Genomic DNA, 144179 nt, shown 5'->3' on the forward strand with positions numbered 1-144179 from the left:
GTGAACGCACGGCGGAGAACAAACGCGCGTTCTGCGCCGTGCTCACTTAAGGGCTGCAGAAGTAGGCGTCTCTTTTCTCCTTTACAATCACCATATATGTAGAGCAAACGTGCCTTCTTCAGACGCGCGAGAGGCCGTGGGGGAGGGGGAGGGGGAGGAAAGGGAGGCGACGTTTAGCTGCGGCACCAAGTGCCTATTTATATCACAGGCTCCGGCAACAGTCACCAACGCCGCACGCATTTTGAGCTAACGCGGGCAAAACGCCGATGGCGTCGACAACAGTTCTGCGTGTTGCCGATGCTGCTGCATGTGCAAGTTAATATCATTACTCCGTATAGCTCTCTACAAGTTTGCTATCGCAATTGATGCTTTGCCTTTCAGGTGAAACTGCGACAACCTTTTTTATTAATTGTTTGCTATTGCCCCGACGCGCGCAGGTCTGGTAGAAATGTTTGAGTTTCCTCGTAGCAGAATTAGGTTTTTTCGTACATTCAGATTACAATCCGACACCGATTGCGAAATAATCCGATGGAAAATCCGACGCCGAATTTTTCTGATGGATTTCACTGTGAGAAATTCAATTCTTGTTCACCAAAACCTTGCACCACGTGGAGGACCTTAATTATGGGGTTTTACGTGCCAAAACCACGATCTGATTATGAGGCACACCGTAGTGGGGGACTCCGGAAATTTGGACCACCTGGGGTTCTTTAACGTGCACCTAAATCTAAGTACACGGGTGTTTTCGCATTTCGCCCCCATCGAAATGCGGCCGCCGTGGCCGGGATTCGATCCCGCGACCTCGTGCTCAGCAGCCCAACACCACAGCCACTGAGCAACCACGGCGGGTCACGTGGAGGACCTGCGCGGTCGATGTGGTTGGATGATTTTCTCCGCTACCCGCGATCACACGCTGGTTGCCGACACCGGATTTTCTGCGACACGGGACCCTAAACGCTATAGTGTTAAAAACTGCTCGCAACCGTTCACCCAGATGCCAGAGTGGCAAATGGCAAGGGTCCCAGGCTACTTCTATAGGGTGGCCTTACCAGGAGGGAACGCGCAACTTTGTTTCGACTGCGCACGGGCTGTGTCTGGACGGCGGCGCGGCGGCGCGCCAAGGAACGCTCCACCTCACCGGCCTGCCAGCGTTGCGGTGAAGCCGAGACCCTCGAGACCTTCTCTGTGCTTTCCCAGCACTGGCACAGGACCGCTAAATAAAATGTCACAGTTTTGCCCTAAGGGCGAAGCAATGAATGCGATAGCAACACAGCAATGGCATACGAAGTAAGGTGAGCGGCCTTGGTAGCAATATGAATTGTAGTAAACATGAGCTGATTAAGTAAGCAGGTGTGCTGCGGCGTAAGTAGACCGACATGAAGAGAGACTCGATGACCACGAGAAGGCGCGTGTGAAACGGTGGTGTTGATGAGAAGTGCTTCCCGTGGCCAGCGCGTGCGAAGGGACACACCTGTAGCGCTGCACTGCCGATCTTGGCAGCATTGCATGTGTAGCGTGCGTTGGAAAATGTGGCCCGACTATTACTAACTGAATGAACAAGCGTGGTGTGAGCGCGCACAAACAAACATAAATAGATCACACTGAATGACTGCAGCCAACGACTGTCAAAACGCTGGCAGCGAGCGCATACGCCGCGCAGCGGGCGAAGGTACGTGCGGTCTATCGCTTCAACGGAAACTGAGCGGCGAATGCACGGCGCATAAAGGTCAGAGCCGTGTGGAGATAAGAGACTGTGCGGGCGAGCGAACGACGAGCGCGGTTGTTGGCAGAGCAGAAATGCGCCCCCCCCCCCCCCCCCCGCGCTCCCTCCGGCGCTGGCTTCCCGCTTCCTTGCTTGCGCGTGGGTGATTGAGTACGTTAGCTCTCCGTGAAAGCGCGTCCCCGCACGCTTCCGCTCGGGCATACGGCGCGCGGCGAAGATTTTATCTATAGGGAACCTCACGGCGACGGCGACGACGACGGCGACGGCAGAAATCCGGTTGCAGTGTCCATATAATTGCTATCGCAATAAACGTCATCACTGCCTACAGACAACAGGGTCTACCTGCTGCGACAACCAGCGACCTCTTGTACCCGTCGCCTCCCACCTCACAGCTCTCCATAGCCTCTTGGAGTTTGTCGAGTTGAACGAGATCACTGCCCATCGCTAAGCGCTTGCCCCGAGCAGGCCATCGCCTTCATCACCGGCCTCCCCCTTGATCGGATGAAGCTACGGCTGCTTCCCCTTCTCTTCCCTTCCTCACATCTTTATCTTCCACTTCCCCTTCCCCTGACGCAGCGCCGTGCTCCCTCTTGGGCAGCCGAAATAGGCGTGATTTTTCCTTAAACCACTACTACTACTCTCCCACTGCGGCGCATGCGCGCAGCCCGGCCCGCCTGTGCCGCCTGTGCCGCAGACTCTCTCTGGGCTCTCCCCGCCTCTCCCCTAACAGTGTCGACAACGGTGTTTAGCCGTTCGTCACGTAGCCAGCGTTTTGAACAAGGAGGTTAAAAAAACATCCTTGGTTTTAACAGAGGTTGTGTGCGGTCACACAAACAACGCGCACAACTGTTATCGACGGCGGCGGCGTTTTGCCCGCGTTCGTACCGAATGCGCGCGGCGTTGGGGACGTGTTTATGAAGAACGTGCCAACCATTGCAGTACACCAGTGGCGTGGCCATACATTTTTTTCGGGGGAGGGGGCCTCAAGTTGCAACGCGGCCTCCTCCTTATAAAAGTTGTCGAGGCATCAAATACATGAATAATAACTGCATTGCCATTGCCAATGCCATTGTAGATTAGGTGCTGAAAACGAATTATTTAACGTGTCGCACAGTCAAGACAAGTAAATTATGTGTTTGTTTCATAAAAGAATAGCTTCGTATGTCCCAAAAATTCTGGCAGTAATAGCTGATATCAATGCTTCCGCTTTTTTTTTTTTTTTTGGTCTATCCAATAAGCAAAGAAAATATCACGCGAACTTTAGAACTATATCAGTTCGAAACCAGCAAAGCAGTGCATGCAGCTGGTATGAAAAACGTAAAGGCCATAAAATGAACAAGTTGACAAATATTTTGTAAGTTTGAAAGTTTGAAAGTTTATTTAACATAAGTAAACAATACAATTAGAAAGTACACACTTTTGTCATTTGAATGAATCTTTGTCATTTAACAACCTTGTTTACATTTTTGTACATATGCAACGGCCAGGGAAAAACCTCAATGACGCTGTCCTTCGTTGCAATGGATTGCGCAGGAGCAGATGTTACCGGTCGTATATTGTAATTGCACCCAAATTATAGTTGCAACAACGAGTACATATAAAAAGCAGAAGTTCCGCAAAATATACATTAGAAATACGAAGATAGAATGGAATATACAAATGCCAAGATAAACGGCAAGAAAGTGTCGCGTGAAACCAAGTTCACTGCTCGTATACACAAAACCTCGCAACAAGATATTTAAATATACGTATAAGTCTGCAATAAATCTACGTATCTAAGGAAACGTCATTGTATACAATGCGTCAAACAAGACAAATAAACATGTTGCGCAGTCACAGATAGTAAACTTCACGCATATACGAGTATAAAGACAGACGATCCAGACAAGAACAAAACTATGATCTCAGAAATTGTGATATGCATTTGGGCCATGCTGCAATCGCGACAGCACCGTGTGGCTAGAATAAGAGAAAAAGAATGCAGAAATCAATACGAAAATGCGTATTTTAACTGCCTGCACAGCGGCAACAATTATTCTGCACCCAAAGTCAAAGAAGGCTATTGCTTCGTTTCAAAAAAGTAAATACATGTAGCTAAAATGGAAAGAAAAGGACAAACGAAAGCCACAGATGATGCGGCAAGTTGATTTACCTAACATCCGAGTGGGTTTTTGGGAAACGCCGCGTGTGCCGGGCTTTCAATGAGCAAGGTTTGTCAAAATTGGTTATTGATGTCCCCGTAATTTTTGTATTCCCAGGATAATTTTGATAATCATGCTAACTGTTACAATAAACGGTGAAATTTTCTGTGGTTTTAAAAGCTAATGAACAGTCATACGTTTTCATAATTACGAGCTTATATAGGAACGTGAAGGAACAGAAATTTTTACAGGCATTTATTTTTGCTGCTTCGCTAACTAAACGATAAACTTCACTCGGCGGGGAGGTTTAGCGAAGCGTTCAGTAACTTCGGACACGTTGATGGCGACGTCTCTGTGGGCGTATAGAAGCGCCAGCATAACCATGCGTTCCTCAGACATTGTAAAGCGCAAGTGTTTTTTTTTTTTCTTTTTTTTTTTTTTTAGTAATCTCATGTTTGAAAATCTCTCTGCGCTGGCAGTGGCACTGGAAGGGCGACTAGAATATGCAGCCCGTGCAGTGCTCTATATGCAGTGCTCTATAGAGCACTGCACGGGCCGATTTTTTCAGCCCGGACCCGGCCCGGGCCCGTTTTTACGTTGGGCTGCCCGCCCGAGCCCGAACAAAACTTTTATGGCGAGACCCGGGCCCGGCCCGGGCCCGGAAATAATCTACGTTACCCGCCCGGCCCGGCCCGCCACCCCTTTATCTTAGGCCCGAGGCCCGGCCCGAGACCGGCTCGAAACCGGCCCGAACCCGGCCCGAGACCGAAAAATACATGTTTGTCAGAGTTGAGACGCCCGAGAATAACTCGCTGCACGTTACATGCACACCACCAGAAAGCCCGAGCCCGGCCCGGGCCCGGGTCAAAAAGCACACGCCGTTCCCGAGCCCGGCCCGGCCCGGCCCAGGCCCCGGGTTTTCGGGTAAGCCCGAGCCCGTGCAGTGCTCTAGTTTGTACACATGTACATATAACCTGTAGTCTCCATGAGAGAGGGCATCTATTCCTGTGCTAAAACCTAAAAACACTTCGATATCGTTTCCTCAGCACCACGCTCGACAAGGTAGACAGCCGTCCTCTTACGGAAGCCACAATTCTTGGTCCCTGGTCCCAGCCGACGTCGAAACGAACTGCTTTAAAAGCGCTATTACGCTTTTTAAAAGAAACAGGACTTAGTGAAAAACTATAGAATGTGCGGACTGATACGTTTCTTTTAGTTTTCTTTTTAATCTTATTTTGTTTTCCAATCTTTTCTGCCCTTACCCCATCCCCCTGTGCAGAGTAGCCAATCGGACACTTAAACTGATTAACCTCTCTGCCTTTCACATCTTATTTTCCTCCCTCCCTTCCTTCCTTCCTTCCTTCCTTCCTTCCTTCCCTCCCTCCCTCCCTCCCTCCCTCCCTCCCTCCCTTCCTTCCTTCCTTCCTTCCTTCCCTCCCTCCCTCCTTCTTTCCTTCCCTCCCTTCCCTCCCTCCTTCCTTCCCTCCCTCCTTCCTTCCTTCCTTCCTTCCTTTCTTTCTTTCTTTCTTTCTTTCTTTCTTTCTTTCTTCCTTCCTTCCTTCCTTCCTTTCTTTCTTTCTTTCTTTCTTTCTTCCTTCCCTCCCTCCCTCCCTCCTTCTTTCCTTCCCTCCCTTCCCTCCCTCCCTCCCTCCCTCCTTCCTTCCTTCCTTCCTTCCTTCCTTCCTTTCTTTCTTTCTTTCTTTCTTTCTTTCTTTCTTTCTTCCTTCCTTCCTTCCTTCCTTCCTTCCTTCCAACTTTTATCTCCGAGCTTCATACACCCGCCTCGCGAATCTTGAAAGTGGGGGCATATTCGCTCACGTGTAGTGAAGATTATGGAGATTCCACGCACTGTGCGAATCGATCTTATGCGAAGTCCATCTTACCAGATGGACCAACGCGTTTTCGTAGAAGCAAGCAATTGTGTGTTTGTCGCGGGCCTGTGTGTAGCGACAGCAGCAAGAGGACAATGACCGCGAGGGAATGACGACAGTTTTCTTTTATTGCGGTAGCAATTCTATATATATATATATATATATATATATATATATATATATATACGGACAATCTAGGCGCATTTTTGCCGTCGAAATCGCCCTGGCGTTCCGTATTAAGTCTAAGGGCGATAACACCGTCGCCGCGTGCCCTATGGTATGTGCGAGTGAAAGCGCGCGAAGGTGAGCTAGCCGACAATCGCGACTCAATCTCGCACGCGCCTAGGGAGGAAAGTGGGGAGGAAGCGCGCCATCTTCCGCCGCGCGTATGACACTGGGGGAGGGGATGGGGGGAGGAGGGTGCGTTGTATACTTTGGCCGCGTGCGGTCGCACGTGCTTAACTTGGAAGCGATCCGCTTTGGGGGCCCAGTCTAGGTGGGCCGACGCGACGGCTCGTAGCTTTGCGAGAGCCAGCTCAATTTGCGTTGAAGCGATAGACAGCACGCAGGTCACTTCGCTCGCTGCTCCTGCAGCGCTTCCTCACGACAGCGAGTGTCCGCGGTCATCGACTGTGATGTGTTCATGTTTGCCTGTGCGCGCTGACACCAAGCTTGTTAATTTAGTTATTTAAGCATATGTTTACATGCTTATACGGCCTATAAAACTACTATCCTTACTTCGTATGGATGTCTACTAATTTGCTATCGCAATCGAGGCTTCGCCTTTAGGGGTAAACTGCGACTTTTTACTCCGGCGAAGTCACGTTACGTCATGTTGACCTGGGCCGATCCCGAACACTGTGCAGTCCAGCACAGTGTCTCAAAGAGTTCTGCCAGGAGGCCAGAATGGGAGAAACTGGCTTGGTCGTGTCTGTGGCCGAATGGAAACTGGCGCGTGCGCACGGGCTGTAGCTGGTACAATGTGACGCAGCGAACGTGCGAGCCGTCTTAAAGAAACCGTTAGCGTAGGCGCGAGAGAAACGTGCGTGGCCTAACGGTTAGAGCATTGTGCGTGTTCGATCTCGCCACCGGACAGTTATTTTTCATTGAAGTTCAGAAAGTAGCAGAGGCCTACTTACCGCAGATTGCCTGGGATGAGCCAAACAATGTATCGCATTATAAAAAGAAAACAATTTCCTGAATTTCCTGATCACACATGAGGTGCTTTAGCATCGAGCTACCACGTCCGGCTCACGTCAGCGGCAAGTTGTCTTTTTTGGACTTTAATTTTCCTCAGTATTTTTACATTTCGTTTAAGAAGCACGGCTAATTTTTCTGATGCTTTTCCTGCCACCATTGTGAGTAACAAAAAAAATCATCCTCTCGTATCGCTGGTCACTGTCTTGGGAATTACATGTTTAGGGTATATGCTATCGTACGGTTATCAGCAGAGGAGGATGTTTGTGTGCGCAGGTCTCAGCTTCGTGAAATTACCCGTAGAGTGCTTAGCCGATAACGGGGTCCTTCTCAGGCCGAGCCAAAAAGAGGCCTTGCGAGAGTCGATGACCTATGGAGGACTCGCTTGTTCTAAATGGGCAAGGGACTTTCAGCTGACGTGAACGCCGGTGGGATGCCCTATAGCCTGAGCTAAATCGATCTTCTTATTTGCTTGATTCGAACTTGCAGCTTTTTCTCTCATTCTGTCACCTGTGCTAAGCACTAATTCGCAGTATATAATCCGCAACATCTCTTGGATATTTGGCTATTTTTGTCCCACAAGGTAAGCGAAACTGGCCTTTATTGGTTCGCTGATTACCGCTGCCTGGAGGCAGCTATCATCGACTCGTGCGTATGTCGCTAGATCAAAACTTTAGTTGGGACTAGTTGGTCCATTACTCTAAGGACACAGAAACGGCGCGGAACAAGGACGTCTACCGCATTAAAGTATGTATAAAACGCACGCACTGGGCGCCACGCTACGGTGGCTAACGGCGTAAGTTTAGTAACACCGTGAGAAGAGACAAAAACATTACTTCGTAGAGTTTCTTGGTGCCCGAAGTTGATTTCTTCCTAGTATAAATTTTTTTAGTTCTCTCAACAGTAGCAGTTCTAGGAGTACTAAGCAAAAAAGTCGCAGTTTCGAACAAAAGGCGAAGCATCGGTTGCGATAACAAATTAGTGGACAGCTATATTAAGTACGGATAGTAGTTTTATCGGCTGTATAAACTTGTAAACATAGACACACTAACTAAACTAACAAGCACGATGTCCCGTGCGCACAAGCAAACATGAGCGCATCTCACTCGATGACCGCAGAAAGTCGCTGCCAAAACGCTGGAGTGAGTCAGCGCGGCTGCAGCGAGCGACTTCGTGCCGGCACTCGCATGAACGCCATCTTAGCCGCGAAAAAACAGGAGGGTCAACTCTGCCCCGGCCGCGCAGATACCTTGCAAGATAGCGGCTGTATCTTGCAAGAAATTCGCCTAGAGTATACATATAATTGCTATCCCAATAAAATAAAAAGTTACATTATGGCATTTTACGTCCTGGAGGCACAATTTGTCAATGAGTAGGGTGCCTCATTGCGCGCGCGATGGTTGATATAGCTTTTAGGGATGACATAGTTAATGTCTACGGATTAATTTTATTAAGCGAAGTTCTTTTTTTCACGTGCGCCCCCAATGCTCAGTACCTGAGAACGACAAGAAGTGTAATAGCTGACGAGTTTGGAGAAACGACAGGAGTTTACGAGACAGGCTGCGTTTTAATGCGATTAGCATTCTTCTTTGCCTACTTCTGGCAGATTTAGTCTATATTTCTATAGCCTCCTTGCGCGGACCTCGAGTGACCCAACTAGTCTACTAGGTTTGGTCACTAGGTATGTGGCCGTGAATCTGTCGGGGCTGTTAGATCGTCGTCATTCCTGCCTCGTCATCCGACTCTCATCAAGCTGTCGTCGTCATCCCTCATGCCGCTTCGTCATTACGAGTGCCATCGTCATCAATTGCGAAACTTCTTCCTTATCGCTTCATCGTCATACCGCCTTCGTGGTTTCATCGAAGTCGTTCCATCGAAATCATGTTGTCGTCATTCAGCTGTGATTGTGGCACCGTCATTACGCTGTCACCAAAGAGTCGCCGTCATGCATTCGATGTCGTACCCTCGTCGAAATGCCACTGTCGTCATTCAAGCTTCGTCACCCTATTCTCGTCATGCCGTTGTTGTACCACCGCCATCATTTCAGAATCATGTTGTCGTCATGCCGTCACGTTCATGGTTGGCCCTGGCGAGTGAGTGTCATAGCAAAGTGCGCCGATCCCGGAGACGGTGAATACGGCCTATAGCTGGAGCAATATAAATCAGACCACTAAATATTCTGAATAAAGGTGCCTTCGGCGAGACTGTTTATCTCGACACTGCTCAAGTGCTAATCGCCGACAGTCCTCGTGAGATGGGTTCTGCTGGAATGTTTCTCGTGGTCAGCGCCAAAACAACAGTGCCAAACGTCATACGATGCCCGATATATATATATATATATATATATATATATATATATATATATATATATATACTGGGAGTGCCAGGTCATGTTATTTTACTAAAACAGTATGCCTCCAGGCATCGATCTATGTCTTACAAAAGTGAAGCAATAAGTCGAGAACAAAGTAAAGGATGTCGATTAAACTCACACGGACCATGTACTGCGATTGAAAGCGTACATGGGAAGGTTACCCATGAGGTCTACACCCTTCAGCAGAATTTCATTGAAATGTGCCAGTGTACGCATGTAATTCGATCCTCATTCATCGCCTTTTTAATCTGTGTATGCTTAGTTTTCGGCGTCATTTAATGGCTACTGACCTTTGCGAAGGATCGAGCCTTATATCGCGATGTTTATATCGATACACTTAGTTATCCTCTATTTCTCATCCGATGCTTCTGAACGGACTAATACATGTCAACTGCGGCATAGTTTTCATACCACTCTAAACAAATACTGTCTGGTGAAATCTAACTAGCAATCGGTAGTGAGAATGTTTCGTAACGACGTGTAGCATGAGTTGTCCTCTCAATTTGTTATATCTTCCTCTTCCGAGTATGAGTATTTTATTCATTTTCACATACTGCAGCTCGAAAGGCCCAGTACAGACCACATCATCAAATCAATTCAAAATAGCAAAACGCAGAAGGAATATTGCTCATACAATAAAATTCTCACTATATTTGAAAATTGGCACATTAAGATATATCTTAAAATGAAAAAAAAAGAAAACACTTGACGTTGGCACAAAACGGCTCCTAATTAAAGGGAAAATGCTACAAAGGAAAGCCATATGGGCTCCTCGACAGAAAAGCATCGTAGTTGAAGAAAAATTCGTCCTGGTCCGGGACTCGAACCCGGGACTGCAGCCTATCCGGGGCAGCCGCTCTACCATGTGAGCCAACCAGGCGGCTAGCAGATGGCAGGGCGAAGTCGAATTTATCAACAACTCGAAGCAAAAGCACGTGTTTGACGTAATAGTTCAGCGGAAACCCGCTAGGTGGGGAGAAGTAATTAAAGGGAGAATGAGACATCCACCCAATCGTAGCAATTGTGTGGATGGAATAAAATCAAACACGTGCTTTTGCTTCGAGTTGTTGATAAATTCGACTTCGCCCGCCATCTGCTAGCCGCCTGGCTAGCTCATATGGTAGAGCGGCTGCCCCGGAAAGGTGGTGGTCCAGGGTTCGAGTCCCGGACCAGGACGAAATTTTCTTCAACTACGAGGCTTTTCTTTCGAGGAGCCCGTATGGGGTTTCCTTTGTAGCATTTGCTCCAATTGGGTGGATGTCTCATTTTCCCTTTAATTACTTCTCTCCACCTAGCGGGTTCCCACTGAACTATTACGTCAAAACGGTTCCTACTATTATGATCAAATGCAGAGGAACATAAGATACATGGAGATATTTTTTGTTTAAATTCTGAATGAACATGTTATCAATACTCAGTCATAAATACTGGATTATTTTTAAGGAAGTTAGGAATTTGGTAGTGCATGTGTCGTGGTTCTTATGCCCATGCCACACGGGCACAGTAAAATGCGCTTTGAGTGAGTGCACTTGGCGGCTAGTGTCATTCGCAGGTTGCTACACGAGAACGCTTCGTGACACTCGCTGCAGAGCGCACTCACCGGCGAGTGTGTTCGGCGAACTCACTTCGCGGCGGCGAAGTGTGTAGCCTCGTTAGCAATGTGTAAAAAAATAAGTAAAGCATTATTGAAAGAAGAGTCAGGAGTAATTTTTAATAACATTCTTTTAAAGTGCTAACGTTACAAGATAATAAAATGTGCCACACCGCAAAAAAAAAAAAAAAGAAAAAGAAAGGAACAGCAAAAAACTACTCTCGCTCTTGGGCTGTTCACAAGCACGCCGGGTAATGGCCGCGCAGTTTGGCGGGTCGAGTCGTTCTAACTGTTGCTGGTCAAGTTGCCGTCGTTGCCGGCGCTTGTAAAGGTGGATTGTAAACGTTGTTTCTAATAATAATGAACTGTTTTCGTGCACACGTTTTTGCATTAACAAATATATGCTTTCCCGTCTGACTCCCGATCGCCATCAATTTGAAAGAACACTTTTCTTTCTCGTGTATCAGCGCGCCGCTAAAGTGACACTGAGCACGCTGAAGTGCACTCGCTCGAAGTGCACTTTACTCTGCCCGTGTGGCACGGGTATTCCAGCTTGAAGTGAAGCTTGCACACTTGCAACTGAATAAAAAGTATCTGAACAATTATTAACAGATAGCAGGCCACTAAATTGGACTATGTGTAAAATTGGGTACTACGATGTGGTCACAGAATATAACTAAAATCAATGCGAAGGTAAACGTACTAAGCTGTCAAAATACAAGGGTTTTGTATGTTACGATCAAAGTGTACACTTCATAAAAATGTGAAGCAGCTAAGCTGGGAATAAGACATTTCCAGCCGCGGCATGTAACAGAGCGGCTGGATCATACTTATCCGCATTGAAAATTGAAGATCGATTAACTGACGACTGTACAGGCTGGTTTTGCGGGTCTCCATCGTCCGAATCATATTTGGTGATCCCACATCCTCAAATTTACCGCTGTTCTAGCAGAATTCAAGCATTAATTTGAGGACGAAACAGAATTGCCACGTCGACGTCGTTCACGGCACAGCTACCGAAACGATCCCAAGATGCGCACCTTGTCAGAAACATAATCGTGAATAGCGAGAAAACTGCGATGACAAACCTTGCGATCTCGTATCGTACGAATGTCTGTATCATCTCGGTGGATTGGTCGTTCCCACTTGGCTCATCGCCATTTGGGGAAGGAAAAAACGCGGACGTTGGTGCCGTTGTTGTAGTTGCCACGACAGTTCGGCGCGCGGCATAACCTGTGTTGCAGGTAGTTTGGCGTCTCAAAGCTTCACTTCCAGCACAGCGGGCAAACCAGGAAACACCGAGACATCGTGTGCAAGTAGCGCACGCGATATGTCAAAATCTGCAAAGCACACTGACCCCCCCCCCCCCCCCCCCCAAATCAGCTCTAAACAGGCGTCCAAACCAAGCGCGGCCTGCTCATCAATGCCCCCTGATATCGGTCAATGAAACTTGGCTTGGGCCCGGGCTAGTTAGTACATAGTATTTTAAGGTGGAAAAACGGTAGGCGACCCTAATCTTCTACTTAGATGTCTCTTAGTGGCACTCCCACCTCGGCGTTTTTGTTCGGTGCATTCGTGTGAGGTAATCAGTGATTTCTAATCAATTATAATTATTCCAGACAATTCAGTAACTCAACTTGTAACTAACCTTATGCTCTGCCATCATATCTATAATGAAACCCATGAATTTTGTACTGTACGATTTTTTTTTCTATTTTTTCTGAATTTTGTCCCCGGTCGTCTCAGGAGGTGAACCGGAAGTGCTGCGCAAGAAACAAGAGTGTCATTCGATGCTCGTGCAAAAAAAAAAAAAAAAAGTCAGCACAAACACCCAGGACGACCGCAAAAAAAGAGACAAGACAAGCACTGACGCTGAGGAGCAGTTGATTTATTCTTCTTACAACAACGCATATATATATATATATACGGGACCTGATAGGGGTTGAACGCATGAGGTTCAAGGCTCCAGCACCTCCACCAGTGTCGCAACGTCAAAAATAGAGGTCGCACAGCCCTGATCAAGAGGAATAGCAGCAGGTCGCCTTTTTAATACAGTGCGCTACTGCGACTTCTTCTTCTTCACCGCGCCATGGATAAAAACGCGCATGCCAGCTGGCATAGTCCTCCTCTTCATCGGAGTACAGGCGCGGCAATATATACTCTTAACCACACATGCGCACGCATAACAAAACATACAAATACTCATGTCACACCATATCCAGTTACCGTTATCCAGATACATGAAATTAAATTCGGTATCACTGATGCAGTCACCTGCTTTTCTTCTTTATGTGATAAAATTCAAAGGCCAGCCGCGCGTGTTCATTTTCGCTTCTGCCGAGAATCGACGTATCATAAAACCGTGGTGCACAAATGCGGCAAGAATTAAGATGGGGCACAAGGCGTGTACCTTTGTCTACGTCATTTCTTTCTTTTTTTCGCATGTTCCCTGAGTCGCTTACTAATACATCACCCTGTGTTCCCGATGTAAGTCTTTCCACATGAGAGAAGGAAGGCATAAACCACATCGATGGTGCATGGGATGTAGGTGATTCCGTGCCTGATTTGGCATCCACGCCCGCTGTCACCGCAAGTGCTGGAGCGCAGCTTAGCAAGTTTGTTCGACACAGATAGCGCCAGAGGCACGCCTTGCTCTTCATTCAATGAGAGACTTTGGGAACATAAGGCATCGCTACAGGCCTCAACGGTTCACGTTCGGCCACTGCCCTCTTTCTGGTTTTTCTTTTCTAAATCAGCGCCTCGGCAACGGCTGTCAGAAGCGATATAGGGAAACATGCTGCCAGAAGTCGGTGTACCTGATTTCAGTGATGGAAGTGCTGTTCCTATTGCTTCAAACTGCTACAAAAGAGAAATGCTGCTACACGCTGCTCCAAACTATCATTTTTGTTAGTAATTGCTCCAAACCTGCTCCGAAACTGCGCTGGGAAATTCAATCTCATACTGATTACCAACTGCTGCTGTGGCAACTTTGAGATGTGACTGATTACTTTTACATTGTGATGCTCAGATTTATCGGCTTTGATCTCATTTCTGCCACAAGAATGGCATTTAAATATATAGATCATTTAGCCGTATTTTTCAACTTGACATGCAGACTGTTTTGTTGAAATGTGAAGGTGACTGAGATTAATTTGATTTCACGCCGATTATGAACTGCTGCTTTGGCAACGGTTATATGTGGTCGTAGTTACTTTTATAAATTCGTGCTCAGATTTACCAGTTTGATCTCAATTCTGCCACAAGTACTTGTATTTTAAATATATAACTCATTTTACTGTGCGTTTGAGAATCATCCATCTTCTTAATTGTTTGTGTCTTGCAACTTGCGTTGATTATTCTACGTGCACGATGCTTCATAATAAATATTTATGAGATGCTTCGGTGATGCTTCTAACTGCAGGAGTCGTATGGCATATTTTGGCACCGGCCCCGAAAACACCAATAGCTTCTAAAACAAGCATTTTTTTCTGCTCCGAAAACATTTATAATGACTTGTCCAAAGTGCAATGTTTCCTGCTCCGAAATCTGATCCCAAAATTAAAATGTCGCTTCCATCACTCTGATTGCCAAAGCTTTCCTGCATCTTATGCACACACTGTTTAAGCCGACCGTCAGTCCGTGGAGCGTGTAAAAAAAACATCGCTGCGCAATGAGTCGCCTGGGTTGCCTAGCAGCCACCTCGCGGAGCGGCGTGTGCTTCGCCTCCTCTCCGTGCCGTGCACATGTTGCCTTCACATGGGACGTTAAGGGGAGGGAAGGAAAGCATGCGCGCGGTGCGCGCATGCTTTCCTTCCCTCTCCTTAACGTCTCTCTCCTTAACGTCCCTCTCCTTAACGTTCCCTCTCCTTAACGTCCCTCTCCTTATCGTTCCCTCTCCTTAACCGCACCAGCAAGGCAACGCGCAGAGCTGCTGCCGACGCCGTCCGCGTTTCCCCGTTTCCCCGCGTTCGCTCCGAATCCGCGCGGTGCCCATCACTGGAGCAGGCGCCTCTGGCGGCGGCTCGGCATTTCGATCAGCCACGCCCCGACAAGTGTGGAGGTGCAGCTTGGCTGTTACGTCACCGGGGAGATAAAGCTCGGAGCCACCGCGACGGCCCACAAAGACCCACTTAGTACTTTTCACGAAATAATCTCACACTATAGGGACGGCAGGAGGTTTTTTCCTCCCCCCCCCCCCCCCCTTCATCAGAAGCTGAACCGAGCTCAGGCAGTCACATTAAGAGTGATTCAAACGAAATCTTATCCCACACCTTTTGTGCTTAACAAAATTGACCAGGAGTTTCCCGCGGCATGTAAAAGTTGTGACACACTTCGTGTCTATTGGATCATATGTTCTGGCTGTGCTCCAACCAAAGGGCTTTGGACCTCAACAGTGAGGAGGACTGGAGTCGACGTATATCCAGCGAAGTCCTCCAAGATCAACTCCTGGCCGTCCGGAGAGCTCACGACATCAGGAAAGCCTTTCGCTTACCGGTGCCTACGTGGGCGGAGCCACCGACTTAACCTGGGGGCTTTTGTCCTCGGGCCCTAGTTTATCTGGACCAAAATAAAGTTCTTGCCATGCCATGCCACCGCGACGGCGGCAGAACTCTCGTTGACTCTGTGGCGAGTACATGTACCCTTGACATGGGACGACCAAAGAAGATCCAGACACCCGAAGACGAAGCCGCTCATCTTCAAGCGCGTCGTCGTGCGGCCAAGCGAGAATCTGCGCGTCGGCGGCGAGCCGATTCGGAATACCGTGCCTAGCAGCACTTAGCATTTCCTAGCAAAACTTAGCCAAGCCTAGTAAAACCTGGAAGAAGCTAGGTCGATCACCAGCTCCGCTGTTTACTCCAGCCTTGCACCACTAGGGCAAGCTGCCCACGATTTATTTTTTCTTTTTTTGCGCTTGTGACCAGCTTTGGCGAATAGGGGCGCCAGCGGCGTGTTCAATCAGATGCGCAACTCTGCTCCCCAAGGGAACTCCAGCCGCGTACGACGCCGCGCGCTCCCGCCAGGGCAGCTGTATATCTTGAAAGCCATCTGCGGCGTTGGCAGACTCTGGGCTGTGTTTTCGCGGCTTAGTTCGCGTTGATGCGAGCGGTATTTTGACAGCGTCTTTCCGCGGTCATCGAGTGAGACGCGTTCATGTTTGCTTGTGCGTGCGTGACACTATGCTTGTTAATTTAGTTAGTATGCCTATAGTTTATACTTACAGTTTATAGAAAGCCTACAAGTTTATACGACGGATAGAACTACTATCGTTAGTTCGTATACCTGTTCACTAGTTTGTTATCACAATCCATGCTACGCTTTTCGGACGAAACTGCGACTTTTTCTTCACCCTGTGGCGATAATGAAGTTAGAGATTACGAGATGGACCGACTACATTGGAAATCGTTGTTTCGTCAATGACAACCGTGGTCGTTGTCAGTGTAGCATATTGAAGGGACGCACGGACAGGGCAAACCGAATTTTGAGCACATGATTGCTGTCGCAGTAATAATTGGAGTAAGGTATATGGCCTGGTCCGTTCTAACCGTGCACGTGCAGGACCGTGAAAATTTAAGCACTACTGTTCATATTTGTGCCACAGGCATTAATAATAGATCTGAGAGCTTCCTTTGAAACATTGTTGCCTGTTAGTCGCAGGGTAGGGAACTTATCGATAAGATATGACTCGATATTTTCTGTCTCTGGGAGAACGAAATTGTTGCTGAAAATATGAAGTTTATTGTCTTCTTGCGTTAAACTTAAATTGTTACTTGGCTCAATCACAATGCTCAGCGAAAGTGTAAGCGCTTCTTTCCTCCTTCCACACACGCGCGCGCGTTGAGCATTTATCACTGAGAACATCTCGCCCTGACTGTGAAAGTACCTAGGGTCTCTTAAATAGCTGCAAGCTCACAGTACACGTTCGTATTTTTCCAGATAGCGTGCCACCCATTGCTTCGTCGAGGCGGCCACTCGAGTCGCTCAGGCGCCTATCATCCCTCCTGGGTGCAGGGCGATATCAGAGCACTTCTCGTGCACAGCTGCAGGCGAGCAGACGTTCTTCTCTTCGGTGCAAGGCACGCCATGGGACCCATCCGAAATCCCGTCATCAAGTTTTCTCAGGTGGGAGCGCAGAGACTCTCCTTTGCCAGCCTCGCATCGCTCTTCACGCTACTATGAAAATGTCCTCGAACGCTATCTGAGCTCCTGAAGCACATATTCGAGGCTTTCGCAATCTTTTTTTTTTTTTTTTCATTTTTCCCGTCGTCCCACTGAAAATGGTCAGTGATCGATAATATACTTTCATGACGAGTGATAGCAAAGGAAACGAGACAAATGAGCCGTACTATCATAATATAGTTGAACACATTGCTGCGTTAAATTACTGCACCTTATCGTCAGCGGGACTTGGCATTGCGAGCACTTCGCAATTTGAAAACCGGGAGGACATATTTTCGGCATACATCGCTGGTAAATATTTAGAACACGTATTTTATTTTTATACTCGAGCTATCCAAGTCGACTCCCCGTCTTAGCTAAACTTACTTGTTTAAACTTGCGAAATATTTATTACGTTAAAGTTGGCGCTATGACTTCGAAGCATATCGCGCAATTTCTCTACGGCATATATTATCATGACCACTAATTTTTATGGTAATCTAATCAGAATGTCTAGCGACCTGAAAAACCTGGAAAAGTTACAGAACTTTTTAGCACTTGAAAAAGTCAGGGGATTGTCGGGAATGTCTTTACTTCAATGACTAAGGCCACGAAAAATGACTGATTTAACTGCCCAAGTAGCAAACGTATGTAATTCCATTATCCCGCAAAGGTAATAGGCTCCCTGCAGCACTGCAAATAAGTTTTTTCTGCGGAACAATTGTGTTTGGAATTTGCAATTGGTTCGTAAACTACGTGCAGCACAGTGGCTTGTGGCCCAACGCGAGCGCACGCTTAGCCCCTTTGTTTACGCACTTCCAAGACTTCCGTGGTACAACACGCGGGGCTTACCGTTTAGTAAATCACATTGTATGTCGCGATGATACATATCCTCCTGAGAGGTGAATACAGCTATGAGACATTTCAAGGTGGTCTTTATTGTCTACTGTTATGTTACAAATGCGAAAAAGAATTTTTTAAAATTTAAATACCACGCTTAGATGCCAAAAGCTGCATCTCCATGTACGCGAAAAAAAAAAATACTTATCTCCTCGTGTTTGCTGTGGTAAAAAGTGCATTTTATTGCCTAAACGCAGAGATTGAACTATGTGTAGTGCATTGCCATGTTTTATTCATTTATTTCAGACATACTGCCAATCCCAACGGGGATTTTAGCAGGGAGGGCAGACATATAAGTATATTACACAGGTGTAAAAAGGTTGAACATGTCACAAATAAGAATTGGAGTAATTACAAAAGGGTGTAGTTGCGCGTACAATAGTTTAACAAGCACATAGGGTATAACATGTATAATGAATGAAGCATTTTACGGGAGTTCTCAGTATTTTCACACAATCTTAGTGATTTTGAAACACACCTTAAGGTTGCTTTCCACCGTCTGGGACGACACAAAGGTCTAGATAAATTTAGTGTAAAATTTCTCGAAAGCGGATGACACCAATATGAGTAAACCATTTCTTTACAGTTACACATGCACCATACTTCATATCCAGAATGAATATATTGCGTAATCACTTCCGAGTGAATTTCTAAAAGAAATGATAGCAATGTGCAATGTACGTTTTGTACAAGGGGTCCTAGGAGGATATGTATAGCGGCAGGCGCGAACCTACGATCCAACCTTGTATGTAGCCGGTGTACAGGCCAACGATGAACCGAAATTTTTGTTCGCCGCGAATCATTTTTTAATGCTGATAGCATTCTTAAGATTGTCAGCCCATTCCAGCTAGGTAAGCCAACCAAAATTACGAGCCGATCCCGAAGATAGCGTGCTCTAAAAAGGTGCCGCTCTTCAGTGAACCTCTTTGATGCCAACCTGGTGCGGACTTCGAGGCGACACCGCGAGGTGTCCAGCGTGTCCAGACCATGTGACTGAGGCAGCAGGACCCGATGAAATCCCAATACAGCTAATCAAAAACCTCGGTCCAAAAAGCAAGGCACTGCTGACTAATGCCATAGAGCAAGTGATTAGAACAAAGAACATTCCCGTTGGATGGCGTGAAAGCAAGATGAATCTCAACTACAAAGGCAAGGGAGATAAGGATAAGACGAGCTCGTACAGGCCAGTTACAGTGACGTCGGTGATATATAGAATGGCAATGCAAGCCATAAAATTAGAACTGTCGAAGTGGGTGGAGGAAAACGATGTATTGGGGGAACTACAGAATGGGTTCAGGCCAGGCAGACGCTTAGAAGACAATATGTTTGTACTAACTCAGTGCATAGAGATTTCAGTAGCTCAGAAAAGACCGTTATGGATAGCATTTCTAGATATTAAAGGAGCTTATGACAACGTAGACAGGGAATTGTTGTGGGATATTCTTCAATACGAAGGCATAGATGACGATTTCGTGGAGCTGCTGAGAGAGATATATCGAGACAACCAAGTACAAGTGGCATGGGAAGGCCGAAAAGGAAATGAAATGGTGGGAATTCACCAAGGATTGAAGCAAGGATGCCCACTGTCACCATTGTTGTTCACGCTTTACGTCAAGGGTTGCCACAGCTGTCCCCGATTCGTCGTCGGCGCGAAGTCGATCGACGGGGTAGACAAGCTGGTTGGTCGTTCCGTACGCAAGCGAGCACAGTGAAAAGAGTCAGAGTCGGGAGTAAACAAAAAAACAAGATATTTATCGGCTGATAAATATACACAAGTTCATAAAATAAAATAATAAGAAAAAAACACAAGACAGACTAACACACCTGAACTTAATATCACACAATGATGAAGACCAATAAATACGAGCAATTAACAGAACATATACATATGAAACATGGCGCGGATCAGATATACAAGAATACACTTAACAGTATTTCACTAAAGCAAAGTTCAAAAGAAATCAAAGTTCAAAAGAAAACAAATGGTGTCATACGCATTTCCGGGCAGCATCAGCAAGTCCATAAACCGTGGAAGTCGGTGCACAAAGCTTTCCCGAAGAAGGCTGGCGGTCCGATCTTGTCGAGGTGGATGCGAATTGCTGAGCTGGGGTTCCCGGGAGTCTAGATTGGACGTCTTCTCTCAAGCAGGTTGAGCTAACTTGAGGCGAACTACCGTGAGCTTCGTTGCAGACGCTGGTTTGACGTCTCGTACGTCAACAAGTTCCTCGGCGTTCCGACGTGGCCAGGCGGCCCAGGCGATACTGGACGGCACTAGCCCCCCAACGGCTTCTCAGCAGCGCATAGGTTCAGCTTCTAGACTAATCAGCAGGGCCCAAAACATGCGCTTAAATAGCCTCTCCTTTCCCTAGTTCCCTAGGTAGGGAAACTGCTGCTATGTTCTCCGAATTCAGCTCCCTTAGCTCCCAACCATGTTGGCCGCGCCCTTTCACCATGGACCGCAGATTATCCTCTCTCCCAATGTCAAGGGCCAAGGTCGAGCCCGGCACTACCACGTGGCCGTACACGCACGCTTCGGGGTCCGTAATCGGCGTGTCGCGTCTGGAATCGAGATGGCAGCCCGAGCGGCCACGACGCTTTTGACGCCCGTAATTCGGCGTGTCGATTTCGAATGCATTATACGCTGCACAGTCAGGAGCCCACGTTTTTGACGCTCGTAATTCGGCGTGTCGTTAACCAGCGTCCAAACCATTCGAAAATATGCCGCTCCGTGACAAGGGTATAGAAAGACGACTGGAAAACAGCGAATTAGGTTTTGATTTATCCTACATGCGTAACGGACAAATGGTGCAACAGAAGGTCCCCGGACGGATGTACGCAGACGACATAGTGCTACTAGCGGACAATAAAAAAGATTTACAGATACTTGCGAATATCTGTGGGAATGCAGCGACAAATCTAGGCCTTAAGTTTAGCACAGAGAAATCAGGAATTATGATCTTTAGTGAACACACGAGTAACTTCGCCGTGTCAATTCAACAGCAAGTAATACCCATAGTGAAGCAATATAAGTACCTCGGCGTACACATAAACGAAGGAAAGAATTACTCAAACAACCACCAAGATAATCTTAAATAAAGGGCAAGCGGAATGCAGCAATAATGAAACACAGAACACTGTGGGGCCACAATAAGTATGAGGTGGTGCGTGGAATCTGGAAAGGAGTAATGGTGCCAGCGCTAACATTCGCAAATGCCATTATATGCTTAAAATCGGATATATTGGCGGCAGGAGCGTAGCCAGAAATTTTTATCGGAGGGGGGGGGGGGGGGGGGGCAAGCTTAATTTTGCTTTCCTCTACGTCACGTGATCGATAATAAATATCGGTAGTTTAAGCAGACTCTATACATGTATATCAAAGACATGGGACCGCCCCCCCCCCCCCCCCCCCCTCGCGTGTGCGTGTCCTTGTGAAGAAATTCAGTAAAAAGTAAGCTCAGTAAATACAGTAAGTACGACAGGTACAGTGGGCGTTTGGAGCAACGGTCTCTCATCGCGCCACTGAATGGACCAGTCTTCGAAAACGCATCATTGAGACGACCCGCTCGATCGGAGAAGACATCATTAATTGTTAATTTCCGTTAAGCGTAGATGGCGTCGTCCTCGTCGGGGCGAAGTGCGTTTCACAAGTCAAGGACGGCTATACGCGTGAAAATGCACGTGTGACCAGGCTATAACTACTCCCATAGCAATAGCTTGTTCGCTGCGTCTTTGCGCTAGAAAACCTAAATACGCGCAAAAACGAGTAAGGCTTTTTTTTTTTTTTCGAAGCTTTCGTCGCCCTGCTCCCTCATACGAGAGGGTTGCATTTCCTGCGGCAAGTGCATGGGCCGCTGTGTCTTCCGCTGTGTGCGAGCGTGCAGCCGTCATTTGCCTTTACGTCAACAGATTCAGAATTGTACAGGATATTTCACCGCACACCATAGATATGGCATATGTACGCATTTTAAGTAGTGCGTGCAACTCATTTCTGCTTCACTTACGCCGGTGCAAACAGGAAGCGGCCTTGTACCTCACAGAATCTCGACTGATTGGTGTACTAGTGATGCTGGAATGAACTCCGGTCTTGTTCAGTGCATGTCCACATAATGAATTTCTCAGGACGCGGGAACTCCGACGAGAACTGTCAGCGCCTGCAACAAGAGTTTACTTACGCTGTACTGCGCACAGCAGTAATTCATGCTTGTCGGCTGTCTGTTTCGTGCATTCTGTTGCGAGTCGGTGGAATTTCACTGCTGTCATGAACCCCTTCGTGTGTACATTGCTGGTTTGGGATTCCACAACAAAACAGCAACTACCAGCCTTCCGTAATTGCTGGTTTGAGATTCAACACAACAGTAATTACCAGCCTTCCGTAGGGACGCAATCGCAAACAAGAGACGTTGCTCGCGCAGATTAAACCTACGTTCACACTTGGGAAGCGGCAAGCGGGCGGAAAGGCCAAAGCGGCCGGAAAATTTTTTCCGCGCCTGTCCAAGTTGTTCACATTTGTTTTGCTACCGCCGCGGCCGCCGCTGCCGTTTTCGTCCAGATCCATATAGTCTGCGTACGTTTGTCGGCGTTGTGGCGCTCATTATCGCATTATTTCGAGCGGTATGTTCATTCTTTGACCCACGTACCGTCATCAAAAGTGATCATTTTACGCAAGAGAGAGAGAATAAACATCTTTAATGTGTAAGTGCAGCTTTGGAGAGGCTTCCTCATTCCAGAATGCCTTGAGCTCGGGCCGCGTCCGGGGCCCTCGCAATCAGCCGTTGCTGATCTTCGAGGTCGGAGCTGGCCAAGGCTCTTTCCCAAAGCTCGTTCGTTTGGTAAGAGTTCGGAGGATTGAGTGGTGCCTCTCTGCAACCCCCTACTATGTGCCTGAGGGACCCGGGCTCTGCTCAGAAGCGGCATTGCGGAGAGAATTGTGTAGGGGCTATGAGGTGGTTTCTGGTTGGGTGGGGGAATGTGTTAACCTGTAGAGCTCGGAGGAATCACTCCTGCTCTCTAGGTAGTGACTTGTGTGGGGGTGCATATGTTCTGCGGGTTAGCTTGTAGTGTTGTGTGACGTCTTGGTATGAGACTAGAGGGTGCATGCACTCGGGTTCAGATTCCTCGGCGTCGGCTCGGTGGGTCAAATATCGAGCCACGTGGTTGGCGACCTCGTTGCCAGGAATGCCGTGATGAGCTGGCGCCCAGATGATTATGACTGATCATTTTACGCAACTTCGCGTGTCATCTGCGACCTTCGGTAAATTCCTCGTTGGCGTTCCGTAATTCTTCTCACACAGGCGCGGTAGCGCTGAGTCACTGGTTGGTGCCTATAGGCGTGATAATATTTCTTTAATAGCTTTTATTTACAAGTTGTAATAACATTTCATCATTTCGTATTGTCGGCGCCTCCAGGACACCAAAGGGGCAACGGGAACACCACAGCTAAAACCCAGGCTGGCCCTTGTGTTGGTGCTCGCCAAAGCCTGCGCGTCCTACGTGAGACCTACGCTCCCAATCTATCGTCGCGACGAGAAAAGCACCCCGCGACTTCTGCAACATACCGTACAGGTGCGAGGAGAATCATGGAGCGCCAACGAGGAATCTGCCTAACTATTGTCTGCCGTGGAAGTGGAAGAAATGGCTTTATACTTCTACCTACTTGTTTTCTAGAAATGGACAATGAATAAAGGGAAGACGCGGACACCTCGGAAACGGCGGTGGTGGGTTCGCCTGGCTTTGCAAAAGCGCGAGAAGTTGGGTCACGCCAAGGCTTCGTTGCCGCACCTCAGGTCGCGCGACGTTGAATACTATCGCGAGTATTGCTGACAGTACGTTTTAGTGCCACTCTTGTCGTAGAGCAAGGGCTGGTTCTTGATCGCGTCGATCAGCATTACAGCCTACACTTTTGGTGCCATTGTCAATTTTACGACCGGTTGTTTACATGCTAGTGTAGCTTCTAGTGAAGAAGAACGACTTTCCGCCGCGTTTCCGCTTCGTCATGGCGAAAAAAACGGCCCGAGACCGATTTGGCTCGCAGCCTGTTTTTCTGCCTGTTTTGCCGCCGAGGCGGGCGGATTATTGCAAGATTTTGCCGCTTCCTACAGCTTCGAGACCAAGTGTGAACGTAGCCTAAGATCCTGCGCAAACGCGGCCTAACCGGCACCTGAAGGGAAGCGGCGGAAATGTATGCCGGAGATTTCGACCACCTGGGGTCTTTAACGTGCACCTAAATCTAAGTAAACGGGCCTCGAGCATTTTCGCCTTCATCTAAAATGCGGCTGCCGCATTTGTTGCTTCATTTGTTGCGCATTTGTTGCTTCAGAATGCGGCCGCCACATTCTCGCCCAAAAGATCACAGAGTGTCAAAGCCTTGACAAACACCGTGACAGTTTTTTCCATATGCAGACATGATTCGCTGTAAATTACCAACCCAAACGGAAGCGCCCAGGAATGAAATTGTGATATTAGCACCGGTTTCTTGAATTATGTCAGCGCGAAGCGACGCGAACAAAGGGTGGGTAAGGAGGGGGGGGATTTCGGGGGGGGGGGGGGTTGAACCCCCCCAACCTCCCCCCTGGCTACGCCCCTGATTGGCGGGTTTGGAAGTTAACCAAAGATCAGTAGGCCGGTTGGCTTTGGGAGCCCACGGTAATACCACAAATGAGGCAGTGCAGGGTGACATGGGTTGGGCCTCTTTTGAAATCAGAGAAGCACAGAGCAAAATTAGTTTTGAAGAAAGGCTCAGGAACATGGATAAAAATAAATGGGCGGCTAAAGTGCACAAGTATCTCTACATGAAAAGCGTGGACAGAGAATGGAGGAAAAGGTCAAGGAAGTTGGCAACCAAGTACAGGATAATCGAAACTGTAAATAGACAACCAGGGGTCATCAGGAAGAAAGTGAGGGAAATAGAGACCGTGAATTGGACGCAAAGAATGGAAACAAAAAGGACAATGGAGATTTACAAGAATGAGAAGAAAGAAATTAGAAGGGAAAATCTGTACGATAACACAAAGGGCAGTGCCTTGCTATTTGAGGCTCGAGCCAGTTGCCTAAGGACGAAAACATATCGGAACAAATATTCGGAACTAGATGAGACATGTGCATGCTGCAGTAAAGATCCAGAAACCACTCAGCACATCCTGATGGAATGCGACAGGATCCACCCAGCGAGAACCGTAGGTAACGTGCAACTCCCAGAAGCGCTTGGTTTCAAAGTGGAAGGAAAAATAAACAGATCAGCCGTAGAGATCAGCAAGAGACGATTGGAGTACTGGTGGGAAAAAAGCAGGGAAAAGATGGATACGACCTGATCTCTTAAAATTATAGGCAGCGGCACAAGGTAAATTTTTGAAAAAAATAATAATGAGAGGTATACAAAAATGCTAGGTAAAGAACATGTATAGTACACCTGATTAAATCAAGCAGGCTAGGTGACTATTTGTCGCCGCCCCGTTTCAAAGGGGATGCCAATAAATCATCATCATCATCATCATCATCATCATCATCATCATCCTCATCATCATGTTTTATTGGAATGCGAACAAATCTGTCCAGCTGCCAGTCTAGGCTCCTTGAAGCCCTTGGGTTCAGGGATAGCGGGGGGAATGTAAACATGTCCGCTATAGAGATTAGTAAGAGGCAGTGGGAGGTTTGGTGACAGAAATGTAGGGAGACAACGGAAACGTACAGAAACAGAGTTCCCAGTAATGGTTCAAAACGTTTGATGCCTGGAATTCTTTGTAGTTGTGTGCTTTCCCAAAAATAACGGCAGGACATTAGGCAAAATAATAACAAGAGTTTGGTGGCGCAACCCACCACCCCGTTTCGAAGGGGACGCTCATAGCATCCATGCATCCATTCCATCCAGAAATGCAAGACCGCCTGCAGTACACGCCTCATACATGACGCGTTTCGGCTATTTTGCATATACTCGGATATTCATCGTAGACAAGTTCGGCCCGAATTACTTAAAATAAATGCCTAGGATTTCTCTGCCTAGTCCAAGCCAAGGTCAGAGCAAGGTCACTTGCAAGGGAGCGCCAATATTGTCCCAGAAAAATGTGGTCCAATCCCGGAGCTCGAAAAAGCCGCTGGAAATTGAGCAAAGAAACATCGGATAGAATTAAGGTGGCCCGCGGCGGCGCAGATGTTAGCTCCAACACCGTCGTCGTCATTTCACTGCCTTCGCGAGGTACCGTTTTTGCTTCGTAATCACTGCCTTGTCGTCGTGCCATGGTGTCGTCAACCCTTCGTGGTTACGCCGTCGTCTTGATTCCGCCATCCCTTTGTCGTCGTGTCATTGTCAACACGCAGTCATATAACTTTGTAATAATTGCAACATCCCATCGGCACCACGTTGTCGTCGTCACTGCAGCGTCATGATCGCCATGCAGCCGCAGTGGTGGCCCAACTGCGCCATTCGCGCCACTTTGCTCCGGAGAGCGCCATTGTCACGGAGAGCGCCATTCGCGCTCTCCGTGACAGCGTGCGTCCCCGCACGCTTCCGCTCGGGCATACGGCGCGCGGCGAAGATTTTATCTATACGGAACCTCACGGCGACGGCGACGGCAGAAATCCGGTGAAAGTGTCCATATAATTGCTATCGCAATAAAAATGGCAGTCTCCCCGGAAAATCTACGGGCGCGGTGGTCGGCCACGCTACTCAGCTCAGAACTCCTAGACCAACTTTGGGCCGTCCAGCGAGCCATGGATGCCGTGCGGGAGCAACAGCTCCCATGGCCATCTAGGCGGCCCCAGGCCCGGGCCTCCCAATCGCCGGATTTCAAATAAAGTTATGTCACTCACTCACAAGTTCCTGTCACTCATTCACAAGTTCATGTCACTCATTCACAAGGAGCCTCGCTAACAGATCGGCAACGTTTTCCTACTATGTTCAAGAAAATGTTTCAGGGCCTCTTTAGAATTATAAAAAGAAATGAAGAGAATAAGAAAAAAACACGAAGAAATGAAGAAAGACAAGGCATTACGTACTTCATTCATTCTTGTTTATAAGAGGTGGCGCTTTGTGGAAGCACGGGTGCACGAGACGTAGCTTCGCATCGCATGGATTCCAGTATGTGCGTTGGATGTGCGTAATTCTTTTTCTACTGCTGAGTGACGCCACCTAGCTCCCTCATGTTCATACTTCGTGATATCACAAACATTACTCAATGATCAACACATCGCGAAAATAAGTCACAAGGTGCTGCATTCACGCGTCGCTGCGATTACTTCTTTCGTGTAAATGATGCCGAACGCTTTTCCTGATGTTCTTGTAACACGAAGAGGTAAGAAAATTGAAACGAGTTTGTCGAACGGAGGGTACGACGATCACACTGTTGCGTGCGGGAAGACATTATGCGCTCGACACGTGCAGTGACTGATCTCATCACAGCGCAAGAGCTACAACGCAAGGTCAAATGGTTTTGTATGTCGTCACAAAACCCATACGCCTACGAAACAGGCATTATCCACGCCGCACGCTCACAGGTAAGCGCGTAGTGGCTAGCAGGAGGCGCGTTGCGCCGTCTACACTTTAATTCACACTGTGCGTGGTCGTGGTAGCGGTCGCTCTTCGTATAACGCATGCTATTGACCCTTTGCGCGGCGCAGTTTACTCTAGAGGAACGAGATGGCGCTTTCGGCGGCGCGCCATACGTTGCCTCAGCGAATGCGCACGAATACGAAACCATTGCTGCTTCTGACCTTCTACTGTGCGATCAGATGTCGGAAATGCAACTGGGTGTTCGCTAATGCACTGTGCCCAATTCATGCTGCAAAATGTGTAACGATAAAGGGTGTGGGGATCGAGGTGCCTTCCCGCGCCTCGTCCCTGAGCTCGCGCCTGGCGCTTTGCTCGATCCCCGGAACCGCCGCCGTAACGGCAACATGGCGGACATGGCGAGCGCGCCGGACCTACTTTCCCGCGCAAACCGCGCTTCTCCCCCCCGGGATTGGACTTGCCCCGCGAGACACGTCACCGGGACGCGCCCTGATTGGCCTCCCGCGCGGCGGCCCCCCGGGCACCCTCTCCACCCGAGCTCTCGTCCGCTGAGCGCTTCCTCGCCGCGAGAGAGGCTCACAGGCTCGCAACGAGGTGGTTACATGAGACCTTTGTTCTCGCGACTCCTCGTTATCGCGCTTGGCAGACCGCTACCCGGTTAGCCCTAGCGCAGCGGGCGCGCGTACTCGATCGGTCTTGCGGCGAGCCTTGGCCCGTAAGCACCGTGACGGTAGCACTGAGCTGTACCTTGGGTGAATAAACCCGTGTTTGTTGGCGATCTGACTCCGGAGCCTTCTCTGCGCCGTGTCGTAGAGTCGACGAACCCTGCCGTAGCGTCTTTGTGCGTTGCGGAGTGGAGGAACGTCGTGCCTTTTCCTGACCGTCGCTCGTAGGGTAAGGCTTGTGCAAACCCATCTCCACATAACTGGCGCCCAACGTGGTTTCGGCATGGCATCAGAGCAGGCCCCTTCACGGCCCTCGTTCCTGCCTGACCCCCTGGCTGCGGACTTATCGTCCTTCGGAGCGAGCGACACCGATAGCACGAGGTAGGTTCGCCTTCGCGACCCTATGCTTTCGGCCACCGGGAGCGATCCCTTCCTTGGAGCGCCCTAGGTGATGTCGACAGCTCGGATGTGTACGCTAGTCCTATATAGCCACGCCAGTTACGGGTTTTATCAATTGTTTGAGACGCGCGGGGAGCAGGTGCCTACTAGCCCCTCCAGCGTGCTGTCTCCGCTCGCTGGCCTTTGTCTCGAGCTCAGTTGTGCCCAACGTTATCTCAGTCGGTAGAGCATGAGACTCTTAATCTCAGGGTCGTGGGTTCGAGCCCCACGTTGGGCGCCAGTTATGTGGAGATGGGTTCGCACAAGGCTTACCCTACGAGCGACGGTCAGGAAAGGGCACGACGCTCCTCCACTCCGCAACGCACAAAGGCGCTACGGCAGGGTTCGTCGACTCTCCGACACGGCGCAGAGAAGGCTCCGGAGTCAGATTGCCAACAAACACGGGTTTATTCACCCAAGGTACAGCTCAGTGCTACAGTCACGGCGCTTACGGGCCAAGGCTCGCCGCAAGACCGATCGAGTACGCGCGCCCGCTGCGCTAGGGCTAACCGGGTAGCGGTCCGCCAAGCGCGATAACGAGGAGTCGCGAGAACAACGGTCTCATGTAACCACCTCGTTGCGAGCCTGTGAGCCGCTGCCGCGGCGAGGAAGCGCTCAGCGGACGACAGCTCGGGTGGAGAGGGTGCCCGGGGGCCGCCGCGCGGGAGGCCAATCAGGGCGCGTCCCGGTGACGTGTCTCGCGGGGCAAGTCCAATTCCGAGGGGGAGAAGCACGGTTTGCGCGGGAAAGTAAGTCCGGCGCGCTAGCCGTGTCCGCCATGTTGCCGTTACGGCGGCGCTTCCCGGGGATCGAGCTAAGCGCCACGCGCGAGCCGGGGGACGAGGCGCGAGGAGGCACCTCGATCCCCACAAGGGAAGACGTGTGCAGTAGTTAGCAGCAAAAATAGTGATTCGCATATTAAAGAATGGAATCAACCTGTGTCGTCACTGCTACATAAGGACTGCCTGTGTTGCTGGCCCTTCGCAATGCACGGCATTCCTCGAGGATAAAAAGAAAAGATAATTCATCCGCCAGCGCTGTATAGCTTACCTCCAAAGAAAGGACATCAACTCCGGAACGTCGGCACTTAAGAGTGAGCACCGCTCGTTACAAAAGGAAGTAGCGCCACTTACTGGCATAGTAAGTTTCTCGCACCTCATCTACACACATCCACCCCTACTCGCACGCAAACTTACGCCCACCCTATCGAGAACGAATCAATAATAAGTGAATGGGCAATGCTCCAGCCATTAGGAGTAATAAGTGAGCCTTCATTTACAGTGATTCAAAAGCCGCTATAAAACGTTTTGATAAAGGCTACGCAGCTGGAGTTGCAGCTAAACTATTTGAAAACATTAGGATTAGGAGAACAGAAATCCGATGGTTTCCTGCGCATATGGGGAAAGTGGACGAGACTCGGGTAAACCTTAACGAGGTTGTGCATGACTTGGCACGAGGACTTGCTAACCGTGATAGCCATAACCGAGCCGTTCACCATCAGGCCGCTGGTAATATAGAGATCATTTAATAACTTATAATGAGATACACACACTCACTTGAATCAATGTGCCAAAGAATGAGTGATGGTGACTACACCGACAAGACACGAATGTTGGAAGCTGAATGTTCCGTGACGGTCGACAGAGTAAGCGAGGGACTAGCGATAATACGTCTTTGTTACAAGCTACCACAAAGTACAGAAAATTTACATTCCAAGCTTTGTGTGCATGCAGCAAGAACAAATTTATCTTAGCAGAGCACACCCGCGAGCGATTAGGCTGAAAATAAACAATCAGATAATGGCCGCAACGAGGAACTTTACTGAGTCAGAAACATGACCAGCCGCTGCTTCAAAATGTTTGCCAAATGAAGAATGAAGAGCACACTGATCCTGATATAATTCAGCAGCGGGAAGTTTAAACAGCTTGGAACACATTTCTAGCCCCGCTTTTAGTACAAGCACCGTATACGCTGCTCACGCCGTTTGGACAAGGCTTAATTCACTCTAAAAGCACTTACATGTCCTCAAAAGCTGTGGCCAAAGCTTCCTGTCGTCCACACAGTCACTGTCTACGATATGCGTCGAAACGGAGGTTTGCTGCGCCGCACCGGCGTCACGCGCTTGCATTGTAAACACGGAGGCAGCTGAGGCAAGCAATAGACGCGTCACCACATGATCAAACATGGCAGCACCCACACAAGCGCCGGGAAAAGGGTCAATAGGAATTTTGTTTCCGACCATCGTGATCATTATTTTGTAAAAAGCGGTAAACAATATGAAATAACGATGGGACTGGAAAGGTGGTTTTCCCTCTGCTTTCGTTAGCATTACCTCGCAACTTTTATACTGTAAAATTCAGAGCCCTTTCCCTGTCGAGAAAATGAGGGTAAGCGAAGGTTGTGGCAAGATGACGGAGTCGCAGGCGTTCCGCTTCGTTTGCCCTAAACACAGGGCCGTCGGCTCTTGGCTGACATTTCGCCTGGGCATCGGAATCCCTCACGCTTGAACCGGCACGTCGACGGCGAGCCCCTTCCCGAGCGATTTCGCGACACCGTTGCTCAAACGCAGCCTGCTTGCTCCTCGACGGAACGCACCACACGCTGCCTTCCCATCCTGACGCCGAAACTGATCTGAGGCGACGGAAGTCCGGCGGAGCGCGCGCCAACCCCCTTCCCTTTCCCTCCCCGCGACATACCAAACGACCCTGATTGGTCGCGCGCGTCAGGTGTTGCAACGCCGGTACAGCTTTCACCGCATCTGCTCTTTCATTCTTCTTTCTTTCTTGTCCCTGGCTCATACCCGCATATTCATTTCATTTTATTACCTTAAAGACCCCATTGAAGGGGTATTACATAAGGGGTGGGTACATACATACAAAAATTGAAAGCCATATTTTATTACAATGCAAGTTCAGCAACAAAGTAAGTTCTACGCCTGATCCCGCACTAACAGCATCCTAAAACTTGTAAGGAGCCGAGAACCATGAACAAAAAATTGGCCGCATATCTGCTTGCTTCGCTGCAAATAACGTCGAAAGACGATACTCCTAATTCTGCCTCCCCTGACACATAACACCCTCTCTTCTCCACTCTCCCACCCCTCACGCTCTTCCCCTCTCCTCTCAATCCTCCCATGATGGATGCAATGGGGGTTTTGCTGAATTCAAGTTTCCCGCGTTCGTCCTGCTCTCGCGCCATCTGTTGGGACCTTTTATATCGTGGTCCCAGCACGCGCCGAGGCCACGAAGACCCGGTTAGAGCAGTGGGAACGTCAGGGCAGGCACGCCGAAAAATCAGGCAAAGTATCAACCAAGCAGTCATTTGACTCTCCAGCTAGAGCCACCTCGTCACAGCAACGGTGAACTCTGACAGCGGCAGGTTTGCCGACGCCGGCCACGCCAAATGCGCGAGCCTCTGCCGGCTACAGCTGATCGCGACCGACGAAGCGGCAACGCGGTTGGATGGGACGTTGCGGGGGACGCGCGGACTTGACCCAGGCATGGCTGATGGATCGGATCGTACTGGCTTTGGTGATAATCCGAGACGACTGGTGAACAGTGAACCGGACCAACCAGACGGCCTCAAAGACTGTGACGAACTGTGTGTTGTTTTGTTTTTTCCTCTTTGCTCTATACGCCTCACTTTCTTTTTTTTTTGTTCTTTACGTCTCCTGCGGCGTTGACAAACACCTGCCCTGCGTCAAAAGGGATCAGGACCACTCACTTACTTATCTGTTGGCTGAAAGCCGGCTACAGAGCCACGGCTTCAGTCGGCTTTTTATTGCGATAGCAATTATATGGACACTTCAACCGGATTTATGCCGTCGGCGTCGCCGTTGCCGTCGTTGTCGCCGTGAGGTTCCGTATAGATAAAATCTTCGCCGCGCGCCGTATGCCCGAGCGGAAGCGTGCGCGGACGCGCGCTATCACGGAGAGCGAACGCACTCATCTCCCACGCGCAAGCAAGGAAGCAGGAAGCCAGCGCCGGAGGGAGCGGGGGGGGGGCACTTCTACTCTGCCAACAACCGCGCTCGTCGCTCGTCCGCACCGTCTCTTATCTCCACACGGCTCTGACCTTTATGCGCCGTGCATTCGCCGCTCAGTTTCCGTTGAAGCGATAGACCGCACGTACCTTCGCCCGCTGCGGCGTATCTTGCTGCCAGCGTTTTGACAGTCGTTGTCTGCAGTCATTCAGTGTGATCTATTCGTGTTTGTTTGTGCGCGCTCACACCACGCTTGTTCATTCAGTTAGTAATAGTCGGGCCACATTTTCCAACGCACGCTACACATGTAATGCTGCCCGGATCGGCAGTGCAGCGCTACAGGTGTGTCCCTTCGCACGCGCTGCCCACGGGAAGCGCTTCTCATCAACACCACCGTTTCACACGCACCTTCTCGTGGTCATCGAGTCTCTCTCCATGTCGGTCTACTTACGCCGCAGCACACCTGCTTACTTAATCAGCTCATGTTTACTGCAATTCATATTGCTACCAAAGCCGCTCACCTTACTTCGTATGACATTGCTGTGTTGCTATCGCATTCATTGCTTCGCCCTTAGGGCGAAACTGTGACATTTTTTAACGTGTAGCATATCTTCGACGCTATTTCTAACGCGTTGTTTAGATGCGAAGCAGCTTATGGTCGGGGCTATGTCACTCTCTCCCTCCCTCCATTCATCCGCCGTGCGGCGTCCACACCCGCACTGCGCATGCGCGGCCTCCTCCCCCTCCTCACCTTGTCTCGTCTCCTCTCCTCTCGGCATTTCTCCTCTCCTCTCCGACGCTCCTCTCCTCTCCGGATTGCGCAACGAATGGCAACACCTGCGGCTCCGCGCGCGATAATGCGAAGCAAGTTAGGTTAGAGGCGCGACTGTAGGCGCTGATACTCCGCTGGGGGGCGCCACTGTAGCTCGCGGTATAATGACGCGCGTGCGCGCTTCGCTCCTCTCATTCTCCTCCCGCAACGCCGCGACGAGTGCCACTGACAAGCGCCAGCGTCAACGTCAGTGTCAGCGCCGTGGATAGCGCCGCGGAGAAGAGGGCTAGAGCCGCTGCCACGAAACGGTAGCGGCGACAGGCCGATCCCGAACTTCGAGTCGACCCCATCGCTGCTTCGCATACTATTCAGGGTTCCCCTACGGGAAGATGGTGTAATTTTTTTTCATTTGCAGCGTTTCATTTTTCATTTCTTTCTGTCTCTCTCTCTTTCTCTCTATCTGTGTTTTTCTTTCTTTCCCTCTCTTTCTTTAAATGTTTCTCTCTCTCTCGCTCTCATTTTCTCTTTCTCTCGCCCATAGCAAGTTCTGTTACAATCGTTGGTATAACGCAATCATATGGTTCATATGGCAATCATACCCTAGTGGTTATGACGCTTGCCTTCGGACCGGTTTCGAATCCCGCCTCGCCAAGAAAGTTTTATTTATTTATTTATTTATTTATTTATTTATTTATTTATTTATTTATTTATTTATTTATTTATTTATTTATTTATTTATTACTCTCGCTCTCTGTCTGGCTCTCTTTCTCTCTCTGCCTCTCTGCACCTCCTTTTCTCATGCTTGGTTTTGGCCGGGCGGTTGAATCGAGTGACAAAGTTTTTCGCGTTTAGGTGCTCAAGAAAGACTTTAAAATAACAGATCACTCGATCAACCTAACTAGGCCACCCAAACCTGGCGACTGATCAGCGACCTTCTTGGCAACTCTTCTTCCGCCCTCTCCACTCTTGCACTTTGCTCTCCGCTTCGGCCTGGACGCCAGCGCTTCCTCCACCCAGTCATGGCCTTCATCTCCCCTCGGCGAGTTGTGTGCAGGGCTCCGCAAACCTCGGCTGCTGAAGCCGCGTGATGATCCGTAGCATTATTAACGCCAGAGCCCCGTGTCGCAGACAATCCGGTGTCGGCGTTCGGCGTCGACGGCGTTGTACGGAAGAGAAAATCATCCCGTATATATTGAAGTATATGCCAAGGCCTTGCTATAGGATGGGATAGGAATAAACTTTATTTGTCCAACGGTTATGGCTGTTGGTGCCCGGGGCTAGGCTACCAGGGGTCCATCGCCGGAGAAAAATCTTCCGAGATCCTCGGCAATGGCCTTACTATATGGCATGTGGTATATGCGGGTTATATTGCCACACAATTATATCACTAAAGTTGCTCGATCATACCTTGCCTTACATTCTTGGCAAAGTTATTCCTCGGAATTTTGAGAATCACAGCTCACAAATGAAAGCGCTTGTCCGGACACGGAATTTTGAGAATGGCAGCGCTTGTCCATGTCTGCTATTCGTCCCCGTGTTTCTTCTCGCGCTGTGTATTACCAGAACAAACAAATTTCGTGAAACAAAACAGCGACAGTGCATGCCTCGCATGGTAAATCTTCTCAGTCTGAAGTATTACAAGTGAGAAATAATGACAGAAACCTGAAAATTATGTAAGCTTTCTGGCGTAGCTGTGCACTACCTCTGGGATCGGCCCACGCAAGAGCCCGCGTTTCTACCAGAAAGCTCGCCTTCGTGCATAGCGCTCGCCGCCAGCGTTTCCCGGTAAACATTACGGTTACATTAGCTGCAGTTACCAGGAAGCGTGAGAAACAGTCAGGGATCTTTGCATGCTATCGCGTTCCACTCTTAAAGGCGAAGCTTAACCGTCCTCCAAGTTTTAATGATAACGTTTATTGAGAAAGCTTAAGCGATAATAAGGATGGTTGAAGAGAGAGCTTGCTACCACTATCGGCATCCACAGCCGGCGCAGTCGACCCAATTCTCTGGGGAAAGCTAAGATAGAGGTCGAGCGACGGTCCTCTAGACCGGCCATGGGTCGAATCTGCTCATCGTAGCCGGTGAAGGAGTCTTTTGCGTGCCACAAAACACGTTGCTTCATATTGATACCATTATGCAGAGCTGCTTGTGCTACAACATAATGGTATTTGCGGTTCAAGTAAAGTTTGTTTTGATGCCGAACCTTCTGTCTTGACATTACAGATCTTCATCAACAACGAGTTCGTCGACTCCAAGTCTGGGAAGACATTCGCCACGTTTAACCCGGTGAATGAGGAAAAGATAGCTGATGTCCAGGAAGGGAGCAAGGTGAGTTCTCTGACGAAATGTGTCCGTGTGTCCGCCTGCCTTTTCAAACTGTGAATCGTCACCAACTTGCTCAGCTTTCTCACAGTCTAAGCGGTGCGTTCGCAATCATTAGCTGCGGTGTTCTTCTTTCCTTTCTTTTCGATTTTTCCATAATGCTACTGCCAATTTTAGGCGTGCGGAGGAGTCGCCGTCACTCGCTGTGCTTTCGCCCGCAGCTTCGTCTTTGAACCAAGAAACGACCTGTTCATGAAAGCGTGCATATCAATTAATCAGTCATTGCACGTGCGTAACTAAAATTGTCATTATCTACACCACTGGCTTAACCTTGAGACGTTGTTCTTTAATCGAAAATAACTCGCAATTTCTTCGGTGACTCTAAAGCTACGTTCTCCTTACTCCTTTTACTTGTCCTTCGGGGCAATTTCGATGAGAACTTTTTTCCTACGCAAGTCTGCGTATTTGGGTCATTTTTTCCTTGCAGGAAGACATCGACGCGGCCGTGAAAGCAGCGAGAGAAGCCTTCAGGCGCGGCTCCAAGTGGCGAACCATGGACGCTTCACAGCGCGGCACCATCATCAACAGTTTGGCCGACCTGATGGAACAGAACGCCGACTATATGGCGGTAAGAAAAGGCGCTATCTTTCAGTGTGGACGCTCGCGCCGTACAAATTCGCATTAAGTATACCGAAAAGCCATTTCTGATTTTCCTTTTTTAACACGAAATTGCTTTATGCCAGGGTCCAGGGTCAATTTTCTGTAATAGATGTGACGTCCGGCGCGAACGCGTAAAATATGCTTTCTTGACAGGGATGGCGCCGCCATCTAGGAGCGGTGAAGCGAAGTACTGCATCATGACACTAACGAGCGCCGACAGGGAGCGCTTCGGTAGTCTCAGAGCAACGGAGGCTCCAACGCGGTGTAGCCTGGTGTAGGTGGTGTAGACTCAGTTTCCGCACATGGTTTGTCTTTCGCGTCCGATTAGCCTGTGACGCCTCGTCGCCTACGGAGTGCAGCTTCAACATGCATCAGCAGTGCATACACGTCGCCTACTGCTTCACTTGCGATGACAACAACTAAGAAAACTGCTCTCTAAGCGGCGCAGACAGGCAACGACGTCGACGGGGGAATCTCGCTTTGGTCCCGCGAGAGACACGCCAGCGTAAAGCAGAACGCCTTCGTGCGTTCGCGGCGCGCGCTGCGAACTCTGTCACTCGCATTTCTGAAGCTGAGCGTATCGCAACTCAACTGGCTGCCCAAGACACTACGGAGCCGTACCAAAATGGTCGTACTTTCGCCGAAGCGACTCGGCAGCAGGACGCCGCCGCCAACAGGACATCGCGCGCCAAGCAAATCTGCAACACGGTCGCCGACCCACCAATCGCGCGCCTTTCGCTGCAGCGGTCCGTGAGTTCACGAAGCGATTTACTAACAACCCGTTGGGTATCAATTGTACGATTTGCGAACTCCTGTGCGGTTATGGCGGATTTGCGCAGTGCTCAGGCGCGTGCAATGCAGTCTCTCCGGGGGATGCTTCCCGGTCGCGAGTCGTTCGACAACTTTCGCTTGTGTAACAATTGTCGAGGATCCCTGTGTTGTGGTAGGGTGCCGCTGATGGCTACTTGCAACCTAATTTTTTACGTACACTAAACATGCAACAGCTGTGAAAACTCCTTCGTTTCACTTTCGTGTTTTACCGATTCCTCTGAAATAGGGAGCAACCATAATTTTTATTGCGATAGCAATTATATGGACACTTCAACCAGATTTCTGCCGTCGGCGTCGCCGTCGTCGTCGCCGTGAGGTTCTGTATGAAGTCCAAAGGCGATAAAATCGTCGCTGCGCGCCGTATGCGCGAGTGAAAGCGCGCGGGGGACGCGCGCTATCACGAAGAGCGAACGGACGGCGGAAAGCAAACGCGACCGTCGCACGAAAGGCCGTGGGGGTATGGAAGGGAGGGAGGCGGGACGACGCTGTGCTGCGGCACCAAATGCTTATCTTGCAACAGGCAGCAAGGGGAACTGGCCACTCAATCTCCAACGCGAAAGCAAGAAAGCGGGAAGGAAGCGCGGGAGGGAGGTGGGGGGAGGGGCAGCTTCTACTCTGCCAACAACTACGCTTGTACTGGCTGTGGTGGCGGTCGCCCGCACCGTCTCTTATCTCCACACGGCTCTGACCTTTGTATGCGCTGTGCATTCTGCGCTCAGTTTCCGTTGAAGCGATAGACCGCACGAACCTTTGCCCGCTGCGGCGGCTGCGCTTGCTGCCAGCGTTTCGACAGTCGTTGTCTGCGGTCATTCAGTGTGATCTATTCATGTTTGCTTGTGCGCACTGACACCGCGCTTGTTAATTCAGTTAGTAAGCGAATGTGTCCAAGTTTATGCAGCTGATAAAACTACTATCCCTACTCCGAATAGCTCTCTACTAATTTGCTATCGCAACTGATGCTTCGCCTTTCGGGCGAAACAGCGACAATTTTTTTATTAAGGTCCAAAGCCTCATATTCCTAGCCAAAATGCTGGCAAGTGTCGGGGTGCACTAAATATTTAACTACGGTACTTGTGTCAACGAACCAATTTGGGTTTCAGTCCAGCAATGGTGGATGCGTCATTACGTCGTGATACAATGAAAAAAAAATGTCGCAGTTTCCCCCGAAAGGCGGAGCATCGATTGCGATAGCAAATTAGCAGATAGCCATACGAGTAAGGATTGTATTTTTATCGGCCGTATCAGCTTGTAAACATTCGCTTTTGCTAAGTAAATTAACAAGGATTGTGTCAGCGCGCACAGCAAACATGAACACATGGTGATGTGTTCATGTGGGTGATGTGTTCATGACCGCGGTGATGAACACCGCGGTCGCCACACGGTGACCGCGGACACTCGCTGTCAAAACGTTGGCGTGAGGAAACGCGGCAGCGGCAGCGAGTGAAGTGTTGTCGTGTTGTCTATCGCTTCAACCCAAACTAATCGGCAAGAACGCAGCAGGCACAAAGGTATGAGCCGTCGAAGCGCCTAGACTCTGCCCCAACGCAGGTCGCTCACATACGCAGTTGCAGCCGGAGTAGAATGCCGCGCCCCCTCCCCTCTCACTCCCCTCCCCCGGTGCCTCGCAACGTTGGGTGCCTCGCGCGAGACGGAAGACGGCGCGCTTCCTGCCCGCTTGCCTTCCTCCCTTACGCGCGGAGGAGACTGAACAGCGATCGTTGGCTCCCCTCGCACGCTTTCCCTCGCACATACAGCGTAGGGCGCGCGGCGACGGTCTTGGACTTTATACGGAACCTTACGGCGACGGCAGAAATGTGCCTGGAGTGTTCATATAAGTGCTATAACAAAAAAAAAATACTGTGGGGTCTTACGCGCCCAAAATCACCATCTGATTACGAGACACGCCACAGTGGGGGACTGCGAAACAATTTGGACCACCTGGGGTACTTTAACGTGCACCTTAATCTAAGTACACGGGTGTTTTCGCATTTCACCCTCATCGAAATGCGGCCGCGGTGGTCAGGATTCAATCCCGTGACCTCGTGCTTAGCAGCCCAACACCTTAGCCACTATGCAACCACGGCGGGTCGTGATGCGATGGCTGGCTCCTTTCCAGCGATCGCAGCGTCTGCTGCACGTGAACTTATCCCGAACAAATGCGTGTAGCGCTCTAATTTATTTATTTTATGAGCCATATCATCATATCTAGTCTTATTGCTACGTAAAGTCGACAAATTTTGTTACTCGGGTCTATTGTGGACCGATTAAAATTGTTTCACTCGCTCGCTCGCTCGCTCACTCACTCACTCACTCACTCACTCACTCACATAAGTCGGCAGTGTGGGAGAACACTCACTCACACTCACTCACCATAACTTTTCCAGGACCCGCACTCACTCACGTTCGCACTCACCTCCACTCACACTCACAGGCACTCACTCGCACTCGCACTCACCTGCACTCACACTCACTAGTACTCACTCGCAGTCGCACTCACCTGTACTCACACTCACTGGCACTCACTCGCACTCACCTGCACTCACACTCCCTGGCACTCGCTCTCCCTGGCGCTCACTCGCACTCACCTGCACCCACACTCACTGGCACTCACTCGCATTCGCTCTCACCTGCACTCACACTCACTGGCACTCACTCGCACTCACACTCACCTGCACTCACACTCACTGGCACTCACTCGCACTCGCACTCACCTGTACTCACACTCACTGGCACTCACTCGCACTCGCACTCACCTGCACTCACACTCACTGGCACTCACTCGCACTCACACTCACCTGCACTCACACTCACTGGCACTCACTCGCACTCACCTGCACTCCCACTCACTGGCACTCACTCGCACTCACCTGCACTCCCACTCACTGGCACTCACTCGCACTCACCTGCACTCACAATCACTGGCACTCACTCGCACTCACCTGCACTCCCACTCACTGGCACTCACTCGCACTCACCTGCACTCACACTCACTGGCACTCACTCGCACTCACACTCACCTGCACTCACACTCACTGGCACTCACTCGCACTCACCTGCACTCCCACTCACTGGCACTCACTCGCACTCACCTGCACTCCCACTCACTGGCACTCACTCGCACTCACCTGCACTCACAATCACTGGCACTCACTCGCACTCACCTGCACTCCCACTCACTGGCACTCACTCGCACTCACCTGCACTCACACTCACTGGCACTCACTCGCACTCACACTCACCTGCACTCACACTCACTGGCACTCACTCGCACTCACCTGCACTCCCACTCACTGGCACTCACTCGCACTCACCTGCACTCCCACTCACTGGCACTCACTCGCACTCACCTGCACTCACAATCACTGGCACTCACTCGCACTCGCACTCACCTGTACTCACAATCACTGGCACTCACTCGCACTCACACTCACTGGTACTCGCTCGCACTCACATTCACTTACACTGACATTCACTGGCACTCACTCGCACTCACCTGCACTCACACTCACTCGCACTCACCTCCACTCACACTCACTGGCACTCACTCGCACTCACCTGCACTCACAATCACTGACTGGCACTCGCTCTCACTGGCACTCACTCGCACTCACCTGCGCTCACACTCACTGGCACTCACTCGCACTCACCTGCCCTCACACTCACTGGCACTCGCCGACACTCGCACTCACTTACACTCACATTCACTGGCACTCACTCGCACTCACCTCCACTCACACTCACTGGCACTCACTCGCACTCACCTGCACTCACAATCACTGGCACTCGCCGACACTCGCACTCACTTACACTCACATTCACTGGCACTCACTCGCACTCACCTCCACTCACACTCACTGGCACTCACTCGCACTCACCTGCACTCACAATCACTGGCACTCGCTCTCACTGGCACTCACTCGCACTCACCTGCGCTCACACTCACTGGCACTCACTCGCACTCACCTGCCCTCACACTCACTGGCACTCGCCGACACTCGCACTCACTTACACTCACATTCACTGGCACTCACTCGCACTCACCTGCACTCACAATCACTGGCACTCGCTCTCACTGGCACTCACTCGCACTCACCTCCACTCACACTCACTGGCACTCACTCGCACTCACCTGCACTCACAATCACTGGCACTCGCCGACACTCGCACTCACTTACACTCACATTCACTGGCACTCACTCGCACTCACCTCCACTCACACTCACTGGCACTCACCTGCACTCACAATCACTGGCACTCGCCGACACTCGCACTCACTTACACTCACATTCACTGGCACTCACTCGCACTCACCTCCACTCACACTCACTGGCACTCACTCGCACTCACCTGCACTCACAATCACTGGCACTCGCTCTCACTGGCACTCACTCGCACTCACCTGTGCTCACACTCACTGGCACTCACTCGCACTCACCTGCCCTCACACTCACTGGCACTCGCCGACACTCGCACTCACTTACACTCACATTCACTGGCACTCACTCGCACTCACCTCCACTCACACTCACTGGCACTCACTCGCACTCACCTGCACTCACAATCACTGGCACTCGCCGACACTCGCACTCACTTACACTCACATTCACTGGCACTCACTCGCACTCACCTCCACTCACACTCACTGGCACTCACTCGCACTCACCTGCACTCACAATCACTGGCACTCGCCGACACTCGCACTCACTTACACTCACATTCACTGGCACTCACTCACTCGCACTCACCTCCACTCACACTCACTCGCACTCACCTGCACTCACAATCACTGGCACTCGCCGACACTCGCACTCACTTACACTCACATTCACTGGCACTCACTCGCACTCACCTCCACTCACACTCACTGGCACTCACTCGCACTCACCTGCACTCACAATCACTGGCACTCGCTCTCACTGGCACTCACTCGCACTCACCTGCGCTCACACTCACTGGCACTCACTCGCACTCACCTGCCCTCACACTCACTGGCACTCGCCGACACTCGCACTCACTTACACTCACATTCACTGGCACTCACTCGCACTCACCTCCACTCACACTCACTGGCACTCACTCGCACTCACCTGCACTCACAATTACTGGCACTCGCCGACACTCGCACTCACTTACACTCACATTCACTGGCACTCACTCGCACTCACCTGTGCTCACACTCACTGGCACTCACTCGCACTCACCTGCCCTCACACTCACTGGCACTCGCCGACACTCGCACTCACTTACACTCACATTCACTGGCACTCACTCGCACTCACCTCCACTCACACTCACTGGCACTCACTCGCACTCACCTGCACTCACAATCACTGGCACTCGCCGACACTCGCACTCACTTACACTCACATTCACTGGCACTCACTCGCACTCACCTCCACTCACACTCACTGGCACTCACTCGCACTCACCTGCACTCACAATCACTGGCACTCGCCGACACTCGCACTCACTTACACTCACATTCACTGGCACTCACTCGCACTCACCTCCACTCACACTCACTGGCACTCACTCGCACTCACCTGCACTCACAATCACTGGCACTCGCCGACACTCGCACTCACTTACACTCACATTCACTGGCACTCACTCGCACTCACCTGCACTCACAATCACTGGCACTCGCCGACACTCGCACTCACTTACACTCACATTCACTGGCACTCACTCGCACTCACCTCCACTCACACTCACTGGCACTCGCTCTCACTGGCACTCACTCGCACTCACCTGCGCTCACACTCACTGGCACTCACTCGCACTCACCTGCCCTCACACTCACTGGCACTCGCCGACACTCGCACTCACTTACACTCACATTCACTGGCACTCACTCGCACTCACCTCCACTCACACTCACTGGCACTCACTCGCACTCACCTGCACTCACAATCACTGGCACTCGCCGACACTCGCACTCACTTACACTCACATTCACTGGCACTCACTCGCACTCACCTCCACTCACACTCACTGGCACTCACTCGCACTCACCCCTTTGAAATGAGTGCGAGTGTGAGTGAGTGCACTCATGAGTCACTGTGGCGATCTATACCGCTCACAATTCGTGTAAATTCATAACGAAGCTTCCAATTTAGCACCTGTTGCATCGGGAGTGCGCCAAGGCAGTGTTTTCGAACCAGGTTTATTTTTAATATACATAAAAGTTTTGCCTTCCCGATTACATGGTAACATCCGTCTATTCGCTTACTATTGTATTTCGTACCGCAAAATTAATCACAGTGATAATCACCATATACAAAATTCTGCCTTTTCTTGATGTCAGGAGTGGCAAATGACTCTAAATGCCGAAAAATCTGTAACGCTAACAGCAAGAAAGAAACAGATATCTGAGTTTACTTACATTATTAATGACACACCTCTCACTTGTGCATTTCAGCGTAAATATTTAGGTGTCACTTTAACACACGCTCTCCGAAGGGAAAGCCATGTTAACAAAATAACCTCAAGTGGAAATCAATGTACATGCTGAGCAATAAACCGATTCTTCTTTCTCAGAAGACACCTTCGTCTTGCGCCCCCAGATAAAATTTGCTGGCCTACAAAATGCTTGTTCGAACAGTGCTGGAGCACGCCAATATTGTTTGGTTTCCGTACACAAAATAACTCATTGCAAGAATGGAAGGGGTGCAGAGGACGGCAATAAGGTTATGTTTTAATAAATACAAGTTAACGGATTCGTTGACTAAATATTAAAGAGAGCTGATTTATGAACACTGCAAAGAAGAGCAAAAGTAGCACGACTAAAGTTTTCGTTTCAATTTATTCATGGTGACATAAACATTGACGTCAGCCCGAAACTCTCTGTCCATCTCTTTGTCATTGACATTAGACGTGTGCATGCTTGCCGCCCATGTTTGCTAAGCTCCCCTTCGGTCGGATTGAGCCAAGAGCTAGAGCGGGAAATATAGGGAGAGATTGACTGTCCGCATAGTGAGCCACTTAACGCCGAAACAAACACAAAAGGGAGAACAAATCGGTATCTATCATTGCATCTTCGCTTTTTCTCCATGTATGCGAGCGTGCGTGACTGTTACTCTGTGCTAACTTGGCTAGTCCCTCTTCCGCTTTGCCTGTTTATATAAGGAGCCTGTACGTGTACGTTTAAGAGGGAAGCAGGAAGAAAATGAGGAGCCATTCACCCTCTGAAGGCGGATGACCAGCGAAGCTGTAGCAAATCACAAGGTATTAAACGTCTTCACTCAGTGGAAGCCATGGCAAAATTTGCCGGTCATGATTTGGATATGTCTGCCATCAGCGCTCCAGCCCATACATATTCCCTGGTGTATTAAAGAAAATGTCGCAGTTTCGCCCGAAAGGCGAAGCTTCGATTGCGATAGCAAATTAGTAGAGAGCTATACGAAGCAAGGATAGTAGTTTGATGGGCCGTATAAAATTGTAAACATTCGCCTACTAACTAAATAGAGAAGCACGGTGTCACGCGCGAACAGTTAACATGAACGCATCTCGCTCGATGACCGCGGAAACTCGCTGTCAGAACGCTGGAGTAAGGAGGCGCAGCTATAGCCGCGAGCGTATTGACCTTCGTGCCGCCTCTCGCTTCAAAGCGAACTAAACGTCGAAAACACGGCGCATACGAAGTTACCGGTTCTAGTTGAACATTCTGCACGTCGCAAATCGCTTTGAAGAGGAGGCGCACGCGTGCCCTTTTTCCACATCGCAGATCGCTTTCGAGATACGACACCCACGCGGCCGCCGCCGGAGCAAGACGACGCCCCCCCCCCCCCCCCCCCCCCCCCCAATGTCTGACGCGTGACAGAAGCAGCGCGCTTCCGCCCCGCCTTCTCCCTCGCACGCGCGAGATCGAGCATCAAGTGTCGGCTGACCCTCGCAAGCTTGCACTCGCACACGCAGCGTACCGCCGGCACGCTGCGACGATTTTACCGTGTTTGGACTTTATACGGAACCTCACAACGACGTCCACGACCATGGCAGAAGTTCGCTTGGAGCGTCCATATAATTGCTATCGCAATATAATATATCCGCTCATCTCATTATACATTGTCTCACTCATGCCTGATCCTTGGATGATTACGACCTTAGTGAGTGGTTTCTATCTTGGCGTGTACAATCTGCTAGTGTGATAAGTCATCACCGCGAGTGAGCTTGTACACACAACGTGCCTCCATTTTTCCGCAAGCAAGGTGAACCGATATCACCTCGGCTTATCGTTCAAGCACTCACCACGTTCGTACTCATTTCCGCTCACAACCACTCACTCATGTTCACACTCGCCTGCACTCACGTTCACACTCACCTCTACACACCCAGAAGCACTCACCCCGTTTACACTCACAGCACTGAGTCACGTTCACACTCAGCTCCAATCACACAGCACTCAGTCACGTTCACACTCACCTCCACACACCCAGAAGCACTCACCCCGTTCACACTCACAGCACTGAGTCACGTTCACACTCATCTCCACTCACTCTCACAGGCACTCACCACGTTCACACTCACTTCCACTCACACTCATTGGCTCTCAACTCCACTCACACTCACTGGCACTCACCTCCACTCACCGGCACTCACTCGCACTCACACTTACTGGCACTCACTCTCACTCGCACTCCCACTCACACTCACTGGCACTCACGCGCACTCGCACTCACCTCCACTCACACTCACAGGCACTCACTCGCACTCGCACTCACCTCCACTCTGTCACTCACTCACTCACTCACTCACTCACTCACTCACTCACTCACTCACTCACTCACTCACTCACTCACTCACTCACTCACTCACTCACTCACTCAACGTGGTGTGATGGCACGGTAAGTCGATGACACGAGGACGGCCATTTCGAGACCAACTTTTGTGTCGAAATTAAATATAAGTGTATCATATATCGTAATGGTTGATTACGGATTATGAAAAGATAGCACTTTGTAATATATAGGGACGCTGATCAGGGGAACAACAGTCAGGCGCTTTTGTCTTGTTTGTCACGGAATTCTACCAACATAGCAAGTCTGCTTCTGGTGGTGGCTAAAATTAGGTAGTTATCTAAATGATGCTTAAGTATTTGCTACTAATAAGGCCGGCGTCGTATGCTGCTGTGTTTGGTATGATTGCGAGAGAGAGACACAGCTTTTATTCAGTCCTTGATGGGGTCAAAGGCGGGCAGAGGGGCAGAAGACAGCCCCTCTCGCACCCTCCCTTAGACGGCGAGAAGCACCGCGAAAGAACGTGAAACGGAGAACCGCGATTGCAACACCGAAATGGTAACTGAGACCAGCATTAGACGATGTGGAAGAGGCCGGTAGCAGCAATGTTTACTCATCTTATAGATAACTACCAGAGGATGTGGACGTGGGATGAAATCTGGAGAGAGATTTTGCAAATGAAGCAAATAGATTAATTTATTATGTACACTGTCTCCTGTTTGGCTCTTCTTGTTGCGTTTCATCTTTATCTTGGAATTGGATGATGGTGCGTTTGATGATACCGCTGCTCCGTGGCCGATGAGCCCTGGCCGATGCGTGCTGTAGTACGTGACGTAATTGAACAGTTTCACGTTTGATAGACCTTGTACGTAGACGTGGTCGACGACGCTGCCTCCTCTCGATGTTAACCATTATCAACCTTGATCAACTGTACTCAAGCGGCGGCTGCGCATGACGCGACCACGCGTGCCTTGAAAGCTATCTTCGATGAGGACAGAGTACGCCGAGTGCTGATAGCTTCGTGTGCGCTGTGTTCTCGACGCTTAATTCGCGTTGAAGCGACAAGCCAATTCGCTCGCTGCTGCGGGCCCTATCCTGAAAGCGATCGGACGGACGGGTTTCCTCGTTGGGTAGCATAGAAATGCCTACGCATTTAAAAAAGAAAGAAAGCCCTTTAATACAAGTAGAAATCAGCAATCTTGGAAGTAGCGCTCCAATTCACGAACAAAATCATTTTCACACAAATAGAGGCGCAGGCAACGCGTTCCAATCGGCAACATTTCTAAAAAAAACTTGCGAAAACTCGAGGCAGTGGTGTTTCGCGAGTGTGCCTGGTTTTCCTTATGCTGCGAGTCCTAATACGTTTTGGTAAGTCTGAGGCAATATTCCCTGCAAGACAGGTATACAAAAACGACAATCGGCTTATTTTTCTGCGCAATTCCGACGACTGAATATTATGTTGCCGCATTGACAAAGACGATGAGTCACCTCTTATGTATTTATTAAAAATAAACAATACGGATTTCTTTTGAACGCGCTCTAGCTCCCTGATATCTTTTTGTATATGGGGCGGGGGGTCCCAGTCAATAGTGGCATATTCGAGCGTCGCCCTAATATAAAAGTTGTAGGCTCATTGTTTAACGCCAGAAGCTGCTGGTTTGAGTTTTCTCTTAAGCTTTTCTATTGTGTTTGTGATCTTGATGTACTAATTTATATTTTAGGAGGTTTGTGGCTACAAAAGCCCCGTTGTCGTCGCAAAATCTAGTATTGCGAATGAATGTCGTGCCTAGAGGTGCACAGTGTAGTGCTCGACTTTGAACCACCTGGCGGTTATTGATGAGATGTGTGTTGTGAATGGTCTTTAAGAAAACATTCAATCCATAATATCATTAGAGGGTCCAGACTAAGAGAAGGCAGTTGAGACGTTCGGGGACGATGAGATACGTGATCTAATGCATTTGAAAAGTCGATATATATGACATTAGTTTGAAAACAAGAGTCTGGGCAGAAGTGCTCGTATGTGGTAAAATTTGTATTGGTAATGCTTATTGAAACAGAGGCATTAGTGATCATCTGTAGAGATAACACGATATATTTGAGTGCAATATGTGGTACACTAGTTTAAGAGGAATGCAAGTAACGGAAATAGGGCAATCAATTTATAGATTCGAATTGCTGCCAGATTTATGTCAAAGCAATACAGTCAATTTTCGTCATTCGGAATAGTGAGAGAAGTAATGGATTTATAAAAATCATTTGACGGTAACTAGATACTGACATGCTGTCATTTAATATTTATGCGGTTATGTTGTCTCGGCCAGGGCCATCGCAAGCATTATATGGCTCACGAAGCGGAAAATCCGGCGGCGTCCCCTAGATGGTACAAAAAGTCACGTGGTCTCAGCCGATCAACGGGAGGCGCGCGCCGCGTGGGCGCTGGGCCGGCCGTGCGGGGGAAAGACATTAGTCGTAGTTTCGCCCGTAGGGCTAAGCATCGATTGCGTTAGCAAATTAGTAGACAGCTTACGAAGTAAGGACAGTAGTTTTATCGGCCGTATAAACTTGTAAACATAGGCGTACTAACTAAATTAACAAGCATGGTGTCAAGCATTAACAAGCAACTTGCACAGGTAAACATGAACACATCTCACTTGATGACTGCAGAAACTCGCTGTCAAAACGCTGGTGTGAGCAAGCGACAATGCTCACACCAGCGACAACGACAATGCTCCTGCACATTCCTCGCACTTGATTCAGACTTTTTGGGCGAAAAACCAGACTCCTGTAATTCAACAGGCTCCTTAGTCTCCTCATATGGCCCCCTGCGACTTCTGGCTGTTTCCCAAAATCAAGAGGCCATTGAAAGGAGCGCGATTTCAGACAAGAGAGGCCATTATGGATGCAACGACAGCTGAGCTAAACTACATTCCGAAAGAGGCCTTCTCGGAATGCTTCCACCAATGGCAGAGCCGCTGGGAGAAGTGTGTAGAGTCCCAAGAAGACTACTTTGAGGGTGATTAGGTTTCCAACGCTCCAGTTATGCCAGATTTTTTTCTTCGGCCAAAGGTCGGATACTTTTCTAACAGACCTCGTATATATGGGGGCCATGGGGGCCGGTCCCACATCAGTGGGTATCCGTGGTTGTGCAGTGCTTGCTGAACCTCATCGAGAATTACACTGGCAATGGAGCCGACCATTGGCTGTCTCACTAGCTCCGTAGAGCTTCTTTATTTCTTCGCGGACGACAGAGCGAACAATTTCGCTAACCCATTCGGTGCTACTGCTCCCGAAGGTGGCGAACAATTCGGGAGCTGACGCGGCATTCACCTGCCGGTCGAAGAGAGCAGACCGCTGATGAAGGACTTCTTTCACAGCTTCTTTTTGGAGGGCTTCGCACCAGACCAGCAAAACGTTGCTCCTTCACACCACGCATCAGGCGGTGTAGCTTTTTGTCCTCTGGCATAGCAGGATACGCTATGCCAGAGTCATATCCTCGACGTACATGTTGACTGCTTCATTAGGCATCTGAACGTTGGATTGTAGTTCACGCTCAGAGCGTTCACAGCGCTCGGTGTTCCTGTAGCACTCCAGAAGGTGATGTCGGAATTCATGCCAGGATGTTAACACGTCTTCCCTATTTTGGAACCACGTACGGTTGGCGTCCTTTAAGCTGAAGTAGACGTTCCGGAGTTTTGTGGCATTACCCCAGCAGTTGAACGCAACGACACGTTCAAACTCACTCAGTCAGTCATCCACATCCTCATATAAATCTCCGTGAAAGGCAGAAGGTAACAGCGGGTTCTGAAGGGTACAGTGGGTCGGAGTAGAATACGTCGGAACTTCCGTGGTGATTTGAGACAACGTCATAGTAGGCTGTCCTGAACTTTCTGGTAGTAAGCCTCGATGTCGACGCCTTGCTCTGTGAATTGGGGTGTTCATGGGCGTAGGACTCGTCTTCCCGCTGCCAGACGGGGCCTTGCGCATGGGATGCGTCGTCGTCATTGTACCTAGCAACCTCCACCAGTTTTGTCACGCGGTTGGACGACAAGGTGAACAACATGACAAGGTGGTTTTGGCCTGGCTCAGAACCGCTTAGTAAGAATGCTCTACTTTCTCGTCTTCTCCGTGCGCTTTCTCCCCAAAACGCTAGTTGGCATTATATATATAGGTGCCCCCCCCCCCCCCCCCCTCCACTGAAGGGAAACTTTAAGCCTTGCTGCCAGCCGTCGATTACGGTCTGTTGATGTGGGTTAGCGCGTGACACCATGCCCCTTTAGTTAGTAAGAGAATGTTCGATTAACTTAAATCGGCCAAAAAAAATGTACGAATGTTACTTCATGTACTAATCGGTTAATATTTTGCTGTTGCTAACGCTCTTCGCCTATCAAGTTCGCCTTTCCGGCAGAACTGCAATTTTTTTTTGATTATCGGATGTCAGTAGAGGTACGTCAGCACTAGAGCTACAAGCAGAATTTGAGCACGGTGACTGAATTCCCTCAACAGTTTTCTTTAGAACGTCAACAAGGGCAGTCAGTGGACTGACTGATGACATTTTCTATGTTACATACTTTGAGGAGTGCGAATTGGTACGACCTCGTTTAGCATAGCACGCTGCGTTAATTGTAAACACGGTTGCATTTTCGAAATAGATTTGAGTGAAGGTACTGAGCTGTAAACAGAGCTGTAAATGCAAATTCAACTTCACCCGCGAGAGCAAGTAGACGGGAAGCAAGGTGAAAAGAAGGTGTGCGCGAAGAACAATCGGTCGAGACTTGTTTGCGACAGTTGTCAAGCGAGAGAATGATATGGCCCGCAGTAAAAGTGCAACTTACATGACCGCGCTGTGACGTAGCTGCGCCATCGCACGAGACAATGTATTAGCGAAAAAGCTACCTCTTCGTTGCACTGTTATCAGGAATTCTTTAGTCTTGGCAGAAGCACCTTGTGTACCCGTTTAATTACGCCGTTTTGTACGCCTTGCGTAGCTTGTTTACGCAACATAGTGGCACTGATCTTAAGCTTTGAATTACATCTGCATTGCTCGATGATGTGACTCCAATCCCAATTTACCCTATTCCAGAGCTTGGAAACCTTGAACAATGGGAAACCATTCACGGAAGCCATACAGGACATCAAGTTTGGCGTGAAATGTCTGCGATACTGCGCCGGGTACAGCGACAAGGTCCATGGGAAAACAGTTCCAGCAGGTGATCATACTCTTTTGTTTGTGCAAGTGAGCTTGCGTCAATTAGCATGGATATTTTCGTGTGTTTCATTATCTCAGGGTCTCAAGAAATAATTTCAACAAGTTCTGCGTAACATCGCTCGCAGTCATCAGACCACACTAATGGGGCCTCTTTTTGGGTAAGGGCAGTGAGACGTTATGTCTTTGTTGCATAATCCTTTGTGAAGGCCCGGAAATGCCCGGCAAGGCATAAAAACACTCGAAGCCAGTGCATATCAAAAGGCTTGGCGAGACTCTTGATACGCTGAACACTTTCTTCTTTAGTACTTTTTTGTCTTCCCATCAAATATAGGGATATAGAAAAGATAGAAATAATTCAAAGATTAGCGGCTCGTTTTATATATATCCGGTATAAACGCCGGGATTCTCCGTCTACTACGTTGAAAGAAGCAAAGCTGGAAGGCTTAAAAGACCGCAGAAGAATTGCTAGAATTAGGTTTCTAAGCCGATTATATTTATCGAAACTAGGCATTGATCCGCAAGAGTACATAGCTGCACAATCATTTGAAAAATCCCGTCATAGGCATCAACACTATATTGAACTTATTTTTGGTCGCACGGATGTTTATAAGTATTCATTTTTCCCCAATAGCAGACTGGAATGGATTGTCGCATGATTCTCTCCTTCTTGCTCCTGATGAATGATATGGACCGTCAGAATGCATTATCTGTGATGTGCTATATTGTTAACGTTGCGCGTTGCTTCGTTTCTTTTTATCGCTTTTTTTTATCCGTGCAATATCTCGTTCAGTTTTCTATAAGTATGCATCGTCCAGTTCTGGTGTCTGTTTTTCAAGGTTGAATATTTTTGTCTTTTTGTATTTTGCCTCTCCTGCCTGGACCATATTCGGTCCGCAGTATGTGATAAATAAAAAAAATGTCACAGTTTCGCCCTAAGGGCGAAGCAATGAATGCGATAGCAACACAGCAATGCCATACGAAGTAAGGTGAGCGGCTTTGGTAGCAATATGAATTGTAGTAAACATGAGCTGATTAAGTAAGGAGGTGTGCTGCGCCGTAAGTAGACCGACATGAAGAGAGACTCGATGACCACGAGAAGGCACCTGTGAAACGGTGGTGTTCATGAGAAGCGCTTCCCCTGGGCAGCGCGTGCGAAGGGACACACCTGTAGCGCTGCACTGCCAATCCGGGCAGCATTGCATGTTTAGCGTGCGTTGGAAAATGTGGCCCGACTATTACTAACTCAATGAACAAGCGTGGTGTGAGCGCGCACAAACAAACATGAATAGATCACACTGAATGACTGCAGACAACCACTGTCAAAACGCTGGCAGCAAGCAGCGGGCGAAGGTACGTGCGGTCTATCGCTTCAACGGAAACTGAGCGGCGAATGCACGGCGCATAAAGGTCAGAGCCGTGTGGAGATAAGCGACGGTGCGAGCGAGCGACGAGCGCGGTTGCTAGCAGAGTATAAGTGCGCCCCCGCCCCCCCCCCTCCCCATCTCCCTCCGGCGCTGGCTTCCCGCTTCCTTGCTTGCGCGTGGGAGATTGAGTGCGTTCGCTCTCCGTGATAGCGCGCGTCCCCGCACGCTTCCGCTCGGGCATACGGCGCGCGGCGAAGATTTTATCTATAGGGAACCTGACGGCGACGGCGACGGCGACGCCAACGGCAGAAATCCGGTTGAAGTGTCCATATAATTGCTATCGCAATAAAATAAAATAAAATATCCTGCCAAGCAAAACAACCCTATGGGAGAAGAATTCACTATTTCTGCGGAGTTCACTATCTTCCCAGCGGAGTCCCCATGACTAGAGTTGTGACAACACCTGTTGGCAGAGTAATCTTCTGTTTTGTGGCAATTCCCTGTTCGATTTGTGTTGCAAATCGCGAGGCCAGGACTCGAAGGACACATATTTTAAGCAGTAGAGAAGCTCTTCGGAAGTGGGCAGTGCTTTAACCTGGACTTGTCTGTGGCAATCTTTTGTCATCCCGTGTATCCTGTGCCACGACAGAGGAATCTGGAAGCGTGGGATCCGCCAATCGCAGTAGGCGCCTCTTCTCAAAGTCCAGCAAATTACCATCTCTCTGCATGTAAAAAATTGCTTGGTCCCACAATTGGACTGGGTTCATTTGAAATGCCAAAACAAAACTTTTTTCCACGTGTCCCGTGATTCTTTCATATGTTAGGTACGGGCGCATGGGAAGTATCCGATTGGAGTCACTTAACCAGTGGTTCTGCTCGCACGCGTACTGGAAAAAGTCCAGCCAGAAAACGGCACCATCCGTGCTACCATCAAACAGTTCTAGCTTCACTGGCTCTCGACGTATCGCACCAGCGGCAAATATATTCAAAATTGCTTGCTGTTGTTCCATTCGCTGCATTTGCGTTTGCGTTAATTGTGCCATCGCACTATAATATGCCTTGCAGAGGCGGCCGTGCGTTCCTATCTGTATCGCCTTGATCGTCACATTTATTTGCGATTTGTTTTTTCATAGATTCAAGTTCTGCGAGTTTCATGTAAATTTTCACGGTACCTGTTTCGGTTTTTTCATAGATTCAAGTCCTGCGAGTTTCATGTAAATTTTCACGGTACCTCTTTCGGTTTTTTCATAGATTCAAGTTGTGCGAGTTTCATGTAAATTTTCACGGTACCTCTTTCGGCTTTTTCATAGATTCAAGTTCTGCAAGTTTGATGTAAATTTTCTCGGTACCTCTTTCGGTGACGTCGCTGATCGGGGCCTTGGCTTTGTTGGTGATGGTTTCGCCAAGTGTAGTCAGTTCTTCCGGCGGCGCAACAAAGTTCTCACCGTCCAAAGCATAGCGTCTTGCGAGGTAGAATGTCACCCACATCTGGTTGCTGTTATCGGCTGTGCCAAATATAAAGTTCCAACACACAGTAAAAGCCTTCAAGACTTTAATTATACTAGTCAGCTGCCATTACCGATGATGATGATGATGATGACGATGTCCTCAGCACATGGCTCGTACCCACTTCGGGGGATTGGCCAAGAATTGAGCACCTGAACTTTTAGATATGCATTCTGAAACTACATTTAATGTGCAATTTAGTAATCAGAACAACAGACATATTAATTTTCCTGAACTGCATAATTTACAATACTAATGCCATGAATTAAAACTGAAACATCTCTCAGAGAATTGTAAATGTGGGAATTTAAAATTTTATTCGTTTTGTTGATTGAATGAAACCACAAACGGCATCGAATACGTCCCTGTGGCTAAAGCCCAATACCGAGGCACCGAAAGTGAGTACTGATTCTAATGTTAAATTTAACCTTAATTTAGCAAGCGGTATTTCAAGAAGTCTTTTTCTTTGTAATTTATACCGACGACATTTTAAAAAATAGTGTTCTACGGTTTCTATTTCTAGGCAGAATTGGCACAACGGCGATATCGCCAGACCAGCCCTGTGTAAATATAAATTTAATGGTGGGACACGGCAACGTAATTTTGTAAGGATGACTTCCGATTGTCTTGGTGGACACCAATGAATTTTCCACGGAAATTTTAGGTGCAGAAATTCAGTCCATGATGTTATTGTTTCCATGATATCTCTACGAATTGTATATTTCCGATATCTGATCGCTGTTATTTGTGCCACCACTGGAAGGACCGAAAGTATCGGTTCATTCAGGGATGCTCTCGCTAATGAATAGGCCATTTCATTTAAATGTAATCCGCAGTGTCCTGGTACCCATAATAATTTTATAAGATTCAGCTGGGGGGGGGGGGGGGGGGGGGAACTAATGTTAGAAACGTCTTTAGAGCCGGTGAATTTGTTGAAGCTGTAAGCGCAGTACAGACAGAAAGGGAATCTGTTAGAATTGACGCGCTGGATTCATTTAAAGGGAGTTTCCGCAAAGCTAGAATCATTGCTATGATTCATTCAAATACGGGAGTAAAATCTGGTAGTCTGAAGGAGAATGACCAGCCAAGCGAAAGCGAGAAAATGCCTACGCCCCCCTTTTCGTCATTCACGGAAGCGTCAGTGGCTATTATGTTCTTGGTAATCTTGCAACATATTATTTAATAACCGGACTGAATGAAACTTAGGGTTCTGTGGGAAAATTTCATCTAATTCAATCTTTAAATTCTGATTTGAATCATATGATGAAATAACGTCTCGAATTTTTACATTCAAACTGTCTAATTGCTTTTGTACAAAAATAATCTATGGGGTGTGAAAACGTGGCCAATGAGCAAGAAAGAAGGAGTTTGGATCGTTTATAAATACATATTCAGATCGTCTAATTGGAGAACTGTAAAATTTGAGAAATGTTTGTATCGTTAAGATGCGGAATCTGCAGGGCAATGTTGGTAGGCGCGCTTCCTGATAAAGAACATTGTTTGCTACAAACCTAGGGAGTCCCAGGCACAGGCGCAGGGCTTCACGCTCCAATAGAACCAGAGGCTTAGTTTTATAAGCAGGGCTTCCCAAGAACAATACACAGCCGAATTCCAATATTGGACGCATGTACATTTTGTATATCATTAAGAGAGCTTGCCTACGTAGCCCATATTTTCGGTTGCTCAGTCTGCTTAGTAAACCTAAAGCACGCTGAGCCTTAGATGCCACGTTTTCTATATGTGGACTCCAGTTGAGTTTTCCGTCATAAATGATACCTAAATATTTAAGAGATTCAACCTGCGGAATGTTTTCTTGATTGTAAAATATAGATATAGAAACCGGATGCATAAGTGGGAACACCAATGTTGCGCTTTTACTTACGTTTAATGACATGCAAATTGATTGAAGCCATACCTCAAGCATACTCAAGTATCTCTGCAATTTTTGGTATAAAGAATATATGTCGTTGTCGGCGGCGAAGAATGCAATATCGTCTGCATAAATGTAAACTTGCACGTCCTGACTGGCTGGAATAGAGCTCATTAATATGTTAAATAATATTGGAGATAGGACTGCTCCTTGGGGAACACCACGTCTGTTTGAATTTAGACGAAGAGCAGCCATCCTTAAAGCAATAAAATTCTCTTGATCTCAAAAATTCTGCCAACCACGCAATAATATATTTTGGGACATTATGATTCCGTAGTACATTCAGTAGAACTGTATGTTCTACGGAGTCATATGCTTTAGCTATGTCTAATGTCACTAAAGCGGCATATTGTCTTCTTTTTCTAGCGAGTTGTATGCGGCTCTCTAAATCAGCATGGGCACACCATATAGAGCAGTCAGCTCTGAAGCCTATTTGATTTGGATTTAATATTAAATTATCCGACATCCAGACAGTAATTCTGTAATGTAGAACCCTCTCTATGAGTTTGACCATATTAGAAGAGAGATAGGTCTGATATTTTCTATGGTGTAACCTAATCCTTGTTTTTTAGGTATCGGGATTACTTTAGCTAGTTTCCAATCGTATGGTATCCAGGCGTTGTTTAGAGAATAGTTTATAATGCTTAGGAGATCAGAAGGAGATAGTTCGAATAAAATTTTATCATATGCACTGTAATTCCATCAGGACCTGGAGCCGACACGGGTAAGTTTCGAATTACTTGAGCTAATTCAGGCAAAGTAACTTCATTAAAGTCTGACGTTAGGGCTGGTTGTTTGGAAGTTATGTGACGTAGATGACATGAATCTACGCTCAAGGCCTTTCGCAATCTGTTCTAGGGATTTTGTCATTTCATCAGATGATAGGGTTACATAATCCATATTAATTGGTGGTGGCAGAATTTTGCGATTTCGCATATATCTAAACAGCGCTTTCTTGTTTTCGGATTTGAAAGAAAATCGAAGTGTTTCCTATCATAATCTTCTTTTGATTGAGCGACTGTGCGTTTAAATATAGCGGCGTAAAATTTGTAATCAGCCCAATTTTTAGGGGACTGGTTATAAAGTAGTTGCTTCCAAGCTGCTTTTCTTCGTCTGTAGTCTCGTGTACAGCCTGGATTCCACCAAGGACTATGAGAGGCTCCCTTGGCAGACTCAATAATAAATTCAGCTTCTTTGTATGATCGTTTGATTACAGCACAAATTTTCATAGGTTTGGATTCTTCGCGCTCTTCAGAATGGTGAGCCAAATGTGCTTTTAAATCATTTTTAAATTTATTGTAGTTTACGAATACTCGGATCTGAGAGCACGATGGTATTAACGGGCAAGCAATTTCAAATATTATTGGACAGTGATCACTGTTGGTGGCACAGTCCAAGGCTGCCCAAGATGAACTAGTGAGAGATGAACTTATGAAACTTAAATCTAAGGCTGAGCGCGACCGATTACAAACAAATGTAGGAGTTCTAGTGTTGAGACAAGTCGTATTATTATCTGTTGACCAATTCCACAAGCGTTTGCCACATTGATCTGTTCGAAAACCCCAACACGTGTGATGGGAGTTGAAATCTCCCATAAGGATTTTATCTTTGCACCATGACGTCAACGCGGAATCCAAAGATCGAGTGTCTTGCACACCCGCAGGAAAGTATACATTTACTAAAGAGAATGGTAGGCAGCCCGGTAAGGTTACATCTAAGGCAAAAATTTCACTTTCAGGGGACCTATGTTTATATGAAATCTTCACCTTAAGACTAACTCTATTACTAATGAAGAATGCTAAGCCGCCGCCTTTCGAAGGACGGTCCAATCGGAAAGATCGGAAGTTATTTATATGAAAAGATTGATGTGTTGAAAGCCATGTTTCTTGTAGTGCAATAATATCCGGGGAGAATTTCGATGCCAAATACAATAAATCTGTTACGGAAGAGTGAATGGATCGGCAATTCCAATGAAGAATTTTGAGGAATCCTATCTTTTAAGAAATCGTTCTTTGTAAGGTTGTCTTTCAGGTATTTTTTGGTTTTTGAGTGAATAGGTGTAGTGGCTGTTTTCGACAAAGGGGATCTAGAACGTTTTAGCGATCGGGGGTCTATGTCCATTTCCTCTGAGCTTTGTGCCTCCTCATTGATGCTTTCACTGTGATTTTTGTTTGCATCAACAGATGGACCAGCAATTTGATCATCTTGGGACGTGAGTTTAGGAGCTACCTCTTCATTTGATGGTCGTGAACACTCAGTAGTTTGCGAAGTTATACTGATAGGTGCTGTTGTGCCGAATATCTGCGCCATCTGGGTAGTTAAGATTTGTGACAAGGACTCACAAAGGTTTCCAGCTAGGGGCTCCATGGCCTTCTCCATTGCCCTTTCGACAGCATCGGCAATTGAAATTGAAAGAGACGCTTCCGTGGACATTGTATGACGGGCTGTGACAGCTGCGTACCCCTGTGTTCAAGCCTGCATTTCAGCTATGGCTTCTTGACGAGAACAACGTCTTCGCTCAACGATTTCTAGAATCTGTAGTTATCGTGCCCTTGCCGAGCAATTAAAATAATCAGCAGAGTGGCCTTCACTGCAGAGACAGCACTTTTCTTCTTTGTTGGTGCATTCGCCGGAACTGTGTTCCTCACCACAAACTCGGCATCTATAGAGCAGACCTACATCCTTTCATTGTGTGTCCGTAGCGCCAGCACTTTACACATTGGAGAGGACGAGGGGATAAAGGTTCCACTCGATTGATTAGGGGCCATGCCTTGATTTCTGTTGGTCTATCTGTCCCTGCAAATGTTACAATGACCGATTCAGTAGGAATTTTGTTTTTGTCTACCACACGTCCACACCGATAAATTGAAATAGCACCTGCTGGTGAACACAACTCTAATATTTCTGTTGGGGACATGTTGACATCAACGCCACGCATAAGCCCTTTCACACACGCCAAGTGAGGTGGGATGAATGCCCTTACCGGATTGGAGGCAAACGTGGAACACTTTAGAAGGTCTTGTACACAGGGTTGGTCTGGAGAAAAGCAAAGAATACCTCCTCTGCCGAACTGGCGGACCTCTGTGATATTCAGGAAATGGGCTGTCGCCGATCGCAGTTCCGCCTGAATCGTTTTCGGGTTCTTCATCCGTATGATGCCATCATTGTTTGGGACGATAGCGACGGGAACTGATCTGATGCCGTTACGCAGAAACAAGTCCACAGGTAAATCCTGCGAGGAAATAGAGGCGGACCAGAGGAAAGCCCCGGGCCCTGGTGACGAAAATGTCATCTGTCTGGTCTGATTAGCCAAAAAGCACTTATTAAATAACAAATACTCTACAAAACAGTTAACAAGCAAAAAAGAGTCCGTAACTACTCAACCCTTGGCCGCAACCCCCAGAGCCGAACACGCAGCACGAATGCCGGTGACGATCGCTTCTTGATTCTTCTTAGATGTAGATGTAGAGCCTTGAAGTTACTGGCTTCTTGTCATTACCGTAGTTGTTGTTGTTGTTGTAGCCTATCACGCCTGTGGCTCCTACCCACGGAGGGGGATTGGCCAAGAAATGGGTGGATTATTCCAAATTAATATTGAGGATACATTTCCGAATATCTATGAAATTAGTATTCAACAGCGTAGAGTTATATGTTAAAGTAAATCAAGAAAGTCATATCGAATGAGTAATCAGTAATTTGAAAGTACAAAAAAAAGAAAGAAAAGGATAGAATTTAGCAGGGTATTCGTTTGGAGTCTGTAAGGAACGTTTGGACGGCGAAGCAAGCATCCCCATTACCGTACTCCTTGTCTTCGTTCTCTTCTTCTTCTTCATCTTTGTCCTCTTCGCTCTCTGTTCACCCAGGATCACTACAATTAATACCACGGATGCGAACCACAATTCTTTAAAAAACAAAATACACCTAGAACTTCTGAGCGTGCAGTAATGCCTGTATTAGGCACCTGGTTCCAGAAAATGAGGCACGGGGTGTTAATCTTTAAGTTTTACGGAATTTTTAGAAATCGCCTGTGGCAGGTTGCATAATACTTATCATTGAGCTGGGTTATGAGGCGGACATTAGTAGAACGAGAAATCGAAACAATAGTCAACTAATTAACAAAAATTCACTAATTAACTTCTTAGTTAATTACTTTACGGCACATATTGCAATTTACGAATTTTAGCTAGTGAGCTTGTCAGGCGTACCCACTTGGAATGAATTTCCAGAATGACACCAGTTGGGAGATATGCGCCATCAAACTTGCCGTAAAAATGCACTGTTGTTCCAACAACTTTTTTTACCAAAATGCTGTTTTATGCATTGAAACACAAGAGTAACTGGAACGCCCATGTATTTCGTCCCACACTTTGCAAAATAGTATATCGAAACTGGTGCCATCCTGGAAATTCATTTCAAGTGGATGCGTCATGCAAACAAAAAGAAGTTATTTAGTCAATTTTTGTTAATTAGTTGAATATGTGTTTCGATTTCGCGTGCTACTTATGTCCGCCTCTTCGAACAATCCAGCTCAACGATAAGAATTATGATACCTGTCACAGGTGATTTTTACAGCGAAGCTGTATACCTCTACCAGCCAAGAAAATTTTCGTGTCGTTGGAGTAAGCAAAAAAAAAAAGAAAAAGAAAAGATGTCGCAGTTTCGCCCGAAAGGCGAAGCATCAATTGCGATAGCAAATTGGTAGAGAGCTATTCGGAGTAGGGATAGTAGAGTAGTTTTATCGGCCGCATAAAGTTGGACACATTCGCTTTCTAACTGAATTGACAAGCGTGTTGTCATCGCACACAAGCAAACATGAATAGATCACACTGAATGACCGCAGACAACGACTGTCAAAACGCTGGCAGCAAGCGCAGCCGCTGCAGCCAGCGGGCGAAGAAGCGTGCGGTCTATCGCTTCAACGGAAACTGAGCGGCATTTACAAAGGTCAGAGCCGTGTGGAGATAAGAGACGGTGCGGGCGACGGCCACCACAGCCAGTGCAAGCGTATTTGTTGGCAGAGTAGAAGCTGCTCTCCCCCTCCCTCCCGCGCTGCCTCCCCGCTTTTATTTTTTTTTTTTTTTTTGCTTTCGCGTGGGAGATTGCGTTGCCAGTTCCCCTTGCGCTGGGTTGCAAGATAAGCATTTGGTGCCGTAGCACAGCGTCTCCCCGCCTCCCTCCCCCCCCCATACCCCCTCCCCCCCTCCGGCCTTTCGCGCGACAATCGCGTTTGCTTTCCGCCGTGCGTTGGCTCTCCGTGATAGCGCGCGTCCCCCGCGCGCTTTTACTCGCGCATACGGCGCGCGGCGACGATTTTATCGCCCTTGGAATCTATACGGAACCTCACGGCGACGGCGACGGCGACGCAGACGGCAGAAATCCCGTTGAAGTGTCCATATAATTGCTATCGCAATAAAAATGACGGTAAGCAAGTGGCTTTTGCTCGCGCTCGGCACGCGCTCGTGCCGAGCGCTCCCGCGTTCATCGTCGCCGTCGTCTTCCACAGCTGGCTGCGTTGCCGCTCATCATTCCAGCGTAGAATGTCACTTCTCTTCTGTTGTAGTAATGGGGAGGCCGCGTTTACGAGGTTATGAGCTATTGCTTAAGGCAGTATGAGCCCATTAGTGGTGCATACTACATGCTTCGCACGTACCTCCCAAGGTTTAACGTTAGCGGAGCTGCATTTCGCTCAATGGGTCATTTGGCACTTACGCGAAGGCGTCCATAATGGCCAAATTACTGACGGAGTTAAAGAAAAAAATGATGGTTACACAGCTTACAGCTCAGCACTCGTTTTCAAAAGAAAAACTACAATACAAGCATCAAAACCACATGATAGATGATAAGGCTTGTGTGAACAATGGGAACACCCTCCGACGCGTTCCGCTAAAGATTAAGTTTGCAGCTGCTTCAAAAGGGGTTGACGTCATTAAAAACCCTCGTGTGAAGTGCAAACCATATAATGTAGGCTAAAGATGTCTGTGCTTAATGCGAAGCACGCTCCTTCGCATGCGTGTGTTTCCCGGTAAAGATTGCGGTTGCGTAAGCTACTCTGAGTGGGAAAAGTACCCAACAGCATAGAAATCACGTAGTGACGTCACCACGGTCTAGCAACTCACTCAGTTTATTCCAGGCTACCATGGGTAGATCACGGAAAGTAAAAACGCCAGAAGAACAGCGTGAATATAATGTCGTTGTGAAGTAATAAAGGGTAGGGTTAAGTACATTTCACTTGTCACTCTAGTTTTATTGAGAGCGCCGCCATTTTGCGATCACAGCGCTGTCGATCGTCCGGCGCCATGCTGATGTGTGGCCGCGCGCTGGTGGATGCCCAGTGCTGTTGACGACGAGTGGCAAGTGTTTTCCTGAGAGGTCTCAACAAGTTTTGACGATTAGGAAACTTCTTAGCGTGCCATTAACAGGCTTTGAGCTTCAATATATCGGCGATATCGAACGGCGACGGGCCTTGAGGCGCTGCGACAGCTCTGCCCGCGATCGAAATAGGAGGAGAGTCAAGTCTGAACATTGCCGATGCGTAACATACGTGCAACGTGTTATTATTGTATGTCTAGCCTTGAACTCTATTAAAGTATCACTCAGGTGACAGAGGTTTCTCCGTGTTCCATGCAATGAGCCGCACCAGTGTACATCCAGGTAACCAGTGCGGCTCCGCGGATACACGTCTTGCTAGTTTTCGTGCTCCTACAATTTCCATGGCGGGATTTTCAAAGCATAGTTTACCTGGCTTTACAAAATAAATAACTGTAATATAACTCAACAGGAAGAGCCGTTCACACGAAGTTAGCACTCTAACGGGGTACTTGATTAAACGACTTAGATGACAATGGCCGCGAATATGCCGCGATCAACCAGACGCATGCGACGCGTTGAATATGCGCCCTATTATGTCTCGAGTGGTGCCTGTGCAAGGGCACTTCGCCGACTAGAGAGAGGCGACCACAATCTTCAACCGCAACTTTATTTTTTTTTTCTGAAGTAACATAGCGCGCGACAACCCGCCGTGGTTGCTCAGTGGCTATGGTGTTGGGCTGCTGAGCACGAGGTCGCGGGATCGAATCCCGGCCACGGCGGCCGCATTTCGATGGGGGCGAAATGCGAAAGCGCCCGTGTACTTAGATTTAGGTGCACGTTAAAGAACCCCAGGTGGTCTAAATTTCCGGAGTCCCCCACTGCGGCGTGCCTCATAATCAGAACTGGTTTTGGCACGTAAAAGCCCATAATTTTTAATAGCGCGCGACGTTACGCGTCGGCCAGACAGCTTGCCGGCGAGATTCGGAAGCACGGGAGAGCCCATGCGAACTAGGGGCGGCCGGCACACGGTAAGCATGGCTTTGGATACAAAACTAGAAGAAGAAAGCTTCATTTTCTTCGTCGGCACATACTGTTTTCATGCTACGTCACTGGTCAACTTCCACCAGGGTCCTGTTGGTTGCCGAGAACGATAATATTAGAACACGTTTGAACCGAATAACTGCGTGCCCGAATAAATAGTTCTCTTTGTCCGTTCGCACTTTAGTTCACCTACTCGAATACGCGCATTTCATTCATATCCCAGTTTGATCATGGGTGCCGAGTTCATCGCCGTGTTCTCACTGGAAACAGAATCTTCTGAACATACACGCGACGAAGCTCATGGTGTGAAGTTCCTCCTGATTATGCTGGCAATCCAAAGCCGACGCTTGTTTGCAATCGTAGCAGCGGAGTCCACGAAGTTGCCGCGGCTGACGATGCACTTGAAATCGGTTGCGAAAGTTATTTTTGCAGCCGTATTCAGCTCAGTGGTTGACCTTGAGTCGTCTGACATCGCAGCAATCACAGACGGAACACGATCGAATAATATTAATTCGCAATGAAACCTCTGCGGTTCCAAGCTGCTGCTGCTGGGAGAAACGACGATCCGCCCATACCGGTGGGGGGAGGAGAGCGGCGCGGTGCGAGGCTAATTTCCTCCTCGCCAATAAAATGCTCTATATTCTTCTTCGCGCCTGGTGTAAATTTTCGACATCGCCGATGTAGATTACCCAAAATTTGCGAAAGTAAGGTATACAATATACTTGTATGGTTATTGCAATATTAGCTCCATGTCATGGCTTCCGAGATTTGGGCGCGCCGGCTGGTTTTTAACGCGACAGCGTTAAGGGCCCCGTGTCGCAGAAAATCCGGGATCGGCGCCAACGTGGATGTCGGCGTCCGTGGCGGAGAGACGCATTCTGGGCTTGCGTGAAGAGCCAATAAAGGAAGCATTGCACGCGCTTGAAGTACGCTTACGTCGCTTCACAATAAACCAGCAGCATGCAACATGTTCGTTTTACAAGAATTAAGGGACCAAATGTAATGCGCGTAGCATGTATTCTGTGACAAGCCTCGAATAATAAAGCCCGTCAAGCCATTTTATTTCTTGTTACTGGCTCCTAACTTCACAGCGGATGCCTATTTAACGTTTAGCAGCGGTTGAATTATTTTTTTTTTTCATTGGGAACGGCACAAACTCAAAGGTGGGCGCCTACAGTATGCGCTTGAAAAATCAGGCCACATTCTCGAATTCATGCATAAGAATTGAACATTAGTTGGTTTGACAGGAAACCAATTCTTATGCGGAATATTTTTTTCGTCAGGCCATTTGCCGCCGGTGTTCCAGAATTTTCGACACTTGACTCTACGGAACTGTCGAGCTTCTAGGGATGCGAGTGCTAATTAGTGAATGAAAAAATGGTTCAGAGATTTGTAGGCGTGATAAAGCGTTCGCGACTGGTAGGCGATTCGCAAAAAAAAATAATAATAACAATAATGTTCTCGGACATTAGCTTCGGAGTAGTTATCGGGACATGAAAGTTTTTTTTCTAATTGGTGAACATGATTTTATGAGATAAATGCAGCTTCCACCGGCACGCCAGTAAGATTGCAATGAACACGAAATTTAACTTCCACTAAATATGTGCGCTGTGTACTGTGCCCAGTGAAATAACACCTTGCATGAAACACGTGGCCCGCGAATGGCGGCCGGGAAAAAAAGTAAGAAATGGCTAAAACAAGGTTCATGACGTCTCCTTGACGTGAGGGTCAGCTGATAGGGCGGTTTCGCGCGCCGCAGCCTCTCTGCGTGCGGGAAGCGCAGGCGTGGGGACAACGAGGAGGAAAGTACAGCGGCGCCGGTGAGGGTGCGGCGGCAACGATCGAAGGTGGTGGTAAAAAGCATTTATTGTGTGTACAGAGAGGTGTGGGCCCCCCTGTGGGGCCCTGCATACTGGGTGGGATCCTTAGTCCGGGACCCCATTAGTCGAAGCCGCCAGCCTGGCTCTCTGGACCAAGGCCTTTTGGGCCTGGAGGTCTGAGCAACCAAGCAGGGCTGCCTCCCAGTCCTCTCGGGTAGGGTTGGGGTTGGGGGTAAGGGCTGGATTACTTTGGCAGGCCCAGACCATGTGGAAAGTGTCTGCCACCTCCCCACAGAAGTGGCACGTGCCGGTGACCATTGGGTCAAAATGTTTGAGGATTGCTGGGCAGAGCATCGTGTTTGTGAAAAGCCGATAAAGAATGCGTTCGTTGGCCTTCCCCAGGCCCTTGGCGGGCGCTGGGTACATGCGATGTTTATCCTTATAATATTCTGAAATCTCCTTAAATCGAAGCAATAGTTCTTCCTCTAGGTCATTGGGGTTGTTAGGAGGTACCCGGGAAATGAGTGCTCGGGGAGCTGCATCAGCAGCCTCATTCCCCCTTACGCCCTGGTGACCTGGTGTCCATACGATATGTTTAGGGGAGGGATCTGTGTCCCTCATACAGGTTCGCAGTATTTTCTCAGCAAGGGGGGTGACCCAGCCTGCCTCATAATTTCGGCATGCGCTTCGCGAGTCGGTTATGATATGTTTAGATTGAGAGTCGGATGCTGCTAATGCAATGGCTACCTCCTCCGCCTGTGTTGTTCCCGGTGCTCTAAAAGAGAGTCCGTCTATCTGCCTTTGTTCGTGGACCACCGCTGCCGTATACCACCCCCGTGGATTTGGACCGGCGATGTCCACGTAATAGACTCCGTGTTTCTGGCTATAGTATCTTTCTAAGGCTTGTGCCCTGTCGCTACTTTCCAGCATTGAGGGGCGTTATGATGATGATGACGATGATTTAATGGCATCCCCTGTGAAACGGGGCGGTGACAAATAGTCACCTAGCTTGTTTGATCGGGCATGCTATACATGTTTTGTGTCTAGCGTTTTTTGATACATCTTAATCTTTTTTTTTCCTTAATCATTTTTTTGATTAAGTCCTTAGAGAGCCTACATGCAACGCTATTTAGGCTGCCTATTAGCGCTCGGCTTCCTCTCGGGGTAGGCGCCGCATTGACGCTTTTTTGCTGTGGAGCGCGGCGAATGGGAGCAAAACCGTGCGCTCAAATCTCAGAGGCCATGTCCTTGTTTGAATGAGCCACCAGGTGGCTACACCGCGGCGGCCGCTCACAATCGACATAATTTTTAAAGTGGAGCTTTCTTTGCCTACGGTGTCTGACGTATCGTCGTCCTGTGTTTCGCCGAATTTTTAAAATTGGCTTAACGTGGAGACCGTGCCATCAACGTTGGTGACTTGGTGGGCCGATTATAACCTCAGTGCAGGATACGTGTCGTAGCAAGGTTTTAAGGTGTTTGTATAGCGCGTCCGGATCCAATGGTGTGGGTGGGCCCATTACATCGGCTCACGTGTGCCGGCCCAGCCTTTTATTGCGATAGCAATTACATGAACGCTGTAGGCGTCGTGCTGTCACGGTATCGACGCACAAGCGTGGATCCAGAGACGCGATGCGAAAACGACGAAGCCAAGTGGACTCGCTCCACTCGATCGGGGGCAGCGTTCCGCTGCTGGCGCGAGCGTTGTAGCACACGCATTGCCGTTCATGTTGCAGAGCAGCTGTGAGCATAGGACACCGTGGGGCGTATTTTAGGGGCGAAGCTCCTTATAGCGGCACCCGTTCGTCCCCGTCGTAGTAGGTAGCCACGTCTAGTTTTACGAATTGCTCAATAGATGGCGTTGTGTGTCCGTATATGTATGTATACCCATATATACATATATATGTATACGTATAGTATAACCGGAAGCCGACTTCCGCTTCCGTTTCCGCTTCCGGTTCCGTTTCCACTTCCGGTTCCGCTTCCGGTTCCGGAAGCCAGCTTCCGGCTTCCGGAGAACGCTTCCGGCGTTTTATGAAAAAAAAATTCCGAAAGTTGTGTCCGTAGCGCGGAATCGAACCAGGGACCCCTCGCTTCCGAACGCGCGGCGCTAACCACTACGCCACGAAGCGCACATAGACACACGCACCACGATGGCAATAAATACCCAACATTAACGAAAGGCCGCGTTTCTAGCGCGTTTCTAACGCGTTTGTGCTAGCGCGTTACGGCCCGTGTAAGAAGCTGGTGTAAGACGCTGTGGCCTCTCCGCCTTACCTTCAACGCGTTTCGAACGCGCTGCCCAAGGCGGTGGCAAGTCAAGTTCAAGTCGAGGAGCGTTTATGAATACGGGGGGTATACTCTCTCAGCAGTCATGTGATGGCGTCGGCAAACGCGGTGCACGTTCCGGCATGTGTAAATGGCTGCGTAAGACGCTGTGGCCGCTCCCCCTTACTAGAGAGTACTGCACGTTTCTAACGCGTTTGTGCTAGCGTCCCCTTAAGCGGGAGATCCGATGATTCCCTCCGGAGCTTCGCCCACTCATCATCATTCACCCCGTGGATATGCTGTGATTTTTTATGAAAAAAAAATTCCGAATGTTGTGTCCGTAGCGCGGAATCGAACCAGAGACCCCTCGCTTCCGAACGCGCGGCGCTAACCACTACGCCACGAAGCGGACACGGACACATGCACCACGATGACAATAAATACCCAACATTAACGAAAGAATGCATGCGCGTTTCTAGCGCGTTTGTGCTAGCGCGTTACGGCCCGTGTAAGAAGCTGGTGTAAGACGCTGTGGCCTCTCCGCCTTACCCCCGTATTCATAAACGCTCCTCGACTTCAACTTGACTTGCCACCGCCTTGGGCAGCGCGTTCCAAACGCGTTGAAGACGGTGGCAAGTCAAGTTCAAGTCGAGGAGCGTTTATGAATATGGGGCTTATACGCTCTCAGCAGTCATGTGATGACGTCGGCAAACGCGGTGCACGTTCCGGCATGTGTAAACGGCTGCGTAAGACGCTGTGGCCTCTCCCCCTTACTAGAGAGTACTGCACGTTTCTAACGCGTTTGTGCTAGCGTCCCCTTAAGCGGGAGATGGTGCAATTATAATGAAGGGCGCTGTTATAAAATAGGAATGACGTCACATATGGCGCGTGTCATTGGTGGAAGTCAATCGTTCGATTTAGTGCGGCGAGACTGGGCGAATTACACCGAAGATTCACGGTTTACCGATGACCCTCCGGAGCTTCGCCCCGTGGATATGCGGTGTTTTTTTTTTTTTTTTTGACTGACCTGAACGGGAAGTAATCGTCAAGCTAAATCTGTCTATTGCTTTCTTTGGGCGCTGACAGAAGCCAACAGTTTTCCTTGTCTCGCACCTTCGAAGTGAGACGCCTGGAGAACCATTGGCGGCGCTCCTCATCTTCTTGGGCGAGTTGGTGTTTACTTAATATTGGTATGTATAGTATGTGACTTTTAAAGAAAACTGAAAAGCGCAGCGCCGTAACTTTCTATCGTTGTGAGGACACAACGCTGCAAAGGGTGAGGGGAATAAAAGAAGAGGCCTCCCCAGTCGAGTCCCGAAGAAGTCGCTCCTCCTTTCCAAGATGGCCGAGTCTTGCTTTCGGTAGTGCGAAACTGCACATGTGTCGGTGTCTCGCCTTCTCTCACACTGCGAAGTCACTGAGAAAGTGAGAAATAAACGGAAAGACGGGGAGGGAAAGCGCGAACAGCGGAAACGTTAGTGCCGGTAGTTCGAAGACTACCGGCACTTTTGCGTATTGGCACTGGTTTACTTCAGAAATTGTGTCCGCACTGCTCAGTTCGAGCCTAAAGGGCACTGACCAACGTTTCGATTAGTAGGTGCAATATGTTATGTTCCTTTGCCTGCGTGTCTGTACTGAGAGTGTGATGAAATCCGTGACGAACTACCGATTCCCAATGTGCGTAGGATACGCTTAATTTTAAAGCAAATAGCTTTCGTTTATGTTGTTATAGAAATTATGTAAATTTTTATTGACTTTCTGTTGCATTCAACTCAGTTGCAGTGCAATTGAATATCGCGCATGCTTTTCGCAAGGGTGGCTCGTTCGTTCGTTCTTGTGGTGGTCTCGGACTTCCACCACCGATGCAAGAAGCATGTGTTCTCGCGCGCAGCCTAGTGGCGGGGTGTCGCTATATTGGCTTGCACTTATTGCCATCACCGTCGATGGTTTCACGGTGATAGTTGTTATGGGCTTACTCCCCTGGTCCGTCGCTGTAATCACAAAATCCTTTGCAAGAAAATTGCAAAGAAAGAAAGTTATTCTCATTATGCCGGGATAATTCATTCCAACTTACGACCAACAAAGTGGCGGTCCACGATTATACCTCTCAGCCACTCTGCTTTACTTTTTTTATCTTACATGGTATTTCGCGCACGAAGTGTAACGCTGTATGCGAGAACTGCGCAAGTACTAGCCGATGTACAGTATAGTGAAGAACACTGATCCTGGAGAACGCGATCGTGCCAGCAGATGCCATGATTGGCCACCAGCAGCCGTGGATTGGCTAACGCCCGCTATACATCTGTGTACTGGATAGAGCTGGCGTCCGCCCCTTGTTCGTGTTTTAGTACGTCGCATTTCTAGTTACGGAGGTGGCCCTAAGTTAAGTTTGCTTCTTCCACATGTAATGACAATGACTAAGCGCGTCTGATTCGTCTTCATTAGTCGTCTTCTTCTAGCCCTCGCCTTCTTGTCATGTTTGCTGGATGTCACTGACGTCGCATATTTTTTTTTATGCAAGCATAGCATGAGGCATATTAATGGGGTAGCCCAAATACAAATTTGCCCCCAGTGTAGGGTATCAAACCGAACGCTCGTCTGGTTGACCTCCTTGCTTTTCCTCTTCTTGCTTTCTGTCTCTCTTCTCTCTCTCTCTAAAAAAAAAAAAAAAAGCCGGAAGAACTCAGCAGTAAGAAGCTATAAGCGCTTATTTTAGTAGAAGCCAGCAGCTAACTAAACAGTCTAACGCTCACTACGATTACATTTCGTTAGCTATATCACGCCAGTGTATTGCGTTGAGGATGAAACTATAATTTTTTTTTTTTACGTTTTCCTTGGGGCAGTGCTTTCCTTTGCATATGCAATTAAACTAGCGGCTGCTGAATGTCAAAACGAAGGCTGTGAGCAGATCACGTTTTTACCGAACCGAGGCTAGTCGTTGCATAACGATATAATGAGAGCACTTTTTGTTTTCAGATGGTGATGTTTTCGTCTATACAAGGCGCGAACCGGTTGGAGTCATCGGGCAAATTATTCCGGTAAGAGTCGACGGACTTATTCATTTTTGATTTAAACTTCCGCGGCAGGTGTCGGCGTGTTGCTGACTGCACCAAACCCGGTCGCTCAGCAGCTCATCCGAAGTACTCTAGTCGTTCAAGACGTATCAAATGGCTGAAATGTCGCTAAGGCAACTGCCTGGCTTTGTCCTGTTTCAGCAGAAGTGAAAAAACGTCGACATGTTCCTATTGTTCCTATTGCATAATTGTAACACGTACATTGTTTTGTGTTTCGTCGGTGGCCGCGTTTCACCGGATTATCATTGTTATCTAATTATCGCTCGTCGCATGGCTCATTCGCAAAATTTCGCATGGTACAATTGACAGCATAATTGGACACAAAACATTTTTTTCCCATTTCGCTCACACTTCCACTAATTTCACTTTTGACAAAAGTTTCACTTTTCACTTCACAAAAGTTTGACTTTTATGTGTACTGCATAAATACTTTCATATTCTTACCTATTCATGCTCTCACGCGCACATCACGACATCTACATAGTAACCTGAGCATCAAACGCATTTTCGGAAGGACTCGAGCTTTTAATTCATCTGCACTACCACCCGCCATTATACTTTGTAATGATCTTCCCGAAGCCATCGTCACGATTTTCATGAACAAGTGGGCAGGCATTTTAATATTGTGTAATCATTTCACTTCTCTTGTATTGTATACTGAATTAAGTCTGTGTACTACATTGATGCCATTCCAGTGCTCTGTTTTAGTTGCTGTCAGCTGACATAACTCTCTTTTTATTGCTCTGTGCCCCCCTCACTCAGTGCTTCTTCAGAAGCCCTGTCATGTACTGTAAATGAATGAATGAATGAATGAATGAATGAATGAATGAATGAATGAATGAATGAATGAATGAATGAATGAATGAATGAATGAATAAATAAATGAATAAATGAATAAATGAATAAATGAATAAATAAATAAATATCTGGCACGGAAAGCGCATAATTTCAATGACAAATGGTAGCTCTTGGGCAGTATAGTTGCACCACGACTTATCCTGTTGCGCAATCATCGTGCAAACTTTACACTGTGCCTTCTGAATCGTATTGTCTTTTTTTTTTTTTTTTTGAGGTGGAGGAGGAGGGTGCCTCGTTGTGGTTTTGGCATTCAAAACGCACACTTTAATTAACTTAGTGATCACTTTTCAATGCGAAAAGTTGGGTTAGCATGATTAGGTAGTTCTGCTCAATTCAATTTTAGAAGATTTGAAACCAGTTGTAAAACAATGTTTTGTCCGCGCATGCATAAAAATATTTTATTATGGAAAGAAATACAAAAAGCCTGGTTTTAAGGCATCCGTGGTGCGTAGAAAGTTTTGTTGGTCTTGTTTGCGTCCCTTTCCTCTAGCTAGCACTACAGCTATATAACTACTTCGTCGAGTACCAGCAAACCAGTACTCTTCAATTTTATTGTCTTAGCGTCAAATACGCATGATGTTACAGAAAAAGAAGTGTGGAAGAAAGTGCGCTAAGTATTTGGCCGAGGTTATGGCCTCTTAGTCCTATCAGACACGATAGGACTAATTCGCATCACTGGAGAAATCTCGTCCGCGAAGTGGACCCGCTTTCTATGGCAGGAGCAAAGCAAGAACTCGGCGTACGGGTCGGGTTATGCTGAGCAGATTAGGCTTACGCTCAGCGAGCGCGCATGCTCAGGGCCGAACTGAGATGGTGAAATTAATCAATTTATTTGAAGGTCAGCACTGCAGCTCGTTGCTGATTTGTCTCTATTGTAGTAAACTCGCAAAAGCGTGCTACGAACCGGACAGAGGAACAAGTACGACAAACAGGGCGCTGTGTTTGTTGTTCTTTTTCATTTATCTTTGTCTATAGCACACTTGTGCAAGTTTATTATGAATTGCCAACTCCCCCAAGTTCACACCTTATTTGTGTGCCTTGCTCAGTAATTATTTGCACCCTTCTACAAGAACTTTCAGGTATTTTATTACCATCGAGAACCTGTGGATTGACTGCCGCCAGCACGCATTGAAATGTGGACAGCAGCGCTTCGATGGTGGATTTTCTTGTAGATCCTGCAAATGGGCAGGGGACTGATATATGCTGTCCTCGAACGTGGCTTTCTTGAAAGAAAAGCCGAGAATCTTCAAACTGAAAGTAAAAGAATCACAATTTGTAAGGCGAAGCAGGGACCTCACACTCAGCCACAGAATTTCTGTTTTCACGATTCAGGCTTTCTGAGCACATTCGGCTTCCTTCATAGCGAATCATTTGTCAGTGGTTACCGCAAGATATTTAACATTGATCATTCACGCGTTATTTACTTAATGACATATTTTGCTGATAATTACACACTACAGCAAAATGTCACATTTTACTACAACGCCACATGACCACTGGGTTCATTAATGCACCGCAGAGACCACTTAATTTTTATTGCGCTAGCAATCATATGGACCCTCCAAGCGCATTTCTGCCGTATCCGTCGCCGTGATGTTCCGTACAACGTCCAAACACGAAACATCGTCGCCGCGCGCCGTACGCTGTATGTGCGAGTGAAAGCTTACGAGGGTCAGCCGACGATCGCGGCTTAATCTCGCGCACGCGAAGGAGCAAGGCGGGGCGGAAGCGCGCTTCTTCTATCGCGCGCGAGGCACGGGGAGAGACGAGGGTGGGAAAGGGGGGGGGGGGGGGGGCGTTCTACACCGTTGGCGGCTGCTTACGGCGCGGCCGCGCGGGTGCCGTATCTTGAAAGCAATCTGCGACGTGCACAAAGTGCGCGCTTGCGCGGGCCTCGTCTTCAAAGCCATCTGCCATGTGGGCAAAGTGTAACTATAGTACCGATAAAGTCGTACGCGTTGTGCTTTCGACGTTTATTTCGCGTTGAAGCGAGAGACGGCACGAAAGTCAATTCGCTCGTTGCTGCTGCCGCGCCTCCCCACTCCAGTGTTTTGGCAGCAAGTTTCCGCGGTCATCGAGCGAGATGAGGTCATTTTTATCTGTGCAGGCGTGACCCCGTGCTTGATCATTTAGTTAGTAAGCGAATGTATACAAGCTACTATCCGTAGTTCGTACAGTTGTCTACTAATTTGCTATCGCAATCGATGCTTCGCCTTTCGGGCGGAACTGCTCCATTTTTTGAGAACGGCCTCAAACGTATTTTGTAATATGCCTAAAGTGCTGGACAGACTCGAAACTGAAATGTATATCAACAAAGCGTGTGACCTACCAAGCAGGGCGTGTTGGATGCAGGCAAACACTGAATTTATTACAACGGAGGCAAGGCAGCCGAATGCCCAATGCTGCAGTTCATCGTCAAAGAAACGGCTAGCAAGCTATTATAAGTGCACCAATTAACCGCGTAAGTTTCTTCATAAGACATCCACGCCGTACACGCACGCGTACACACTGATGGCATGCAGACATCTCCAGGAGCAAACCACGCTAAAGGCGCGGTTGGAAGCTTTTTATCGCGCGAGTAGGTGGGATCTCATCGGCGACAGAATGGCGCGTTCACATCAGAGTTCTCGTCCCGCACGGCGATATGTTCATTGACGCCCGTCAACTTACACGAGATGCGCTGTGCAATCATTGAAGCCCACCACGTTACTTTTCGCAGATTTGTTCCGTATTCACGGTTAGTTCAAAAATATTTGTTATGCGTGTATGTGTGTGTGATAAATATTGTATTTGACATAAGAAAAAAAAAAAAACGCTTAACCTTGCACTTGGCCGCGCAACGCTTGAAACAGCGAAGCTGGGCGATCGTAGCCCAGCATTTTCCGGAAGTGCGCACGAACTTTTCATCTTATTACTAATGATGATGATAATTTCTTTTCGCGCGTCTCGGACTTACGGCCGTCATTGCGCGTCGCATAGCGCAGCTTGCAACACCGACACCGTGTTGCAATGCCGACAACGCGTTCCAGCAGACCCGCTGCGTGAATGCGTCTCTCTCTTTCTCTCTCGATCTCATTTTCTTTATCTCTCACCCGAGCATAGCGCGCAAAAACTCTTCTTCACATCTCAGAGCACGAGCGTGCGAACGCGCCAGCTGAGGACGAAGACGACGACGCTCGAACGCAATCATATGGTTCGCATAGAAGTATCAGATATTAAGTTGATAAGAACAGATACTGCGTTTGATCTTAGCCGTTCGCATAAATGCGTGTTCTGCAAGCGTGGCTGTATAGCCAATACAACGACCTCACAGACCGTTCTATTGGCTATATTAGAAGAAAACACTTTACTAAAAAGTCTTCATAATCTCTATGATCTAGAATGTGAGGCACCTGGCTCTTATGTGGACGAAATTACTAAAGCTAAATGTGCACTTCAGGAATATGACGCAATACGCTACTGAGGTGCCCGTGTTCGATCGCGTAATAATCGTACTTTACATTTTGAGGAACCCACACGTCAAACTTTACTTGATGAATACCGCAATGCAAAAAGCAGGCTAATACCAGATATTTATTCGAACGGGTCTCTGGTCTCTAATACAAAGGAAATAATGTGTGAATTTGAGTTTTACTACACGGCATTGTTTAACGCCCCTTCTGATAAACAAAATGATAATGTGGTAAGACGCTTAATTTGTATCCTTTGTAACCTTTTTAACTGAAGAAGAGTGTTCTGTCATTAGTGGTTCTTTCACTCAACAAGAAATAGAATTAGCTATTGACCAATTACCGATATCAAAGACGCCGGGTCCGGATGGCATTTCTGGCGAGCTTTATAAAGCCTTTAAATTCCTACTTACTCCCGTGTTACTCAAGATTTTCAAACTTGCTTTTGATCTGGATACTCTTCCTCAGTCATTCACTAGAAGCCACACAGTGTTCATTGCAAAATACACCGACAGAGAGAAACTGCGATCTGTTGAAGGCTACAGACCTATTACACTGTCTAATGTAGACTATAAAATTTTTGCAAAGGTATTATCAAACAGACTACAATTTGCGATGTCTATTCTTATTGGTTCTCACCAAACCTGCGGCCTGAAAGGCCGCTCAATACAAACAAACATACACATCGCCCGTACAGTATTGGAACATTGTTCCAGTTCTTATGATCAGCTAGCAATGCTACAAGTAGACTTAGCTAAGGCTTTTGTAGGGTTTGTCATTCTTTTCTCTTTTCTCTTCTCGAGCATGCTAACGTCGGCTCCGTTATATTTAAAGGTGCGAAATTGTGTTATAATGATTGTTCAACTCGTTTGATTGTCAATGGTCACCTGTCCAAGCCTGTGTCAATTCATTCCTCTGTGAAGCAAGGTTGTCCCTTGTCGCCATTGCTTTTTGCCCTTTACTTGGAACCACTGTGTTTAAACGTTATTCACTCTACTAATATTCATGGTTTCAGTGTTTTTGGAACAGAGGTGAAAGTGCTGGCATATGCAGACGACCTCGCTTTCTTTTGCACAGACAAGCCCAGTATCACAAATGTGGTGTCTAAGATAGAGGAATTTGGAGCAATTGCTGGTGCACGAATGAACTGTGCTAAAATTTTGGGGCTTTGGTTTGGCTCATGGATCTTTAAACCGACATATTTTGCTGGTATTGAGTGGACTTGTCAACAACCAAAATACCTGGGCATTCCATTGGATGCATATAAGTCAAGTGCACGTTACTGGAGAGAACGTGTACCAACCCTAAGACGCTATGCCCAAACATTCGTTCCACATAATTTCTCAGTCTTTGGCAGAGCTAAAGCGTGTAATTTATTTTTGGCAACAAAACTCTTCTATGTGCTGCAAATAATTCATTGTTCCAGGGTTTACATACAGCAGTTTCACCGAATATTTGCAACCTTTATTTGGTCATCATCTTATGAGCCAATGAGGCGTGACAATATTTTCAGACCGGTTAGTGCAGGCGGTCTTGGCCTGGTTCACCTTTATGTTAGACAATTAGTGTCTCGTTTCATCTTTTTTCGAGGTTGTTCTCATCCATTACTTCGGGCATTCTTGCAAGTTAATCTCGTCAACGTTTTACGAATTTAGTAATTTCGACAAATTTTGCTTCACATCCATATTTGCAGGCATTCATGCGTGAAGTGTGCCTCTCAGTGCGTTTTCTTGCAGTGAGGTTCTCAAATGAGTACTTATTCTCTATCTCAAGGAAAAATCTGTATAATGATCTAATTGATATGCTTTTTAAACCTCCATTATACCGATCACTGTACATCGGATTACCTGGAGATGACGTCCTTACATGGGTCTGTAAAATGCCTATTCCTCATCACACTAAAACATTCTTCTTCAAAGTGCACACTGAAACGTTACCTGTTAAAACCTGGTTAAATAGGAAAGGAATCTTTGTATCTTCGATAAACTGTCGTCTCTGTAATGTACCGGAAACCATAGAACACTGTTTTATTGATTGCAAGGATGCCATATTGTTTTGGGACGTTCTCCAGAGGACTTTAAAAAAGGATCTTGATATAAATGCTTATACAATGCGATATCTGATACCACCTCAATGTGACGATGTGCCTTTTGATATGCTCCTGCTTATGGGGTTGCACAGTTTATGGAAAACTCGCATGCTAGACCGGAATTCAGAACCAATTGTATCTTCGAAGTCACATTTCATTCGGATGATTTCACAGCTGAAAGACTTTTATGATCAGAGAGACTCCCAACCAGACTGGTATCCGTTGTTGATGAAGTGTATCCTTTTGCCTTCCTTTTAGAGAACTCTTACTGTAATAATTATACTGTGAAATATTTGTTTTGTGCTTGTAGACGCGGCTTAGACTGTTTTGGCTGCTATGGAAATATCTTACGTATTCGTAATAAATACCATGAAAAAAAAAGTGGCTGTATAGCCAAGTGGTTACGACGTTCGCCTTGGGACCATGGGTACGCGGGTTCGAATCCTGCTTCGGCAAGGAAGCTTATTTTCTTTTATTTCTTGATAGTTTTTTATATGCACCACAAACCACAAATTACGGCTGGCTTAAACAGCCTCCCTGTTAAAAAATGGAGCTGGGCAGGCCTTGTACTGCGTAGGGCAGATAATCGGTGGTCTATTAGAGTTGCAGAATGGTTGCCAGGGGAAAGGAAGCGCAGTGGAGAGAGAGAGTGACACCTTTTAATTGCGCACAAGGAAAGGAAGAGTGTGGGAGGGTCCTCTAGTCGATATCGACGACCTCGTGGGCCCGTTGGAATAGAGCTTGGGGGACCTCTGAAGGCCCGTCGCAGAAAGCATCGTCCCAGAGCCCTTTCGTGGGGGGTGGAGGATGAGTGGCAGGGGAGGGAGCATAGTCGAGCATGGCAGAGAGTGCGATGAAACGAGTAAATATGCAGGCATAACTGTAGCGCAAGACAGGGGTAATTTGCGATCGCTGTGAGAGGCTTTCGTCCTGCAGTGCACATTAAATAGGCTAATTACGACGATGGTGATGATGACAAAAAACGAAATACGCTGCATACAAAACAATCACAGACAGCATATAACGTCGACAAATACGGCGACGGGCTTCCATAAAAGCCACGAATCGCACTCGCGTCTTGGTTCTCTGCATACAGCTTTAGCCTCGCAGAAACTCGCACTGTAGCCATGGTATGCTAGCAAGCAACACCACGTCTATCACGCTTCGCACCTGCACCGCGTGCGGGACTATTCTGCCGGTTTCGACTAAATACGCTACGTAGTGCACGACGTCCGTCGCGCCAGCCAGTTGCATCGCATCATACCTACATAAACACAGCGCAGGATAAACCGTGTTATTAACCACAGACCAATAAGCTTTGCAACGGGTTCAGTGATCACATTAATCATCTCCAGCGCAACAGTGCAGGGAAAGAAAATGCTACGTGCTCGTGGTGAAAGCCCGATTCGGCTCTAGTGAACACTGTCAAAATACACGCACGCGTAACACACAGCTATTATTGCTGTATCAATTATATGGACACTTCAGGCACATTTCTGCCGTCGTCGTTGCCGTGATGTTCCGTATTGACCCTTTTAGCGGAGCACTTTGTTCTCCAGAAACGAGATGGCACTTTCGGCGACGCGCTGCACGCTGCCTTAGCGAAAGCGCAGGAACACGAAACTATTACCTACTGCTACTGCCCTGTTTCTGTGCGATCAGCTGTCGGAAATGCAAAGGGGTTTTCGCTCACGCACTGTGCTCCATTCATGCTGCAAAATGTGGAGCGGTGAATTCCAGACGTGTGCTACACGTTCATAATGTAAAACCAACAAGCCCAAGTTGAAACCTTACTAGATAGAGAAGTTTTGAGAAAGAGAAAAAAGATGAAAGAGATGTACACAAAACTGATACAATGAAAAGCATGTAGAGCACACCTGATTAACTCAAGCAGGATAGGTGACTATTTGTGACCGCCCCGTTTCAAAGGGGATGCCAGTAAATCATTACCACAATCATCACCATCGTCAAGGCTAAAGAGTCTTGTCTAATCAGATTGGGCGCGTGACGCGGATACCTTCGCGAATGTACGCCAGCACCAGCGATTACACTAGAATACGTTAAACGACACGTTCAAGAATTTGGAACATCGGCCCCTAGCGCCACATGTCGGTGGCGGTGGCTGTGCGGTCGCGTCACTCAATGGGAAACGAATTTCAAGTTTGAATGCAGAGCAACATTGTATTATACGCACAGATCTTCTCACTTAAATAATCTGTATACGTAGTAGTCTCTCAGCAAAGTTGGCCTTTAGTGCAGTAGCTGGTCTGGGTTGAATGACCCCTTCTTTGTGCCATTGTGAACTCCATAGCGACATATAGAAATTTACACCAGAAAAATTCACCTTGATTAGCCCAAATCACTGAAAAGGCGTAAAAATGTCTCCCGCTTCGTACGTGGGATGTTTTGATAAATTGAGCTTAGTTTCTCAGGCTAAAAAGGCACATTTGTAAAGTTGCACTGCAGTGAAGCCACATTGCGGGGCATGTGCCTTTTGTGAGAACGTCAGGCACCAAACATACGAAACTTGCAGCGCTTTTATGAAAAGTAGCATTTGTGAAAGCTGAAAACATATCTCGAAAAGCCCACGGGTAAACAACTTCTTTCAAGTGAGATTCGATTTCTTCAAAATTTCGCATCCATCGAACCGCAAAGCACTTCCATAATACAGTAATAGCAACGCATAGGACAGAGCTGTGAACGAACAAGGTGAAACAAGTTTCTCAGTAAAAAAAAATGTCACAGTTTCGCCCTAAGGGCGAAGCAATGAATGCGATAGCAACACAGCAATGTCATACGAAGTAACGTGAGCGGCTTTGGTAGCAATATGAATTGTAGTAAACATGAGCTAATTAATTAAGCAGGTGTGCTGCGGCGTAAGTAGACCGACATGAAGAGAGACTCGATGACCACGAGAAGGCGCGTGTGAAACGGTGGTGTTGATGAGAAGCGCTTCCCGTGGGCAGCGCGTGCGAAGGGACACTGCCGACCCGGGCAGCATTGCATGTGTAGCGTGCGTTGGAAAATGTGGCCCGACTATTACTAACTGATTGAACAAGCGTGGTGTGAGCGCGCACAAGCAAACATGAATAGATCACACTGAATGACTGCAGACAACGACTGTCAAAACGCTGGCAGCAAGCGCATACGCCGCAGCAACGGGCGAAGGTACGTGCGGTCTATCGCTTCAACGGAAACTGAGCGGCGAATGCACGGCGGATAAAGGGCAGAGCCGTGTGGAGATAAGCGACGGTGCGAGCGAGCGACGAGCGCGGTTGTCGGCAGAGTGGAAGTGCGCCCCCCCCCCCCCCCCTCCCTGCTCCCTCCGGCGCTGGCTTCCCGCTTCCTTGCTTGCGCGTGGGAGATTGAGTGCGTTCGCTCTCCGTGATAGCGCGCGTCCCCGCACGCTTCCGCTCGGGCATACGGCGCGCGGCGAAGATTTTATCTATAGGGAACCTCACGGCGACGGCGACGCCGACGGCAGAAATCCGGTTGAAGTATCCATATAATTGCTATCGCAATAATAACAAAACGAGTAAAATAGCAGTTCCCACATTGGATGAATGAAACAGATGCAATGACCACTAGAAAAGCGAAAAAAAAAAAGATGTACTCATGTGGAACAAGCGAAGTAATCCCGATGTTCCAAAGTCATGGTTATGTGTATAAATAGTCGATAGCTGTGAGGTAGGTTCGACGACCGATGACTGTGCAGGCGGCCATTGTCATTTGCGTGCTACTCGTCTTTTGAGCACAAGTTCGTCCAAAGAAGAGTTAGTTTCTTAACCCGCACGTTTGGCAGGGTTTGTTTTCTCATCGGCACCGCCGCGTGATTACATAAAGTGTGCATAAGTGTGCGTGATGACAAGTGTCCATGTCTTCTGCAGCGAGATTGTTGAACCGGCGTGTTTTCGCGTCCCTTGTGAAAGCTGGCCAGACTGCGCGCACCATTAAGAAAAATGACCTCGCTTGCATGAATGCAGCGGCAGTGTTCAATGCGATCGTGCCGCGCGCGTTGGTCATCTCCGGATGCTCGCAGTGGAACGTGCCGATGGTGATGTTCTGCTGGAAGATCGGCTCTGCCCTGTGCACGGGAAACACGGTTGTTGTGAAGCCGGCAGAGCAGACGCCGTTGACGGCGCTGTACGCGGCCAGCCTGGTGCGCGACGCTGGCTTTCCCCCGGGCGTCGTAAACGTGGTGCCGGGATTCGGGGAGACCGCGGGCGCCGCCCTCTCCAACCACATGGACGTCGACAAGATCGCCTTCACTGGATCCACGCAGGTGTTCTTCTCATATTCTTGCAATCTAGTTTACCATGCCACTCCTTGGTTTGGAGCAGTGAGCGAACATAGTGTAAATGTAGGTGAGGACCTTGGGAGTTAGTGGCCCCATACCCATTCTCGGGCTTTAGTGAAGACCAACGTAACTCGAAATAAATAAGCAATGCAAAACCACTTGAAGTTGAGGATAGGTAGGTCAGAATAAAAGGAAATATAATACTATGAGCACGGTTGGTAATTTTCGTCGTCCTCATCAGCCCTGAGCGCGCCGTCTTATCCGCGACCTCCGCGCATATAGTTACTGCACCGAAACTGCGGTGCAGATTCTTTGCGAAGGTATGCCAGACCAGAAGGCCAGTATGACAATTTAGGAATGTTGTCTCAGCGACGTTCGATAGGGAGAAAGGGACATTCATACGTTTTCGCTAGTTGACCCACCTGTTGGATGCACTCACATGATAAAGATTGCGAGTCAGTCTTCTGTGTCACTCTTATGAAGTCTGGCAAATACTTGCACTTTACGCTAATGGCTGGTCACGATCAATGCTAAAGTAGTTGGCTGCGCAGAGATGTTGACGCCAGATGATCCACGTTGTTCGGCTTAGAACAGGACAGAGGAGGGCGGAGGCATGCGGCAACGTGAACAGAGCTTCACTGAGTTATGGCGAGAGATAGTCGGGTATATAGATTTGGCACGTCTACTACTTGAGAGACGGCTCTTTATCATGGAAGCTTCCAGAGAGCTGACGACAACGCACCCGGTAGGGATCATATGTACAGTTGAGAATGAGGAACGTTATCAGCAGTGTGCACAATATTCACTGCCATGTTACAGCCGGGCTCTCTGCGTCGCTATTTGCATGTACCCTCCAAGGTTGGCCGACTGATGCTGAAGGCCTCGGGTGACACAAACTGCAAGCGCGTGTCACTGGAGCTCGGCGGAAAGAGTCCGCTGATTGTCTTCCCAGATGCTGACCGTAAGTACGCACTTTCTGCCCAATATCCTCTGCACGGCTTTCCCACAATTTTCGCGGAGGCAACGCAGAGGCTCCTTTCAATCTTGTACAGCCAGCGGATGGTGCCGTCTGCATTTAATTGAGCTGCCTGTTCGCTGGACGGCCGTTGCGGCTCTCCACGCACTTCTTTTCGCAGTGTAGTTCATTGCGGGTGCATGTGCACGTTTTGAGGACTACACGCTTTTCTTTTACTTAGTAAATAGCGCGAGCAGAAACACAGACGCTATTTCTTCCCTGCCTTTTTTTTCTATTTTTAAAGAAACTTCTCGAGTGAAATAGAGCAGAATGACTGAAAGGTGGGCAAGTTGGTTCGCATTTATATAGCCATGCCTAGGCAGCGCGACGTAACACGGGCAACACAGACGAAGAAAACAGACGGTACATGCGCTGGCGGACAGAATGTCTTGCTCTCGTTTCGTTTCTTTATTGCATTCGCAGAATTTGCATGCTGTTTGTATTGTGCACAGTGTATACAAAATTGGCGGAGGTCGTGAAATTGTATTTTATGGTAATGCGATGGGCCTGACTAGAGCAGCCGTAAATAGAAAAGTTTGTGTGTGCATAGGTTCGGTGGCGTCGAATATGACGCTGTATTTTCTTGACACAGCGGCACGCAGAAAGACGATGGCCTGTCAGGCGAGATACTATTTTCGCATCCAAGGACACACCTATAAGTTGCCCGGAATCGATGAGCAAACACGTCGCGAAATATAGCGCTTTCCTACATAACATGCTTTAGTGGTTGATCTGTTGGATTTATGTCCAACAGATCAACCATTGTCCATCGTCCGCCATGGACCATTATGTCCATTGCCTAATGCAATGCGAAGGGATTAATCCAGTGAGACCCGTAGGTAACGTGCCCCTTCCAGAAGCGCTTGGATTTAAAGTGGATTGAAGCATATACGGTCAGCAGTCGAGATAAGCAAGATACACTTAGAGTATCGGTGAAAAAAAAAAAAAAGCAGGGAAGAGATTGATACGACCACATCCGTTGCAAGCAAAGGTAGCGGTGCAAGATAGATCGGAAAGTTTTAAGGAAGAGAATGACTAATGAGACGTATAGAAAAATGCTAGAATGAAAACATCTATAGCATACCTGACTAACTCAAGCAGGCTAGGCGACCATTTGTCAGCGCCCCGTTTCAAAGGGGATGCCAATAAATCATCGTCGTCGTCATCATCAGCGGAAGTAATTTTTTTTCTGTTTTGAAGCAAAATTCAGTATGGCCGCTTTTTACCGGTAGCTTACGCGGGTACGCGACGTACTCGCCCTGCTGGCGTTGCAGCATACCTCGGAGCATTGGCTACCGCGTAGCTGGCGCATTCTAATTGCCAGGAGACAAGAGCCTCTACTGACGCCTATACAAACAAGCCGCGAGTGAGTAAAGAGGACGTGCAACTTTATTAACAGAAGGCACGCTGTGCACCTACTCTTACAAGAGCAGAAATAAAATTTGAATGCCGAGATACGCTGAAACCATTAACGGCAGCTAGTAAACGGCTCACCTTCGTCGTCGCACATGGGGGTCCGGTCATGAGCGGCGTGTCCCACCGGTTTGCACCGACAGTTACCACTGAAGATGAGCAACTTGCATTGCGAAGTAATCGGGTGACGTAGGCATCTGCTGCCGCAGCGAACACAGCGATATGGGCTACCCGGCATTTTACAGTTTCTCCTTTCCAACCTGCGTGTTTCTTTTTGTTCTTGCGGGTGGCGCTAATGTGTCGCTTGCACTTGGTGTGAGTGACACATTACCACTGTGGAACGTACCACGTACCACTGTGGAAGGTACAGTGTTCCTTCACTAAGGTTGTTTATTCTATGCTTCAGCCTTCAGTACAAGTTAGAGCGTGTGTCTTGCTCTCCATGACGAAGCTTGTAAAGGTGACCGCTCCGTACCGATGTAATTAAGAATTCTTTGTTACTCGTTACGTCGATCGTCACGCGTCTCTGCCTGCTGGCCACGGAAAAAGTTATTCTTTCTCCGTGCTGCTGGCCAAACTCCAAACCGCTAGGCCCACTAGAACTCTACTGTCCTGGATGCACAGCGCATAACACCGTGAAGGTAGTCGCGAGCCATGCCTGATCAGCTTGACGGTGATAATGGGGCGTCTGAGGCAAGAAGGCAGCTGGGTCCAGGTCACCTTACTTCTCCGTTGGATTTCTCTTGGCGCCCTCGATTATGTTGGCGTAGCCTCCGAACAAGCCTCGACTTGGCGCAGAAAATCTGACTTATGTGCTCTGAGGTCGTTGCCGTTGCCTCTGGCGTGGTCGAACACCTTTCTTCCTACTCGTCCTGACAAAGCTTTCTATGACGTTACGCCTGAACTGCTCTCGCGGTTTTCGGCACGCAAGGTCAGCAATGGCGCGCCGAGCCGCCATGGAAGATGGCTTGCACCTCGCTGCACAGCAGCAGTCTCCTCTGCTCTTGCGGCGAAGTCTGCCGCTCGGCCACGGGGCTAGCTGCTTGGTTGCGGGGCTGGCAACTTGGTCGGGCAGTTTTAGCTGCAGTTAATTTTGGGTGGATGCTGCACCGCTGCCACCATTTCGGACCGTCTTCTCAAACGCGCAAGGGCCCGGGATGTGCGCTAGGTTAGATATGCGCGCGCTAGGTTAGTGCGCATCTGCTCTTCTACTCCAGCTGCGGCGGCTGCGTCCTATCTTGGAGGCAATCTGCGCTGGGTTCGACAGCTAGCCGGTCGGATATTGACCCTTTTCGTGGCGATCCCGTGGGTGCTGACATGTTTGATCACGTGGTGACGCGTCCATTGCTTGCCTCAACTGCCTCCGTTGCCTTTTTGTTTACAATGGAAGTGTATGACGCCGGCGCGGCTTAGAAAACCCGTGTTTTCGGAGATATCGTAGACGGTAACTAGGTGGATCACACGAAGCTTTGATCACAGCTTCAGAGAACAGGCAAAAGCGCCTTCGGAGATGATTAAGCTATGTCCAAACGGCGCAAGCACCGTATACGGTGCTTGTTCTAAAATCGGGGCTAAATATGTATTCCAAGCTATCCAAACATTACGCTCATGAATTCGGTCAGGATTAGTGTGTTTTCCTCTTTGTTCTTTATTCGGCAAATATTTTGAAGCAGTGGCTTGTCAGTTTCTGACTCGGTGAAGTTCCAAGGTGTCGCCACTATATGATTATTTTCTGCCTAATCGCTCGCTTGTGTGCTCAGTTCCGATAGATTTGTTCTTGCTGCGCACAAGACTTGAAACGTAGCTGTGTTGTACATTGTAATACCTTGTAGCAAATATATATTACAGCTAGTAACTCGCTTACTCTTGTGGACCGTCACGAAACGTTCAGCTTCGACCATTCGTGCGCCATCGGTGTAGTCCGTCATTTATTGTGCGTATACAGTGCGCGTATATTCAAGTGTGCGCCCATTCACTTATTCTTGATACGTCGGCGATAGAGTGGGCGTAAGTTTTCCTGCCACTTAGGACAGATGTGTATAGATAACGTGCGCGAAACTTACTAATACAGGAAGCGGCGCTACTCCCTTTGTCATTGTTTAACGAGTGGTACTCACTCTTGCCGACGTTCTGGGGATGAAGCCCTTGCTTTGAAGGTTAGCGATACAAGGCTGGTGGATGAGCAAATTTTTTTATCCTCGAGGAAAGCCCTACATCACGAAGTGCCGGTAACACGTTCGGACAGTTGCAGCAGCGGTCCGCGAACTTGGCCACACAGATTCATTATATTCCTTAACATGCCAGTCACTATTTTTGCAGCCAACTTCTTACTGCACACGTCTTCAATGCACATGATTCAATCTAGCATGATTGAAGCACAGTGTGTTAGCGAAAACTCAGTTGCATTTCTGACAGCTGATCGCACAGAAGCAAGGTAGAAGCGGTAATGGTTTCGTATTCGTGCGCGGTCGCTGAGCAGACGTATGGCGCGCCGCCGCGAGCGCCATCTCGTTTCTGTAAAACAAACTGCTCCGCGAAAAGGGTCAATAGCTGATGGCTTGGTGTGCGCTGTGTTCTCGCGCGCCTAGTTCACGTTGAAGCGAGAGGCGACACGAAGTGGCTCTCCTCTGCTGCCGCTCTTCATCACGCCAGCCTTCTAACAATGAGTGCCCACGGTCATCGAGTGAGATGTGTTCGTGTCTGCCTGTAAGCGCGGGACAACGTACTTGGTAAATTAGTTAGTAAGCGACTTGTGGGCAGCTTGAAGACGAATAATCTCTCTCTTGTCCATCTTCCTGAAAATAGAAATTATGAATCGGTGACAAACATGCAAGCAAAAAGATGGTGAAACAAAAGTTAGTCCAATAAATGAACAAATCTAGGTTCTAGGTGAAGTGTTCAGAAATATACCTTGGGAGGATTCTTGTCCTTGATGTTACTTCCAGTGGTGACATATTCACTGTTAACTTGTACGTCCGGAGAGTCCAAAGGGGTGAATAAATATGAGCAGCGTCTTGGAGGCTGCAGTCAAAAGAAAAAAGAGCCTCAATTACTGTGGCGGAAGTGTGGGTGAGTTTGCGATTCGTTTCTAAGAACAGTGCACAAAACGCTCCATGGTGTCCTTGTCTGGACTGTGCTAAGTGAAGCCCCGATTAGATGACAATTGTTTCTGCCAGATACTAGTAATAAACATAATCATATTATTATGTCTCAAATGCAATTGATCTAACTTTATCACCACAAGTACTTTTTCCACTATTGTGCAGTGAATTTATCGCAGTGTATCAATTATGCAGTCGCAGCCGAATCTATTATTTTTTTTTGTGATGTATATACTCCATGTTCGCAAATAAGAAGTCTGGTTTTAATTTCCTTTGAAGAGCAATAACTATATAATAATTATTATTATTTTCCATGTTTAAGAAATGCCTACAAGAATCTGTTTTATCCTCCTCGCATGCAAAGAAATGAGAAGTTGAGAATGCGAGCTTTTTTACTCACCGGTGCACATGCTGCAAGGTTAATCCGCTTTCGTGGGTAGTCTCCAAGGAGACTGTGCTCGGTTCCAGTGATAATGCAACTAAGAGAAGTGAAAAGTGGAAAATTCGCAGAGAGCAAAGTGTTTTCTGTACATTGTAATCGTGTTTTTGTGTGCTTGCCGTCGCAAGCGGGGAGGCGTAGCTGAGTGCAGTCGCGGCTCTGGTGCGCGCTGCCGCAGGGTTTTACAGCGGAGTTTAAATGTCCACACTACCATAGATATTTCAATGCCCGTTGGATGGATGGATGGATGAGGCTGAACCCTTTAAATCGGGCGGTGGCATACGCCACCTAGCCATGACTATTAACATATTTTGTACTTTGTGGTGGGTGAAATTTCACCCCTTCCTTGATTTTATCCACCAATCAGATAACCTCTGTTAGGTTATTTCTACCCGCTTAAAGTCTATTTTGCCTTCACTGTCCCTAAACCCCAATGCTTTGAAAAAATCAGCCCCGTTGCTTTGCACTGTAGGGTTAAGCCCTTTACAGAAAAGTATGAGGTGTTCGGCCGTTTCCTCTTCTTCTCCACACGCACAGCACAACGTGTCTATACCTTGGTACTTGACTCGGTACATCTTAGTCCGCAATACTCCCGTCCTGGCTTCAAACAACAAAGAGCTTCCCCTAGAATTATCGTAGATATCTTCTTTGGCAATTTCTTGCTTGAAAGTTCGGTATGTTCCCAGTGCTGATTTCGTCTGCATCCCTGTTTTCCACAGACCCCTCTCTGTTTCCTTAACCTTTTTCTTAACCGCTGTTTCCTGGTCTGCACCCCTCCTGCAGTCCAAATATTTGATTGACAGTTTTCTGGTCAGCTTCCTCCATTTTGTATCAACATTCCTCATGTACAAATAACTGAAAACTCTCCTTGCCCACCGCTTTTCTCCCATCTCTCTCAATCGCTCCTCAAATTCTATCTTGCTGCTGGCTTCCCTGCCCTCGAATGACGTCCATCCCATGTCACCCTGTACCCCCTGATTTGGTGTATTTCCGTGTGCTCCCAGAGCCAGTCTACCTACCCCTCGCTGCTTAACTTCCAACCTTGCTCGAACCTCTGATCTCATGCACAGGACCGCATTGCCGAAAGTCAAACTAGGGACCATCACCCTTTTCCAAATCCCTCTCACCACTTCGTACCAATTGTAATTCCACAGTGCCCTGTTTTTCATCACAGCTGCATTTCTGCTTCCTTTAGCCGTCACATATTTTTCATGTTCCGTTAGGTACTGAGCCCCATTGTTTATCCACACTCCAAGATATTTGTACTTATCCACCACCTCCAGCGTAACCTCCTGTATTCTATGCTCGCTGCCCTGATTATCATTAAAAGTCATGACTGCCGATTTTTCTTTACTAAACTTCAAACCTAAGCTATCTCCCTCTTTATCACAGATGTCCATTAATCTCTGCAAGTCTTCCTTGCTGTCAGCCATAAGTACAATGTCATCCGCATACATCAGCCCTGGTAATGACTGTTTAATCCATTCTCCTTGCTTGAAATAGGAAAGGTTGAAGCCAAGTCCGCTCCTCTCTAATTTTTTCTCTAATCCTTGTAAATACAGCATGAACAACAGAGGTGACAGAGGGCACCCCTGCCTAAGTCCCTGCTGTATCTCTATAGGCCCAGATACCTTGTTTTCCCATTTTATAAGCACCTTGTTACTTTTATAGATATCTTTTAAAATATTTCTTACTCCATCTTCCACATCTAGAGTGCCCAGTATGTCCCACAAATCCTTTTGGATTACACTGTCATAGACTCCCTTGATATCCAGAAATGCAAGCCATAGGGGCCTGTGTTCCTTTTCTGCTATTTCAATACACTGTGTCAATGAGAACAGATTATCTTCTAACCTTCTAACCCATTTTGTAGTTCCCCCAGCACCTCCTCGCTCTCCACCCATGCCTGCAGTCTGTCCTTTATAATCTGCATCACCACCCTGTAAACCACTGACGTCACTGTTATGGGACGGTAGTTGTTTCAGTGCCTCAAAACTCCCGCGCCCTCTATGAGAAGGCGGAGCAAACTAGTAAGCCATGTGCTGACACCTGGCGTAGGAAGAGGGCGCCGAGTAGCAGCGAGGATCGTGCCCTAGAGGCTGGTCAGAAAGACGGTTGCCGCGAAGCGGAGAATGTGGCGAAGCGACGCAGGTACCACGCCAGTAAATTGGACGAGCACAAGGGTGCGTATACGAAATTTCAGAGGGGCTTTCTGGACAGACATTTTGGATTCAGGTGCGGTGTGCGACAGACTGTGGTTCGAGAACGATTTGTTGATGATTGGTAACGTTCGAGAATTCGCGAAGCGTTAAAGTGATGTGGTTTTGACACCCCAGCTCCTGACTTAGTCAGCTGCTCTGTTTGGCTGCGTCGAGGGAGCATTAATGGCCGTAACGCACATCGATAATTTAGTGTGACAGGTGGTTGCTAACAAGCCACCTGCTTTATTTCCGCGCCTGCGCAAAGAACCGAATAGGCAGTTAGGATGTTGTGTGCGCTGGTATGGGGAGGCCGCGTGTAGCGCGTACTGCCGAAGAACAGCTCCGCGGGTAGCCCACATTCACAGAGAGGAATGGCTGCGATTTCTTGTTTAAAAAATTGGAAGGTTGTACATATATGTAAGACGCTGGGCCGTTTCCTGTGTTCGCAGTGCAAGTGGCGGCGACTGTGGCGCACCTCAGCGTGTTCCTGAATACAGGCCAAGTGTGCTGCGCCCCGACGCGTATCTTCGTGCATCAGGACGTGTACGAGCAGTTCGTTGCCGTCTCCGTCAAGATGGCACAGGCGCGCGTGCTGGGGGATCCCTTCGAAAGCACCACCAACCAGGGACCGCAGGTTGGGCCTTTTGCTGTGTTTATTGCGATAGCAATTATATGGACACTCCAAGCGAGTTTTTGCCGTCGCCGTCACGCTCCGCATATACCGCGTGTTTCAGCGAACACTTTCAAAAATGTTGCCTGTGGCAGATAGCACAGTTCATGAGCTGGTCTACTCGGAGATTAGTTGCACAAGAAGAAAATTGAAAGGCATAATCGACTAATTAACAAAAATTCTGTAATTCAGTTCTGAACCTTATGGCCCATATTGCAACCTACACATTCTAGCCGTGGAGCTCGCAAGGCGGATCCACTTGAAACGAATTCTCAGGATGACACCAGTTTCCAGATATTCATTCCCGAACTTTGCGAAGAAATGCATTGGCGTTCCAGTTACTTTTGTGCTTCGATGCATAAAACAATCTTTTGTTAAGAAAGTAACTGGAACACCTATTCATTTCTCCGCAAAGTTCGGGAATTAAAAATTTGCCGCGTATGTGCGTGCTTCGCTGCAAATGTCGTCGAAAGCCGATAGTCTTCTGCCGGCAGTACTACATGAGTGCTGGTCTGATCCGCGGCCACCCGTGATGCTGTTCTCGTACCATTTCCGTCCTGGCATGATAAATGCAATGGAGGTTTGTTTGAACAGATTTCATTTTACCGCATTATTTCATCAAGCGGCCATTTATGTTTTGCCCTGCCTCAGACAGCGCTTCCTTTATGTTGAATCGGCCGCATCTGGCTGGCATTGATAAAATTGAGGAGGCGCTGCGTGAGACATGGACGCCATCTGGCAATACATCGGGAAACATGAGCTTGTGCAGAGGGTTTCCTTCCTCCATGGCAGAGGGCGCTCGTCGGCGCGCAGTCGGGGAACGTCGTTCGTCGGCGCGCATAGCATGGCATTTTCAGCGCAGCTTAAGAAAACTAGGGTCTTTAGAGTTACGTATCTATGTATTTTCTATTAAAGGAATACACCTCCTAATACTTACCTAGTGATGTTGCGCCTCAGATATGCGTAATATTTACTTTGTGATCGATAACGTTCACAAGTATGAACAGCCGTACCAGTTTAAGTAGTGTGGGCGGTAAGCAAGTGGTCCAACTTTGGCCGGGTGGCTGAATCGGGTGACAGACAGACAGACAGACAGACCAAATTTTCAGCGTTTAAGTTCCCCAAGAAAGACTATCGTCTTTAATATCTAGAAACTGATGTCATCCTGAGATTTCGTTCCTGCACGATACAACCGAATACTCAGGCGTATGCGGTCGTTGGGCATTGCGCCGGGTTGATGCTATCTGTTGATAAGATCAGTGCGTTCGGCCACCATGCCGCCTGTCTGCGCGCCTATCTGCGTGTCGGTTATGTTGCCCTTTTGCGCTGGCTATAAAAAGCCGGCAGCCGTATCTGTATGATCTTTAGTTGTGCCTTGTACTGAGATGCCGGTCGATACGTCGAATAAACCAGTAAGCGCCTGCTGTCAATATCGTCTGGCTTCCGTCCTTTCAAGACCAACAATGACGACGAGGATGGGATTGGTTCGACTCAGCGAATAGGGACGGTGACATTTGGACAACCAACTAACACGGCGAGCCGCGGCGGGGTTCTGGTTCACCTGCCACAATTTTCACCGGAGAAGGCTGACTTCGAAGTCTACGTTCAAAGCTCTTCGAGGCATTCGCAACTGCTAACAAGATAGACAAGGCAACGAAACAGCAGGTGTTCTTGATGTTTATTGGAGAGGCCGCGTTTATCACGCTTCAAAACCTGCTTTTCCCGAAGTCTCCTGTAGAAGCCAGCTTCGAAGGTGTTGTAAAGACCCTGCGAACCCACTACACACCTAGGCGCTCCATGGTAGTGGAAAGGTACAAGTTGTACCGTGGATACCAACGCCTAGGTCACAGACCTCAAGAAGATGGCAGCCACCTGCAACTTCAGCACGTTTCTTGAAGAGGCGATTCGGGACCGCCTCATTGTGGGACTACACAACGACGTCATCCGCTGCAAGCTCGGAGACCGGGGCCTCACCTTCGAAAAAGCTTACAGCTCAGCGTTGGGGATGGAAGCAGCGCAAGGAAGTGCGCAGCAGGCAGCGCCGGCGCCTCTGAAAACGACGTCAACTGGCAACAAAAGTCTGCAGCACCAGGTAAAAAGAACTTTCCGCTTCCAAGGACGAGTGTTGGTGTACTAGATTTGGTAGTGCACGTGGCGGGAGCAAGTGTCCGCATTTATTTACCAAGTGCTTTAAATGTTCGAAAACGGGACACAGAACGAAAGAGAGTTCTTGGGGCTTTACAACTTTTACGCAAAGTTCTTGCCGTGTCTTGCTGAAACACTCGAACCAATGCACAAATTGCTAAGAAAGGAAAATGAATGGAACTGCCAAGAATGCAAAGAAAGCTTTCAGTGTTGCAAAAAGCTTCTCTGTAGCGATGCCGTACTCGAGCTGTGCGACGCAGCAATACCGCTTAGACACGTGACGCGTCAGCGCATGGCGTAGATGCCGTTGTCTCTCATGTTGTCAATTGGGAAGACAGACCGGTGGCATACGCTTCTCGAACGCTAAGTGCAGCAGAAAGAAACTATGCCCACGTTGAAAGAGAAGCGCTTGCAATCGTGTTTGGCATACAGAAATTTCATAAATATCTGTATGGCCGACAGTTTACTATCTTGACGGACCATGAACCGCTCACCTACAGTTTCGACCCAAAGAAACATGCAAATTCCGTTGCAGCAGCAAGAATGCAACGCTGGTCAAATCTGCTCGCCAGTTATCAGTATACGATTGTGTACCGGAAGGGTGGCTCGACTCGAAACGCAGACGGGTTGTCAAGGGGACCTTTGCTCGGGCGCCCACTGAGGAAGCCGTGAAATATTTTTCGCCCATTCCAGAGATTCCACTGACGGGTACAAAGTAGCCAAAGTTTCAGTTTCAGCTTATGATCCATTCAATACAATTATTATGTAAACGATACTATACAGACGAGGGTTCCAAAGTCAAAGACTGCAACGGGACCCTCGGTTCAAATAAAAAAAAAAGGTATACAAGACATGAGTTAAAGCAGCAAAATTAACAACGTTGAAGGAAGACAAAAGAACGCGCAAAATACAATACAATAAGATACAAAAAACAAGGAAATGCCTATATCAACAGGCGTAATTATACAGAAAAACATATTATCGGGCATGAAACTATTTACAAAGAATAAAACACTTCAATTCATGTTTGAATGTATTCAATGATGATGTTTGTTTAAGAGAATGTGGTAGGTCATTCCATATTTTTATCGCTGAAAACGAGGACGTCATTTTTCCATAGTTGGTGCTACATTTAGGTAGGAGAAAGTTGTTATTATGCGCAAACCTAGTGGAATTGGTATTAGTAAGTAAGTTGAAGTCTACAAATTCGTAAGCAAGCTGTTTGTTAAGCAATTTAACGAAGAGAATACTGAAATGATACTTAAACAAGCCAGATACAGGTAGAATAGAGTTAGCCTGAAAAGGCAGGAGAGCATCTGAGTAAAAGGAACTGTTGGTGATTATGCGAATGGCCTGGTTCTGTATGTGTTGAATAGACGAGAGGTGACAGCTATATGTGTTTCCCCAGGAAGCAATACCATAGGTGATATGACTATGAATGAATGCAACGTATAGATAGTAATGCGTGTTCTGAAAAAAATGCTCGTGATTTATTCAATGCTCTTATGGCGAAAGCTTTTTTTTGTTTAACAAATGCAATATGATTAGTAAATTTCAAGTTAGGATCTAATTTTATGCCAAGGAATGGCACACAGTCCGTTGCAGCAATAAGGTGACTGTCGAGGGCAACTTGGGGTATACACGGTAACATACCCTGTTTTGTTTTAAATATCATGAACTGAGTTTTAACCAGGTTTAAAATTAAGTGATTCAACTGACACCATTCTACAACTTTCGCTAGTTCATTGTTCAGTTTAAGGAGTAAGGTTGGTAAAGACTTGTCTGACAGAGAAATGGTGCTATCATCAGCATATAGAATTGTATTAGAAATATTAAGGAAATCAGATAAGTCGTTAATGTAAATGCAAAACCACAAGGGTCCCAGTATTAATTACTTTTGATTCGGAATAAGCACCCCTTACACAGACTGTTTGCTCGCGGTCAAGTAATTTCTTAGAAAAGTTAAAGCTGGACCTGTTATACCTAACGATTCTAGTTTGTTAAACAAAATGGGATGATTAACAGTGTCAAAAGCTTTAGTAATGTCTAGAAACACTGAGCCAACGAATTCACCTCTATCAATAGAACATCTGATTTAATCGGTTAATGCTATAAAAGCTAAGCTGGTCGAACTGCCAGGACGGAAACCAAATTGGCAAGGTTTCAATAGTTAAAATTTTGTTAGGTAGCTGTTTAAGCGCTTCAGAAATAATTTATCGATAAGTTTACTAATGGAGGACAAAATAGAAATTGGGCAATAATTGGACACCTGAGATTTATCACCTTTTTTATAAACAGGAATTAATTAATTTGGCCTTGTTAAGCGAACAGGGAAAGATGCCACATTTGAAAATTAGATTAAGTATGTGGCTCAGTGTTTCAACAATACGAGGAGCAACAAGTTTTAAGTGGTAGGCAGAGACATTATCTAGTCCTGGGCTAGTTCTCCTTAGATTTAATATGGCAGAACAGACCTCATCGGCTGAGACAGGAAAAAGAAAGAAGGTATGACTGCAACGCTTTAACGGATATTAAGAGGCTATCGGGCTATTATTGTACACTTCATAGAAGTAATTACTAAATGAGTTGGCTATACAGGATGATTCGGTGCAGGTTTCATTTTTATAATTTATTTTATCAATGGTTATACTACGCTGGGGTGTATTCAAAAAGTCATTGAAAAGTTGTCATTGTTTCTTAGGATTATTTCTAGCCGTGCAGAATTCTTGCTCATAATAAAGCTGTTTCGATTTTTTAAGTAGATTGGTCAACATGGTATTGTATCTTTTATAGCGATGTACTAGGCTTACATTGAACGGCTTTTTTTTTAGTCTTCCTGTAAATATTATATTTTTTTCTCATGCTGGTTAACAAACCTTTAGTTATCCAAGGATTACTGGGAAATTTAATTTTTTTTTCTTACATTTGACAATTGTAGTGCTAGCGTATACGGCTTTCAAAAATAATGAGCAGAATTTTTGGAGCGCTTTTTCAGGATCACATTGAGTGCTAATAGACGCCCAGTTGGCACAACTTATTGTATTGGCAAAGTTATCCAGGTCGAAACTGGAAGTAAAATAACTAGAAAGAAACTGATAAAGACGAGGAGCTCAGAATGGTTCGCGAAATGGCATGGCAGGGGTGACCGAAAGCAGTCGACAAAGTTCTAGAGCCATATTTTATCAGGTATGAGCTTTCTATTTTATTATTTATTATTTAATTTGTAAAATACATTTTACATTCTTTATTATTTCATTTGTAAAAAGGCCCCTACATGGGGCGTTGAGTAAGGGGGGGGGGGGGGGGGGGGGCATAGAAACAAAGAAACAGGCAAATATTGTCAACTCGCGACAATATCAAGGTCGAAAGAACAAACAGCAGCCAGGGGCAGAGAAGTGAAAAAATTAAACATTTTAACGATATAAAGCTGTGTATTAGAACAATAAAAACAACTCGATAAGTTTGTAAAAAAATGTACAACAGTGCAAGGAAAACGTAGGAAAAGAAAACCAAACAGTGAGTATGATGAACAAGGGATAAGCGAGTTGAGTGAGTGCCTGAATTTATCACGGTCAGTTTCTGCAACTATGTTATCGGGGAGGCTGTTCCAGAGACGAATCGCGCGCGGAATTGCAGACGAGTTGAATGCTTCTGTGTTACCGTAGATGCACGTGAAGCTAGGATGATTGTGCAATCTGTGTGACGTGTGCGATGAAGTTTCTAGGCGTAGCATTTGTCACTGTGGTGGGCGTACTTATGAAATAACAAGAGGGCTATGTCGCGACGATTACTTAGCAGCTGAAGTGAAAGAAGAAGCTTTATTTGGAGCTACGCTAGAATGGTAGTTATAATTCCGGGAAATTAAATGTTCGGCTCTATTTTAGATTGATTCCAACATGTTAAGTAATTTTGGTGTGAAGACCAGATCGGAGCGGCCAACTCAAGTCGTGGGCGAACGAATGTTTCAAATGCCAGTTTACGGATAAGTGTAGGCGAGTTTCGAAGGTTTCGGCGCAGGTAACCCAGTGATCCAGAAGCACTGCCACAGACGGTGGTAATGTGAGAAGTCCAGGAGAGGTTTGTTGAAAGATTTATGCCTAGATATTTTAATGATGAGGCTCGAGATAATGGGACATTTTTGATCCAGTAAGAATAGTCCGAGTTAGAGCGTTTGCGGCTAAAGGACATCACTTTACATTTAGATAAATTTAGAATCATTAGCCAGGTGTCACACCGATTAGTGGTTTGGTAAAGATCATTTTGGAGGATCTGGTGGTTACCAGAGCTGTTAATGAGGCGACGGATAATGCAGTCGTCAGCGAATATGCGCATGCATGATAAGCCATTGGGTAGGTCAGTAATGTAGATTAGAATGAGTAAGGGACCAAGAACACTTGCGTGCGGTACACTGGAAGAAACATCGAAAAGGGGCGAGGAGAAGCTGTTAGCGAAAGTAAACTGCTGCCTGTTTGAAAGAAAATTTCGAAGCCAGGATAAAGTTAGTGAATCAAGTTTTAATGAGTTTCAAAAACAGGCGACAATGGGCGACGCAGTCAAGCTTTAGAAAAAGCCAGAAAGAGGCAGTCAGTTTGAAGGTTTGAGTCCGTGTTAAAATGTAGATCTTGTAAATTCAAGCAATTGCGTTTCGCACAACAAACTTATTCTGAAACCATGCTGATTATAAAAAAAAAAGTTGTTTGATTCTAGGGGATCGTGAACATGAGAAGCAATACCATGTTCCATCATTTTACAGCATATGCATGTCAGCGTTTCCAGCCAAGTTTTTGTTATCGTCTTTGAAGATGGGTATGACTTTGGGGGTTTTCTAATCTTGTGGAATCCGACCTGTCGTTAAAGATTGATGGAAAATATGGAATAAAAACTTGCTAGATACTGAGACTGTATTCTTTAGTAATTTAGAATTAATATTGCCAATACCTGCTCAAGAAGAAACCAAGTTATTAATGAGCTGAGGAATGCCGTCAATAGTAATGTCAATAGATTCCATGTACTGGTAATCTAGGTCTGCAACAATGGGCAAATTAATGATACTTTCTTTCGTGAATGCGGATAAAAAGAAGTTAAGAAAGAGTCACCTTTTCTTAGAAATGAACTGTCTTCTTTGGAACAACCACGTAGTAATTCCCAGTTCATTGCGGAAGAGCGTCTTAAACCTACTGCACGAAGAGCACCCTGGTATTAACAAAATGAAGATGCTTGCTCGTGGAATTGTGTGGTGGCCTAACATTGCCAAAGACCTTGAGGAGTGTGTCAAGAAATGCGAAATTTGTGGCATCGTCCGAGCTTCGGTTCCTGCCGCACCACTGCAGCAGTTGATGTGGTGTTCCAACAACTGGGAGCGCGTACACATGGCCTTCGCGAAAAAAAGATTGCAAAGCCTTGTTGGTCATGCTTTACTCGCACTGCAAGTGGGCGGTGTAGTGTCCATGCATAGCACTTTTTGGAATGTAGGAAGGCAACCCTGGCAGAGAGCAGGGGAGCTTCCAAGATGGCTGCGATGTAGCAGAAATAAACCAGTGTGCGTTCCCGACATAATCGGTCGTAATCAGTCGTATTACTCGAACTACGACACCTTACAATGGCGACGAGGATGCCTCTGAACTACGTGAAGGCTGCCAAGCAACTATTTTAAAGGGGACGAATATATCAGCACACATCGACCGAACTTCTACTTTGCGGTATGGCGCACAGCATGTTTCCCTCGTTTCCTTTCTTCGACGCGCGTGCCACTTACGCCAACAACGTCGGCACCGAATGGTTGAAGTGGGTGAAACGCTTCGAAAACTTCATCGTAGCCTGCGGCATCACAGCCGACGCCCGGAAGACGGCCCTACTACTACACTACGTTGGTGAAGAAGTTTATGACATTTACTGTTCGCTACCTGATCCTCCCGCAGCCGCAACTGCGTCTACCGTTTCAAGCACCGATGGCTCCAGCAACGCAACACCTCTCTACACCGCAGCACGCAAGAAGCTCGATGGCTATTTCGCACCCCGAGTGAACACTACCTTCGAGATTTACCGCTTCCGTCAAGCCAAGCAAATGGAAAACGAATCACTCGACGCGTTCTACGCCAGACTACGACAGCTTGTTAAGCACTGTGCTTTCCCCGATGCCGACACCGAAATCAAGAATTAAATCCTACTGTCTACAGTGTCAACACGTCTACGCCGGTATGCCATGTAGCATGACCTCGACTTGCAAGGAATTCGCAAACAAGACAGGTTGTTTGAAGAGGTCGAGCACAACATCTCTGTGATCGAGCAAGAACGTCTGCAGCACAAAGAAAACTCAGCGTCAGCGTCTTCACTTGCACTGAACTCCAAGCGCACCTCGCGACCTCATCAACCGAAGTACCACGAGTAAGCGCCGTCACGGCCTCGCGAGCCTCCGCGCCATCAAAGGACCGACGCAACATGGTACAACTGCGGAAAATCATGGCCTCATAGTGGCTACCCTACTCTGGGGGATGGGAAAGAGGGAATAGACAGATGAAGTAGAGAGCGGCGAGGGGGCGTTCACATAGCCCAGTCGCCCTCAACAAAGACCTTCACAGCTTTGCGGGCCATCGAGCGATGGGGACGGTCTTCAAGTAGCACCTGCACGGACAACGGCCGATCGTGCAGTCGTCGCAATGCGATAGATAATTCCGACTGAAATCTATCGCAGTGACACGGTAAATGTTCGATGTTCTCTTCACTGCCGCATACGTCGCACGTAGCACTTTCGGTCATTCCAATCAATGCACAGTACGCCGTCGTTCAAGCCACTCCCAGCCACAGCCGGTATAGAAGCGATGCCTCACGTCGGTGAATCCCGGGTGAAGGTCGGAGTTGGAGCGAAGGGTTCAGTTCGTGTAGCCTGGTGCGCCTTTTATTAGGGGTGCTCCACTCAGTTAAAGAGAGCTTGCGTGCCAGGTGACGAAGCTGCCTTGCAGCGTCTGTCCTGGAAAGAGGAATGGGAACGCTGTGTTGTTCTTCATGTGACTCTCGGGCAGCTTTGTCTCCGTGATCGTTTCCACTGATCCCGCAATGGCCAGGGAGCCGCTGGAAAATAATTTCGTGGCCTTTCCGTTTGACGTCGTGGTGCAGTTTGACAATTTCGTACGTCAGCTGTTCGTGAGCTCCATGTCGGAAAACTGATTTCATACTGTGTAAAGCCGGTCTCGAGTCGGAAAACACGGCCCATGTACTGCAGTACTCTCTGCGTCAATAATTTGAAGTGCACTGCGCAGAGCTGTGATCTCTGCAGCCGTGGACGTCTTGAATCGCAGCGTAACTCCTCTCGTCGGAATAAATTGCAATATGGACCATAAGGTAACTAGTTAGAAACTGAATTCGTGAAGTTTTGTTGTTTAGTTGACTATTCATTTCAGTTTTTTTTTTTTTTTGTGCAAAAAAAAAAAAAAAAAAAGGAATGTCCGCCTCTTCGAGTAGACCGGCTCATGAACTAGAATTGTGCTATCTGACACAGGCAACCTTCAAAAACATTTAAAAGTGTTCGCTGAAATGCCCTGTATTTGCGTGTGCTATGAGACAAGGGAGGAATAGGTAAGTCGATTGTGTAAACGCAGCAGCGTTCACATTTATGTAGTTTTGTCTCCTGAACATGCGCCAACATTGCCTTGTACCGCTGTCTTCATTGGCTCCCTCCGATAAGGGTCGACTGAAGTCTGCACGTTCATCCGCGCTTAGCCATAAAAGTACTAGCTCGTATGGGGCTCTGGGCGAACCATATAACGAATCCTCTCATAAATTGCACAATCAACAGCATGCACCGCTATGTATTTTTTTTTTTTTGCAGCGCGGAAATTATTTATAATCCCATCTGTGGCTGCAGGTCAGCAAGGAGCAGATGGAGCGTGTGCTGGGCTACGTGGAGGCCGGCAAGCGCGAAGGCGCCCGGCTGCAGTGCGGAGGCCAGCGCCACGGCAGCCGCGGCTACTTCGTCCAGCCCACGGTGTTCTCCGACGTGCACGACGACATGACCATCGCCCGCGAGGAAATCTTCGGCCCCGTGCAGAGCCTCTTCAAGTTCAGCTCCACCGAGGAGGTCATCGAGCGCGCCAACAGGACCACGTACGGACTCGCCGCGGGACTCTTCACCCGCGACCTGAACACGGCGCACACTGTGTCGCACGCCCTCCAAGCGGGCGTCGTTTGGTAAGCTATTTCATATACGTTGGTTACTCCAACACACCACAGGAGCACGGGAAAAGGGAGTATTTGGTGTCTCCAAAACTAGTGCAAGGCTTTGCATGGTCTGCGTTGCTAGCCATTGTATCCTGGCATATACGCATTTGTGGCACCCTTGTGAGAACGCTGTTGCACATTTACCTCTACAATTGCTAGCCCGACGTAATGGGTCCGCATCAGTACGCGCAACGGCCGCGAAGAGTGCTCAACTATCGCAGGGATCGACCAACCAACCGTGAAGCGAATGTGGTGATTCTCGGGTTCTTGCATGCATGCGTAACCAATACCGCCGAAATGCACATGTCTTGAGTGTATCCAGTGAAACAAAACATTAAAGGGGTCCTGAACCATCCCTCGGGCTTATTAAAAAATAAATAACGCAGTGCGCGGATACCATACGCTGCTTCCGCAGTTTCCACTCGAATACACGCCGCTGTCTTCCTTTCTCTTAACGTCGCGCCTATCATTTTAAGAGCGAAGCACTTTAGGGCCGAGCCTTGTCCCTCGTTGTCCGTAGCTCTGGTTTGCATGGAGACCGCTAGGGGCGCGGCGGTGCGCAAGGGCTATATAAGCGCTGTATATAATGTACACATATGTACACATGTACAGTCTATATATTGTTACGTGTGGAAGGACACAGACGAAAGAGACTATTTACAGGCTATTTACACTGGAGCCAGACAGCCAGGCCCACACTCGCTCGCACCAAGAGCACAGACACACTTCATCGTCTTTCTCGCGGCGGCTCGTCTCTTGAGCATCTTTCGACGATATCGTAAAACAACCCCCCCCCCCCCCCCCCCCCCCCCACGGCGGCAAAAGCGCCGTCACGGTGCTGTTAAATATCCAATGCGCTTGGAGAGTTGTAGGGTTTGAGTCGGGCGACGTGGACAATATCACTGGTGATCACAGCGGAGGGCGTAGTGGGCGTGGCTAGAATGATTTCGTAGGTGACATCGGTCACTTGGCGGAGCACGCGATATGGGCCTGTGTAACAGGAGAGCAGTTTTTCACAAAGGCCAACTTTACGCGATGGTGACCAAAGCGACACGAGGGTTCCGGGCGCAAAATACACATCACGGTGACGGAGGTCGTAGCGTTGTTTCTGATTTTCTTGAGACACTTGCAGACGAGCACGCGCAAGTTGGCGAGCATGGTCAACACGGGCGATTGAATCACGGGCATAATCGCTAGTTGAAGCTGTGGTGGACTTCCAGCTAAATCAGCCCTAACCAACACCATCGCCCCCCCCCCCCCCCCCCCCCACCGTAACTTAGGCTATGCTGTATAATGACGCTTCCGATGGAGCCATGGCGAGTACAACATTTTTAGAGACTTTTACCTGCCGTTAATTTTGTTACTTGTGTACATGCACAGGGAGTTCACCGTTAAATCTGCAATTATCTGCGCTGCAGGCTACGCACACTTGTTAAATAAAATGAGCCATGTAAAGGTTGCTCTGTTCACGTATCTTCACTCACATTCAAGAGAATGTGTATTGTACTAAATGGTATTTTATGCATAATATGACGTCTCTGTTGGCTTGGGAGCGAACCAGCAAAAGCACACACCCGATGATGATGATGATCACACATAACTGAAGATCAGGATCGTGCAACGTAGGATGATGATGATAATATACAGATGAAGAAGACGTGCGTAATAAACGCCCACAATAAGTATTAACCATAAGGGTAAAATTACCCTTTTGTCGCAATCATGGCCAAGTTTAGGCAAGTCAGCGGCTAATGGACGTTCTTTTTACCCCGATGTCCCTATTTCTTAGCACCTTGCTGCATCCCGGCGAAGCTCTCATTTCTACCACATATATTGTCATTAAAAACAAAATAATGCAAGATGTTTTTTAATGTTCTTCTTCCAGTGTCTGTGGACAACTGTTTACGAACTTTTGAGAAAAATTAACGATGGGTTTTTTTTTATTTTGATTTTTAAATAGTGTTCATTTTCGTAAAAACTTCACATGTGAGGCAAACTGTAAAAATGGAAATTTGTGCTACAGCAACAATATTCAGCACAATCGTTAAACAGGTTAAGGTCTCACAGTCCACCAAATTTCAAAAGGCTACATGCATTAGTTGAGTAGATAAAAATTCGTAAATATAGCAAATTTCGAAAAGTGTAGCAAATTAAGAATTTTTTCTAAAACACTTCCGTTTTGCACAGAAGCCTCAAACAACGCTTGCAGACTCTTCTTTGCGTAAGCGTTTTACACAGGAAAATGCATTCTTTGTAGCCGTAATATTTTGAATTTCACATTGTTGTGAATTTGCAAGAATACCCGGTGCATGAAAATGGCGCCTGCAACCTGAAGAATTTCGATTTTTTTTCTCCTAAAGTATCCATTTGTCAAAGAAGGCAAGTTCACTGTCGTACTACCAAGTGATATGCGCACAAAATATAAAATATTGAATGAAATCTAAAATATGAATTTTTGGACCCGCGTTGATCTCTCGTGGAATCACCCTGATGCGGTTTTTCTCATATCGTCATGCCATCGTCTTCATACGCCATCGCCACATTTGAAATTGTCACCATGGGAGCGACCAAAACCTCCTTTTTGTTGTGCTCACGAGGGTTTCGACGGGAATTAAGGGTGCAGGCTCCTTTCCCAAGCGTATCACCTCTGAAGAAAGCCGAACGCCAGGCCGGGGTACACTTGTGACCATTTGAACCAGTTGGTGCCCGGCGGTTGTGGGAATCGAACGCACAACCTCCCGCAGCCGAGGCGGGCGCTCTACCACCAGACCGAACGCGCTCTACAACTACAACGAACGGCTCTACAACGAAATGACCTTTATAAAGAAGGAATAATTCTGTCCCGGTTCTCTTGCGAGCGGTGCGCGACCTTTACAATGAAGTGATGTCTTTATAACGAATGATTTGGGAGGCCCCAAGCACTTGGTAATAAAGGCATTCGGTTTTTTTGAGACGCTGCACCTCTGTAGTTGACGCACTCACATTGCGCCCGCTTTCTCGATGTTTTTTCGGTGGACCACCTCCAGGGACCCACCGAAGATTTATACCATCTGATCCGGGAAGTGCTCCGGAATCCTACGACACCAATTTCGGCCCAACCGGACCAGTTATCGGCATTGTACGACCATTTTCCCACATCCACCACTTGGCGGCCCCGCTAACCCTAACGACGAGTAGGGCAGCGGTGGCGACGCCGGCGGGTGTGCGCATGGAGACGGCGATCACGGCACCGACGACGAGCCTGATGGCAGGCACTAGCGCCGGGGGGCCTTCCACATCGACTCAGCACATTCCGAGGCCGTCTGTCGACGACGAATGTATGGGCTTTAATGACACTCGAACATCCCTCACGTCATCCCATCACGAAGATGGCACGGTGGACAGAGATAGCGATAATACGCGAGACGCCGTTCCAACAGGCGATGCCGCAATAGAAGCAGGATGGGAGAGGGTCCTGTCTTTACGCGAAAAGCGGAAACAAGCAAAGGAGCGCAAGCAGTCGCACGAAGGAGACGCGTCGCAGGGCGCGGAAGCTAAGCATAGCGCACATCGCGGCCGTCCGAGAAGACGGCGGCTGCCGCCTTTACCCCGAGAGGATCTGAAGATAGTTATCCGTCCGCACCAGGGTCTACCCCTCAGAAATGTGAACAGCCAAGAAATGGCGAGAGCCGTAGTGGAGGCCTGCCAAAACAAGGTACCAAGTGATGATTTCATCCTGCGCATCAAGCCGGGGTCAAACATTGCCATCGTCTCTACACCTGACCAGGATACGGCGCGCAGGGTACAGGCCGTCAGTTCACTTAACATTAATGGCCGACCTCACCCCATCAATGCATACGTGACAACTGGTGAGGGGACAGTACGTGGAGTCATTCACGGCATCGAGCCGCATACGCCATCAGCAACGCTCAAAGCTCATCTGAGGCTTCGTACCCAGCAGGTGGAAATCGTGGACGCTCGAATGTTGGGAGACTCGCAGAATGCCCTGATCACCTTCTTCGGAGACGTCGTGCCAAGATGTGTTTATTATTACGGTGGCGAAAAGACATGCCGGCCATACAGAAATGCGGTGCAGTTTTGCAGGAGCTGCTGTGGCGTGGGACATCGCACAGACGTGTGCCCACAGCCCGACCTTCCCGTTTGCCGCGTGTGCGGAGCGCGGGAACCAGCCGACGGACATGACTGTTCTCCCAAATGTGCCATTTGCGGTGGAGAGCATCCGACGGGAGATAGGGCGTGCCCCAAACGCCTCAAACCTCTCAGACAGCTTCGAAGACGTCCATCGAAAGGTGGCCACCAGAGGCGGCCCCCGCATTGGTTCGCCACAGAGGACGAGGAAGAGGAACTCAAGAGTTTCCCGAATTTCCAGGAAAGCGTTCATCGCGGACATTCTCTAACCCGGTCGCCATCGAGGGAGCAAGCCTCGGTGGACCAGCGGGATCAACAGAGATCATTGTCCAGACCTCGGACACCGCGTCCACAGCAGAAGCAACAAAGACGTGAACAGAAGGGGCATAATCAGGCCACATCCTCTGGGGCCCCACTGGCAAAGAGCCAACCGCAACAGAGTCAGGTAAGCTGGGCGCAAGTCGTGTCTCCCACTGCCAGACCTAAAACACCAAGCACACCTATTACGCAGCACCCCGAATACCGTAAGATAGTAGAAGAGAATCTCCTTTTAAAGAGTAGTTTATCTGAGTTGAGGGCTGAGCTTGAAGCTCTAAAGAGGACGGTGACAAAGAACACACAGCTAACACAGATACAACCTAACAACAGATCAAGCAATGCGCAACCAGTGACAACAGAGCAATTGGCACAGAATATGCAATTGCTGTTCGCAGAGTTTCACAAGTTCAAACGACACATGGAGGAGTGCCTCGCGACGGGAGCAGGAGGAGGAACTCGTAAGAGAACTAGCCACAGTACGGGGGACCCCACGAGAGGACCCAAGAACTTAGAGGTTTCGGACAGCGATTGTACCAATAATGGCTAGTCACCCAAAGACCAGATCTGAAGAACGCATTGAGATATGGCAGTGGAACTGCAACACGTTGGGCAGAAAGCACGCCAACTTCACACAATATATTGAGTCGGCGCCAGTGCCTCCGGACATTATTTGCCTACAGGAGATAGGAAAATTTCGCCGGAGCCTTAAGGGCTATGATTTATATGAGCATCCGGACTACCCTCAGATAGCCACGTACGCTAAAAAGGACGTGGCGCTGAGTGTAGAGTACAGTCAGGGGGAACCAGTACAGCATCAGAGAATTACAGTATGGCCGCACAAACGGGGTAAGCCTAAGACGGTAATCTTAAATACTTACAGCCCTCCCAAGGAGCGACACGCGGATTTCGAGAGCATAGTGGCGGAAACGATGAACAAGGCAATGGGCAAGGATAATATTATTATTTTAGGGGACTTTAATGCGCAACACGTGGAATGGGGTTATATATAACCCCATTCCATATAACCCCAGAGTTAACCCTATAGGGTTAACTCTGCAAAGGGGCGGACGCTGCTAGATCTCATGGAAAAATACGATCTCGCACTTCTAAACCAGGTCGACATGCCCACTAGAACGGGAAACAGTGCATCCAGAGACACATCACCCGACTTAGCCTTTACGAATAGGGAGTAAGAAGCGGTATGGACAAACCTGGGGGATAACCTTGGAAGCGATCATTTCATACTAAGCATATCCGTAAACTCTGCGAGAATAAGACGGAGAGTGACCGAAGCTAGGTTGACACACTGGACAAAATACCGCAAGCAGCAGGTCACGACAGGGTCGATCACGGACATTGCGGAGTGGGCAGCTCAGCTAAGGGACACATTAAAACGAGTGACAAAGACAGTGGTCACAACCGAAAATTACCCCGTGGTGGACAAGCACCTAATGCACTTATGGGAAGCCCGTCGAGGGTTGACCAGAAGATGGAAGAGGCAAAAGATGAACCGCAAGCTTAAGATAAGGATCGCTCAACTGGCCGAGCAGGCGAATTCGTATGCGCAGGAACTATATGAGGGGAATTGGCGCCAATTTTGCAACTCTCTCAGGGGAACACTCGGGACGAAGAAAACGTGGTATGTCCTGCGCAGCATGATGAACCCGGGGGGAACTAAAACGGCTACACAGAAAACGCTAAAACTAATAGAAAACGAGTACGCAGGCGACCCAAAGGACTTGATCCAAAAGCTCAAGCATTTTTATGTGGGACTAACTGCGGGTGACATAACGCGTCGCAAAGAGCGGTACGAGGGACCGCCCCAGCCGGATATGGACGCTCCGATTACCGTGGCTGAGGTGTATGCGGCGGCTCAATCCTTTCAAAAGAACACGGCACCGGGACCGGATCAGATCACAAATGCCATGATCCGGAACCTCAGTCACGAGAGTTTAGAGGAGCTCACCAAATACTTTAATGAACAGGTATGGATAGAAGGAGGAGAAATCCCCAATGAATGGAAATCGGCCAACATTATCTTGATTCCGAAACCGGGCAAGCCTCGAGATATACAAAATCTCAGGCCTATATCCCTGACCTCCTGTGCAGGAAAGCTCTTCGAAAAAGTAGTACAAACTCGACTCGCGGACCACATGGAAACAAACGACCTTTTTCCCGCGAACATGTTTGGTTTCCGTCCCAACATATCTGCGCAGGATGTTTTCCTAGCTTTACAGCACGAGGTACTACACCCACATATTGGGGCAAATGACAACGTAGTGCTGGCCTTAGACTTGCGGAAAGCCTTCGATACAATATCTCACGAGGCCATTCTGCAGGGCCTGGAGTCAGTGGGCTGTGGAGAGCGAATATATCAATACGCAAGGAGCTTCCTGTGTGATCGTAGGGCGACCATAGGAATAGGATCCACAAGGTCGGAACCTTTCACGCTGCCGAACAGGGGTACCCCCCAGGGCTCCCCACTTTCTCCACTCCTCTTTAATGTGACCATAAGGAGGTTAGCAACAGAGTTGGAAAGGGAAGCGAGATTAGGAAGTGCCATATACGCGGATGATATCACCATATGGGTGACTCGAGGATCCTACGGTGAAAAACAGGACCTCTTGCAGTGGGCAATCGACCAGGTAGAGCTTTTCGCACGGGAGGCGGGAATGGCATGCACCCCCGAAAAGTCAGAGTTCGTTCGGGTGCGTGCAAGATATTCCAGGCGGGCAAACCGGCCGAGTATAGAACTCACTCTGAACGGACAGGAAGTCCGCGAAGTGCAAACCCTAAATATTCTGGGGATATGGATTCAACCGAAAGCCAACGCGGAGCATGCGAACGGTTGCTAAAGGGCACGGTGATGAATGTGGCGAAAATGATCCGCAGGGTCACGCGCAGTAGAGAAGGCTTTTCGGAGGACGAGACAATTAGACTAGTGCACGCTTTTGTCATCAGTCGAGTCACGTATAGCATCCCGTACTTAAACACCACCGCACAAGAGATTAAACAGTTGGACATTATAATGCGACGAGCATATAAGGCTGCCCTTGGGCTCCCTCAGAGCACCAGCACGGAACGAATGGAGAAGCTAGGGGTGTACAACACCTTCGAAGAACACGCAGCGGCCGTTTTCTTGTCTCAGAGAGAGAGGTTAGGCAAAACCAAACAAGGGAGAACTGTTCTAAACAGACTGGGGTATGCACCTCGTCCGTTTTATAGCGCAGACGATACATCACTTCTCGATAGGGAAATTCGGGCACGTATATGCGTAGCACCAATCCCCAAAAATATGAGCCCGAAGTACCACGGGGGAAGACGAGAGACTCGGGTGCGAGCATTGCGAAGGAGTTTCGAAGGCAAGCCGGACGTCTACTACACGGACGCAAGTTACTCTGGATGTGGCATACACATCGCAGTCGCCACGTGTCAGGAACGGGTAGTAGGGGCATCAGTAAAAACCGCATGTACGGCAACCGCTGAGGCGACCGCGGTAGCTTTAGCTTTGAAGGACGCCGAATGCAGAGGGACATCCGCGGCTGTCATCACCGACTCACAGGCGGCGTGTCGCCTCTTCCTGTCAGGGGCGGTACCCCGCGCGGTGATTAGGATCATAGGCAATAAGCTATGTAATTTTCACAGCCTCACGTGGTGCCCGGCACACGAAGGCATGGAGGGAAATACGAGAGTGGACCGATTAGCTCGAGTACTAAATATCCGAGCGGCGGACCAGCCACGTAGGGACTTTCCAACGACTGCGAGAGATATCTTTGAACAACAAAGAGAGGAAAGACGGGAGTTCGGCAGGCCCCATCCAAAATTGACCAGACGGCAAGCGACAGACTGGCGCCGACTCCAAACGAACACTTATCCTAATCTACACAAGCTAAGACAAATACATGGCGAAGCGTACGCAGACAAATGTCCGTGGTGTGGCGAAAAGCCTACATTGCCACACATCACACTCATATGCGCGAGAAGACCTCCACAAGCGAACACACACAAATTTACTAAACAACACTTTCTAAGGCAGTGTGAGGCATGGCTTGCGGACGAGGAACAGGACAGTCAGCTGGCTCTCCTGGACCAAGCCCAGCGAGCCGCTCAAGCCAGTGGGGCCCTGGACTAGGGGCTCCACCCACATTTTCCTTGTTTTTTTTTTTTTTTTTTTTTTTGCCTTTCCCCATTAAAGTTTACTCTCTCTAAAGGCATTCGACTGTATACAACTTTTGCTTTTCTCGGGGGTGCCCAAACTTTAAGAGCTCATATGACGATCCCGCAGTGGTCACTTCCTAGAGATTCCATGTCAGTGCATTAAGCAAATGTTCAGACAGCATGGTGTGTTCTACAAAAAAAAAAAAAAAAAAAAGCATGGCATTAGCAGTAGCATAAAAGATCGATGTACCTGCTGATGTCCCTTGACTGAAAAAAAAAAATGACTGAAATTAAGCCGTTCTGTTCCTCTGCTTAGAAAGTGCAAGACGTTACTCCGGAGACTCTAACCCGAGTGGGTTTCTGGGTCTCGTCCTGCGGGGTCTTTTACAGTGGCATCCAGAAGGGTGTCACATATTGCTTGCGCTTAAATATGAGGCGAGCAGGAACTCGAGAGCACGATCATGTTGCCTTTGAAACTTAGAACAGCTTAACGGAATAAACTTGGGAACATTGTATCGGCAGCAGACAATAGCTGGCGCTAAAATAATATCCATGTTCGTATGCTAACACGCCCAACAGACAGCAGTGCTACAGACCGAATAAATTAAACGTGCCGACTCACCCGGAGACCACTCCTCGTGGCTGTCGTATTCTTTGAGACATTTTGACTTGCAAGGACGCTTGCAATGTAATACCGAACGCTTACAGATAGTATCACACATTCCGTGCAGTGGAAGGTTGCTCCACTAAAGCATCGGCTGCTTTCATTCCAAGACACATATTTGGGGCACCCGAGCGGTGCTTAAAAGGTCGAGATTTGGAATAGGACAGTGTTTCCTCTCTCATCGCGCTGCTACGAGAAGCTTTGCCTAACCAATGGACCTTCATTGAATTGAATTCTGGGTTTCTACGTGCCTCAACCACGATCTGAATATGAGGCATGCCGTAGTGAGGGACGCCGGATTAATTTCGACCACCAGGTGGCCTTTAACGTGTCCACAATGCACGGGACATGGGGGCGTTTTTGCATTTCGCCCCCATCGAAATGCGGCCGGGATTGATCCCGCGACCTATAGCAGCGCAGCAACATGGCCGTTAAGTAACCGTGGTGGGTTGCCTTTATTTTAACGGATAATATCGTCACGTACAGAAAAATGGAAAGACCCGTAGCGCTCTTTCAAAAAGCGCCGAGGACGCGTTCTCGATACCTATGTGTTATGTTCCGTATTTTCCTGTGCGGAGAAGAAAAGTGTGTGAAATGTCTGATAAGGCGTCATGTCATGCTTACGTCTTCTCGTTCCCAGGATCAACACGTTTATGGAAATCAGCCCGCAGACTCCGTTCGGAGGTTACAAGATGTCAGGACTTTCGCGCGAAATGTAAGTTGCGTGATGCAAAACAGTAACTTCTGCATATGTCGCTAGTGTATGTTAAGAAAGACAGAGGAAGTGAAATAGGGATTGCACACTAACGTTGTTTACACGAATTTTTTACACCAGGGGCGAAGAAGGCATCCTGGCATACACGGAAGTTAAAACGGTGAGTGATCGAGAATCTAACCTCTGTATAGTTACTATTTTGAAATTCCTCTCCGTCATTCCAACTTTGTGATGTGGAGTATTCAGTGCAAGAGTATTCAGCGAGTATAAATATTTTAGAACTGAACCTCTTTTTCAGCCACCTATTTTTTCTCGTATGTTTTAGAGCGTGGCCCGTTCCTGCGGCGAGGGTCGGCGGCGTAACCGAGCGAAGGACGAGAAAAAAATCTTAGTGCCGACGATCGCTACGAGATGGCGCCAGAGTACCGCGCGTCGTAGGGTGCCTCGATGCCCAGCGCCGCCGTCCAGGGTGGAGACAACCCCGCTGGCGCCGCCATATTGTGTCACACGAGCTGAGACTCAGCTACGCTTGCGTTCATAAAGTGTTACTCGCGGCGCGCTTCCAAGTGCTTTGCCTTGATGAGGATTTTTTTATCGGTGTCCCATCTGCATAGCTTTATAACCAATAGCCGTTAACTCGTCGAAGGTCGAAGACGTAAATGTATGGCGCCGGGAACACGCCCCAAGTTGCCTAATTCAATCACATTTATTATGCCGTGTGTATGTTTAAAATACGCACTATTTTTTTTTTTTTTTTGCGCTTCGATGCTTGGTATATAAGGTTTGCGACCCCCTGTGTGTGGAAGTTTTTCTTTTTCGCTGTTGTATTTTGGTTTACACGTCACGCCTCCTTTACCGTAGCCAGCCACTCGCGCACGGCGGTTAGTTTCCCTTGCGTTGCGCGTGCTCTTCGCGTTCGTTGCACTTATTTGACGATATCTACGCGCAATTTTTGCTTTTTTTGCCCACAAAACTGTGTGCTGACAGGATTAAGCTGGTGTAAAAATAACTGCGATGTGAAAATAAGGTTTAGTTAGTGCTGTAGAGAAAAATGTAACATAACTTGTCTGTGTCAATCTTGCGTAGTACACACAAGAAATCAAACGGTGCACAAAATACATTTACTTATAATGTCTAGTACAATCAATCATGAAAGAGATATGTGCATGAAAAATTATATGTACTGTTTGGCGCCTGAAGGTTATGTTGAAAGACGAGATAAAAAAATTAATTCGCAAGGTAGGCTCGACACACAATTCGGGATAGAGAGTTTTTTTTATTTATTCATTACATGGGGGGGGGGGGGGGGAGGGGTTCAAGTGAGTACATCAACCTTATTACACACAATATAAATCCAAAACAAGAATGCAAACAAGAAAACGCAACCGCGGGTAATATTAATCAAGATATCCAGCCAGATATCCAGCCAGAATACATACATCAGCTACCATCGAATACGTCGCATCAGCCAAACACATCGATGGCGAGTACAGAACATTTCATAAATAACCATTAGAACACTGATAACTACATTGACAAAATAAACAACACTGCATACATATCACGTACAAAAACCGTAAATGAAACTAAGACAGTCAAATACAGATTAGCAATGTTTTTCACTTCGAAAATATAGTCCATGATGATGTAGGGCTGTTGACTTTAACAGACGGCGCCCATCCTGTCGATTTCCCTCGTACTGGTCCTCTTCAAAGTGTTTCTCAGTACAGGTAAAACAACAAAAGTGCTTATTGATATGAAAAGTTGCCTTGTAAATACAGAGAACCCATTACAGTGCTTAAAAATAAATTTTAGCAGAAGCAATGCTGTATTACCTCGCTTCACACGTTTCGAAGAAATGCACAGGCTACAACAGACACCATGCCAGAAAGCGCCGAAACATTTTGGTCCCATGATGCCCCTTAACTCTACTACACCTGGGCATACCGTGCACAGGCATTTAAAGACCGTCACAGTACCCACTACGATCGGGAATGAGCACGAATGACCATCGGCTTACGATCACCACGCTACAAATATGTACAAGTCTAAAAAATCAGCTATGTAACGTAACACCCTGAGGTCCGCAAGATATCTCCTGAGAAATCAGAGAAAATCACAATGTTTCGCTTACCACGTACAAAACAGCCGCTCTCCCCAGACGAAGCACTGCGTTCTTTAGTCCCAAATAACCAGTACCGAAAAAAAAAAAAAAAGAAACAAGAGACACACACGATGTGTGCTTCCCGTGAAAAAGGAAAATAGGTGGCTTACGTGACGATTCGTAGCTAATGTAAGACTATTTCGCGGCTAAGCATCTTCGTCAGTCCTTAAAATAAGGGTACAGACTGCGCCCATCAAAACGAAAAAAGCCTATGCGACGCGCGCTCGCAAACCATACACTACTCAGACAGCATCGGTGCAGTGCTTACTTAGTTCGTGAGCGAACGTAGGTACGTGAGCGAGGATCGGAGAATACTTCCTTATTTAAATGAAAAACGCGGTGCGGTAGTCTAAACATTATTGACACTTACCTCGCAAATGCAGGAGTTATCCGTTGCCTTCCAGTGATCGCGCTTTACTTGGGCTTCCCATCTCTTCCGTCGCTCTGGGTCCCGGGGGAAGCGAAAACAACGCAGTCCTTTACGCGTCGATCCGGCGCACTTGGGAACACAACAGCCCGTCATGTCGACACGATGCACGTGATAGCTTGTCAGTCATGCGGCTGAACACTGTCTAGCAAGTAGAAGCGTCCGCGAAGCATCCGCGCGCACTGTGCCTCGAACTCAGCACCGGCACCAAGCAATCGCAACGGCTCGCTGTGACACAATATGGCGTCGCAGCGAGAAAGCGGCGGCGCGGGGGCGGTCAAAGGTTGGCACCACCCTGAACGGCGGCGCTGGCATCGAGGCACCCTAGCGCGTCGTCTGTTCACTTTATCTTTTCCAGTCACTGCGTTTCAGCGGCTAACAAATGTTAAACGTTATTCCTCGACTCACGACGCGTCTGCGTGTTTCAGAAGTTTCTCGAATGTTATCCAAACTTCTATCTGTTGGCTGTTGTCACGAAAGCTTTTTGTAAACTGATTGCATGCGTGACGCGAATTGTGTAACGTTTTCTGGAAGCCACGCGCTCACCAGCGATTACTCTAGAACCTTCGACGAGAGAGAGAGAGAGAGAGAACTTTATTCCCTCCGACGAGTCATGTATAAAAGCCGCCGCGCTTCACACCCAGATCAGAGTTTCGACCATCTCCGACTCGCTCGCCGCTATCGTTGTGCTTGAGTGTTAGGTGAGCTCTAGCGTGCCCTGCTGAGCTTCGCTGACGACACCGGCCTTGCTGACCGGGTCTCAACCTTGGCCTGCCCTCCGGCGCGTCAGGTGCTGCTGCTGCTGCGCTTGCGATCTTTCTCTCCTCTCTTCTAACTCTCAACCCCCATCCCCCCTGTGCAACGCGGTTGAGGTGTCCTCTATTGAGAGACAGTTATCGCGTTGCACTTAAACCAGCTTTTCACCCCTTTCTACAACAATCTCCATGCTACAACGCTTCGCTCCGTCTCAAACGTGCCGCACGAGACATTGTCCGCGCCAGCCAATGTCTGGAGCTGTGCTCAAATTTTGCATTATGGAGTATCGTAATCCTCTGTGAACTTTTTTAGATGATGTTCGTTTTTTTTTCTGCAATAGCAATATTTCACAAGATGCTGTGCCACACGTTCCAACATTTAAATGTCTTTCTTAAAGCATTAGCATTGCGAAGAGCACTAACTGAGCTGTCGTGATTTTTTTTTCTTTTTTTTTTCTAACAGGTCATCACGAAGGTAACGGAGAAGAATTCCTGAATATATTACATCAAAAGGATGCATGGTGCAGCTTTTGTAACTCACGCTGCCTGGCAATTTTCGCTCCTCGCTTGAGCTCCTCTAAAATATATTTTTGGCTATTGTAGGTAAAGCTTGCTGTTTCTCGTGTGTAGCGTGAAGCAGGACAGATCAAACACATGAGCAAGATAACGCGTTCTCCTCACATACAATCGCACAGCCGGCCACTTAACAGCCCCAGAAGAGCGCAGGCCTCGTCATTATAGTATATCGCAGCAAGCCAGCGGTCACCGAAAAAGATGAGTATGTGCAGCCGCATGGCGTCCACTATGCGTTCAACCCCTCTGAAAACATTGGTCTCCAATCCACGCTACGAAGGTGGTTGGACAGCGCAGCTGCAAACCACACCTAGAACGATTACCCATTGCGACGTAGCTTGAAATTATTCACATGGCGACATTCACATGCACTTTCAACGGCCTGCGACTTGGCTTGCGCCGCTACTTCGTGCACCTACGAAGAGTGCAGCAGAGAGAAGATCGAATGCATTTAACCACACTTTCGCCGCGCCTCGTATGCTCTTCAGGAGTCCTCACTATACGTGGCCTTCCCATAGCACTGTCACAACGCAAGTCACTTGCTAGGCGGGTTCTTCTTTTACATACGAAACTGTAGTTACGTCAGTCCCTGCTTCGTATGCTGCAGTTGCTGCTTCCCGGCAACTGCAGCTTATGCAACCGTAATCTTTACCGGGAGACGCTTGCGACTAATGCTGTGCGCGAAGACGAGCTTTCTGGTTGTTTGTTGTCTTTCCCCCGCACGGCCGGCGCCGCGGATGTATGGATGGCTGCTATGAGCGTTTCCTTTGAAACGGGGTGACAGGTTGCGCCGCCAACCTCTTATTATTTTGCCTAATGCCCTACCCATCCTAAAAAAATAATAAAAAAAAACAGAATTCCCCGCATCAAATTTTCTGAACCACTATTAGGAACTTTATTTTCATACATCTCCGTTGTTTGGGATTTACACACTTTTCTGCCACCAAACGTCCACTCACCTATTACTAGTCTATTGAACGAGAAGAAAGGTAACCGAGGGGCCTGATTTTTATTAATCATATCATACGAAGCCAACAAACAATGACACCAAGGACACCATAGGGGAAATTACTTCTACTTACTTATTGAATTAACGAAATGATAAATTAATGGAAATGAATAATATATGATAAATAAATATGATAAATGAATACTCCTTATGATATAATCTCTATTGCGGACATGTTTACTTCACCCTTGCTGTCGCTGAACCTAAGGGCTTCAATGGGGACCAGAGAAGCCTAAACCGACCGCTGGACAGATATCTTCACGATCTAATTAATATGCTCCATCGTTTCCCTAGGTTAACCGCAGCAAGCACATGTATACTTTTTGTTGTATCTCGCTTTGTATGTGCGCGTTCTAAGGCATCCTGATCTCGCTTCCCTTTGAGTTATCATAAAATGTTTATTTCTTTATTTCTTTTTTTTCCTCTTAGGTAGCTACTCATAGCAAGTTTCTTTTCCATTACCGCCACCCATGAGATTGTCTAAGCCTCTCTGACTTTGCGTTTGACGTTCTTTGTGGCCATGTTACTTACTATACGGACCGCATACTTGATGGTAAACTTCCTAGTTTTAGAGCGCAGTGTCGGTGGCGTAACCGAGCGAACTAGTGTTGGTAACTTCGATGAATGATTAATCGATTAATTGTATCCCGCAACACGATTATTCTTTATCGATGTTCACCTTTCGTTTAATTGACTTAATCGATTAGACTAATTGTTCGATTAATCGGTTTTGAGAGTTTGACAGGAGTGGCGCGTAAATTTTGAAATCGTACTGGCATGCCGGTGCATGAGCAGTGACTGTGTGACTGTGCTAGAGCGACCGTCGACGGTTTTACCGAGTCCCGAGAGATGCCGAGCGCTTTCCCTCTTTTCCCCCACACCGCACACGACACCAAGCCGCCAGAAGCCGGAGGCTTGAAATGCCCTTGCAATTCAAGGCACACTATAGCGACCCAATCGTTGATCGTCGTGTCACACCCATCCACTAAAGACGTGGTACAGCATGTGCGCCAGTTTGGAGCATGTATTTTGAAATAGTGAAAGAGTTCATGTCGACTCCAGCAAGTCAGTACCGTCCGAGCATATAGTCTCGCATGCAGGTTGTGTGGCCATTCAAAGGTGATGTCGGTTTCACCCGAACATCCCAGCCATTTGACATTCGTTCGCTCTGTAGAAAAGAGCGTGTAGTTTAATATCCTAAACCAGTAGTTTTCTTTACCCCTGTGCATATTGCAATTTCTTGCATATTTCAGTAGGACTTCACCTTTCACTTTTGCCATTTTTCTTATTTCTTGTTTAACTGTACTGTACAGGGATTCAATAGTTGCATGTATCTTATTACAGAGAAGCTGTTAATGGCTGCGTTCCAGGCAGGGGCGTAGCCAGAAATTTTTTTCGGGGGGGGGGACAAGCTTCTGCTTTCCTCTACGTCACGTGATCGATAATAAATATCGGTAGTTTAAGCTGAGTCTATACATGTATATCAAAGACATGGGACCGCCCCCCCCCCCCCTTCCCCCCCTCGCGTGTGCGTGTGCTTGTTGTGAAGAAATTAAGTAAAAAGTAAAGTAAGCTCCGTAAATACAGTAATTACGACAGGTACAGTGGGCATTTGGAGCAACGGTCTCTCATCGCGCCACTGAATGGACCAGTCTTCGAAAACGCATCATTGAGACGACCCGTGCGATCGGAGAAGACATCATTAATTGTTCATTTCCGTTAAGCGTAAATGGCGTCGTCCTCGTCGGGGCGAAGTGCGTTTCACAAGTCAAGGACGGCTATACGCGTGAAAATGCACGTGTGACCAAGCTATACCTACTCCCATAGCAATAGCTTGTTCGCTGCGTCTTTGCGCTAGAAAACTTAAATACGCGCAAAAACGCGTAAGGCTTTTTTTTTTTTTCGAAGCTTTCGTCGCCCTGCTCCCTCATACGAGAGGGTTGCATTTCCTGCGGCAAGTGCATGTGCCGCTGTGTCTTCCGCTGTGTGCAAGCGTGCAGCCGTCATTTGCCTATACGTCAACAGATTCAGAATTGTACAGAATATTTCACCGCACAGCATAGATATGGCATGTGTAGGCATTTTAAGTAGTGCGTGCAACTCATTTCTGCTTCACTTACGCCGGTGCAAACAGGAAGCGGCCTTGTATATACCTCACACAATCTCGACTGATTGGTGTACAGGAATGAACTCCGGTCTTGTTCAGTGCATAGTGCACATAATCAATTTCTCAGGACGCGTGAACTCCGACGCGAACTGTCAGCGCCTGCAACAAGGGTTTACTTACGCTGTACTGCGCACAGCAGTAATTCATGCTTGCCGGCCGTCTGTTTCGTGCATTCTGTTGCGAGTCGGTGGAATTTCACTGCTGTCATGAACCACTTCGTGTGTACATTGCTGGTTTCGGATTCCACAACACAACAGCAACTACCAGCCTTCCGTAATTACTGGTTTGGGATTCAACAACACAACAGTTATTACCAGCCTTCTGTATAGGGGCACAATCGCAAACAAGAGACGTTTCTCGCGCAGACTAAGCCTACGTTCACACTTGGGAAGCGGCAAGCGGGCGGAAAGGCCAAAGCGGCCGGAAAACTTTTTCCACGCCTGTCCAAGTTGTTCACATTTGTTTTGCTACCGCCGCGGCCGCTGCTGCCGTTTTCGTCTAGATCCATCTCGTCTGCGTACGTTTGTCGGCGTGGTGGCGCTCATTATCGCATTATTTCGAGCGGTATGTTCATTCTTTGACTCACGTACCGTCATCAAAAGTGATCATTTTACGCCACTTCGCGTGTCATCTGCGACCTTCGGTAAATTCCTCGTTGGCGTTCCGTAATTCTCCTCACACGGGCGCGGTACCGCTGAGTCACAGGTTGGTGCCTAGGCGTGATAATATTTCTTTAATAGCTTTTATTTACAAGTTGTAATAACATTTCATCATTTCGTATTGTCGGCACCTCCAGGACACCAAAGGGGCAACGGGAACACCACAGCTAAAACCCGGGCTGGCCCTTGTGTTGGGGCTCGCCAAAGCCTGCGCGTCCTACGTGAGACCTACGCTCTCAATCTATCGTCGCGACGAGAAAAGCACCCCGCGACTTCTGCAACATACCGTACAGGTGCGAGGAGAATTATGGAGCGCCAACGAGGAATCTGCCTAACTATTGTCTGCCGTGGAAGTGGAAGAAGAAATGGCTTTTATACTTCTACCTGCTTGTTTTCTAGAAATGGACAATGAATAAACGGAAGACGCGGACACCTCGGAAACGGCGGTGGTAGGTTCGCCTGGCTTTGCAAAAGCGCGAGAAGTTGGGTCACGCCAAGGCTTCGTTGCCGCACCTCCGGTCGCGCGACCTTGAATACTATCGCGAGTATTGCTGACAGTACGTTTTAGTGCCACTCTTGTCGTAGAGCAAGGGCTGGTTCTTGATCGTCTCGATCAGTATTACAGCCTACACTTTTGGTGCCATGTTCAATTTTACGACCGGTTGTTTACATGCTAGTGTAGCTTCCAGTGAAGCATACCAGAACGACTTTCCGCCGCGTTTCCTCTTCGACATGGCGAAAAAATCGGCCCGAGACCGATTTGGTTCGCAGCCTGTTTTTCTGCCTGTTTTGCCGCCTAGGCGGGCGGATTTTTGCAAGATTTTGCTGCTTCGATCCGACGGCTTCGAGACCAAGTGTGAAGTTAGCATAAGATCCTGCGCGAGCGCGGCCTAACCGGCACCTGAAGGGAAGCGGCGGAAATGTATACCGGATATTTCGACCACCTGGGGTCTTTAACGTGCACCTAAATCTATGTAAACGGGCCTCGAGCGTTTTCGCCATCATCTAAAATGCGGCTGCCGCATCTGTTGCTTCATTTGTTGCGCATAAGTTGCTTCAGAATGCGGCCGCCACATTCTCGCCCAAAACTTCACAGAGTGTCAAAGCGTTGACAAACACCGTGACAGTTTTTTCCATATGCAGACATGATTCGCTGTAAATTATACCAACCCAAACGGAAGCGCCCAGGAATGAAATTGTGACAGTAGCACCGGTTTCATAAATTATGTCAGCGCGAAGCGACGAGAACAAAGGGTGGGTAAGTGGGGGGGGGGGGGATTTCGGGGGGGGGGGGTTGAACCCCCCCCCCCCCCTGGCTGCGCCCCTGGTTCCAGGAGATCGCGTCCGTAGACTGACCGGCTTGTATAACTATTCGGCTCCATGTGCGTGACGGTTTCCCGCCAGTGGTGCCTTAATGCCAGTGTTGAAACAGATGATGGATGGCCCATTGTTATACCCTTCGCCACCGCCGATGCCTCTTTCACAAGTTTCGCGATACTCGGCGGCAGCACGTGCCACCTTGTGTCCCCTTTGTCCCGTGACGTAGAGATCGCGTTAGCGCTATTATCAGCAGTTGCCCTTTGGACTCGCTATGGGACGGACGATCGTTTAACCACATCTTTCAGGATCCTGACGATTCCGTGCAGTGTACCGCGGCTATGAACGCTGTGGCTCATACGTTAGTCTACGACGATGGGGCGGACTTGGCGCAGCAAACGCACTACTTGGCCATCACGCCAGGCGAGAACAAGACGTCGGTGTCGTTGCTCTTTGACGAACATGCCGAAGACGCTCAATATAGTCAATAATGATAATGTATAAATTCCCTATAGCAATATTAATATTTACTATAACAGGCCCACCATAGTCACAGATTCGCTGGCTTCCATTTCAACAGTAGAGGAAGGGCTCTGAGCTTTTTAAATTCTGCACTAAGTGCATTTTATAACATACATTGTTTATCTTTGCAAAAGCCACTAGTGCCAACTGTATTTAGTCTTTAACAAGTTAAAAATTGTACTTTCTCAAACGTTTTTACACTTGTGTTTCAAACTGTTCCACCTCTCAAACACTAAAATATATTGGGTCCTACAAAAGTAGATAACTGTTTCAAGTTTTTAAAAGGGCCCGTCAAACATTGTGAATAATCAATTAATCAATGAAAAGCCCTGCATCGAAAGCGATAAATCGATTAAATCCTAAAATTATGAATGATTAATCGTTCATCGAATAAAAAAAATTAATCAACCATTCCTAGAGCCAACGAGCACAACAGCAAAGGATGAAAGAGAAAAGCGTCGTGCCGATGATCGCTACAAGATGGCGCCAGAGTACCGCGCGTCGTAGGGTGCCTACATGCAACGCCGTTTTTCGTTGCATGTAGGCTCCCTAGCGCGTCGTCTGTTCGCTTCTTTTAAACGCGATAGCGTTAAGGGCCTTGTGTCGCAGAAAATCCGGTGGCGGCGCCGACGAGGATGTCAGCGTCCGTGGCGGAAAAAATCATTTCCAACCATCCCGACCACGCAGGCGCTCCGCGTTCCGCAAGGTGTTAGCGAAGGAGAAAATCATCCCGAACCACCCCGACCGCGCAGGCCCTCCACGTAGTGCAAGGTTTTGGTGAACAAAGATTGAATGAATTTCGCACAGTGAAATCCGACAGAAAAATGGTAAAGCACGACTTAACCACAGCCTACACACATGGTGGCGTCGGATTGTTATTTGAATGTATCAGGGAATTCTGTTACGAGGAAACTCAAACACAAACCCCTTTTCCAACATTTCTACCGTACGAACAAGGCGCGCTCGGGTAGTTTACTTGCGAAAATGCTATCCAGATGGCGCTCGCTACCTCGGCAGGTTAAAACCCCTTGATGTTAGAAAGTAGCGACACGCTTTGATCTACGCCGCAACACCCTCGCCGGCGCGGTCAACCTCCTCTTTTTCTCCCCCTCTTTCGCGGAGGCAGCGCATCCGCCACGCTTTTGCTCCCTCAAGGGCTGCAGAAGATAGCGCCAACCTTTCCCTTTCCCTCAAGAACCACTTACCACCACCACGCTGAGTGGCTGCGGCGCTCGAGACTACCCCGTCAGGTGACCCTGACGTCACGAAAACGGCGCGAAACTTGCTTGCGCGCGCCTTTAGTTTCTCCCGCTCGCCATGAGCAGTCCAAGTGCTGGTCGCCCTGCCGCTCCGAACGTGTGTTTCCCAAGTTTTTCCATCCTTTCGTAGGAATCTGAGATTCGTTCTCCGTGAAAATGCCTTGCTGCTGCGCGTTTCAATGCAGCAGCAGGCCAGAGAAAGGGCAAGCCTTATTTTATATCCCCCGAGGTGAACGGAATGTCGTGCGTCGGAAGCAGTGGCTCCATAACATCGGGAGAAGGGATTTCACCCCTTCTAAGCACGCCGTTCTTTGCGAGGTGAATGTTGCAGCTTTCCTCATATTTGTGGATGAAGTTGCATGGAGATTTTAATGCTCTTCGCATAGCCGGACTCTTCGTTCAGTTCAATACAGAGCACCGATAACTGCGCATATAGTTTTTTTCTTAAAGTGAGTCGGCTGAAATTTTCGTTGACTCTTCGAGCCGTGACACAGCTTTTTGTGTTTTCGCGCGTGCGTTAGTTTTCAAATGCATGTAATTTGTGAGTTAATGCCTGTAACTCATATTTTGTAGTTGTGTGCGTGTGTGTGTATGTGCGTGCTTATGTGCGTGTATGTGTGTACATGTATGTGTGTGCGCGCGTGTGTGTGTGCGTGTGATCCTTGCGCCTGATACTTGTGAAGCCAAGGAACTATTTTACTCTTATTGCGTGCTTATTGTATCTTTGCAAAGTTTCAATACTGCGAGCATTTTTTTTTCTTTATGTACTTTATGTTGCGAAGGCATGAACCGCATATATAGGTAGATAAGTGGTATTATGTATTATTCGCGCATGCTCATTAAGTACAATCCACGCGCTTCTGATAATCTCCCTCAATTCTGATAAACTTGGGCTGCTGAGCACGAGGTCGCGGGATCGAATCCCGGCCACGGCGGCCGCATTTCGATGGGGGCGAAATGCGAAAACACCCGTGTACTTAGATTTAGGTGCACGTTAAAGAACCCCAGGTGGTCGAAATTTCCGGAGTCCCCCACTACGGCGTGCCTCATAATCGGAACTGGTTTTGGCACGTAAAACCCTATAATATTATTATTATTATTATTATTATTATTATTATTATTATTATTATTATTATTATTATTATTATTATTATTATATTATTATTAATTCTGATAAACTTGACATCTTGAAGTCTGTAAGTTAATTATCAAGTGTCAGTCTTAGCAGTTTCCGTGTAAGCAATCAGCCTTTTTTTGAGAGAGAGAGACTTAGGTTACTCCCAGAGGTTATGGAATGTAATTTCTCGTCATTTCATAGTGACGGAATACAGGCGCGTGTGTAAAGTTCTATGTTGGCTGTTTCGCAAACACAGCACGTATTTCGCACAGTGGCATTGGTACAAAGGCTTTTGGCCCACTCATTTTGGCGAATTCACTTTAAGTAAACTATCACATTTCTTCTTGGTTACCTTCTCTGAGCCTTTTAAGAGCGAAGATAGTGAACCAAATTCTCGTTTATACTCTACGCTGCTTATATTGTATGCACCCAATACACCTCCGCGTTACGTACAACCCAAACAGCTCAGCCACTGCTTGGTACTCATTTTTTCGGAGCGCTTCCGCTTGTATTTATCGAAGCGTCCTAAAAAAATGGCACGACGTTCTATCGGAAACGTACTTTCGTCATGACAGTTTCACAAGGGATAAATTGATTCTAATGCGACTAATTCTAAATTGATTTCACAAGGGCATTGATTCTAATGCGGCTGCAGCGAGCCACTGGAGGGTTCAGCGCCGCGCCGGCCCGGTGAGGGGGAGAAATCCAAATTGAGGAGGAAAGCGCGCGCGTGGGAGAGAGTGTCGCTACTTTCTAACATCAAGGAGTTTTACGGCAGGTCAAATTGGGACTTCGCCTGCCTAATGCGTTTCAGACACGCGCGCGCGTTGGGGAAATAGCAAACAATTGATAAAACAATAAAAAAGGTGCTAGGCCCTTCTCATTTTAATATAATACGACTTTTAGTGCCCCTGGAAAACATCTTCCCAGGAATGCATTTCTTTTTAAAAGTGAAGCCACCTTTAAGGGGATTGGTGCTCTTTGTAAGCTGGCTTTCCCACTTTGTGTTGCAGTGAAGCCCAGTGAAAGAAAAATTCGATGCGAATGGGGCCCGACAGCGCTATCGCGTTCCACTCTTAAAGGCGAAGCTTAAGCGTCCTCCAATTTTTCTTCGGTCACTGCGTTTCATCGGCTAACAAATATTAAACGTTATCCCACGACCACGGTGTAAAATACATACTCTTTAGGTGAGGAGAATCGCGAGACGCGATCGACCAGATAAAATAGCAACGTGGCGCGCCGATCGGCCCAGTGACGGCAGCGGATACCTATCGGCGGTACGACGCAACTTCAAAACTGAAACGGTTTTTATTGGTTTTTATCTTCTGTTGGTATAGCAATCGGCGCTTCGCGGGAAATCCAAAATGATTGAGTATCGCGCGAAAGTAGGTCACCGGGGTGAGGGGCGAGCGTGGGGGAGAGGGCATGCGCGCGTCCCTTGTCCGCGCAAGCTCTCGCCTGCGTTCTAACTGAAGTTTCGTCGTTCCGCCTACAGGTATCCGCTGCCGTCACCGGCTCGATAGACGCGCGCCGTTGCTACTTTACCTGGTCGATCGCGTTTAGCAATCAAGCCGGGAAGTGTCTCCACCTAAAGACACCGTGCCCTCGACGCACGACGTGCCTGCGTGTATCAGAGGTTTCTCGAATGTTATCGATAGTTATATCCGTTGTCACGAAAGCTTTTCGTAATCTGATTGTATGCCCTCCGCTTTCTGGAAGCCATTCGGGCACGAGCGATTACCTTCGACGAGTCATGTATAAAAGCCGACCCGCTCGACCCGCAGATGAGACTCTGCTCGCCGCTCTCGTTGTGCTTGAGAGTCACTTGTTCTGCAAGCCCAGTCTGCAACCTGCCGCACGAGACAGATTGTCCGTGCCAGCCAATAAATCCCGAAATGAAAACACGTATAGAACTGCGCTCAAATTTCGCATTAGGGAGTATCGTAATCGTCGGGGAATTTTTTTCCTCGACTGTCAATCAATGTTCTTCCTGTACAAATATCTTAACACTCCCCCAGCCCAGTCACTTTCTTGTCTATTCCTCAGTCGTTGTTCATAATCAATTTTACCCTGCGCTTCCCTCCCCTTTAAACTTCTCCAGCACATATCACCCTGCCCATCTTCATGTGTAGTCTTCCCGTGGGCGCCCAATGAAAAAAATCCCACTGACCTTCGGTTGCCATCTAGTCCTGATTGTACCCCTGATTTCAAGCAAACAACCCAATTTCCAAATGTAAGTCCTTGAACACCTGTCCGCATACCCCCGAGCACATACCTATTGTATACCCATAGCGCTCCGTGTTTCATAATTGCCGCATTCCCCTTAGCTGTATTTTCTGTGTTTCCAAATATCTTTTGCCTTCGTTTATTCATATACCAAGGTATTTGTACTCGTTTATCCGTGGTATTTCCTGGCCCTGTATTGACACTGTCTGTTCACTGAACACCACAATACCTGACTTTGTAACGCTAAATATAAATCCAAAATTCTCACCTTCCTGTCCACAGATATTAGCCAGACATTGCACATCAATTTGCCTGTTAGCTAGCAACACAATGTCGTCCGCATAAAACAAGCCCGCAAGCTGCTGCTTTACTATTGTACCCGCGTGTATGTATGAGAGATTAGACCCGATATGGCGTCCCTCTAGCGCCCTTTCCATCATTACTATGTACATCATAAACAGCAGCGGTGATAAATGGCACCCCTGTTTCAGTCCCTTGTTGATATCAACTTGCTCCTTGCATCCCTTTCCATTTTACGCAAACTGTATTTTCTGGGTAAACCTCCCTCAAAAGCGGTATACAGTCGTTGCCTAAGCCTTCCCCTTCTAGAATATCCCACCAAATGTCGCGGTCTACGTTGTCATACGCTTCGGTAATTTCTAATAAAGCCACATATTAAAGGTATCCTTTCTTCTGTTGATGTCTCAATACACTGTGTAAGAACATGCTCACATTCTGTTCTTACATAAAGCGCATGCATATGGCACTAGTAATGTCGTCGCTGTTGCTGCATTGAGTTTTATTTTTAAATAAACTGGCAGTGCGCTTTTTTTTTTTTTTTGTGCGAGCTGTGTGATTTCTGCTTTGTGAGCGCAGTGAACGTGACCTTTGTGGCATTGTTTATATAAAAAGCAATGGAAGATAAAAACTCGGGTGGTTTGGGCGGCGTTGTGAACGTTCTTGCCGAAAAGCAACCTAACAGCATCAAAGAAATAGGGAAGTTCTTGGCTGGCTTGGTGGGAAAACTTTATGATTTTTCAATCGAGGTAAAGGCTGAAGTTGGTAAGGTCGCTTCGTCGAGCACTTAAACACATGCTGAACTCGGCAGCATTCGCGAATCTATGGGCTTCATGAATGAGCACTTTGAATGCTTTAAGGCAGACATTGAGGCATTTCGTCAGTAGTTGGCTGTGGTGAAGGCTCAGAGTGCGCAGTGCTTTAGGGACAACGAGGAGTTGCAAAAGGACCTGAGGGAAGCAAGGAAAGAGATCGTAGAGTTAAAGCAGTACAGTAGAAACATGAACATTGAGGTTCCAGGCCTTCCGCAGACCACGAATGTGAACCTAGGAAAAACTGTCGCTAACATTGAAAAGTGCTTATGAACTGATGTCACTGATAAAGACACTGACATCGCTCATCGTGTATCGTCCAAGGACAAAAAGAAATGGTGGATTCCTGTTCCGTCCTACTTGCAATTTGGGTAGTAGGAAAATTCCAGAGGAGATCTGGATCATCCATTCCTCTAACTCTTGGCACATTCCCAAGAATAACATCGTAAAGTGGTTCTTTGACGCACCGGGCTTCAATAGCACCGCAGTAATAAGGCGTCAAAAGCAGTACACGAGCCACAGGCATTCGTCATACCGTACCATCCGCCAATCGGACAGGCGTTTCTGAACCGGTGATATCTCTTTCCGGCACCATGGATTGCCTTACAAGAACAACGTTGGACCCAGTGTCTCTGAACACAGACACTTTTCGTCCCTGCAGCATTCCCACTACTACTGGCATTGAGGTTTCCGGGTCTTCCGACCTCGGAGCCGTCGTCAAAGCGCTTGTCTTGTCGCTAGACTCCTTCTGTTCCATTTGCGTACTGTCAACCTCAATGGGACTTTCGGTCACAACAATGCAGGCAGTCTTATTTTCTGACATAACTCGGCAGGTTTGTATTCTATGTCCCTGCCGTCCACACCCCTCGCACTTCCACGTCGAACTGCGAGTGCGACCCAAGGTACAATTCACAGCCCGATGCCCTATCCTGTCACACATAAAACATTTGATTGGGCTCCGAGTCTGTTCTCTCTCATCTGGTATCTTCTTATCTTCCTTCCCCTTTCCCATGTTCTTTTGACCTTGGTCTTCTAAATAGCGGTCGGCGTGTTCTGATAGTTCACCCACCGTCTTCAAGTTGCGCTCTTTCAGGAATATTGCCACGCCCTGATGACATAATACCAGGAACTGTTCAGCAATCATGTTGTCGCTCAACACCTCAAACCTTTTCTCTATGTTAGCCATCTCCAACCGACGATCAAAGTAGTTGGAGATTCGAGCGGCGAATTGCTGGCCTGTTTCATTTTCTTGTGGTTTGGAGCTTCGCAATTTATCCCTGAAGCCTTGGCAGTTAGTCTGAGGCGTTGTATGAGCCTTCTTCACCTTGTCGTAATCAAGTGCGTCAGTCGCTTACATCCGGCTATAAACGGCCAATGCTTCCCCCACAAGACACATACTCAATCCAGTCGCCCAGTCACTCTTCTGCCAGCCTTGTCTAGTTGCCATTCGCTCGAAACGCTGTATGTATGCATCGAGGTCATCTCGTCTTTCATCAAATGGGGCGATTAGCTTCTGGGGAGACATTGTCGCTATTCTCCCGAGGTACAACATCTGAGCTCCTATCTCCTGCCTCTTCTCCACTGTTACTCGCGCGCAACGGCAATTTCTTTTCCGTAAGCTCTTTTTCTATCATTAGGTTATTATACGTACGCTCGTCCGCAGCTTTCGCTCTCTCCTCAGCTGCCTTGGCTCTCTCCTCATCTTCCTTCGCAACCTCTCGCGCCTCTGCGCGCTCTTCTCTTAATCGCTTCTGCTCCTCGTGGTACAGTGCCATTATGGCCTCGGCCAACATGCCCGCGGCACTCCCAGCAGTCATCAAACGTTCAAGGTCCATGTCGCTGCTCAAGACACCCCGAGCACGTGACTAAGTTAAAGGGATCCTGGCATGCTCGCCAATGTTGTCACGCGTATGTCAATGCCTGGTACGTTTACTTGAGCAGGCGGAATGAACACACTAACGCAAGGTGCCGCGCACACACAACCCTCATTCAATGAGGAGGTTCAGTGCGTCCTCCCTAACTACGCGTTATGATCCCACTACCGCAGTAACCAACGTCTGTGAGGCGATCGTCTATACGCTAGCGCCGGGGCGCTTACAGTACCGGTTCTGTTCGTGATGGATATCGGCGTCACCCGGTCTGTGGTCCGTCGTCGTCGCAATATGGTCGTTTCAGTCGCCGCTAGTGTCAGGCGTCACCGATGCCCCGGCTGACGTGACGAGGGCACCGTCGCTGAAGAGCTGTCGCGCTCCGGCAGAGCGGGACTCGTGCCGGCTGGCGCTCCTGGTGCGCACCGGCCCAGCTTAGATCCCTAGACGAGACGGTGACTGGCTGCAGCCAGCCTTTGTGCGTCCACGTTCAGCGGCGTGAACGCTGACATCTGATGGCAGGTAGTTGCGGGCCAGCGGTAGTTCCGGAGGCGGCAGTCAGCTGCTCGCCGAGCCTGGTACTCGGGCGGGACGCTGGATCGCCAAGGTACTGGGGCAGGATCCAGAGTGGCATTCTCCGGCCGTGTTCTCTGCGCGCGCCCCTTCTCCAAGATGGCGTTTCCACGCGCTCGCTTCACTTCTTCCCTTTTGCCATCTCCTCTTATGTTCTTTCGATCCTATTATCAATGTCTCTTCTTCTTTCGTTGTTTCCGCATGTCACTCCTGACACCCAGTCTTCGCGCCAGTAGTGCGAAACTGTCCCAATTTTTTATTTACCCTTCCGGTAAGATATTGGCACCCCTTTCGGCCTATTATCAGCCGCTGCTTTGCGAACTTTGAATTCCCAGCTTGTTTTCACGACGGTCGCATTGTACTGATACCTAAGCACGATTAATCATCAGTCCATCTAGAGGAATGGAGGCCAATCACGCTTCTAAATATTGACTACAGAACCTTCACAGCTGTTGTCATTCGATGCTTGGAAAGCCTGGCCATCAGGCATGCTAGGTCTCTGCCAGGGAGATACATAGTCGCTAGTTCGCTACGCTTGACATAATGCCGCACGCGCTGAACAGGTCAGCACGTGGTCTCTTGGTGTCACTAGATCAAGAAAGGCATTCGATCGCCTTCATCATAGCTACATATACTAAGTATGACGTCGTTTGGGTTTCCGTCAAATTTTGTTGAACTTATTAGAAATTCATGGTAAAAACTACTTACGACGCGAAGGACAAGGACTGAGAGACACGACACACACCTCCTTGTCCTTCGCACTGTACGTCGCAGTGTCCAATAGTTCTTGTGACATAAGTCGTCTGAACGCACGTCTGTCAACTGAACAATGTAGGTGCCACTGCACCTTGAGGGCGTCCCACAACTCTGGGCCAGATCGAGAAAGAGAGGTGCGCATGACTCTTGACAAACAAGAGCGCCAGCCATGTAAAAACTTGGAGGACACTTAAGCTTCGCCTTTAAGAGTAGAACGCGATAGCGTTATCAGGACCCGTTCGGATCGCATCATTCGCATATGGCAAGTAGACTTCAATCACTGCAACACTGAACGTGTAAAAGCCAGCTAACAAAGACCAAGCTTTCAGCGATCCCCTTAAAGTCGGCTTCACTTTTAAACTGAAATGCATTGCTGGAAAGACGTTTTTCTAGGGGCAATATAAGTGGTCTTATATTAAAATGTGAAGGCCGTAGCACCTTTTTTATTATTTTATTAATTGTTTGCTATTGCTCCGACGCGCACAGGTCTGGTAGAAATCTTTGAGTTTCCTCGTAGCAGAATTATGTTTTCTTTTACATTCAAATTACAATTCGACGCCGATTGGTAAACAATCTGACGGCGAATCCGACGCCGAATGGTAAAGTCGTACTTTACAATTTCTCTGACGGATTTCACTGTGAGAAATTCAATTTTTGTTCACCAAAACCTTGCACCACGTGGAGGGCCTGCGCGGTCGATGTGGTTGGATGATTTTCTCCACCACCCGCAATCACACGCCGGTTGCCGACGCCGGATTTTCTGCGACACGGGGCCCTAAACGCTATCGCGTTAAAACGCGGATGCCGAGGCTCCAAGGAGTTACTGATGAGGAAGGAGGGAAGCAAACCGGACGCTCGTCTGGTTGACCTGCCTGCCTTTCTTCTCCTTGCTCCTTGCTTCTCCTTTGGGTGAGTACGCCTAGAAAACTCCCGATCAACTATAGAGGCTAACAGCTTCGCTGTAAAAAAAATATAAAAAAAATCGGGCACTTTCGCACTAGTAATGCGAAGACTAGGAAAACAGCGATGCTGGCGGCCCCACCTAGCTTCGTCGGGAAACGCTTCTTGTACAATCCGCACTGCAGTCTCTCGCTTTTCGCAGTCGCGCACGGAACTAAGCGGAGACAAGTTCGTGTCGAACCAAAGTGTATTGCACACTAGGCAACTGTGTCCAAACTCCTGTTCAGAAACTCAGGGGCAAACCGTCCGTCGTAACCTCCCGTGGCTCTCCGCACTTGCCGCTGGAAATTATCCAGGACTCGCAGGCCCGGATTGTTTTGGCGACGCTTCTGGTTGGTCAAACGGGTTTGCTCCCTATCCCGAGCTCGAAACTCTGTATCTTCTGTCATTCGCTGCCGTTTAGTCGCCGCTTCGCCGGCGCGATACTATGGATCGAGCCGAAGTCGTGTCATCCGCTCTCAAGTAGGGGCGCGCTGTCTTTCGCGTCGCTCTTCCTGTTCCTCGGGAGTGACAATCTTCTTCGGTCGCCCTATTCCCCTTCGCAGCGATGTCGACGCGGCGGCGACGCGGAGCCATATATACCCCGCGGAACCCTGACGTCACGGCTTAGCTCCGCCTCTGCACAGTTGCGGCGACCAATCCGCACGGCGTGGTGACGTCATGGCTAGGCAGAGCTAAGGCTGAGTGATGCGGCGCACGCGATGACGTCGTGGCTCGGCTCCCGCAACTGTTGCGAGGCTCGGCGCAGCTGGGCGAGGCGTTGCAAGGAGACGCATGTGACTTCATCTAGGCAGAGGGTTTTTGGCGTGCACCTAAGGGCGCAACCACCGTCTTGAACAGCATCGCTGTTAAAAATCACCACCCAAACACTCTGTACAGATGGTTAATCAGTGAAGCTGAAACGTGCGGCCCCGGTGTTCATCACTAGGTTAATCCCGACGGTTCATTAAATTATTTCTGAAATATTGGTTACGTCTTTGTGTTTCTTAATGAGGTTGCGCACACGTTCGGCTGCGACGGAGAGAACGACGCCATGCACTGACGGTATGCCCGCAGTCCGCCGTTGTCGCTTGCGTTCGATGTCTCGAGTTCGCTCGGCGGCGTGGTTAGCAGCACTCGCCCGCCATTGCCGTTTGCGATTCTTTGGAATTCGTGCTCAGGGAAGGGCTCGTCGTCGACGTGCCGATTCTAGCATGAGGGCTTCCGAAGCCCAGGCGAAACGTCGGCGAAGAACCGCAGACCCGAAGTTGCAGTAGCGCGATGTTGAGGCCAAACGTCAGCATCGTCTTGCCCTCCAGGAACCCGACAACGGTGGGCACGCCTCCGCAACGCTAGCGCCGACGTCCCCGGTGCGACGGCCAGGTTCCAACGCAAGTTTCTCAACCGGAACGTTCGTGATAGACATGTTCGGTTGAGTGATGCCCGACGACGGTATTCATTGGGGGGCAATATTCCCTACAGCAGACCCACCATAGTCACAGCTTCGCTGGCTTCACAGTAGTCGAAGGGCTCTGAACTTTTTTTTCGTTTCGCCTAGCCATGCATATAAAGCTTCACTTTAAAAGGTTTCTATGCTTGGTAGAGCAACCAGCTGTAATTGCTTTGTTATGCCGTCCTGACCTTGAGGGGATGTGTGGCTTCGTGCAGCCTTCTCCAAACCACTCGCGACGCTTCGTCGCCTGCTACGTTATGAGTCGCGGTGAACAAGCCAGGTACGTCAACGATCAATTGTCTGCGGGTACACTGCCTCTCCCATAGAAGCCAAGGCAGTCGTCCCGGTGGATATGCTGGGAAACAACGAAATGACGAGTAAAATAGAATTAGCATATGGTAAACAGTGCTCGATGCAGACGACGTACGTTGCTTACCGGATGCTGCTGTTAGCACGTAACTTGCATCGCATTTAACTTGTATCTTGTGAACTCCTGTTGTTACTCCGCCTAGTGTAATAGCTCCCTCTCCCCCCCCTCCCCCCCCAAAAAAAAATGTAGTGCAGAAATAGATGTGAACCCCTGTTATTGTAGTGGAGAGGGATCTCCTGAAAGAAGACGACGACGAGCTGACGACGTGCCTGTATCGCCTACGCTTGTGTCAACTGTCACAACGGTTGTTGTTGTGAAGTACTCCTACTAAACTGAACTTACACTGAACAGTTAATATACGAACACGTCGTGATTTTATTGGCGTCGGTTAAACACAATTTTTTACAAGTAATGTTTATTCAAACAAGCTAAATGATCTGCAAGAGTGTGCCGACAATTCTATAAATCCTTGCACATATAACCACAGGTGCAGACACGACCTGCGCGCATTCTGATGAAGTCAGTTTAACAAGACACCTCAGCGAAACCACCTGACAAAACAAAGCAAATGAGGAGGTCAACCGATTGATAATAGCATACAGATTCTACAATTAGCCGCGTATCTCCGAAACCACTTAACTAGTCTAGGAAGAATCTGTGTATAGACACAGCAGCAATTTTTCGTGTGTCTACCAAATTCTCAAGGCATGCTGAAACAAACTGCATCAAGTCCATTGTATATATATATTTATTTATTTACAGATACTGCAGGCCCTTCTCGGGCCCATGCAGGAGTGCATTCTTATAATACAAACAAGAGAAGTAAACTTAAATGAATTAGTTGAGATAGTTGCAAAAAAAGTCGCAGTTTCTCCCGAAAGGCGAAGCATCAATTGCCATAGTAAATTAGTAGAGAGCTATACGGAGTAAGGATAGTAGTTTTATCGGCTGTATAAACTTGGACACATTCGCTTACTAACTGAATTAACAAGCATTGTGTCAGCGCGCACAAGCAAACATGAATAGATCCTACTCGACGAACGCAGACAACCGCTGTCAAAACGCTGGAGTGAGCAAGCGCAGCAGCAGCAGCGAGCGAATGTTCGTGCGGTCTATGCTTCAACGGAAATTAAGCGGCAAACGCACAGCGCATACAAAGCTACGAGCCGTCTGCAGATCGCTTTGAAGATACGGTGCGGGCGACCGCCACAGCCGGGCAAAGTACAAATAAGCAGTTGCGGGCAGAGTAAGAGGTGCCCCCCTCCCTCCCGTGTTGCCTTCCCGCTTTCCTCCTTTCACGTGCGAGACTGAGTCGCCAGTTCCCCTTGCGCCGTTAGTGCCGCAGCACAACGTCGCCCCCCCCCCCTCCCTCCCATCCCTCCACGGCCTTTCGCGCAACGGTCGCGTTTGCTCTCCGCCGTGCGTTCGCTCTCCGTGAAAGCGTGCGTTCCTCGCGCGCCTTCACTCGCACATACAGCATACGACGCGCGGTGACGATTTTAGCCAGTTTTAGTTTAGCGTGGTTACCGGAATAGCAGGCGTACCGGAATAGCGGGATCGAAGTGCGCATGCGCAGAACGCTAACCGACCCATAGCGTTTACTGTGCGCACGCTATTTCTCAGAGTTAACGTTACCGTGTTAGCGTGGTGTAAGTAGTGTACGTAAAACATGGCGGCGGTCCCGGTCGCCCGCTTCGAACTGAATTTGGCGTTGTTTTTGTAGAATTCACTTCGTTCGTAGCAAATGACTGCGTAAACGGCTTTTGCTTAGTCTCATGCCGCTTCGCCGAGAGAGTGTTATGGCTAATCTTGAGGAATTTTCGAGATCGCTTCTCGTTTCGAACGCGCCTAAGCCTAACGAGAGAAATTTTTTCTCAGATGCGAGCGCCATCTGTCGCTAAAGTCGGGAGATAGGCGCGACGACGGCATATGGCCTCTGAGATGGGAGAATTTCGGAGGCTATGGTAGACAGCTTGTACTGCTTGTCTGTTTCGTTGCAGATCGACGGACATGTGAAGTAAAAATACAACGCGCTCCTGGCTTCCATTGCGCTGCCTATCGCACTTTCCGGACGCACACACACATAGAATTAGGTGCCCTGTGTATGCGAAATTCAAAGCGTAATGGAATAGCGTCCCGCACGTAAACTACGCTATCACGCTATACTAAAACTCTCTTTCTGCAAAGTTCATTTGCGGAACGGTAACGCTATTTCCAGTAACCCCGCTATTACGCTAACGCTAAACTAAAACTGTATTTTATCGCCCTTGGACTTTATACGGAACCTCACGGCGACGAGGACGACGGCGACGCCGACGGCAGAAATCCGCTTGAAGTGTCCATATAATTGCTATCGCAATGATATATAATACATACAAAAGTGGAAAAGCATGACAATACACTGGAAATAGATGACATGAATGAATGCTAAACAAGGGAATATCATCGACTCGGAGTGTACTCAACTATTGGACTCGAACAACAAAGAATATGACTAATCCATTGAACAAATGATTCCAACGAGGCGGAGTTCACTGCCTCCTCAGATAACGTATTCCAATAATAAACTGCGCGAGGAAATAAAGAGAACTTGTGGACATTAATGTGGCTGGCTGGTTATCTAATAGTTTTACTGTGATGCGTTCTCTCTGATCGTTTGAAAGTATCCTGAAGATATAGTTCCCGTGAGAGCCTAAAGTTTTCGTGATTAAGTTGGTAAATAAACGTTAATCTAGATATGATCCTGCGCTGCGCAAGTTTTTGTAGGTTGGGCCTATTGCGTAAGTTGCTGACACTAGAGTGACGCGAGTAAACAGAATAAATAAAACGCAAAGCTAAATTCTGTACTCTTTCGATTTTATTATTCAAGTATTGTTGGCAAGGGGTCAAAATAACAGATACATACTCCAATTTTGGTCGTACTTTGTATGCATTTAGTTTCACTGCAGGAGGAGTATTACGCAGTTTCCTTTTCAAAAACGGCAATTTCTGTATAGTGCACCCCGACAGACATTTTCAACACGCGGTTCCCAATTGAAGTTACTCGTAAGTGTGATTCCTAAATATTTGACTTTGTCAGTTCTCGTGATGGTAACGTTACCTAAAGAGTGAGTAAAGTCAAGGGGCTCTTTTCGTTGCTAAACGTAATGGAAGCTGTTATAGAAGTGTTTATTCTTAAGCCCCACCTTGCACACCATGCATCAATCGAGTGTAAAGGAATGTTGAATTTAATTTGGTCATTTCGGTTATTTATGGCTGTGTATACAACACAGTCGTCTGCAAATAGTTTAATATGGATTGGTGGTTCGACGCAAAGATGAATATCATTAATAATACCAAAAAAAGGAGAGGCCCGAGCTCTGTGGAACACCCGAGTACACATCCAAATCTTCGGAGACACTCCCATTTATGGCAACACACTGCTTTCTATTTATTATGTAAGATTCAATCCATGCCACTACTTTCTATTCAATGCCAATTGCTTTTAGTTTTGTTAGTAAATCGTGATGAGGAACATCGAACGCTTTTGAGAAATAAAAGATAGCGCGCCTGTTTGGCCTTTTATATTGAATATACTAATTCATCAGTTATTTCAGCTAGTCGCGCTACGGTATATAAACCAGATCTAAAGCCATGCTGTTGGGGATAAAGCAAATTATTATTTTCTAAGTAAGTTATAATGGCTTTAAAGATAATGTGTTCGCATAATTTACAACAGGTGCTAGTTAAAGACACGGGCCTGTAGTTGTTAATTTCAAGAGGAGAGCCAGATTTATGCACCGGAATGTTTTTTGCCGAGCGCAAATCATCAGGAATTACTGCAGTGCTTAAAGATATAACGAAAAAGCGATGTAAATATTTGGCCACCCATACATCATATCTGGCCAAAAAGGTATTGGATAGTTGGTCAAAACCAGGTGATTTCTTCCCGTCTAGTCTATGCAAGAGGCCAAGAGAGGTTCTAGAGGTGTGCACGTAGAGGTTCTAGGAATTAAAATGCTTTAATTGAAAGGTATCACTTATGACAAAATTTTGTTGCAGAGCGTTGTCTTTGCCAGCAAAACCAGACTAAGAATCAGACTTGTCAACAGTTAGTGTACCTTCAAGCCTGCTCCACGATGTCAATGCAACAAAAGGGAGACAAAGAAATAGCAAGGACGACTCGAGCACATTTTTTTGCACTGTAGACAATGAATCTATCCAACTAACTAGAACTCCATTCTTATCAAGCGTGCTGTAGTTCACAGGTAGTTCAATGTAGCCCTTTCCGTTTGTGCTGCGACGTCGCGGCGTCTCTTCTTTGCACGTGTAGCAATATGCGCTTTCCATGTGGCGCAGCAGGCGTTGCACCGTCTGTATAGCTTCGTTTCCAAGTTGACAACGGCGGCTTCACCTCGCCAGGTTGCCGCTGGTGTGCACACTACCCTTTATTTAGGTACATCCTGGGGGCAGCGGTCGGCAGCATTATTTATACCTGGTCAAGTTTGTCGCCACACTCTACCTCTTGTGTGCTGGCATTTAAAAAAGGTATGGCTGCGGCTTAGCTCAGCTAACCCTGGATATAATAATAATAATAATAATAATAATAATAATAATAATAATAATAATAATACTTTATTAGCAGAATTTCATTGGCATCAATACATGATAGGCCTGCCAAAGCCGCATTGGGCTTGAAGGGCAGAGCCGACAGGCAGCGTTTACAAAACTGCTATATCGCAGACCCAACAGAATATGTAAAAACACATTTTGGCAGGAATAAGCAAGTTGAGGAAAAATTAAGGAAGAACCCCAGCAGCAACGAGGACGGAAATAAAAGACAAAGAGAACAAAACGTAAGTTAGAAGGAAATATAGTGTGAGGTGGCACTCGCAATACAAAGCAACGAAATGGCGATTATGTTATACAATATTGAAAAATCGCCCTGAGAACCAGTAATAACATCTGAAAAAGAGCACATGATAGAAAAATACATATGACGCCAGTAGGATACAGAATGCTCAAATATAAAAAAGTAAAAACTAACAAGTTACTGTCTTCACAGTATATTCTTACACTTCGGCACCTGTATGATGCAGTGGCCGAACCATATGTCGTCCTCTTAAGGCGTTCATGTCAGAAAGTTATCTTTGGTTAGAGTGAACCTGCAAGGGAAGGCGGAGTGCTAAACTATTAAAGACCAATGCGACGAATGCAAAGCGAAAGCTTGGTTTAGCCTGGTTAAGGCTTGGTTTCACTTGGTTAACCTTTGATGTAGCTGTATTTATTATACTTGGGTATACACTCATAGTTAAGCCAGATATGACGGCTGTGTCTAGGTCGGTGCTCCAGTGAAGCAGCTCGCCGGTTGATATCCGCGGGGTGGTCAGACGCCGCTTGCCGACGACAGCTCAAAGCTTGCCGCTCCCGGGCAACGCTCAGAGAAGAAGGCCTGGCCTCGCTTTCATCCATGGCCAAGCTCGCACTGACTAGGCGAGCGCGGCGCTTCTCTTAGCCAGGCGCGCGGCGAGTCACGTGGTCAGGCGGCGACCCAGCTGCGCCATGCGCCAAGCCGGCGGCGGCGGAGCACGGCGCAGCGAGTCACGTGATGCATTGCTAAGGCTGCGACCCAGCTGCGGTCAAATGAAGGTCAAATTGCTGGTGATGGCGAAACACGGCTCGAGTAGGTTACTAAAGCTTCCGCTTTAAAATCACTGTTAAGAATTGCCTACAATAGAGACGGGCTCGTGCACTGTGAAGTGGAGGACTGCAGTGGCCATTCAGGTAATTTGCGAGCACACAAGCTTAGACTATCCCACAGATTACTCCCAATGGTCCTTGGCACATCCACACATGTAGCAAATGTATTTAATTTACCTTTTTACAGGGGAGCTGTTAGCACCTCGCTATAATGATCATTTCGTCGTCCGCGGCTTCGCCGAGCTGGGGGAGAGAGAGCTGAGAGAGAGTGAAAGCAGAGTATAAAAATAGCATCGCGCAGCCGAGGTGGAGAGGAAGAGTGAGGCAGGTAGTAGCGGGACGCGTAGAACTGCTGCCGACGGACATCCCGCGTTCACGCCGAACGCGCCCGGTGTCCGTGACTGCAGCCGATGCCTCTGGCGGCGGCTCGGCAGAGAACTGGACACTCGGCGCTTTCGAAAGACTGAAGCGAGAGATTGGTAATCTTAGCATTCGCAATCTGCGCTGCCATGTCAAATAATTATGCGTGGCTCTACTATCGCAAACACCAGAGACCAGTGGAGATGGGGGGAAACCAGCAAAAGTTAGACTAAGTGTGTGGTTTGCCACTACTTTACTAGGCTTTCCCCAGCTCCGCTGGTCTCTGGTGTTTGCGATAGCAGAGCCACGCATAATTTTTTAAAGGCAGGACGAGTGTGTAAAGGGGGTTGGATGCATGCATTAGACCAGGATGGTGACTGCCGATTCAATTTAAACATGACTGGTAGTACTTGACACATGATTACAAAGCACGTATGGTGCACAGCACCAGGATAGCACTACCATTATGCTCTCCTTGCTGTCGTCAGATAGTTGGCCTGCGCTGGCCTGGGAATGGGGTCTGCTTAATCTCCACCAGTCTTGCATGCATCATGTCAGTGATGCTGCAAGTGTTCCCAGCTTTGCATCATACACTCTCTAGCCTAATTCATTATCTCACAGTATTCTTCATCGCGAATCGACCACAACGTCAAGGTACAAGTACCAAGTTGCCGCACAAACCTTTTGTTTAATTCATTCCTGCCCAAGACAGCATCCGAATGGAACCACCTCCCCGCCTCGGTCGCCAGTAATCCGGTTCATTCATCCTTTCAGACTGCCGTATCTAACATTGTAAAATGATTCACCACTCCTCTCTGCAGCTCCATCAGGCATTGAGAGTAATTTAAATAAATAAATAAATAAATAAATAAATAAATAAATAAATAAATAAATAAATAAATAAATAAATAAATAAATAAATAAATAAATAAATAAATAAATAAATAAATAAATTGTAATGAAGAAGAGTAACCTGTGCCTCAGCAGCATCGCCACCGGCATGAGCTCGTGGTTGCTGTCTTTGGCCGAACGCTTGTGAGTGCTACCCGTTCGCCTGCATCCGTTGCTAATAAACCGCTTAGCAAGTGGTGGAGGTGCGGGGTGCGGATACAGGAGCCGCAGTGTCTGTAATTTCCGCCAAACTCTGTCGCATACTAAAAAAAGTTCTGACGCTTTTATCCGACCTCTGCCTTCGAACCGCGACCGCACAAAACATTACGCCTCTCGCTGTCTGTACTGCGCGAGTCTTCATTCAAGGAGTTCTGTATACCGTCGAATTCGTCGTGCTGCCCTCGTGTTCCCATGACATTATATTAGGATGCATGGGACTTCCTTGCAACTAACAACGCCGTTATTGACTGTTGCCACGCCGAACTTGAACTTTCTGCGCTTCACGATTTTGAGTCAATCGACGACCACCCTTCTAGTGATAAACTGTTTGTGTCCGAAGACAATGCCGTTTCTCCGTGCTCTTCCCTGCTTGTCCCTGTATCGTGCGCCGCTATTTCTGAGGGCACTGTTCTCTTTACGCCCTCTAAAGTTTTCCTTCGCCGCAAATGTTCGCCGCTGCCCTTTGCTCTCCTTACTATTCGCAGTGGCGCCAGAAAGATGCTCGTCGACAATCCCACGGCGTGCCCTTTACCTTTATTTCATGGTGAATGCCTAGGCCTTGTTCAGCCGGTCGACACCTTTTGCATCTTTGATGCTCCTGCGGCTTCTGCTCCTACGGACCTTAGCGCACTTTCTTGTGACCCCGTGGTTGATCAGTCCCTCCTCGACGCTTTCAACCGCTCCATCGACGATGAAACGTCATCTTCACAAAGAAGCCAGCTGCTCACTCTGCTGCAGAAGTTCCGTGCCTCTTTTGACAGCCCTGCTTCCGGTTTGGGTCGCACATCAACCGTTTTTCACCAGATAGATACCGGCAGTCATGCACCTCTACGGCAACCCCCTTATCGGCTTTCCGCCTCGGAGCGCCGTGTAATTGATGACCAGGTTGATGACATGCTCAAGCGCGGCGTTGTACAGCCTTCGAGCAGTCCCCGGGTGTCACCGGTCGTTCTTGTTAAGAAAAAGGATGGCTCTATTCGGTTCTGTGTCGATTACCGACGTCTGAATAAGATAACGCGCAAGGACGTTTACCCGTTACCGCGAATCGACGACGCCCTCGACTGTTTGCAGGGAGCGGAGTTCTTTTCTTCGCTGGATTTACGTTCCGGATACTCGCAAGTCCCTATGGCACCATCTGATCGTCATAAAACAGCATTTGTGACACCTGACGGATTATATGAATTTACCGTGATGCCTTTCGGCCAGTGTAACGCTCCAGCCACGTTTGAGAGGATGATGGATAATATTTTACGCGGCCTCAAATGGAACACATGTCTCTGCTACCTGGACGACGTCGGTGTCTTTTCCGCTGATTTCCATACACATCTCAGCCGTCTCGAGCACATTCTGAAATGTCTCACTGACGCGGGACTTCAACTCAACTATAAAAAAAATGTCGTTTTGGTGCCCGAAAGCTCACCATTCTTGGCCATGTTGTCACGCGAGACGGCATTCTTCCGGACCCAGCCAAGCTCCGCGCCGTCGCTGACTTTCCAAAACCGACGAAGTTAAAGGAGCTTCGAAGTTTCGTTGGTTTATGCTCGTATTTCCGACGTTTCATTCGAAATTTCGCATCCATAAGTGCACCCCTGACAGACCTTCTAAGCGGCGACAAGGCGACAACGAACTTTCAGCTTGGTCACCCGCCTGCGATGACGCCTTCACGAAATTACGCCGCCTGCTAACCTCGCCACCTATCCTCCGTCACTTCGACCCTGCCGCCCCCACCGAGGTCCACACCGATGCCAGCGGCGTCGGACTCGGTGCCGTACTCGCGCAACGGAAGGCGGGGTTCGATGAATATGTCGTCGCCTACGCGAGCCGAACTCTGACAAAAGCCAAGGCTAATTACTCGGTTACAGAGAAAGAGTGTTTAGCCATTATTTGGGCCCTTGGGAAATTCCGCCCTTATTTGTATGGTCACACTTTCGACGTCATCACTGACCACCACGCCCTTTGTTGGCTCTCCACCCTCAAGGACCCATCTGGCCGACTTGCTCGCTGGGCCATTAAGCTACAGGAGTACGACATCCGCGTTCTTTACCGTTCTGGCCGCAAACACACGGACACTGACGCCCTTTCTCGATCACCGGTCGCAGCTGACAACGCTTGCCTATCCGCCCTTGAGCCCGCACTTACATCACATGCACTGCACAACATGCCGTCGGAGCAGCGCAAAGATCCCTGGATCAGTGCTCTCATCACCATCCTTTCTGATCCATCCACCTCTTCACCATCTCGCGTTCTTCGCCGCCAGGCTACCCACTTCTGCATTCGCGATGGCCTTCTTTATCGTCGTAATTACCTTTCTGACGGACGCAAGTGGCTTCTTGTGATACCCTGACATCACCGTGACCTTATCTGCGACGCTTTCCACTTCGACCCGCAGTGTGCGCATGCCGGCCTCTTCAAGACCTACGCTCGACTACGCCTCCGATTTTATTGGCGCGGCATGTATAACTACGTACGAAAGTTCGTTCGCTCCTGTACTCAGTGCCAACGCCGTAAATTACCTCCCGGACAAGTCTACCCGTCACAACCCCTTCCTTGCCCTAGTCGTCCCTTTGATAGTGTTGGTATTGACATATACGGACCGTTACCATTCACTCCAGCAGGGAACCGCTGGATTATTGTTGCCGTGGATCACTTGACCCGTTATGCTGAAACCGCCGCTCTGCCGACTGCCACCGCCCGCGACGTTGCATCGTTTCTGTTACACCATTTCGTTCTGCGCCACGGTGCCCCTCGCGAACTTCTGAGCGATAGAGGCCGAGCCTTTCTTGCCGATGCTTTGAAGGCACTACTCGACGAATGCCGCGAATCATTCACCGCACAACTACAGCGTACCATCCGCAAACTAACGGCATGACAGAACGCTTCAACCGTACTCTTGGTGATATGCTATCAATGTACGTCGCCTCTGATCATTCCAATTGGGACCAAGTTCTCCCTTTCGTGACGTATGCGTACAATACTGCGGCCCAAGCAACTACTGGATTTACCCCATACTTTCTCCTATATGGCCGAGAACCATCTAATACGTTCGATACAATTCTTTCATATCGACCTGATGCGTCCGAAAGTACTTCGTTGTCTGAAGCTGCTCGACATGCTGAGGAATGCCGCCAGCTTGCCCGCTCTTTTTCCACCGAGGAACAGTGGCAGCAGCAATCCCGTCAACCTGCCGACCGTTCCGCACCAACATTTTCCCCTGGCTCTCTGGTCTGGCTTCGGGTACCCGCTACCACACCCGGCCTCTCCGCAAAACTTGTCGCGAAATACCTCGGACCCTACCGCGTTCTGGAGCAAACGTCCTCCGTCAATTACCTCGTGGAGCCCCTCAAGCCACCGACAGACCTGCGCAATCGCGGCCGCGAACTTGTCCACGTATGTCGCATTAAGCCGTACTACGACCCAATAGTAGTGTCTTCGCCTTAAGCCGCCAGGATGGCGCCTTTTTCGGCGGAGGGCGATTGTAATGAAGAAGACCTGTGCCTCAGCAGCATCGCCACCGGCATGAGCTCGTGGTTGCTGTCTTTGGCCGAACGCTTGTGAGTGCTACCCGTTCGCCTGCATCCGTTGCTAATAAACCTCTTAGCAAATAAATAAATAAATAAATAAATAAATAAATAAATAAATAAATAAATAAATAAATAAATAAATAAATAAATAAATAAATAAATAAATAAATAAATAAAGAGTATATACCAGGGAGGACAACTTGCTAGGGCTGCTCTCATGTTTGGCTACTGTCAAAAAGGCCAATCTTTCTTTTTGTAGCAGGGCAATGCGCTTTAAATTGTGAAAAAGGTTTCCTTTCCGAGTACATTATTTGCTCTTCAACATAGTTCAAGGGTTGGCGTCCTCTAAATTGTGCCTATTCAGTATATTAGCAAGTTAAACACATTTTTGCTGTTGCTCTCTCAACGACATCTTCAGAATAATTGCCAAATTTCTTTCTTGTTATTTTTCTTCACTGAAAGGCATTTCTCTGGTACCTGTGCTTAATCTAGCCACTTATCTATTTTTGTTTATATTCCTTATTTGTTTTTCAGAGCAGATTTCGTTCCGAATACGTATGCTTCAAAGGATTGCCCTGTCTAACGTTTGGTACTACTTTATTTAATATCATCCTTGAAAAAATCTATTTAATATCATCCTTCAATGTATCTCATATGCTTCAATGTATTTCACATTTCGTATGTATTTCTTTTCTTTGAACGTATTTAATTTCAATATTGTATGAACGAATTCCCTCCTGCCTAGGCCACATGTTGGCCTGCAGTATTCTGTAAAAAATAATAATAAAAAAAATTGAAATTTTTCTTGTGGCTTTAATGCTAACCTTGCGCACTGATTAATCACCGGTCTCATTTCCAGTTTGCATTTTAAATACGACCGAGTTTCCAAATACAAGTTCTCACACTCCTTGTACTTGTCATTCGACCCTAGCATCTCTGTTGGTATGACTGTGCTTCATTAATTAAATTACGTGTCCATGTTGTCTCGTATAACTGTTACCATTTTTGATCAATGCTCCTAGGTGTTGCTATTTCATTTCCTTGTATCACTCTATAAGGAAATGAAATAGCAAGAGTAGGCAAGCTCTTCTAACCGCGCATGATTAAAAACTTGGAGAAAGCTTCCCCTTTAAGAGTGGAACGCGATAGCATTTAAAGGTCCCTGACTGCTTCCAGGCAGCTGCAGCTTATGTAACAATAATGTTTACCGGGAAACGCTGGCGGCGAACGCTATGCACAAAGGCGAGCTTTCTGGTAGAAACGAGGCTTCTTGCATGGCCCAAACCCGGAGGTAGTGCACAGCCGCGTCAAGAAAATTACATAATTTTCACGTTTCTGGTATCGTTACGCACTTTTAATATTTAGATCTTAGAAGACTTAACATAAAAGACACGCGTGGTCGGTGTTATGACATTCCAAAACTCTGAGGAATAACTTTGGCAAAAAGGTGTAAGACAAAAGGCATGATAAATAACTTTAGTGATAGAGTGGTGTGGCAATATAACGCGCTAATACCGCATGTAAAATAGCAGAGCGTGGCATATCATCGGCCTATATTTGTGTCCACTGCAGGCCTCTCTCTCCAATTACCCATTCTGCAAGGCTGGCATATACCTAAGTATATACGGAACATTTCGCTCACGGACAACTCCGCTGACACCGACACAAGTTCTTGACTAATTGTCTTACGGCGTACATGGTAATTTACGAACTGTATTATAAAAGTACTGAAAGTTGGGCGAGTTGGTAACTATTCATCTTGAAACTGCAGGGCGCACACAAGAAACGAGGACAATAAGGCGAAGGTGACAGACAGCACCTTCGCCTTATTGTCCTCGTTTCTCGTGTGCGCGCTTCAAGATGATTACGAACTGTAGCCGGTGAACCTTGCAAGGCATATCCAATTTTAACCAATTTTAAAGGTGGCACTGGTTTCAAGACATGTGCCATCAAAACTGCGCAAAAACTGCTCTTTTCTTCCACTTACTTTTTTAGCAAAA

General features: G+C 47.9%; 1 protein-coding gene across 1 annotated transcript; it reads left to right on the top strand.

Annotated features, from left to right (window-relative positions):
- Positions 1–16872: 16872 nt before the first annotated feature.
- On the top strand, positions 16873–114200 carry LOC119464423 (aldehyde dehydrogenase 1A1). Its single transcript, XM_037725385.2, has 12 exons — positions 16873–17017; positions 35533–35637; positions 36119–36259; positions 50938–51064; positions 70275–70336; positions 80808–81050; positions 81924–82026; positions 89684–89868; positions 99911–100233; positions 110172–110246; positions 110367–110406; positions 114056–114200. The coding sequence occupies exons 1-12, from the start codon at positions 16979–16981 to the stop codon at positions 114086–114088; spliced, it is 1476 nt and encodes a 491-aa protein (XP_037581313.1). The 5' UTR covers positions 16873–16978; the 3' UTR covers positions 114089–114200.
- The last annotated feature ends 29979 nt before the right edge of the window (positions 114201–144179 follow it).

The sequence above is a fragment of the Dermacentor silvarum genome, chromosome 9 (assembly GCF_013339745.2).
Source record: "Dermacentor silvarum isolate Dsil-2018 chromosome 9, BIME_Dsil_1.4, whole genome shotgun sequence".
Taxonomy (NCBI): domain Eukaryota; kingdom Metazoa; phylum Arthropoda; class Arachnida; order Ixodida; family Ixodidae; genus Dermacentor; species Dermacentor silvarum.

What these genes read in the sequence shown, in the direction of transcription:
- LOC119464423 (XM_037725385.2), top strand. Translation starts at nt 16,979, where the DNA reads ATGGGACCCATCCGAAATCCCGTCATCAAGTTTTCTCAG. An exon ending in TGGGAAAACAGTTCCAGCAG is followed by an intron (nt 51,065 to 70,274) that starts GTGATCATACTC and finishes TTTTGTTTTCAG; the next exon opens with ATGGTGATGTTTTCGTCTAT. An exon ending in CATACACGGAAGTTAAAACG is followed by an intron (nt 110,407 to 114,055) that starts GTGAGTGATCGA and finishes TTTTTCTAACAG; the next exon opens with GTCATCACGAAGGTAACGGA.